Genomic DNA, 125,956 nt, shown 5'->3' with positions numbered 1-125,956 from the left:
TTAATGAAGGCTCACCTCCTCCAAGAAGCCTTCCCTGACTAAGCCCCACTTTTCCTCATCTCCCACTCCCTTCTGCCTCGTCCTGACTTGCTCCCTTTGCTCCCAGCCCCACAGCACTTACGCACATATCATTCAATCATACTTATTGAGCGCTTACTGTGAGCAGAGCACTGTACTAAGCGCTTGTATCCCCCCCAGTGCTTAGAATAGTGATTTGCACATAGTAAGTGCTTAATAGAGAAGCAGCGTGGCTCAATGGAAAGGGCATGGGCTTTGGAGTCAGAGGTCATGGGTTCCAATCCTGGCTCCACCAATTGTCAGCTGGGTGACTTTGAGCAAGTCACTTCACTTCTCTGGGCCTCAGTTACCTCATCTGGAAAATGGGGATGAAGACTGTGAGCCCCCCGTGGGACAACCTGATCACCTTGTAACCTCCCCAGCGCTTAGAACAGTGCTTTTCACATAGTAAGCGCTTAATAAATGCCATTATTATTATTATTATTATCTATAATTTTATTTAATGATATTGATATCTGTGCATTTGCATTGATGTCTGTCTCCCCGCCTCTAGACTGTGAGCTCGTTGTAGGCAGGGATTGTCTTTTTGTTGTTGCGTTGTACTTTCCCAAGCGCTTAGTACAGTGCTCTGCATACAGGAAGCACTTAATAAATACGATTAAATGAATGGGTCCAACTGCGCGAGTTCCCGTCCAGGGTCCTTTGAGGGACACCCCTCTGGAGCTACAAACTGGAGCAGAGGAGAGAGGAACAGAGAGGAACCCGGGTGTCCTGAGCGCCTCGTTCTTAATCCACAGAACCACCATCATCGTCATCATCATCAATCGTATTTATTGAGCGCTTACTGTGTGCAGAGCACTGTACTAAACACTTGGGAAGTACAAGTTGGCAACATATAGAGACAGTCCCTACCCAACAGTGGGCTCACAGTCTAAATCCATCATTTCCATACGTGGGCACTGCATGATTGAAGGGGAAAGCCCTGGCAGAGAGGTTCATTTAGGATTTGTTGCTGAATAACAATAATAATGGCATTTATTAAGCGCTTACTATGTGCAAAGCACTGTTCTAAGCGCTGAGGGGATACAAGGTGATCAGGTTGTCCCACGTGGGGCTCACAGTCTTAATCCCATTTTACAGATGAGGTAACTGAGGCACAGAGAAATTAAGTGGCTTGCCCAAGTTCCCACAGCTGACAAGTGGTGGAGCCAGGATTCGAACCCATGGCCTCTGACTCCAAAGCCCGTGCTCTTTCTGAGCCACGCTGTTTCTCCACTGAATTGTACTTTCCAAGCGCTCAGTACAGTGCTCTGCACGCCGTAAGGGCTCAATACATACGATTGAATTAATGAAAAAACACCCCCCCCCGCCCGACCTCACGAGAGTGCAACGCCCTGCCATAACAATAATAATAATAATGGTATTTGTTAAGCGCCTACTAAGTGCCAAGCACTGTTCTAAGCGCTGGGGTAGATACAAAGTAATCAGGTTGTCCCACAAGGGGCTCACAGTCTCAATCCCCATTTTACAGATGAGGTAACTGAAGCCCAGAGAAGCAGCGTAGCTCAGTGGAAAGAGCCCGGGCTTTGGAATCAGAGGTCATGGGTTCAAATCCCGGCTCCACCATTTGTCAGCTGTGTGACTTTGGGCAAGTCACTTCACTTCTCTGTGCCTCAGTGACCTCATCTGTAAAATGGGGATGAAGACTGTGAGGCCCCTGTGGGACAACCTGATCACCTTGTAACCTCCCCAGCGCTTAGAACAGTGCTTTGCACATAGTAAGTGCTTAATAAATGCCATCATTATTATTATTGTTATTATTAAGTGACTTGACCAAGGTCACACAGCTGACTATGACAATTGGACAGAGCCGGGATTAGAACCCACAACCTCTGGATCCCAAACCCGTGCTCTTGCCAAGCTGTAGCTTCCCTGACCTAAACCCACAACAGTAGAGAATGCTTAATACAGTGTTCTGCTCGAAGTAAACAATAAATAGGATTGATTGATTGAGCTATGCAGAGAATGCCCCCCACCCCCACCCCATTTGATTAGGTTTGATATGTCAGTAAAATAACTTCGAAATAGCTCCTTGATCAGGTAGACTGGGAACTCCTCTCTAAACTGTAAGCTCCTTGAGGGCAGGGAACATGTCTACCAATTCTGTTGAATACTCACTACAGTACTCTATACACAGACTCAATAAACACCACTGATGGATTGAGCGATTGATAGTAGTGTTAGTATATTGAATTTTGTACAGCACTTATTTTCCCAAAGCATTTGCCCATCAATTATCTCCCTGTTAGGCAGGGAGAAACAGATATACCCATTTTATAGATTAAAAAAATGGAAGCACAGAGAGGCTTTGACAATAGGCCAGTGGCAGAAGCAGGATTAACAAATACCATGATTATAATTATTATTACTAGAACGCAATTCCCTGAATAGGATCCAGTCCTCTTCTGCTCTATTCCTAAACAGGGTTGGCAAGTGTCTTACCTCCCGCCATCAATATATGTATATATATATATATATATATATATATATATATATATACATATATATATATATATATATATATTATATATATATTATATATATTTATATATATATTTATATTTATTTATGGTATTTGTTAATTCTCACTATGTGCCAAGCCCTGTTCTAGGCGTTGGCCATGCATACAAGTTAATCAGGTCGGGCACAGTCCCTGACCCACATTGGGCTCACAGTCTAAGTAAGAGGGAGAACAGGTACTGAATCTCCATTTTGCAGTTGAGGAAACTGAGGCACAGAGAAGGGAAGCGACATTCTCAAGGTCATACAACAGGCCAGTGGCGGAGTGAGAATTAGAACCCAGGTCCTTTGGCGCCCAGACCTATAGGCCATGTTGCTTCTCTAGAAGCAGTGTGGCTCAATGGGAAGAGACCGGGCTTTGGAATCAGAGGTCATGGGTTCAAATCCAGGCTCCGCCAATTGTCAGCTGTGTGACTTTGGGCAAGTCACTTAACTTCTCTGTGCCTCAGTTACCTCATCTGTAAAATGGGGATTCATTCATTCATTCAATCGTATTTATTGAGTGCTTACTGTGCACAGAGCACTGTACTAAGCGCTTGGGAAGTCCAAGTTGGCAACATATAGAGACGGCCCCTACTCAACAGTGGGCTCACAGTCTAGAAGGGGGAGACAGAGAACAAAACAAAACATATTAACAAAATAAAATAATTAGAATAAACATGTACAAATGCAGTAATAAATACATACAAACATATATACGTATATACAGGTGCTGTGGGGAGGGGAAGGAGGTAAGGCGGGGGGAGGGGGAGGAGGGGGAGAGGAAGGAGGGGATTAAGACTGTGAGCCCCAGGTGGGACAAGCTGATCACCTTGTAGCCTCCCCAGTGCTTAGAACATGCTTTGCACATAGTAAGCGCTTAATAAATGTCATTGTTATTATTATTATTATTATTATTATTATTAATAAAAAGTTGATGAATGGGGGTGGCAGTGAGAGGGTAAATGTGGAGGCAATAAAACCTAGTGGAAAGAGTATGGGACTGGGAGCCAGGTTTTAATCCCAGTTCTGCCTCTGAACTGCTTTGTGACCTTGGGCAAGTCACGAAACCTCAGTTTCCACATTAGTAGAATGGAGAGACAATACCTGCTCTCCCACCTCTTAGGCTATGAATCTCTCTGATAAGCGCTTACTATGTTCCCGGCACTGTTCTAAGCGCTGGGGGTGGGGGAGGGGGAAGATACAATGTGCTCAGCTGGTCCCCCGATCTTCACCCCCATTTTTGCACGTATATTTTACTTGTACCTATTTATTCTATTTATTTTATTTTGTTAATATGTCCTGTTTTGTTGTCTGTCTCCCCCTTCTAGACTGTGGGCCCGCTGTTGGGTAGGGACCGTCTCTATATGTTGCCAATTTGTACTTCCCAAGCGCTTAGTACAGTGCTCTGCACACAGTAAGCGCTCAATAAATACGATTGATGATGATGATGATGACTGTCTCTATATGTTGCCAACTTGCACTTTCCAAGCGCTTAGCACAGTGCTCTGCACACAGTAAGCGCTCAATAAATATGATTGATTGATTGATATGTGCAAGAGGAGGCTATTGGATTGACGCGATTTGGGGAGTTGGAAGTTATTTGGGGAAGGAGGGATTTTATGAGGGGTTTGAATTTGGGAAGAGCTCTGTTCAGTCAGATGAAGGGGAGGAAGGAGTTCCTCCAGGCAGGGGGAATGTGTGATGGAGAAACAGGTGAGTTAAGGCGAGGTACAGCTGATTTAGTTTGGGAGGAAGCTCACATGCCCTCAAGTCTTGTGGGAGGCCTGGCATGAATGAGGCTGGGAATTCAGTATGAGCAGCTGTGGAATCCCTCCATCAATTAATCAATCAAGGGCATTTATTAAGCATTTACTGTGAGAACAGCACTGTGCTAAGTGCTCGGGAGAGTACAATACAACAGAGTTGGCCATCACATTCCCTGCCCACAGTGTGGAATAATGATAATTGTATTTGTTAAGTGCCTGGTATGTGCCAAGTACCGTACTAAGTGCTGGGGTAGATACAAGATAGGTCAGACAACAGTCCTTCAGTTTAAGTAACAGGGAAGGCAGGTAATTTAATTTCCATTATAGAGATGAGGAAACTGAGGAGTGACTTCCCCAAGGTCACACAGTAATAATAATAATAATGATGGCATTTATTAAGCACTTACTATGTGCAAAGCACTGTTCTAAGTGCTGGGGAGGTTACCCGGTGATCAGGTTGTCCCATGGGGGGGCTCACAGTCTTAATCCCCATTTTACAGATGAGGTAGCTGAGGCCCAGAGAAGTGAAGTGACTTGTTCAAAGTCACACAGCTGACAATTGGAGCCAGGATTGGAACCCATGACCTCCGACTCCAAAGTCCGTGCTCTTCTCCACTGAGCCACGCTGCTGCTCTAGTAGGCAAGTGTTTGACCTGGGATCAATCGTATTTACTGAGCATTTACTGTGTGCAGAGCATTGTACTAAGCGCTTGGAAGAGGACAATATAACAATATAACAGACACATTCCCGTCCCACAACGAGCTAACAGTCGAAAGAATTAGAAGGAAAAAAATTATTTGCCCCCATAGCTGGAAACCGGTGTCTAGGGGATGTCACCGGACCCTGTCAATCATCCCCAGGGGCCTAGCCCCTCGGCCCAGCCTGTTTCTTGGGGGCCACAGGGAGGCCAGTTGGGAGGGGGTGCAAATGAAGCCTGAGTTGGGGCTGCGGTGATGAATCCTACTACGACAAGGGACAAATCTGCCTCCGGAGAGGGCTGAAAGACAAGGGCTCAGAACAGTGGGGACCTTGTTCTTGGCATAATAATAATAGTAATAATAATAATAATAGTGGCATTGGTTAAGCACTTACTATATGCCAAGCACTGTTCTAAGCACTGGGGTAGATACAATAAAATAATAATGGCATTTATTATATTACGCATATTATATTATTATATATTATATTATATATTATTATATTTTGTATTATATTATATATTATGTTATATTATATTATATTCGCATATTATATTATATTAGGCATATTTACCTGCATATATGTATATATATTTGTACATATTTATTACTCTATTTATTTAATTATTTTACTTGTACATATCTAGTCTATTTATTTTATTTTGTTAGTATGTTTGGTTTCGTTCTCTGTCTCCCCCTTTTAGACTGTGAGCCCACTGTTGGGTAGGGACTGTCTCTATATGTTGCCAACTGGTACTTCCCAAGCGCTCAGTACAGTGCTCTGCACACAGTAAGCGCTCAACAAATATGATTGATTGATTTATTAAGCGCTTACTATGCACAAAACACTGTTCTAAGCACTGGGGAGGATACAAGGTGATCAGGTTGTCTCACGGGGGCTCACAGTCTTCATCCCCAGTTTACAGATGAGGGAACTGAGGTGCAGAGAAGTGAAGTGACTGGCCCAAGGTCACCCAGCTGACAAGTGGCAGAGATGGGATTTAAACCCATGAGCTCTGACTCCAAAGCCTGTGCTCGTTCATTCATTCATTCATTTATTCAATCATATTTATTGAGCACTTACTATGTGCAGAGCACTATATTCATATATTCACCCAGATCTACATCTCTGCCCCTGCTCTCTCCCCCTTCCTCCAGGCTTGCATCTCCTCCTGCCTTCAGGACATCTCCATCTGGATGTCCGCCCGCCACCTAAAGCTCAACATGTCGAAGACTGAGCTCCTTGTCTTCCCTCCCAAACCTCGTCCTCTCCCTGACTTTCCCATCTCTGTTGACGGCACTACCATCCTTCCCGTCTCACAAGCCCGCAACCTTGGTGTCATCCTCGACTCCGCTCTCTCATTCACCCCTCACATCCAAGCCGTCACCAAAACCTGCCGGTCTCAGCTCCGCAACATTGCCAAGATCCGCCCTTTCCTCTCCATCCAAACCGCTACCCTGCTCATTCAAGCTCTCATCCTATCCCGTCTGGACTACTGCACCAGCCTTCTCTCAAACCTCCCATCCTCGTGTCTCTCTCCACTTCAATCCATACTTCATGCTGCTGCCCGGATTATCTTTGTCCAGAAACGCTCTGGACATATTACTCCCCTCCTCAAAAACCTCCAATGGCTACCGATCAATCTGCGCATCAGGCAGAAACTCCTCACCCTGGGCTTCAAGGCTGTCCATCCCCTCGCCCCCTCCTACCTCCCCTCCCTTCTGTCCTTCTCCAGCCCAGCCCGCACCCTCCGCTCCTCCACCACTAATCTCCTCACTGTACCTCGCTCTCGCCTGTCCCGCCATCGACCCCCGGCCCACGTCATCCCCCGGGCCTGGAATGCCCTCCCTCTGCCCATCCGCCAAGCTAGCTCTCTTCCTCCCTTCAAGGCCCTGCTGAGAGCTCACCTCCTCCAGGAGGCCTTCCCAGACTGAGCCCCTTCTTTCCTCTCCCCCTCGTCCCCCTCTCCATCCCCCCATCTTACCTCCTTCCCTTCCCCACAGCACCTGTATATATGTATATATGGTTGTACATATTTATTACTCTATTTATTTATTTATTTATTTATTTTACTTGTACATTTCTATCCTACTTATTTTATTTTGTTGGTATGTTTGGTTCTGTTCTCTGTCTCCCCCTTTTAGACTGTGAGCCCACTGTTGGGTAGGGACTGTCTCTATGTGATGCCAATTTGTACTTCCCAAGCGCTTAGTACAGTGCTCTGCACATAGTAAGTGCTCAATAAATACGATTGATTGATTGATTGATTCGTTCAATCGTATGGGTGGGCTGGGTTGGAGAAGGAGAGAAGAGAGGTGAGGTAAGAAGGGGCAAGGTGATGGAGAGCTTTGAAGCCAAAAGTGTGGAGTTTTTATTTGATAGTTTTTGCTTGTAGTCGCTCCAGCGCTTAGTTCAGTGCCTGGTACACAGTCAGTGTCTAAGAACTACCATCATTATTAACCCACGCACTGTCCCATATGGGCCAGGGACTGTGTCCTGCTCCACTGGCTTGTAGTCATTCATTCATTCATTCATTCATTCAATCGTATTTATTGAGCGCTTACTCATCATCATCAATCGTATTTATTGAGCTCTTACTGTGTGCAGAGCACTGTACTAAGCGCTTGGGAAGTCCAAGTTGGCAACATATAGAGACAGTCCCTACCCGACAGTGGGCTCACAGTCTAAAAGGGGGAGACAGAGAACAAAGCCAAACATACTAACAAAATAAAATAAATAGAATAGATATGTATAAGTAAAATAAATAAATAAATAAATAGAGTAACACATATGTACAAACATATATATATATATATATATATATATATATATATATATACAGGTGCAGTGGGGAAGGGAAGGAGGTAAGATGGGGCAGATGGAGAGAGGGACGAGGGGGAGCAGCGTGTGCAGAGCACTGTACTAAGCACTTGGAAAGTACAAGTTGGCCACATATAGAGACGGGCTTACTGTGTGCAGAGCACTGTACTAAGCACGTACAAATTGGCAGCATATAGAGACGGTCCCTACCCAACAGCGGGCTCACAGTCTAGAAAGGGGGAGGCAGATAAAAAACAAAATATATTAACAAAATAAAATAAATAGAAGAGTAAATATGTACAAGTCAAATAAATAGAGTAATAAATCTGTACAAACATCTATACAGGTGCTGTGGGGAGGGGAAGGAGGTAGGGCGGCGGGGATGAGGGGGAGAGGAAGGAGAGGGCTGAGTGTGGGAAGGCCTCCTGGAGGAGGTGAGCTCTCAGTAGGGCTTTGAAGGGAGGAAGAGAGCTAGCTTGGCGGATGTGCGGAGGGAGGGCGTTTAGTCGCCTTAGCACTTAGTACAGTGCCTGACACATAGTCAACGCTTAAGAGCTACGGTCTTATTAACCCACGAACTGTCCCATGTAGGCCAGGGATTGTGTCTAACTCTATTGGGTTGTAGTCGCCCCAGTGCTTAGGACAGGGAGCAGCGTGGTGTACTGGCTAGAGCGCAGTCCTTTTTCATTCATTCATTCAATCGTATTTATTGAGCGCTTACTGTGTGCAGAGCACTGTACTAAGCGCTTGGGAAGTACAGGTTGGCAACATATAGAGACAGTTCCTACCCAACAGCGGGCTCACAGTCTAGAAGGGGGAGACAGGCCTGGGAGTTAGAAGGTCATGGGTTCTAATGCGGGCTCCGCCACCTGTCTGCTGTGTGACCTCGGGCAAGTCACTTAACTTCTCTGTGCCTCTGTTCCCTCATCTGTAAAATGGGGATGAAGACTGTGAGCCCCACATGGGACAACCTTATATCTGCCTCAGGGCTTAGAACAGTGCTTGGCACATAGTAAGTGCTTAACAAATACCATCATTATTATTATTGTTATTATTTCAGTGCCTGGCAGATAGTCAGCGCTTAGTGGAAAGAGCCCGGGCTTGGGAGTCAGAGGTTGTGGATTCTAATCCCAGCTCTGCCACTTATAATCATGATGATGGCATTTGCTAAGCACTTACTATCTGCAAAGCACTGTTCTAAGCTCTGGGATGGATACAAGGTGATCAGGTTGTCCCACGTGGGGTTCACAGGCTTCATCCCCATTTTATAGATGAGGTTACTGAGTCCCAGAGAATTTAAGTGACTTGCCCGAAGTCACACAGCTGACAAACGGCAGAGCCAGGATTAGAACCCATGACCTCTGACTCCCAAGCCCGGGCTCCTTCCACTGAGCCATGCTGCTCCTCAGCTGTGTGACTCTGGGCAAGTCACTTCACTTCTCTGTGTCTCTGTTCCCTCATCAGTAAAATGGGGATTAAGACTGTGGGACAACCTGATTACCTTGTATCTACCCTAGTGCTTAGAACAGTGCTTGGCACATAGTAAATGCTTCCCAAATACCATCATTATTATTATTATTATTACAGTGCCTGGCACATAGAGGAGCAGCGTGGCTCTCTGTGACTTTGGGCCAGTCACTTAACTTCTCTGTGCCTCAGTTATCTCATCTGTAAAATGGGGGTTGACTGTGAGCCCCCTGTGGGACAACCTGATCACCTTGTAACCTCCCCAGCACTTAGATCAGTGCTTTGCACATAGTAAGTACTTAATAAATGCCATTATTATTATTAAACGCCATTCTCTGTGCCTCAGTTCCCTCATCTGTAAAATGGGGGTTGACTGTGAGCCCCCTGTGAGACAACCTGATCACCTTGTAATCTCCCCAGCGTTTAGATCAGTGCTTTGCACATAGTAAGTACTTAATAAATGCCATCATTATTAATAAATGCCATTCTCTGTGCCTCAGTTCCCTCATCTGTAAAATGGGGGTTGACTGTGAGCCCCCCGTGGGACAGCCTGATCACCTTGTAACCCCCCCAGCGTTTAGAACAGTGCTTTGCACATAGTAAGCACTTAATAAATGCCATCATTATTAATAAACGCCATTCTCTGTGCCTCAGTTCCCTCATCTGTAAAATGGGGGTTGACTGTGAGCCCCCTGTGGGACAACCTGATCACCTTGTAAGCTCCCCAGCGCTTAGAACAGTGCTTTGCACATAGCAAGCACTTAATAAATGCCTTTATTATTAATAAACGCCATTCTCTGTGCCTCAATTCCCTCATCCGTAAAATGGGGGTTCATTCATTCATTCATTCAATAGTATTTATTGAGCGCTTACTGTGTGCAGAGCACTGGACTAGGCGCTTGGGAAGTACAAGTTGGCCCCCTGTGGGACAACCTGATCACCTTGTAACTTCCCCAGCGCTTAGACCAGTGCTTTGCACATAGTAAGCACTTAATAAATACCATCATTATTAATAAACGCCATTCTCTGTGCCTCAGTTCCCTCATCTGTAAAATGGGGGTTGACTGTGAGCCCCCTGTGGGACAACCTGATCACCTTGTAACCTCCCCAGCGCTTAGAACAGTGCTTTGCACATAGTAAGCACTTAATAAATGCCATTATTATTAATAAACGCCATTCTCTGTGCCTCAGTTCCCTCATCTGTAAAATGGGGGTTGACTGTGAGCCCCCTGTGGGACAACCTGATCACCGTGTAACCTCCCCAGCGCTTAGAACAGTGCTTTGCACATAGTTAGCACTTAATAAATGCCATTATTATTAATAAACGCCATTCTCTGTGCCTCAATTCCCTCATCCGTAAAATGGGGGTTCATTCATTCATTCATTCAATAGTATATATTGAGTGCTTACTGTGTGCAGAGCACTGGACTAGGCGGTTGGGAAGTACAAGTTGGCCCCCTGTGGGACAACCTGATCACCTTGTAACCTCCCCAGCGCTTAGAACAGTGCTTTGCACATAGTAAGCACTTAATAAATGCCATTATTATTAATAAATGCCATTCTCTGTGCCTCAGTTCCCTCATCCGTAAAATGGGGGTTGACTGTGAGCCCCCTGTGGGACACCCTGATCACCTTGTAACTTCCCCAGCGCTTAGAACAGTGCTTTGCACATAGTAAGTACTTAATAAATGCCCTTATTATTAATAAACGCCATTCTCTGTGCCTCAGTTCCCTCATCTGTCAAATGGGGATGAAGACTGTGAGCCCCCTGTGGGACAACCTGATCACCGTGTAACCTCCCCAGCGCTCAGAACAGTGCTTTGCACATAGTAAGCACTTAATAAATGCCATTATTATTAATAAATGCCATTCTCTGTGCCTCAATTCCCTCATCCGTAAAATGGGGATGAAGACTGTGAGCCCCCTGTGGGACAACCTGATCACCTTGTAACCTCCCCAGCGCTTAGAACAGTGCTTTGCACATAGTAAGCACTTAATAAATGCCATTATTATTAATAGACGCCATTCTCTGTGCCTCAGTTCCCTCATCTGTCAAATGGGGATGAAGACTGTGAGCCCCTGTGGGACAACCTGATCACCCTGTAACCTCCCCAGCGCTTAGAACAGTCCTTTGCACATAGTAAGCACTTAATAAATGCCATTATTATTAATAAACACCATTCTCTGTGCCTCAGTTCCCTCATCTGTAAAACGGGGGTTGACTGTGAGCCCCCTGTGGGACAACCTGATCACCTTGTAACCTCCCCAGCGCTTAGAACAGTGCTTTGCACATAGTAAGCACTTAATAAATGCCATTATTATTAATAAGTGCCATTCTCTGTGCCTCAGTTCCCTTCATCTGTCAAATGGGGATGAAGACTGTGAGCCCCCTGTGGGACAACCTGATCACCGTGTAACCTCTCCAGCGCTCAGAACAGTGCTTTGCACATAGTAAGCACTTAATAAATGCCATTATTATTACTAAATGCCATTCTCTGTGCCTCAGTTCCCTTCATCTGTCAAATGGGGATGAAGACTGTGAGCCCCCTGTGGGACAACCTGATCACCGTGTAACCTCTCCAGCGCTCAGAACAGTGCTTTGCACATAGTAAGCACTTAATAAATTCCATTATTATTAATAAACGCCATTCTCTGTGCCTCAGTTCCCTCATCTGTCAAATGGGGATGAAGACTGTGAGCCCCCTGTGGGACAACCTGATCACCGTGTAACCTCTCCAGCGCTCAGAACAGTGCTTTGCACATAGTAAGCACTTAATAAATTCCATTATTATTAATAAACGCCATTCTCTGTGCCTCAGTTCCCTCATCTGTCAAATGGGGATGAAGACTGTGAGGCCCCTGTGGGACAACCTGATCACCTTGTAACCTCCCCAGCATTTAGTAATAGTAATTGCTTAATAAATGCCACTGTTATTATTATTGTTATTATTATTTTATTATTAATAAATGCCACTAGTATTATTATTATCATTATTATTTTATTATTGTTATTACAGTCAGCGCTCAACAACCACCAGGACTATCACCACACGAACTGTCAAGTCGGCCAAGCTCAGGGCGGGAGAGAGGCCCGAGCAACTCTCGCGAGAGTTCCCCCCCTCCTACCGCCCCACCGGGGGTGGGAGGGGGCAGGTTCCATATTGGGTAAAGTCTCGGCGGCGGGGCGGCGGGAATTCTCGCGAGAGTTCCGGCGGCGGTCCGGACCGCGGGGGCCGCGCCGTCTGGTCGGGCTGGAGGCGCGGGTTGGGTTGGCACGGTACCCGCTGTCCGCGTCCCTTGGCCGTGCCAGGGGCCCGTCCGCCACAGGAAGACGACGAGGGGAAGGCGGCAGGGGCAGGGGCAGCGGCGGGGGGCCAAGGGCACGTTGTCCAGCCGCCCCCTCCAGACCCCGAGGGCCTGTCCTTGCTCCTGAGGGACAGTCCGAGCTCCTGAGGAACAGTCTTTGCTCCTGAGGGACAGTCCTTGCTCCTGAGGGAAAGTCCTTCAGCTCCTGAGGGACGGTCTGAGGGGCAGTCCTTGCTCCTGAGGGCCTGTCCTTGCTCCTGCGGTTGTTGCTCCTGAAGGCCGGTCCTTGCTCCTGAGGGACGGTCTGAGGGGCAGTCCTCGCTCCTGAGGGCCTGTCCTTGCTCCAGCAGTTGTTGCTCCTGCAGTTGTTGCTCCTGAAGGCCGGTCCTTGCTCCTGCAGTTGTTGCTCCTGAAGGCCGGTCCTTGCTCCTGAGGGACGGTCTGAGGGCCAGTCCTTGCTCCTGAGGGCCTGTCCTTGCTCCTGCAGTTGTTGCTCCTGAAGGCCGGTCCTTGCTCCTGAGGGACGGTCTGAGGGGCAGTCCTTGCTCCTGCAGTTGTTGCTCCTGAAGGCCGGTCCTTGCTCCTGCAGTTGTTGCTCCTGAAGGCCGGTCCTTGCTCCTGCAGTTGTTGCTCCTGAAGGCCGGTCCTCGCTCCTGAGGGACGGTGTGAGGGGCAGTCCTTGCTCCTGAGGAACAGCTGTTGCTCCTGAAGGCCGGTCCTTGCTCCTGAGGGCCAGTCCGAGCTCCTGAGGGACGGTCTGAGGGGCAGTCCTTGCTCCTGCAGTTGTTGCTCCTGAAGGCCGGTCCTTGCTCCTGCAGTTGTTGCTCCTGAAGGCCGGTCCTTGCTCCTGCAGTTGTTGCTCCTGAAGGCCGGTCCTCGCTCCTGAGGGACGGTCTGAGGGGCAGTCCTTGCTCCTGAGGAACAGCTGTTGCTCCTGAAGGCCGGTCCTTGCTCCTGAGGGCCAGTCCGAGCTCCTGAGGGACGATCTGAGGGGCAGTCCTTGCTCCTGAGGCCTGTTCTTGTTCCTGAAGGCCGGTCCTTGCTCCTGAGGGACGGTCTGAGGGGCAGTCCTTGCTCCTGCAGTTGTTGCTCCTGAAGGCCGGTCCTTGCTCCTGCAGTTGTTGCTCCTGAAGGCCGGTCCTTGCTCCTGCAGTTGTTGCTCCTGAAGGCCGGTCCTTGCTCCTGCAGTTGTTGCTCCTGAAGGCCGGACCTTGCTCCTGAGGGACGGTCTGAGGGGCAGTCCTTGCTCCTGAGGGCCTGTCCTTGCTCCTGCAGTTGATTGCTCCTGAGGGACGGTGTGAGGGGCAGTCCTTGTTCCTGAGGAACAGCTGTTGCTCCTGAAGGCCGGTCCTTGCTCCTGAGGGACGGTCGGAGGGCCAGTCCTTGCTCCTGAGGGCCGGTTCTTGCTCCTGAGGGACGGTGTGAGGGGCAGTCCTTACTCCTGAGGAACAGCTGTTGCTCCTGAAGGCCGGTCCTTGCTCCTGAGGGCCAGTCCGAGCTCCTGAGTGACGGTCTGAGGGCCAGTCCTTGCTCCCGAGGTCCAGTTGTTCCTCCTGAAGGCCGGTCCTTGCGCCTGAGGGACGGTCTGAGGGGCAGTCCTTGCTCCTGAGGAACAGCTGTTGCTCCTGAGGGACGGTCCTTGCTCCCGAGGGCCAGTCCGAGCTCCTGAGGGACGGTCTGAGGGGCAGTCGTTGCTCCTGAGGTCCTGTCCTTGCTCCTGCAGTTGTTGCTCCTGAAGGCCGGTCCTTGCACCTGAGGGACGGTCTGAGGGGCAGTCGTTGCTCCTGAGGAACAGCTGTTGCTCCTGAAGGCCGGTCCTTGTTCCTGAGGGGCAGTCCTTGCTCCTGAGGGCTTGTCCTTGCTCCTGCAGTTATTGCTCCTGAAGGCCGGTCCTTGCTCCTGACGGCCTGTCCGAACTCCTGAGGGCCGGTTCTTGCTCCTGTGGGACGGTCTGAGGGGCAGTCCTTGCTCCTGAGGAGCAGCTGTTGCTCCTGAGGGACGGTCTGAGGGGCAGTCCTTGCTCCTGAGGGCCTGTCCTTGCTCCTGAGGAACAGTCGTTGCTCTTGAAGGCCGGTCCGAGCTCCTGAGGGCCAGTCCTGGCTCCTGAAGGACTGTCCTTTAGCTCCTGAGGGCCAGTCCTTGCTCCTGGGGGACAATCCGAGCCCCTGAAGGACTGTCCTTTAGCTCCTGAGGGCCTGTTCTCATCCCCTGAGGAACAGTCCCTGCCCCCGAGGGCCGGGCTGACGGGACCCCGGCCGCCCCTGCCCCTCCAGGCCCGGCCCCGAGGGCTGCGGGGGGCGGGCCGGGCTCGGACCGGAGCCCCCCGACCCACCCCGTGCCTGCAGCCGGCCTGGGAAGAAGATGTCTCAGGAGAGGCCCAAGTTCTACCGGCAGGAGCTGAACAAGACGCTGTGGGAGGTGCCCGAGCGCTATCAGAACTTGTCCCCCGTGGGCTCGGGGGCCTACGGCTCCGTGTGGTGAGTGCTCGCCCGGGGGGCTTCTCCCCTCGCCCCCTCCTCCCCTCCTGCAGCAGACAACCCCGGCCCTGCTCAGCGAGGCACCAAGCGGCAGGAATTTCCCCCAGGGGATCAATCAATCAATCAATCAATCGTATTTATTGAGCACTTACTGTGTGCAGAGCACTGTACTAAGCGCTTGGGAAGTACAAGTTGGCAACATATAGAGACAGTCCCTACGCAACAGTGCATGCACGCCCCCCTCCCTCTCTTCCTTTAATATTGACTGTATTGACAAAGCACTGCACTAATAATAATAATAATGATGATGGTGTTTATTAAGCGCTTACCATGTGCCATGCACAGTTCTAAGCGCCGGGGTAGATACAAGGTATTCAGGTAGTCCCACGTAGGGCTCACGGTCTCAATCTCCATTTTACAGATGAGGCCCAGAGAATAATAATAATAATAATAACGGGGGCATTTATTAAGCACTTACTATGTGCAAAGCACTGTTCTAAGCGCTGGGGAGGTTGCAAGGTGATGAGGTTGGCCCACGGGGGGCTCACGGTCTCAATCTCCATTTTACAGATGAGGCCCAGAGAAGTGAAGTGACTTGCCCAAAGTCACACAGATGACAAGTGGTGGAGCCGGGATTAGAACCCATGACCTCTGACTCCCAAGCCTGGCCTCTTTCCACTCAGCCATGCCGCCACTAAGCGCTTGGGGGAGTAATAATAATAATAATGGCATTTATTAAGCGCTTACTATGAGCAAAGCACTGTTCTAAGCGCAGGGGAGGTTACGAGGTGATCAGTTTGTCCCATGAGGGGCTCATAGTCTTATCCCCATTTTACAGATGAGGTCACTGAGGCACAGAGAAGTGACGTGACTTGCCCAAAGTCACACAGCTGAGAGTACTCTATAACCTCAGACACGTTCCCTGACCACAACAAGCCCCCCACCCCAATCGTATTTATTGGGCGCTTGCAGTGTGCAGGGTACTGTACTGAGCGCTAGGGAGGGTACACTATAACATCAGACACGTTCCTGCCCACAAAAAGCTTCCTTCGCCCCCCATCGTGTTTATTGGGTGCTTCCAGTGTGCAGGGCACTGTACTAAGCGCTTGGGAGAGAGCACTTCAGCAGAGGTGGTAGGCACGACGTGTGTGCCCCCCACCCTCACCTCGTTTCCCACCTCGGGACTGCCAAGGGGGCAAGGTGGGGGGAAGGGGCATGCCCTCTTCCAGAACAGGGGGTCGGAGGGAGAGCGTTGGTTAGTCAGTCGTATTTATCGAGCTTCTGTGTGCAGAACACTGCTGTGTGACCTCAGGCAAGTCCTTCTCCGTGCCTCAGTTTCCTCATCTATAAAATGGGAGTGACCGAGCCCCACGTGGGACAGAGCTATGCCCAACCTGGTAAGCCCGTATCCACCCCAGCGCTTAGTACAGTGCCTGGCACATAGTAAGCGCTTAACAAGTACCACAAATATTATTATCACTAAACACTTGGTAGAGCACGATATAGCAGACACATTCCCTGCCCACCATGAGCTTACAGTGCAGAGAGGGAGTTGGTTCCGGGCCCATGAAGAGTGCGCCCTGAGCTATTGGATGCGGTTCCTTCGTTTTTCCCAACCCTGGCAGGCCTGACTTACCCCGGGCACATCAGAAAAGAGAACAAGTCAGGCACAGGGGTGCAGACCTAACTGACCGACAGACTCGTGGAGTTCCTTCCCGGCAGAACCTGGCCTTGACTGATTCCTTTTTTGTAAACTCCAAGAAAATCCAGTTGTGGGGAAACAGAGGCACATTTATTTTGGGCTTCCAGCAGGCTTTTTTCCCCCTGGTACTTAAAATACCAGATTTCGTGGGGTGATGCGTCTAGGTACCGCAGCAATGTTGTGTGATCAGTTCTTTGTAACTTCATTGTTGGAGGGAAGACGTCTGAGCGATGCAAAGTTTGCGTTTCCCCGATGTGCCAGGGTGGAACGTGCCAATTAGTAACGTGCTCTTGAGTGCTTTGCCTGAAGGATTGCAAAACTCTTGTAGAGCCATGATTTTCACCTTCCTTCACTGGGGAAACAGGTCCAGCTGACTTTGAGAGTAAGAAAAATAGTCGCTGGCACCGCCGGGGTGTATGTCATTTATGTCTGCTATTTGTAGTTTCCCCAGAGGACCTCAATTAAAAAAAAAGAACAAAAACCTTGAATCACACTATTGTAATGAGATGTCATTCCCAAGCAGCTTTATATTTACAGCTAGGGAAACCGAAGTTTGCCCCCAATCAGTATGTCAGTGAGAAAGCTGGAAATAGAACTTTCTTACTCCTTTGGCCTGGACCAGAAGATCAGTATCCTGGAAAAATATATTAATGAGAATAAGGTGCCATAAAGCTTCTTTGGACATAACGTATAAGCTTTAATTTAAAGACTTCTTAGCGCTTCAATGCAGTCAGAACTCGTAAATAGTGAAAGTGTGCACTTGCTCTATTTTGTAGCTTTTGGAAAAAAAAACACCTTCCTCCTTTACGGTAGCAGATGACTGTAAGCTTGTTATGGGCAGGGAATGCATCTGCTAATTTGGTGGTATTGTACTCTCCCAAGCACTTAGTATAACACTCTGCGCATAGTATGCGCTTAATAAATACCATCGATTGATATGTGTGGTATTATGTGACACTGCACTGCCCTTGAGGTGGGGTAGCATATGCAAAAATTGCTCAAAATATTCTTAAAGCTTCTTTATTGTTAAGAAAGAATTCCCATTTTCAGGAAATGCTCTTTGGTACAGTCCATAAATATGATTCCCGAGTTCCTTAAAAGTCTCATCATGAATTTCCTGTTTGGTAGAATCTATGCTGTAACAGAGATTGTGTAATTGCACCCAGCAGATCATATTGCATTTTCTTATTCAAGCTGTTAGAAATGTGTGGCAGATGGTACCTTGCGTGTGCTTTATGTCCCTTGACTTGCTCTTACAGAATGATCGTAATTTTCATTACAAAAGAAATGCAACATAACGTACTTCATGGCAAACTTTCTTAGACGTATTTGCATAAATGCTTCCCTCCCCAGCTGAAGATCTTTGCCCTGTCTTTTAAAAAAAGAACTATGTTCTTGAGTTTATGACAAATTTATTTTTGTAGCACTAGACTGTTCCCAACAAGGGTTATGCTTTGGTGGCATTATTTAGCAGAATGATATAGGCTGCTGGGAGAAGTTCCAGAGAATTAAGAAAATAGGGTTTCATATAGATTTTCTTCCAGTTTATTAAGTTATTGAAGTTCTTTATAGCCTAGGTAAGGTACTGTGCCCAGAATTGGCCTGGTGGATTTCTCTTAAGTTATCCTGGTTGTTGCACATGAGCAGAATTCCTGCTATTGATGGTAACATTTCTTCACACACAAAAACAGAACACTTCAAAGATTCATTCATTGTCATATTTATTGAGCACTTACTGTGGGCAGAGCACTGTATTAAGCGCTTAGAAAGTACACCTTGTGGATCCATCAGTGATAAATGTATTAGTGTTATAGAGGGTAGTGAGAAAACTGGACTTTTTATCCCTTGCATACTGAGGCTAGCCGGTCTTTTATATTCCAAAATACTTCTTTTATAAATGCAGCACTATCACTACACACATTTTTGGTTAACTCTTTGGACTCAAAAGCAAGGGATCAGACTACAAATCCTGATTTTTATGTGGGGTTTTACGAAGGTATTTCCCTCTTTAAAGTTATAGGGAACTTACTGCTGTAGTTTTAAGGAACTTTGTGTTTTAAGACTGTAAGGGGAAATGAAGCAAAATTGCCTCTTGGCAGTAGTTTGAAGGCAGTGCTGTTGCAAAGCATTGATTTTTGTGGTTTAAGGGCAGAGGAGAATTTCTCTGGTGAGTTTAAGGAAATATAAACAGGAACATGAATATCTTTCCTCTGCAGCTTTTCCAGTTACTCCTTGTGTGATCTGGGGTCAAGTTATTTAACTTCCCTCCTCCTCCTTCGGGACACCAGGAATGCCTGTAAAACACTCTGGAAGTTAGCAGATGAATGACACCGAAACAGATAGAAGAGTAAGATCTTGTTGAAATTTCTGGTAGTCAAATCCCTTATACTCTGCATCATGCTTACTGCTCTCCTTTGTAAGAGTGTGAAGTAGAGAAAAGGAATGTTGGTACAAATCCTGTCAAATATCTGTATTACTATTATATGAGAGATAACATCATTATGCATGCATGGAAGACCCAGAATGTAGAGAGAATAGCTATCTAATAGAGCCCTGGGTGGAAGATTAGCATTATAATCGGCGGTCATCCCTTTTATAGCTCTGCCTTTTTAGAGCTGTTGTCGCTTAAGATCTTGCTGTTTCTCTCATTCCATACCATCCCTGCAGACTCTTAAATGTAAAACTGTATTAAGGAAGGACAACATGGGGTAATTCTCCACAGTTTTAACTCTGTAGAGAGTGGCAAAGGAGAGGCGGGTGACCAGGAAATAGAGATGCTTCATGGGTGACCACATGGCTGACCACATCTACCACACTGTCCAGATCCCAGGAGTAGTGGATTCCCCCACTTTGCTTCATGTCTGGCAGGAATGGAGCAAGTCGTTGTTGGCAAAGCACAGGGTGACCATTGATGACACTTGTGGATTCCAGGCCCAAGGGACGCAAGTGTTACATCAGGCACTTGTTGCGATATAATGATATAAGATGGGACATTTTGTGGCTGTTCTCCCGAACCTAGAAGGTTTCTTTTGAGGGAGGGGGAACCCTCGACCCCAGCCCTTGCTTCGCATCCGTTGTATTCCCTCTCCTTCCTTCTAGTTGCTTGCAAACATGAGCACCACTTCCAAGCTATGTAACTTGGCAGCAGGAGCCAATGGAGGCCGGGTGTTTAAAATAAAAAAATACCAGACATAAATGCATCTGTGCTCATACCGGACAGGGGACGGACCAGCTGAAAAGATGGCTGGACTAAAACAGAACGAAGGACACCTTACCAGAGCGTTCCCCACATCACTGGGACAGAATTGGAAAAGAGCAGTCAGATGAGATTTTGTGTGTTTTCTGGCGACTTACTCTTAAGAGCACTTTTCCGTTCCCTCTTTTTAGTCAACCTCTTTGCTCTTTTCTGTTCTCTCCCCGAACATTCAAGCATGTACAGACCTTCCTAATCCCTGAAAACCTTTTACTTGAATCTCTCCCAAGAGAGATCTGTGACCATATTGTTTATCTTCTGAATTTTGTGTCTCCTCTCCCTTCTCCTCCTCGTGCCCTGATGTCTGATCTGACCGTTGTACCAAAGTGGTTCATTCGGTCTTTCAGTTGTGTTTACTGAATGCTTACTGTATGCAGAGCTCTGTACTAAGCACTTGGGAGAGTACAGTACAACAATAAATGGACACATTCCATGTCCACAACGACCCTACAGTCTAGAGGGGAAGACAGACATTACTATAAATAAATCACAGTTATGTACATAAGTGCTGTGGGGCTGGGAGAGAGAGTGAACAAAGGGATCAAGTTAGGACGTTGCAGAAGGGAATGGGAGAAAAGGAAAGGTGGCCTTGGAGGCCTCTTGGTTCATTGAGGTCTCCGATCACGTCATAACAGAGATGGAAAACTTGAAAAAGAAAACCACTTGGCCGTTTCTCGTAGCTTCTTTAGCAGTCTTGCAGATAAGTTCACAAAGTCTGTCTTCCCTCATATGCTGTTGTCACCCACCCCGTTCAGGTTACATTAGCTGTGCTTACAGTCAACTCCAGGATGGGTACAGGCACTTCCCCTGGCTGCTGAAGTGTCAGCCAGCCAGTGAGTGCCCCTAAAGAGCCTCCAACAACACCAACCTGCTGCTTGGGGTCCAAGTAAATCTTTGCCAGCCTCGTGGTTCGAGAGCACTAGCGACCAGTCAGAGCATCGGAGCAGACATTTTACCTGTGGCCCTGCCCACGTTTGGAAGGCCTCTCCAGTCACACCCACTTCTTTTCACATCTCCCTCCCTCTTTTACCAGTCTGAAGGGGACCTGGCTTGCAGGAAATGCATTGTTTCCCTGCAAACACAGATTCCCTTGACAACATAACAAAAAGGTCCTACTGTAAATGTTTTTTTTCTAGGCCTGCTGCCTAATTTCCTTTAGGCTCTGGGCTTGTGGGCACATGCTAATTTGGAATTTCTGTGGCACTTTACCCTCCTCCCCCAAGCTTTCCTCCTTCCCATGTGATCGTGTCCCAGGAATCATAAGGAACTGGTGATGGGTTTGTGTGCCCGTCCGACCTCCTCACCTTGGTAGACGGTGGGTGAGAGAGTGGAGCAAGGCAGAAGAGAGTTGTGCATGCTGGCTCCTGGGTGGTAGACTTTCTGGCAGGATGGAGGAATAATAATAATGATGGCATTTATTAAGCGCTTACTATGTGTAAAGCACTGTTGTGAGCGCTGGGGAGGTTACAAGGTGATCAGGTTGTCCCATGGGGAGCTCACAATCTTCATCCCCGTTTTACAGATGAGGTAACTGAGGCCCAGAGAAGTTAAGTGACTTGCCCAAAGTCACACAGCTGACAATTGGCAGAGCTGGGATTTGAACCCATGACCTCTGTTTCCAAAGCCCATGCTCTTTCCATTGAGCCACGCTGCTTCTGTAAGTCATTGATGGCTAAGCTGAGTTCTGTACTAAGCTCTGAGGAGAGTAGGCTACAGCAGAATTGGTAGCCATGTTCCCTGCCCACAATGAGCTTACAGTCTAGTCTGCAGACTGCCCATTCCTGGGCATTTGTTGCCTTTGGACTAGGCTAGAATAACATGGCTGTGCCAAAGGCACAGTCCCTACCATGTGGGAGCTTCAGGTCGCTTTTAACATGTCACATAACCTGTACATATTTCACACATATGAATAGTCCACCCATTGCTGTCCTCAAATGCCCCTCTCTGTTTGCAACACTTCTGTTGTATTATACTTGGCTAAGAATTTAGTATGGTACACTGCATACAGTAAGCGCTCAGCAAATGCCATTAATTCTGAAGTTATCTTGGCTCTATCTCAACTTGCCTCCCTCATTCAACCCACATATTCAGTGTCACCACATCCTGTCTGTCGGTCCAACCTTCACAGTGCTAAAATCTGCCCTTCACTCTCCATCCATACTGCTACCACGTTAATCCAAGCACTTCTATCCCGCCTTGATTACTGCACCAGCCTCCTTATTGACCTCCCTGCCTCCTGTCTCTCCCCACTTCAATCTGTACTCTGCTGCCTGGATCATTTTTCTACAAAAATGTTCAGTCTGTGTTTCCCTATTCCTCAGGAACCTCCAGTGGTTGCCTATCCATCTCTGCATACGACAGAAACTCCTAACCATTGGCTTTAAAGCATTCAACCGTCTTGCCCCCTACTATCTTGCCTCCCTGATTTGCTACTACAACTCAGCCCACACATTTCGCTTCCCTGATGCCAGCCTACTCACTGTTCCTCGATTTTGCTGCTGATCCCTGGCCTAAAACATCCTCCCTCTTCATAAATGACGGACGGTCTCACTCCTCACTTTCAGAGTCTCATTAAAAGCCCATCTCCTCCAAGAGGCCTTCCCGACTAAGCCCTCATTTCCTCTTCTCTCCTTCGTTGTCCTTACACTTCATTTTGCACCCTTTACTCACCCCTCCTTCAGCCCCTCAGTACTTAATACATATCCAGAATATATTTATTTGTAGTAATGTCTGTCTCCCCTAGACTGTAAGCTAGTTGTGAGCAGCGAATGTTTCTGCCAACTCTGTTATATTGTACTCTCCCAAGTGCTTAGTACAGTGCTGTGCACACAGTAATCACTCAGATATGATTGGTTGATCCAAGTGTTGAATTTCTTCCATAAGGGCAGTTCTTTACTCCATCCTATTCATTTGAAGTTGCGGAGCAGATGAAGGTTGAACTTACTCTCCTTTTGCAACTTGCAAAATGGAAAATCAGAAATCAGTTCAACTCTTTATAATCCTTCTCCCCCTTCTCTCCTCTCCCCCGCCCCCACAAAAAAAAATCCTTCCTTTGATTCTTTTCTCCATCTGTTGAAAACTTTCTGCACGAAGCTTGATGTATTTTGGGAAAGGCTTTTTTTATTGGCAGACTTCCACTGAATGTACTTGAGGCAAATGTAACTTTAAGTTTCAACCTAATAGGTGACTTATTGTGAGCATGTCCAGCAGAGAGACAAAGAGCAGGTTGGCTTTTCCAGCCCCTTCTATGCACATCTCTGCTTCACCCCTCTCCTCCCTCAACTTTCCACTGCCATCCCAGTGGAAACTCAGTGTGGCAGCATTTGTGCCCTTCTTGGGAATCTCCCACTTCCCTTGTCTTTCCCCTGTCACACCCTCGATCCCGGATCCTTAATTTTTTTACCAGTGTTTAAGCGCTTACTATGTGCCAGGCACTGTAGTAAGTACTTGAATAGATTCAAGATATAATCAGGTAGGACACAGGCCCTGGTTCCCCCAGGGCTCCATCTTAATCACCATTTTACAGATGAGGTAGCCAAGGCCCAGAGAAGTGAAGTGACCTGCCCAGCTTCCCACAGCAGAAAAGTCGGGAAGTCCTCCCAACTCCCAGGCCCGTGCTCTATACGCTAGGCCTCCCTGCTTCTTTGAGACACTTTAAACTTCCTTAAAATCCCTAGCATTTTTTTCCTTTCTAATCAGTTTTGGCAACAGCCTTTTGTACTCTCACGCTCCACTCTCAGCCTCCATGAGTTTCCCTTTGCTTCCGCTTCACAGTCAACTTAGACCAGATGTCAGAGCCCTCCTTGACAAGCTCCTTGTTTTATGGGTTTATCTAACTTTACTTCTTAGACCTCCTGCAAGAGCCTTATGCTTGGAATTTCCTTCCACCGCATTCTCCGTCCTGTCAGTATCTAAGCTAAATGACTGGTAATGTTGGTTAACCAGATAAATGAGGAGGAAGTCGGAGGAGTAATAGCATCTAAAAGAAGAAGCAGTGTGGCTTAGTTGAAAGAGCACGGGCTCGGGCTTCAGAGGACTTGGGTTCTAATTCCGGCCCCCCGACTTTTCTGCTGCATTACCTTGGGGAAGTCACTTCACTTCCCTGGGCCTCAGGTACCTCATCTTTACAGTAAAGATTAAACCCCACTCCCTCCTACCTAGACTGTAGGCCCCGTGCGGGACAGTGACCGTCCAAACTGATGATCTTGTTTCCACCCTCAGTGCTTCGCACATAGTAAGTGCTTAACAAATACCCTAATTATAAAAAAGAGATTGAGCGCTACTCTCTACCCAGTTAGCAACCCCATTTTTGTGTGTCCTGCACTGCCATCCCCTGAGCATGAAGAATGCCAAACACATGATCGCAGCTTTTAGACTGTGAGCCCACTGTTGGGTAGGGACTGTCTCTACATGTTGCCAACTTGTACTTCCCAAGTGCATAGTACAGTGCTCTGCACACAGTAAGCGCTCAATAAATACGATTGATTGATGCTGAACTGAAAGAGGATGAGAGAGACTTTTTACTCTGGTGGCCGTCATTCTCCAGTGTGTGGAAATAAGGCTGTTCTCCCTCCTGCGTAGACTGTGAGCCTCACAAGGGGCAGGGACTTGTCTCGACCCAAGCGTTTAGTACATTGCTTAGCACATAGTAAGTGCTGAACAGATATATATATATATGTGGTACTCTCCCAAGTGCTTAGTACAGTGCTTTGCACACAGTAAGCACTCAGTAAATGTGATTAATAATGAATAATGATAACAGATACCATCATTATTAGTTACCATCCTGAAAAGAAAACTGGGTTGTGGGGAACAACCTGTGGGCAGGGCAGGCTTTATGATTTGTGTGAAGTGGGTGAGAAGCAGTGTTGCCTAGTGGATAAAGCACAGTCCTGATAGTCACATCCTGAGTTCTTATCCCAGCTCCGCCACTTGCCTGCTTTGTGACCTTGGACAAGTCACCTCACTTCTCGGGGCCTCAGTTCCCTCATCTGTAAATTGGGAATTAAGACTGTGAGCCCTATATTGGACAGGGAATGTGTCCCACCTGATTAGCTTGCATCTACCCCAGTGCTTAGTACAGCGCCTGGTACATAGTAAGCACTTAACAAATACTGTTTTTTTTAAAAAAGTGCCTGCCCTGTGTCCAACAGTCTGGATTGAGTTGTTTGTCGACCTTGGATCTCATTTAGTCGCCTGTGGAGGATTGGCTCTGAGTCATGATATGTCGCTTAAGAACATGATGTGATCTGGACAATTTTGAGGTGGTGATGCAAGGTCCTGAAAAATAGCCATCCTGGTTCCCAGTGGGCTTTGGAGTTTTGAAGCAATTGTTTATTGCAGATCCATGTAGAACCCCGTTCAGAGGCATATAGGGTAAGACCTTATATGCCTATTTTGTTTACTCCCTTTCCCAATGGAATGGTAAATGACCTGTTTAAATCAATCAATCAATCAATCGTATTTATTGAGTGCTTACTGTGTGCAGAACACTGTACTAAGCGCTTGGGAAGTACAAGTTGGCAACATATGGAAACAGTCCCTACCCAACAGTGGGCTCACAGTCTAAAAGAGTGGGCTCACAGTCTAGAAGACAGTCTAAAATCCAGTGAGAGACAGCAGTGATACTGGATTACTAGCTTGCTGTTACAGAACAGATATTTGCTTCAGTTTTCTATGTGAAGGCTGTCAAGTAGAACTCAGATTTGACCCTTAGAAACTGAAGCAGTCTAAATTATGAACAGAGTAACATTGAAAAGGTGATAATTGTGGTAGTTCAGCAATATGTGCAGGACACTGTACTAAACGCTGAGGTAGATAGGAGCTAATCAGGATCACCACAGGAGGCTCACAGTTTTAATACCCGTTTTACAGATGAGGTAATTGAGCTATAGAGAAGTGAAGCGATGGGCCCAGGGTCACACAGTGGACAAGTGGAGGAGCGGTGGTCCAAGCCCGTATGACTTGCAGGCCCAAACTCTATCCACTAGGTCATGCTGCCTTCTCTAGATTTAGGTTTTAAATCTGCCTGGATTTAGAGTTATTTATAATCTACTTAAAATGATCTTTCTAAAAGAAGAAATTTAAAAAAAAACCTTCCGGGAGGTCCTTTTTAAAGCCATGCAATCCAGAGTCCGCAATATGAGCCATGAAAATGAAATCTTTACATGTCAGCCCCTTAGCTTGACTAAGGTCACCCCGCAGACAGGTTTCAGTTGTTTGCCCCATAGATGTTAAGTTTGCTTTCCCCTGAAATTGAAACAGGTTTTCTTTTCACATCAGGGTTTCTTAGAGTGACACTCCCCCAGTGTGATTTTAGTGACTGCAATCTGTCTCACAGGGTAAAGGCAAGGCCTGGGTTTTTTGGTTGTTTTTTTTTAGCTGGTTTGTGGTAGTGCACTCAGTTCTGGTGCAGAACGTGATGGCAACTTTAGCGAACTGTCATCCAACAATGCGCATCTTGTCTGTATACAGTGTGATGTGTGCAGATGCATTTCTTTTGACATCACGTGTGCACAGGGGCAGATATGGGTGAATTTTCCTCAGTATGCAGTTTTTCTTAACAGAGGGTTCTGCAAAAAACATAAGCCCTGAGTTTATTGAAGAGTTTCATGTGTCAGGTAATATTTATACCCTGCAAAATATTATTGATCTTGGTATGATTGAATGGCTTTGTCAGGGCTGTGAAATAACTGTGCATTTTATTTTTCCAAAATGCTTTCACATCACTTATCATTTTTTTTAAAGCCCTTACTATGTGTCAGGCACTGTACTAAGCTTTGAGCTAGGTCCAAGCCAATCAGATTGGACACAGTCCCAGTCCCACGTGGGGCTCACAGTCTTTAATCCCTATTTTACAGATGAGGTAACCGAAGCTCAGAGAAGTTAGGTCACTTGCCCAGGGTCACACAGCAGACAAGTGATGGAGGAAGGATTAGAACCCAGGTCCTTCTGACTTCCAGGCTCCTGCTAAGCAGCGTGACTCAGTGGAAAGAGCACGGACTTTGGAGCCAGAGGTCATGGGTTCAAATCCCAGCTCCACCACTTGTCAGCTGTGTGACTTTGGGCAAGTCACTTCACTTCTCTGGGCCTCAGTTACCTCATCTGTAAAATGGGGATTAAGACTGTGAGCCCCCTGTGGGACAACGTGATCACCTTGTAACCTCCCCAGCACTTAGAACAATGCTTTGCACATAGTAAGCGTTTAATAAATGCCATTATTATTATTATTATTATCCCTTTGGCCACGCTGTTTCTCTTAAAAAAAATCCTGACATAAGTCCTGTGAGGGAGAGATAGGCAGGTATTATTACTCTTATTTTATAGATGAGAAGGCAAAGGCACAGAGTGGATACATGACTTGTCCAAGGACACACTGAAGACCAATAGCAATTCTGGGAGTAGAAACCAGGTCTCCTCACTCAATCGTATTTATTAAGCACTTACTATGTGCAAAGCACTGTAATAAACGCTTGGGAGAGTACAATACAACAGACACATTCTCTGCCCACAATGAGTTTACAGCCTAGCAGTGAGACAGACATTAATGTAAATAAATAAATTATGGATATGTATGTAAATGCTGTGGGGATGAGAGGGGGAGTTAAATAAGGAGAGCAAGTCAAGGTGTTGCAGAAGAGTGGAAGAAAAGAAAGAGATGGCTTAGGCAGGGAAGGCCACTCAGTTATACCAAGATCAATAATATTTTGCAGGGTATAAATATTACCTGACATATTGTGCCTTCAGTAAGGCTTTTAACCAGGGGGGCGAGTAACTGTATGTCGGATGTGGAGATGGTGGGCGTTCCAGGCCAGAGGCAGGATGTGGGCGAGAGAGGCGACATGGAAGTACACTGAGTAGGTTGGTGAGATGAGGTAGGAAGGGGCAAGGTGAATGAGTGCTTTAAAGCTAATGGTAAAGAGTTTTGGTGTGATGCTGAGGTGGATGGGCAACCACTGGAGGTTGTTGAGGACTGGGGAAACACGGACTGAAGATTTTTGTAGAAAAATGATCCAGGCAGCAAAGTGAAGTGTGGACTGGAGTCCGGAGAGGCGGGAGGCCAGCACGGAGGCTGATAGAGTAATCAAGGCGGGATAGGATAAGTATTGGATTAAGCACTTAAGCACTCTCAGACCCCTGCTTTTCACACTAAATTGTGCTACCTCTAAATGAGTGCCTCTCATCCAAGATGCAGGAAAAGGAGTAAAAACATAAGTAGTGGTGTGCAGTGGGGGAGAGGCGAAGGGCTGAGGAGGGAGTGGGATGATTCTAGGCCATTTTGGCCCCCCCAGGTACATAAGTAACATAAACTGAATTATCACCTTTTGAGGGGAAAAAAAACCCCAAAAACCTTTTGGTAAGATAAAATATTCTTCTGCAGGAATTGAATGGTTAAAGGACTTTTTCAGAATTTCTGATGACCTTATCCTAAAGGAGTTTTGGCTAAAGAAATTCTAAAAATAAGGTTTCTAGTTAAATGGTCAATCACTTGAAGTCAAGTGGAGTGATATTTTTGAATGCGGCTTTTATGTGGAATTGGAGGAGTGATTCCCAGATCACTGTTTAGCCTAGTAAAAGGAGGAACATTTTAATTCATTCAATTGTATTTACTGAGTGCTTACTATGTCCAAAGCACTATATTAAGTGCCTGGGAGAGGACAATGCAACAATAAACGGACATATTCCCTGCCCACAACGAGTTCATAGTCAAGAGGGAGGCAGACGGTAATATCCATAAATAAATGAAAAAGCCTAAGCTTTGTTGTTTATAGCTAGTAGTTTGGGCAGAATTCTTCTCCCTGCCTCTTTCCCATCCCCCACCCCCTTTCAATCCTCTAACAACCTCCTACTTGACCTGTTGCAAGTCATTTACCTTGTGTGTCCTTTTCCTTCTAATTAAGTTTGTGAAAGTGAGTTAAAGACTTAAGGTCTGAGATGTTTCGATATAAAGCTGTAAAGAAGGAATAAAGTAGCAGGGTGTGGGAACGGGTCAGGTTAGCTTTTTACCTCACAACTCATCCTCCCAATTTCCAGGATATAGGTCAGGAGCTCCTAGTCATATTCAGTCGTATATATTGAGCACATACTGTTTGCAGAGTGTACTGTATAAGCGCTGGGGAGAGTACAATATAAGAATAAACAGACACATTCCCTGCCCATAATGAGCTTACAGTCTAGAGGTCATACTGCATTTGACTCTTACTGAAGAAAGGAACCCATCAGTTATGTACCCTTTTCTATGGTGAGGTGATTTTCAGATGATGATGATGATAATTATGGTATTTAAGTGCTTACTATGTGCCAAGAAGTATCCTAAGCGCTGGGGAAGTTTTCATGGGAGACACAGTCCCTGTCTCCCATAGAGCTCACAGTCTAGACAGGAGGGAGTGGGATTTAATCCCCATTTTACATGAGAAAACAGAGGCGTAGTGAAGTGATTTGCCCAAGGTCACACAACAGGCAAGTGACAGATCTGGGATTAGAACCCAGGCCCTCTGACTCTCAGGCCTGTGCTCTTTCCACTAGGCCACACTGCTTCTGTAAGATGATATCTTCCTTTCAGGAACTATCACCTGTTGACTATCAACATGCTACGATTGGAAGATTAACAAAGTCACTTGACATCATTTAAGGGTGGATCTTTCATATTTTTAGGAGGTAGGTGGTTGCTGAAAATGTCCCAAGCATTTGGTGCAATTTCCATGAGGTGACTAGGAGGCTAACTTTTTCAAACTCACATTACTAGCTCTCAGAGTGTGGGACGCAAAGACAATGGAACTGCATTAGTTCAAAATATTTCCCTCTTGCCACTTAAAGAAGTGCACAATGAAAAACACATGCTGAATGGCTTTGCCAAAATGAAATTTACACATAGTTTTTGGTAAGTGTCATGTTAACGGTCTCATGAGAGAGCATATTTTTTTCTGTAGAGAGACATTATCACAGCATGATAACCCTTTCTTCACTGACTCTCAGTAAACTGTGATGAGGAAATACTCTTGACCGATTCCCAAACAGAAGCAGGTTCTAATTACCATTCACCTAAAGAAATTAAGCTTTAAAACAAGCCTTCATTGGGCCTTCTCATTTACATTTTTGATCAATCCGTGGTATTTATTGAGCACTGACTTTGCAGAACACTGTCCTAGGCGCTTAGGAGAGTACAGCACAGCAGAGTTGCTAGACATAATTTCCCACCGATGGCCGAGTATTGAAGACAAAATTCTAGTGTTAATGTTTTGATGCTCGTATTTGATGTCAGCATTACTGTTTCACATCGGATATCAAAATGTGTTGACTCGGGGCCTTTGGCTTTTCTTTGTGATGCTGCAGGTTTCCTGCCTCACAAAAGTGTGCAGAAGTAAAGGAAGAAGGCCATTTGAGAAGCAGCGTGGTCTAGTGGATAAAACGCAGGCCTGGGGGCCAGAGGCTCTGAGTCCCGGCTCCACCTCTTGCCTCCTGTGTGACCTTGGAAAAGTCAGTTAACTTCTCTGTGCCTCAGTTTCCTCAACTGCAAAATGGAGATGTAGTACCTGTTTTCCCTCTGTGCACCCCACAAGGAACAAGGACTGTATTTGCCCTGATTAACCTTTGTCTACCCAAGAGCTTAAGCAGTGCTTCACACATAGTAAGTGCTTAATACATATTTTAGATATAGAGCGGGACATGGAGAGGACAGTCTGACCACTGACTTTTTTAGCCTTTTTCAGTACTGGGCTCCCTGCTGCCATCATTGTTGCCACCCCAGCTAAAAGCAGAGTTTTGCAGTAGTATTAACTGGTGTTGTCTACCATCCCAGTCCAATCATGCAGGAGGCAGAGCTAAGACTGGTAGCTGAGGGGGCGGAAGGGAAAGGCCGGGACCGTAACATCTCCCTATTCCGGTTCCTGCAAAATGTAGGTCTCTGATGAAGGGCGGAAAGGGGAAAGCCAGTCACTTTTTTTTTAACGGTAGAAGCAGCATGGTATAGTGGATAGAGCATGGGCCTGGTAATACTAATAATAATGATGGGATTTATTAAGCGCTTACTATGTGGAAAGCACTGTTCTAAACGCTGGGGAGGTTACAAGGTGATCAGGTTGTCCCACAGGGGGCTCACAGTATTAATCCCCATTTTACAGTTGAGGTAACTGAGGCACAGAGCAGTTAAATGACTTGCTCAAAGTCACACAGCTGACAATTGGCAGACCTGGGATTTGAACCCATGACCTCTAACTCCAAAGCCTGGGCTCTTTCCACTGAGCCACACTGCTTCATGGTAGTCAGAAGGTCATGGGTTCTAATCCCAGCTCCGTGACCTGTCTGCTCTGTGACCTTGGGCAAGTCACTTCACTTCCTCTGTGCCCCAGGTACCTCATCTGAAAAATGGAGATCGAGACTGAGCCCCACGTGGAACAGGGACTGTGTGCAACCTGATTTGTGTGTAGCCACCCCAGCATTTAGTAAGCACTTAACAAATACCATAATTATTATTACTGGGTGTCTTGCACTGTACTAAGCGCTAGGATAGATAGAACCTAATCAAGTTGGACACAGTCCATGTCGCACATGGGGCTCACAGTCTTAATTCCCATTTTGCAGATGAGGTAACTGAGGCACAGAGAAATGTCCTGCCCAAGGTTACCACAGCGGACAAGTGGCAGACCTGGGAAAAGAACCCAGGTCCTCTAAATTCCAGACCTTTGCCCTTTCCACTAGGCCTTGCTGCTTCCCTATTTCTTTTTCTCTGGGAGGCAGGTACAGTGTTAAATTCCACTGATTGAGGCAGGGCTGTGGCAAGCAGGAGAGGGTCTAATTACTGGTCCTAAGTGGATGAAGAATAGTCAATTGATAGGTCTTGCAAACATGTATCATCACTATCCATCAGGCAATTATGATAATATATAAGTGAGTACTACGTGCAGCAAAGTGCTGAGGTGGAGATATAGATAATAATCCTATTAAATATATAATTGTAATATAATTATTATGTTAATATAATATATTCTATAGTATCATCAGATCAGCCACATTCCCTGGACCACATGGGGCTTGCAGTCTAGAGGGACGGAGAGTAGATATTTAATCCCATTTTATAGACGAGGAAACTGAAGCTCAGAGAAGTTAAGTGACTTGCCCAAAGCCACACAGCAGGCCAGTGGGGCGGCTGTCTAGATTTCTTGACTCCCAGTCTTGGATTCTTTCCACTAGCCCACAGTGCTTAATAATAATACTGATGGTATTTAAGTGCTTACTGTGTGCAAAGCACTGTTCTAAGCACTGAGGAGGTTACAAGGTGATCAGGTTGTCCCATGTGGGGCTCACAGTCTTAATCCCCATTTTAATCCGCAAGATGAGGTAACTGAGGCACAGAGAAGTTGTGACTTGCCAAAAGTCACACAGCTGACAGTTGGAGGAGTCGGAATTTGAACCCATGACCTCTGACTCCAAAGCCCGGGCTCTTTCCACTAAGCCATGCTGCTTCTTTTGCCATAGCCCCAACTCCCTTAATCTTGTCACTGAAGACATTTTCCAGTGCTTTAATTCTTTGTCCACTTCTGTAGACCATCACCCGTTTCACTGAAATTCTGTAGAACACTATTCAGATAAAGAGTTAACTAATGCAGTGTAATAATAATAATATTTGTGGTATTTAAGCACCAACTATGTTAATAATAATATTTGGTGGTACTTAAGCACTAACTCTGTGCCAAGCAACGCTCTAAGCACGGGGGTAGATAGAAGTTAATCAGGTTGGATACAGTCCTACATGGGGCTCAGAGTCTCAGTCCCCATTTTACAGTTGAGGTAACTGAGGCCCAGAGAAGTGAAGTGACTTGCGTAAGGTCACACGGCAGACAAGGGGTGGAGCTAGGATTAGAACCCATGACCTTCTGACTCCCCAACCTGTGCTTTATCCACAAGCCACACTGCATGTCCATAGAAGAATGACTTCATAATTCCCGTCCATTCTGTAGCACTTGTAGATGTTGTATCAATTGAGTGCCCATTTTATTCTGGTGTGGCGTGCTAATAAATGTAGAACGTAGTCTTAAAGAGATCAATTCCTCCAGGGCAGAGATTGAGCCTCCTATTACTTCTGTTGGTTCCTCAAGCATTTAGTATGGCGGTACGCATGCAGTAGACGCCCAATAAGTACCGTGGATAGTGGTCTGCAGTGGGGGAGAGGCGAGGGACCGAGGAGGGAGTGGGATGATTCTAGGCCATTTTGGCCCCCCAAGTTCGTGGGGGTTACGGAATTGTGAACCGTGTCTTATAAACCTGCCAAAGCGCTGTGGGTTTTTATGGCCTGAAGTTGTCTGGAAGCTAAATCTCTCCCTTATCTCCCCATCTCTCCCCCCACAGAAAAACAAACAAACCAAGAAACCCTCCAGTCACTTTGAACCTAGGAGAACAGAATGTTTGTCAAACAAGGGGGACCCTAGTCGACCTTGCGGAGCTATGTCTGCACGTCTGAGCCACGATGTCGGCTTCGTATCAAAGAGCAAGTGCTTAGAGCTACAACGTTGGTGCCCCGCTATCTACCCATAGGCAAAACAGATTTTAACTTCATGCGATTCTAGGCCTGGCTGGAAGAATGTGGTTCTGCTTACGTGCGTGAACCCATTTTTAAGGTGATGTTTGTTAGCCCCTGTCTATGTGAGCTGGAAATTCCTGACTCAAACCAGCTCGGTCCCGATCAGTGTCCTGGTATCCAAGCCAGATCGGGAGTTACTTTGAGGTGGTCGTGTCATGCTTGCAAGGTAATTTATTTATTATTACGGTATTCGTTAAGCGCTTACTATGTGCTAAGCACTGTTCTAAGCACTGAGGTAGTAGATCCGCTGCCCGGATCGTCTTTGTGCAGAAATGCTCTGGGCATGTTAACTCCCCTCCTCAAAAATCTCCAGTGGCTACCAGTCAACCTACGCATCAGGCAAAAACTCCTCACCCTCGGGTTCAAAGCTGTCCCACGTGGGACTCTATTTATTTATTTATTCTATTTATTTTATTTTGTTAGTATGTTTGGTTTTGTTCTCTGTCTCCCCCTTTTAGACTGTGAGCCCAATGTTGGGTAGGGACTGTCTCTATATGTTGCCAATTTGTACTTCCCAAGCGCTTAGTACAATGCTCTGCACATAGTAAGCGCTCAATAAATATGATTGATTGATTGACTCATACTTTTAATCCCCATTTTACAGATGAGGAACTGAGGCCTAGAGAAGTGAAGTGATTTGCTCAAGGTCACACAGCAGACAAATGGCAGAGGCAGAATTACAACCCACGTCCCTTTGACTCCCAAACCCGTGCTCTTTCCTCTAAGCCATGCTGCTTCTCTAGGCTTGTGCTTTTACCAGTCTGTCAGTTGAAGCAGCATGGCTCAGTGGAAAGAGCACGGGCTTTGGAGTCAATGGTCATGGGTTCAAATCCCGGCTCTGCCAGTTGTCAGCTATGTGACTTTGGGCAAGTCGCTTAACTTCTCTGTGCCTGTTACCTCATTTATAAAATGGAGATTCACTGAGAGCTCCCCGTGGGACAACCTGATCACCTTAAAGCCTCCCTAGGGCTTAGAACAGTGCTTAGAACCCCTTACTGTAGGGGTTCCTCAAGGGTCAGTTCTTAGTCCCCTTCTGTTCTCTATCTACACTCACTCCCTTGGTGAACTCATTCACTCCCACGGCTTCAGCTATCATCTCTACGCTGATGACACCCAAATCTACATCTTTGCCCCTGCTCTCTCTCCCTCCCTCCCTCCAGGCTCGTATCTCCTCCTGCCTTCAGGACATCTGCGTCTGGATGTCTGCCTGCCATCTAAAACTCAACATGTCCAAGACTGCACTCCTTATCTTCCTTCCCAAACCCTGCCCTCTCCCTGACTTTCCCCTCGCTGTAGATGGCACTGCCATCCTTCCCGTCTCACAAGCCCGCAACCTTGGTGTCATCCTCGACTCCGCTCTCTCGTTCACCCCTCACATCCAAGCCGTCACCAAAACCTGCCGGTCTCAGCTCCGCAACATTGCCAAGATCCGCCCTTTCCTCTCCATCCAAACCGCTACCCTGCTTGTTCAATCTCTCATCCTATCCCAACTGGATTACTGCATCAGCCTCCTCTCCGATCTCCCATCCTCCTGTCTCTCCCCACTTCAATCCATACTCCACGCCGCTGCCCGGATCGTCTTTGTGCAGAAACACTCTGGGCATGTTACTTCCCTCCTCAGAAATCTCCAGTGGCTACCAATCAACCTACGCATCAGGCAAAAACTCCTCCCCCTGGGCTTCAAGGCTGTCCATCCCCTCGCCCCCTCCTACCTCCCCTCCCTTCTGTCCTTCTCCAGCCCAGCCCGCACCCTCCGCTCCTCCACCACTAATCTCCTCACTGTACCTCGCTCTCGCCTGTCCCGCCGTTGACCCCCGGCCCACGTCCTCCCCCTGGCCTGGAATGCCTTCCCTCCGCACATCCGCCAAGCTCACTCTCTTCCTCCCTTCCAGGCCCTTCTGAGAGCTCACCTCCTCCAGGAGGCCTTCCCAGACTGAGCCCCTTCCTTCCTCTCCCCCTCCTCCTCCTCCCCGTCCCCCCGCCTTACCTCCTTCCCCTCCCCACAGCACCTGTATATATGTATATGTGTTTGTACATATTTATTACTCTTTTTTTAAATTTTACTTGTACATATTCTACTTATTTTATTCTGTTACTATGTTTTGTTGTCTGTCTCCCCCTTCTAGACTGTGAGCCTGCTGTTGGGTAGGGACCGTCGCTATATGTTGCCAACTTGTACTTCCCAAGTGCTTAGTACAGTGCTCTGCACACAGTAAGCGCTCAATAAATGCGATTGAATGAATGAATGCTTTGCACATAGTAAGCGCTTAATAAATGCTATCATTATTATTATTATTAGTCTTATTTATTGAGCGCTCACTGTGTGCAGACCATTGTACTAAGCACTTGTACCATGCATCCTAGGGTATAACGATATGGGAAGCAGCATGGTCTACTGGAAAGAGCACAGGCCTGGGAGTCCGAGGACTTGGGTTCTAATTCTGACTTTAGCACTCAACCATGGATAAGTCATGTACCTTCTCTGTGCCTCAGTTTCCTTCTCTGTAAAATGGAATTTCTCCATCCTCTTTTGACTGCAATCCCCATGAGGAATGGTGACTGTATCCTGCCTGATTATCTTGGCTTTACCTCAGTGCTCAGTACAGTGCTTGGCACATAGTAAGCACTTAATAAGTACCATAGTAATAGCATTTTCAGAACAGTTTGCATTGCCTAGTTGAATGTTGGGGTAGTCAGTCAGTCAATTGTATTTATTGAGCATTTACTGTGTGCAGAGCACTGTACTAAGCGCTTGGGAGCATACATTAGAACAATAAACAAACATATTCCCTGCCCACAATGAGCTTACAGTCTAGTAGCGGGGAGACAGACATTAATATAAATAAATGAATGACAGATATGGATATAAGTGCCGTGGGGTTGAGGGAGAAAAAAGGGAACAAGTCAGGGCGACAGAAGGGAGTGGGAGAAGAGGAAAGGGGGGCTTAGGGAAGACCTCTGAGTTTCGGGACTGATGGTGGCACCTAATAGTAGTAATTAATAATTGTGGTGTTTAAGGGCTTACTATATACTAAGCGCTGGGGTGGATACAAGCAAATTGGGTGTCCCATGTGGAGCTCACAGTCTCTATCCCCATTTTACAGATGAGGTAACTGAGGCACAGAGAAATAAGGTGACATGCCCAAGGTCACAGAGCAGACAAGTGGCAGAGCAGGGATTAGAATCCGTGACCTTCTGACAAGCCCTTGTCTATCCATTACACCATGCTGCACCTGCACCTCTGGTCTTCCCCTGTATCATGGCATTGTTCCTGAGGACATCAGTGCAAGGGGAGTAGCATTTCTCATACCCAACCACTGCTTGTGCCTTAGATATTTGTAATTGAAGAGTAGTTGCACCTGAGTGATGGAGGAATTAGGAAAGGGGCAAAAGCTGTGAACCTGAGATGCCACTCAGCCTCCCAAGTCTCCCATCTCCACACCTCTCAAATAGCCCACAAAGGACCACTCTTTCGTCAACCCTTTGTCTGGAGTTCCACCTCCCTTACCAGCCGATAAACGATCACTCTTCCCACTTGCAAAGCCTTATTTTTTTCCTTTTATTAAATCACATTGCTTCCAAGAGTCCCTCCCCCAACTAAGCCTTCATTGCCTTTTCTCCCATGCCCTTATGGGTTTCACTTGCATTCACCTTATCCTCAGCCCCATAGCAGTTAAGTACAAATCCATATTTTTTTATTTATATTCATGTCTGTCTCCCCCTCTAGTCTAAGCTCCTTGTGGGCAGGGAATGTGTCCAACTCTGTTATAGTGTACTTTCCCAAGAGCTTAGTACAGTGCTGTGCACACAGTAAACACTAAATAAATGCCGCAGATTGCCTGGTTTCAACACACCTACTCGTGCTTTCATGATTGTTTACTATCAAGAGTAAAAGTTTCAAATTGACCTCCTCTGTTTTCTCTCCTACTGACTGAAAGCAAGAGGTACAGGCATTGGTTAAGAACAGAAAAAGGAAAGCAGAAGTAGAAGTAAATGGTTCTGTGGCTTTATGTTTATTTTACCCAGTCATTTCGTAATGCTCAGTTCTTGGTGCAGATTGTGGAAGAGTCCAATATAGAAAGTTTCCTTCCATGCGCAGAATCTATTAATCTAGTTTGCCAAGCAAAATCCATTGGTGATATCTCAGACAGTTTTGAGTATTCCAAAACTGTTGGTGATATCTCAGTTACGATGATTCCAAAACAAGAAATAGGACCCACTGGTATTTTTTTAAAAGAATCCCAGATGAGTATCGTAGGTTTTATCATAAAAGTGAAAAGGCAATGATGATGATATTTAAGCACTTACTATGTATCAAGCACTGTTCTAAATGTCAGGGTAGATACAAGCTAATCAGGTTGGGTACCTTCCTTGTCCCACATGGGGCTCACAGTCTAAAACCCCAATGCAATTAAGGATAAAAATAAATAGGCAGTATTTTGTGTCACGGTATTTAAGTGCTTACCGTGTGGCAGACACTGTACTAAGTGCTGGGGTAGATATAAGCAGGTCAGACCCAGTCCATGTCCCACAAGGGACTCACAGTCATAGTCCCCATTTTACAAATGATGAAACCAATCAATCAATCAATCATATTTATTGAGCGCTTACTGTGTGCAGAGCACTGTACTAAGCACTTGGGAAGTCCAAGTTGGCAACATATAGAGATGGTCGCTACCCAACAGTGGGCTCACAGTCTAGAAGGGGGAGACAGAGAACAAAACAGGCACAGAGAAGTTAAGTGGCTTGCTCAAGGTCACACAGCAGACAAATGGCAGATCCAGGATTAGAATCCAGATCCTCTGACTCCCAGACTCGGGCTCTTTCCAAGTAGGCCACGCTGCTTCCCTACAGTATGTTTGTTTTAAGTATTTTGGAGGGGTTATAGAAGCTCCAGAGGTGGCAGCTAATTTTAACATTTGTTGTTTGGTGCTTGTGTTAAAGGTACTGTTTTTAATGATGTCTAGAAATCTGATAATACTGGAAGGAACTGAGCATTTATAGACCCACGAGATTATTGTGGGAAGAGATGACATGCTAGTCTCAGAGGGCTTTTATTTCCTCATTATTATGAAATCAGCCTGGAAGGCACTTTATGTCCTCTTCATTCTGAAGCTAGCAGCTTTATTAAGCTTTTTGGCAGTAGGGCCTTACTTTTTTGGAGCAGCTGCCAGTTCAAACCCCAAATAGAATAGCTTGTTCTCACTGCAGAACTCCTATGCTTTGGAAAACTTCTTGGTAGCTTCATTTGTGCATTACTTTTGAGGCTAACAGGGACTAATCTCAATGTATGCAGTCTCATTTTGAGTGCTTGCCATCTGGAAGTTGTTTCTAACCCTGCTCATTAATGACTGATAAACCTGCTGGCTTAAACTACTTACAGGGTGCTTGTGGAGTTCTCCCAGACTTTCTGCTCTTTCTGATAATTGTTATCATTATTAAAATAGTGATAATCTTGTTGAAGCACTATGTGTCAAGCATCGTTGTAAAGGTTGGGGTAGATATAAGTCGGTCAGGTTGGATGTAGTCCCTGTGTAAGGCACGGTTTAAGTAAATTCCATAATAATTCCATTTCGAATGTTACCTTGGGTGCTTTCTACTTGGAAAGCTCTATTTCATTGTTTTTTCCCAGATTGGCTTCATCTCTCATGCTAACTTGAAGCTTTTCAGAAACGATGGGCGCCAAACCCAAGCCTCTAGGGAGGCTTAGGAGTCTGAGCCCCACCTCCCCGGTGCTAGTGACAGTGACAGAGGAGCTGGATGTTGAAGCCCAAAAAATGGGCCTTGCCGCCTGTTGGTCTCAGCATCTCTTTATGGAAGCCTTGGTGCCAATCTTCATTTTGAGTGCATGGCAAAAACAGGGCCAGGATTTTATGGCTGGTCATGGGGGGGTAGCCTTCAAAGAGCTAAAAGAGAAGCAGCGTGGCCCTGGGAGTCAGAAGGACCTAGGTTCCAATCCCGGCTTCTCCACTTGTCTGCTGTGTGACCTTGAGCAAGTCAGTCAGCTTCTCTGGGCGTCAGTTACCTCATCTGGGAAATGGGGATTGAGACAGGGAGCCCCACGTGAGACAGGGACTGTATCCGACCTGATTATCCTGTGTCTACCCCAGCACTTAGTGCAGTGCCAGCACATAGGAAGCATTTAACCAATACTTTAAAAAAAAAAAAAAAAAAAGGCTGAAAACCACCATTTTGAGTCTTTTGGGCCCTGCTTGGATAGTCTTGGGACTTTAGTTAAAAAGCTGGGTGGAACTGAGTCCGGGAGTCCAGCTCAGAAATCTATAGGGGCGGTTGCCCCCTCTGCCCCTTTGGAGTTGACACGTCTGCCTGTAAAGTCAAAACGGAGGAGGGACAATGGAGAGGAATCTCATCAACCACTGTCACCTCCCAAGTGGCAGTGGAAGAACCCAGGGTGGCTGTCAGTGATGCTACTGCTGCTTCTTCCTGGGCATTGGTGGTGGGGAAACAGTGTAGCCTAATGGATTGAGCACAAGCTTGGCAGTAGGGAGAACCTGGGTTCTAATCCCGGCTCCACCACTTGAGTCTATGACCTTGGGCAAGACTTGACTTCCTCTGTGCCTCAGTTACCTCATCTGTAAAATGGGGATTAAGACTGTGAGCCCCATGTGGGACAGGGACTGTGTCCAACCTGATAATCTTGTATCTACCCCAATGCTTGACACATAGCGCTTAACAAATACCATTATTATTATTGTCAACAGCAAGGGAGACAGGAGTGAAGCCCATTGAGTAGGTTGGCATTAGAGGAGCGATTTGTGCAGGCTGAGTTTTACGTGGCAAAGGAGTGAAGATAATGTAGGGGAGAGGGAGTTGATTGAGTGCCTTAAAATGGATGGCAGGAGTTTCTGCTTGATTGTGGAGAGGAGTGAGCAACTGGAGGAGGATTTGGAGGAGTGGGGAGGCACGCACAAAATAATGTTTTAGAAAAATGATCTGGCCCAGCAGAGTGAAGCGTGGACTGGAGAAGGGGGACCCCGAGTGGTCTGTGAAGAGGCTAATGCAGTAGTTGAGTCCGGGTTCTTACAAGTGTTTTTGACTGCTGTGATCGTCTTTTGGGTGGAGAAGAAGGGGCAGGTGCTAGAGATGTTGTGGAGATCCAGCTGACAGGATACAGTGACTAACTTGTACTTCCCAAGCCCTTAGTACAGTGCTCTGCAGTAAGCACTCAATAAATATGATTGAATGAATAATTGGAAATGCAGGGCGGGGGGGAGAAAGAGAGGAGTCATTCAGTCATTCATTGTCATATTTACTGAGCGCTCACTGTGTGCGGAGCATTTTACCAAGCATTTGGGAGTACACTACAACAATAAATAATAATAATGATGGTATTTGTTAAGTGCTTACTATGTACCAAGCACTGTTCTAAGACACGTTTCCTGCCCACAATAAGCTTACAGTCTGGGGGCTGGGGGAGGGGGTGACAGACATTAATATAAATAAATAAATTACAGATATGTACATAAGTGATATGGGGCTGGGAGGGGAGATGAACAAAGGATACCAAAAACAAGAGTCCAGGATAATGCCCTAGCTGTGGGCTTGTGAAAAAAGGAGGGTTGTAGTGATGGTATTGTCAGCAGTGAAGGGAAAAACCAGGGAGAGGAGAGAGTTTGGTAAGAAAGAATAGATTTCCTATTTTAAGATTGTACGAAAGGATTAATGAATGAATAAGAAATTCATAATCAGTTATTAAAGGGAATAGATGGGAATAGTAGATGGCTTGAGATGATTAAAATAGGGACATGGGTCATCAATCCAAAATGGATTTTTAGCAGGGAGAATTTTAAAGGTTAGATGATGTGTGTCTGGTCACGGCTCTGGGAATCTGGAGACCTGGGTTCTAGTTCAGTTTTTCCTGCGACTGGCAAATGTGGACAAAGACTGCATTCACACTCCACAGTGCCCAGGCGGCACCCCTGCCCGCCTACACCCTCATGGCACTCTCTGTCCCAGTAGGAACAACGCCGGCAAGAGGGAGAGAATAAGAGTGGCACTGGACAAGTCACTGTAAAAAAAAAAAGTGATATTTAGGTGCTTACTCTGTGCTCAGCACTGTAGTAAGCACTGGGGTAGTTACAAGATGCTCAAGGTTGGACACCATCCCTGTCCCATAGGGAGTTCACAGGCTAGGTGAGGTTAGGATTATAATGGGAAGCAGCACGGCCTAGTGGAATGAATGTGGGCCTGAGTCGGAGGACCTGAGTTCTAATTCCAGTGCTGCCACTTGCCTGCTGGGGCAAATCACTTAGCTTTTCTGTAAAATGGGAATCTGATACATGTCCTTAGACTGTGAGCTCCGGGTGAGACCTGGTTATCTTGTATCCACCCAGTGCTTACATCAGTGCTGGGCATGTAGCACTTAAGAAAAAACACAATTGTTACTGAATCCCCATTTTACAGGTGAAGGAACTGAGGCCCTGAGAAGCTAAGTGATTTGCCCAAAGTCACGCAGCAGATAAGTGGCTGAGCCCTGATTAAAACCAAGGTCCTCTGACTTCTGGGCTCGTGCTCTTTCCACTGTGGCACGCTGCTTCTCTTGCATTTTAATCATTTCCTCTTCCCAGATTCTCAGTCCTGACGTTTGTCGGTCAGTTGTATTTCTTGAGCACTTACTGTGTGCAGAGCACTGTACTAAGTGCTTGGGAGAGTATAGTATAACAGTATACCGGACACACTCCCTGACCACAACGAGCTTACAGTCTAGAGGGACTACAGTCTGAGGCCCAAGACTTAATCCGTCATTTCTGGTGGAAGACACCAACATCCAATAGGGAGGATGGTATAACATTGTAGAACTTCCTGGATTTATTTTCTCTTCGGAGAGTGGCCTATATAACCACCTCCACTGGACTGTACTAAGCTCTGGGGTAGATACAAGATGCTCAGCATGGACACAGTCCAACAGGGAGCTTACAGTCTGAGTGGGGAGGAATAGGATTTTAATAGAAACCATCGTGGCCTAATGGAAAGAGCTTGGGCTTGGGAGTGAGAGGACCTGAGTTCTAATGCCAGCGCCACTGTTGGGAAGATAAGATGGCCCTCTGACCTCGACTTGCGGGAGCCGCTGACCTCTTTGACCTCTGAGTCACGGTGCCGGTGGTGGGAAGGATGTAACAGTTTCGTGCCCACAAATGGCAGGGGAATCTTAGTACAGAAAGGGATTTCTAACATTCACCTGAGTATCCAGTAGACTTTCTCTACCTGCAGCAGAATGAGTAGGACATCTGGCAGTAATACATCCTTCCAACATGCACCACAGAGCTTCTTCGAGGTGGCTAGAAGAGTGCGAATGTTGTTCATGCTGTTTCAGCCTTAGCAATTTTATAACCAGTTTCGTGGTTTGACTTTTCTCTGATGGCAGCTATCCATAACAAAAAGCTCCATTAAAAGTACATTTCTCAGTTGCATTTCCATTTTTTCCTCCTTCATCTTCCCCCTCCATATTTCCCCACCTCCATATTTCCCCACCTCCATATTTCCCCACCTCCATATTTCCCCACCTCCATATTTCCCCACCTCCATATTTCCCCACCTCCATATTTCCCCACCTCCATATTTCCCCACCTCCATATTTCCCCACCTCCATATTTCCCCACCTCCATATTTCCCCACCTCCATATTTCCCCCACCTCCATATTTCCCCCACCTCCATATTTCCCCCCTGCACATTTCCCCCTGCACATTTCCCCCTGCACATTTCCCCCTGCACATTTCCCCCTGCACATTTCCCCCTGCACATTTGCCCCTGCACATTTCCCCCTGCATATTTCCCCCTGCATATTTCCCCCTGCATATTTCCCCCTGCATATTTCCCCCCTGCATATTTCCCCCTCCATATTTCCCCTTCCATATTTCTCCCTCCATATTTCCCCCTCCATATTTCCCCCCTCCATATTTCCCCCCCTCCATATTCCCCCCCCCCCCCCATATATTCCCAGCCTCCTTTAGATGGTCTATGCCTTGGCATTCCACTTCCTTGTTGTCACATTTCTGTTCTTCCCAGGTTTTATCCCCCAACGAGGCACTTGTGTACTTCACAATTGTCTGTAGTGTATTTCTGTGAATAGCTTACATAGAGACCTCGTGGAAAGAGCACGTGAAGTGCAGGGAGTCAAAGGTCCCGGGTTCTAATCCTGGCTCCACCGCTTGCCTTCTGTGTGACCTTGGGGAAGTCCCTTAACTTCGTAACGCCTCAGTTTCCTCATCCTTAAAATGAGGATTAAATACCTGTCCTTCCTCCTCCTTAAAACATGAGCCCCATGTGGGACAGGAACTGTGCCTGACATGATTATCGGGTATCTACCCCAGTGCTTAGTACAGCACTTGGCACATAGTAAGCACTCCCTTCTGCGTCGTCCTTACTTGCTCCCTTTATTCATCTCCCACCCTCCCCCAGCCCCATAGCACTTACATCCATATTTGCAATTTATGTTAATGTCTGTCTCTACCTTTAGACCAAAGCTCATTATGGGCTGGGTGTGTGTCTGTTTATTGTTATATTGTACTCTCCCAAGCGCTTAGTGCTTTGCTCTGCACACAGTAAGCGCTCAATAAATGCCACTGACTGACTGACTGCTTTAATTACCATTAATCCATCAGTGGTATTTATTGAGCACTTACTGCGTTCAGAGCACTGTACTAAACACTTGAGACAATTCAGTACATCAGGGTTGGTAGATATGTTTCTGCTCACAAGGAACTTAATACAGTGTAGAGGGGAAATATTAAAATAAACAAATTATATGTATGCTGTGGGGCTGGGCCGGGTGACTATCAAGTGCTCAAAGGATACAGATCAAGTGTGGAAGGGAGTGACAATAGGGAAAAAAGCTTGATAGGGGAAGGCCTCTTGGGGCTGACGTGATTTTAATAAGGCATTGAGTAGGGGGAGAGTGGTGGTCTGTTGGATATTCATTAATTCAATCGTATTTATTGAGCGCTTACTGTGTGCAGAGCACTGTACTAAGCGCTTGATATGAATATGATATGGATATGAAGGATGGGGGGAGTTCCAGGTCAAAGGGAGAACATGGGCATAGATGAGTTTGAGGTAGAGTAATTTGGCATTGGAGGAGCGAGATGAGTAGGAGATGGGTGAGGTTGGTTGGGGGGGCTTGATTCATTCATTCATTCAATCGTATTTACTGAGCGCTTACTGTGTGCAGAGCACTGTACTAAGCGCTTGGGAAGTACAAGCTGGCAACATATAGAGACGGTCCCTACCCAACAGTGGGCTCACAGTCTAGAAGGGGGAGCTTGATCTGATTGAGTGCTTTAAAATTGTTGATAAGGAGTCTCTGTTTGACGTGGAGGTGGTTGGGCAACCGCAGGAGACTGTTGAGTAGTGAAGAGACATGGACTGAACTTTTTAGAAAAATGACCCGGGCAGCAGAGTGAAGTATGGACTGCAGTGGGGAGAGACAGGAGGCAGGGAGATTAAATAAGGAGGCCGATGCAGGAGTAGTCAAGGCAGGATATGATATGTGCTTGGATCAGTGTAGAGCTATTGTCTACCTTTTAACTTTAGCACCACCGCATTTTTCCCTCTAATAGATTATAAACTCCTTGAGGGCAGAAATGATGTGATAGGGAAGCAGCATGGCTTAGTGGCAAGAGCCCGGGCTTGGGAATCAGAGGTCGTGGGTTCTAATCCCAGCTCCAGCTGGGATTAGACTTTGGGTAAGTCACTTCACTGGGCCTCAGTTCCCTCATCTGTAAAATGGGGATTAAGACTGTGAGCCCCACGTGGGACAGCCTGATTACCTTGTATCTACCCCAGCGCTTAGAACTGTGCTTGGCACATACGAGGCACTTAACAAATACAATTATTATCATTGTTGTTGTTATTATTATGTCTCCCAACTCTAGTGTACTCTCCCAGGAGCTCAGTTCAGTGCTTTGCATCCAGTAGACTCTCAAATTCTACTGAATGGCCTTTCAGTCAACCCATCATTCATTCAGTCTTTATTGAGCCCTTACTGTGTGCAGAGCACTGTCCTAAGCGCTTGGGAGAGTACAGTGCAACAATAAACAGACACATTCCCTGCCCACAATAAGTGTCACCCGCCTTTTTAAGGCATATGCTACTGTGAACTGTTGAAGCGGTTATTTGCACTGTGAGCCCCATGTGGGAAGGGACTGTGTACAGTCTGATTAACTTGTCTCTATCTCAGCGCTTTGTATGCTGCTTGGCACATAGTAAGCATTTAGCGAGGGCCGTAATAATAATGATTAAGCATGCACTCATCCTGCTCACATTATTGCAGTTGATCACAAGTGCTGTCAGTATTAGTAAAAAAACATGTTGATCCAAATTTACAATAGCAATGCTTTAAATAATACAGAGCCTGTTCACAAGAAAGCCTTCATGCAGATCGAACGGCATCAATCAGCAGAAGGGCACGGGGAGATGGAGAGGGCCTTTCGCATATGCAGTATTTCATTTTCTATGAAAGGTGTCATCACCTCCAGGGTGACACCTCTTCCTAGCCCACACAAAAATTCCGGAAGGAAAATGTCTTCTCAAAGACTGAGGGTCTCTTAGGGCCTCTGCAAAGTGGTTTGAGGAGCAATCTCTTGCAATCCTAAATTCCCCCCATGCTACTCTGACCTCATGTTTCTCCTGGGGGAGTGTAACAAAGAGCAAAATTGGTTGTGAAGTGAAAAGGCCCGGCGGGTCTGAGGCCATAGTGCTTTGGAGAGAGAACTAAAGAGGAAACAGAGTGGTGGGTCTCTTTCCTGATTCTGTTCAGTTTCCTTCAGTCGGTGGAGTGAAGACCAGTTATTTACTGGAAGAGAGAGTTAATGGGCGGATTCTGGCCTAGGGTCAGTTCTCTTAGCTCATGTAGGAAGCTCTTGCAATTTTACCCCCTGAAGCAGCTGTGAGCGCCAAGTGGAGTTATGTTCTTTTTCCTTAAAGAGACAGGGGCAGTGCAGTCAGTCAATGAGTGGTATTTTTTGAGCGTTAACTGTGTGCAGAGTACTGTCCTAGGACCTTTTTTATTTTGTTAGTATGTTTGGTTTTGTTCTCTGTCTCCCCCTTTTAGACTGTGAGCCCACTGTTGGGTAGGGACTGTCTCTATATGTTGCCAACTTGTACTTCCCAAGCGCTTAGTACAGTGCTCTGCACACAGTAAGCGCTCAATAAATACGATTGATTGATTGACTGACCTTGGGAGAGGACCGTAGAACAGTTGGTAGACACGTTTTTTGGCGACAGGGAGCTTCCTTCAATCGTATTCATTGAGCGCTTACTGTGTGCAGAGCATTGTAGTAAGTGCTCGGGAGAGTACAGCATTATTCGTTCATTCAATCGTATTGAGCGCTTACTGTGTGCAGAGCACTGTACTAAGCGCTTGGGAAGTACAAGTTGGCAACATCTAGAGATGGTCCTTACCCAACAACGGGCTCCCAGTCTAGAAGGGGGAGACAGACAACAAAACAAAACATGTAGACAGGTGTCAAAATCGTCAGAACAAATAGAATTAAAGCCATATGCATATCATTAACAAAATAAATAGTAAATATGTACAAGTAAAATAGAGTAATAAATCTGTACAAATATATATATGCAGGTGCTGTGGGGAGGGAAAGGAGGTAGGGTGGGGGGGATGGGGAGGAGGAGAGGAAAAGGGGGGCTCAGTCTGGGAAGGCCTCCTGGAGGAGGTGAGCTCTCACTAGGGCTTTTGAAGGGAGGAAGAGAACTAACTTGGCGGATGCGTGGAGGGAGGGCATTCCAGGCCAGGGGAAGGACGTGGGACCGGGGTCGACGGCGGGACAGGCGAGAATGATAAACAGACACTTTCTCTGCCCACAGTGAGCTTGCAGTCTAAAGCGTTGAGCTTCCCCGCTCCAGCGCCACAGCACTTATGTACATATCTGTAATTTATTTATTTGTATTGTTGTCTGTCTCCCCCCTCACTTAACTCTAATCTCATGGGCGGACAACATGTATATTGTTGTATTGTACTCTCCCAAGTGTTTAGTACAGTGCTTTGCACACAATAAGTGCACAATACCTCTCCATCCCCCCGTCTTACCTCCTTCCCTTCCCCACAGCACCTGTATATATGTGTATATGTTTGTACATATTTATTACTCTATTTATTTATTTTACTTGTACGTACCTATTCTATTTATTTTATTTTGTGAGTATGTTTGGTTTTGTTCTCTGTCTCCCCCTTTTAGACTGTGAGCCCACTGTTGGGTAGGGACCGTCTCTATATGTTGCCAACGTGTACTTCCCAAGCGCTTAGTCCAGTGCTCTGCACACAGTAAGCGCTCAATAAATATGATTGATTGATTGAGTGAATGAAGGATTGAATTAGAGGTGTGCCGGGGATCTGAGAGAGAAGCGGAAGGTGAAGGGGAGCAGCGGAACCAGAGAAGCAAGACGTTCGTATCCTGTTGAGTCTTTTCATATTTGTGGCATCTGAACCGTTAATCCCAATTGTGGGTTTTCAAACTTAATCTTACCCAATCCTGAGCAGTTGCTGCACTCCGGATTGTTGCGTAAGTTTCCCACTGAACTTAATGAGCACGCTCAGAGCGTAGGCCCTCTAGTCACCAAGGAGAAAGGGTAGGATTATGAGAAGCAGCATGGTGTAATAATAATAATAATAATAATAATAATGATGGCATTTAGTAAGCACTTACTATGTGCAAAGCACTGTTCTAAGTGCTGGGGAGGTCATAAGGTGATCAGGTTGTCCCACAGGGGGCTCGCAGTCTTAATTCCCATTTTACAGATGAGGTAACTGAGGCCCAGAGAAGTGAAGTCACTTGCCCAAAGTCACACAGCTGACAACTGGCAGAGCCAGGATTTGAACCCATGACCTCTGACTCCAAAGCCCGTGCTCTTTCCATGGAGCCACGCTGCTTCTCAGAGCACGGGCCTGGGAATCAGAAGGTGATTCTAGACTGTGAGCCCACTGTTGGGTAGGGACCGTCTCTATATGTTGCCAACTTGTACTTCCCAAGCGCTTAGTACAGTGCTCTGCACACAGTAAGCGCTCAATATATACGATTGAATGAATGAATGAATGAAGGTTCTAATCCCAGTTCCATCGCTTGTCTGCTGTGTGACCTTAGGCTTGTCACTTCACTTCTTTGGGCCTGTTACCTTATTTGTAAAAAAATGGGGATTAAGAGCTTGAGCCCAATGTGGGACAAGGACTGTGTCTAACCTGATTAACTTCTATCTGCCCCAGTGCTTGGCACATAGTAAGCGCTTAATGAGTACTGTAATTATTATTGTTGTTGTTTTTGTTATTATTATGAATAATTTCCTTGACTAAGGGCCAGCAGTGAGCGTGTAAACCCCTAAAAAGTGTTTGATCATCATTGCGTCGGGAGAATTTTCTTACGTTTACATTGGGTGGGCACACATCGAGTCGTCACGGCATGAATATCATCCTCTTACATTTGTGATGCACCCATTGAGTCTTGGAGTGACAAGCAAGCCTTACATGATGTTTGCAGCACATTTGACAGTGGCGTCTTTGTTTCCCCCCACCAGTGCTTCCTTTGACACAAAAACCGGACTCCGAGTGGCAGTTAAGAAGCTCTCCAGGCCATTTCAGTCTATCATCCATGCCAAAAGGACGTACAGAGAACTACGTCTCCTTAAGCACATGAAACACGAAAACGTAAGTCTTTTTTAAACGCCGGGAGCTGACCCCGGCGTTCCAGCAGACGAGGCTCACACTCACGCCTTCCGTGTTTCCAAGTTGGAGCTTCCGCCTGGAGTTTGGCTCTCCGAAATGGGGGCGGGAGGGTGGGAAGGCAGCCACCCACTGGAAACGGCAGCTGAACCCCAGTTCGTTCATTCATTCAGTCGTATTTATTGAGCGCTTCCTGTGTGCAGAGCACTGTACTAAGCGCTTGGGAAGTCCAAGTTGGCAACATCTAGAGACGGTCCCTACCCAACAGCGGGCTCACGGTCTAGAAGGGGGAGACAGAGAACAAAACAAAACATATTAACAAGTCCGTTCAGGAAGAAGATTTCAGGCCGAGCTTGCCTGAAGGAATTCTTCTAGCTCTAAGGGTTTTAGCACAGCGCCGCTAGCTCCCCATTGTCATCATCATCATCATCATCAATCGTATTTATTGAGCACTTACTGTGTGCAGAGCACTGTACTAAGCGCTTGGGAATTACAAATTGGCAACATCTAGAGACAGTCCCTGCCCAACAGTGGGCTCACTGTCTAAAAGGGGGAGACAGAGAACAAAACCAATCATACTAACAAAATAAAATAAATAGAATAGATATGTACAAGTAAAATAAATAAATAGAGTAATAAATATGTACAAACATATATACATAGCCTTCCCAAGTGCTTAGTACAGTGCTCTGCACACAGTTAGCGCTCAATGAATACAATTGAATGAATGAATGTCCCCAGGCCAGGTGCCTTCCCAGTTCCATGCGGAGGGAGCAACAAGCAAGAAGGGGAACCCGGCAGGGACTGTGTCTGTTTATTGTCATATTGTACTCTCCCAAGCGCTTAGTACAGTGCTCTGCAATAATAATAATAATAATGGTATTTTTGAAGTACTTAACTGTGTGTCAGGCACTGTACTAAGCACTGGGGTGGATACAAGAAGATCGGGATGGACGCTGTCCCTGTCCCACGTGGGGCTCACAGTCTCAATCCGCATTTTACATATGAGGTAACTGAAACCCAGAGGAAATGAAATGACTGGCTCAAGGTCACACAGCAGACAAGTGGCAGAGCTGGGATTAGAACCCAGGTCTTTTTGGCTCCCGGGCCCGTGCTCTATCCACTTCGCCATGCTGCTTCTCTACTCCCAGTAATCGCTCAACAAATACGGCTGAATGAATGAATAAAAGTTATAGGACTTTGGGAGGTGCAGGCAAGAATTTTACCAGTCTGACCCATTTATCAATCAGCCGTATTTATTTTTTAATAATAGTAGTAATAATTATTATTATGGTATTTGTTAAGCACTTACTATGTGCCAGGCACTGTTCTAAGTGCTGGGGTAGATACAAGTTAATTGGGTTGGATACAGTCCCTGTCCCACCTGGGGCTCACAGTCTAAATCCCAGTTTTACAGATGAGGGAACTGAGGCCCAGAGAAGTGAAGTGACTTGCCGTAGTCACACAGCAACCAGTGGCTCTTGCTGTGTGCAGAGCACTGTAGTAAGTGCTTGGGAGAGTATAATAATAGAGACAACTTCCCTGCCCACAACTAGCTTACAGTCTGGAGCCTTGCGCTTGCCCCCTCCCAGCCCAGCTCTATCCACTAGGCCATCAGAGCATTTTGCTAAGCGCTTAGGATGGTACGATATAGCAGACACATTCTCTCTGCACACAGTAAGCGCTCAATAAATACGCTCAATAAATAGGAATTCCCTAGCCACAACAATAATAATAATAATAATGATCGCATTTATTAAGCGCTTACTATGTGCGAAGCACTGTTCTAAGCGCTGGGGAGGTTACAAGGTGATCAGGTTGTCCCACGGGGGGCTCACAGTCTTAATCCCCATTTTACAGATGAGGTAACTGAGGCCCAGAGAAGTTAAATGACTTGCCCAAAGTCACACAGCTGGCTTTTGGCAGAGCTGGGATTTGAACCCATGACCTCTGACTCCAAAGCCTGGGCTCTTTCCACTGAGCCACGCTGCTTCTCTGTCTTACTGTATCTTACTGTATCTTACTGTATCTCTACAATCTTACTGTATAGAGGGGGAGATGCATGTTAATAATATAAACCAATTGCGGATTCATTTAATTGTATTTATTGAGCGCTCAGTGTGCAGAGCACTGTACTAAGCACTTGGAAAGTATGTGTACTAAGTGCTGCAGGGCTTGGCCAGAGGGAATAAAGGGAGCAAATCAGGGCGACCCAGAGGAGAGTGGGAGGCCTGGAAATGAGGGCGTAGTCAGGGAAGGCCTCTTGGAAGAGATGTGCCTGAAATATGAGTTGGACGTGGGGGAGAGTAATAATCTGTCGGATACGAAGAGGGAAGATGATCCAGGCAGGAGGCGGGACGTGGGCGAGAGGTCGGCAGCGGGAGAGCCAATGCCCAAAAAGTGCCGATGCTGGGCGGAAGCGCCATAGGCAAGCGGGCGGTTGCCAGGGTAACCGGCTCAGGAGCTGCTGCCGTCTTTGCCGCCTACATTAGCCAACTGCTCTCAGGGATCCTGTGGAGCTTGCCACCATACAGGAAGCCGGGGGGGCGGTGGGGGCCTTTGGAAAAAAGCCATCTCCGCTCTTGGTGTAGCCCCAGCGGACCTCCGCCTAATCTTGACTGTCAGACCCACCTGTCATGGTAAGGTGATGGTCGAACTTTGGGGGGAAAATCGGGGTGCGTCTCACTCGTCGAAACTGCGGTGAGCTTGCTTCTTTCCCCGGCTCAGATGTGAACGGGGCCGGTTTTCCCAGGATGGACGGCTCAGTGGAAAGAGCCCGGGCTTGGGAGTCAGAGGTCGTGGGTTCTAATCCCGGCTCCGCCACTTAGCTGTGTGACTTTGGGCAAGTCACTTCACTTCTCTGTGCCTCAGTTACCTCATCTGTAAAATGGGGATGAAGACCGTGAGGCCCCTGTGGGACAGCCTGATCACCTTGTAACCTCCCCAGCGCTTAGAACAGTGCTTTGCATTCATTCATTCAGTCGTATTTGCACATAGTAAGCGCTTAATAAATGCCATTATTATTATCATTATTATTATTATTATCCTCCCCTGACCCTCCACATATGCTTTGATGCTCTTTGGGGCCATGATATGTTTCCGAGCATTCCATTAGAATGGATTTGGCTAGGAACAGGACAGAGTTTTATTATTATTATTATTATTATCATCCCCTGACCCTCCACATATGCTTTGATGCTCTTTGGGGCCATGATATGTTTCCGAGCATTCCATTAGAATGGATTTGGCTAGGAATAGAACAGCATTTTACTAGCCCGTATTCTCCAGACTGTATCCCTCCAGCTTCTACTTTCTGCATGCAGTGCTTTGCCTTATACTCACAAAATAGATGTAGTGAAGAGTTGGTCATGCAACCAGTCTCATAAACCAGTGGTATTCCTAGCTGGCTGAAGTGGAGGAAGTTGGTGTAGTTGGATCACATTGTGTTGCTTCCGTGACCCCTTACTTGCTCATTGCACTCTGTGCCCCAACAGGAGTGATGGGCCGAGATGAGAAAGCACAAGCCAGTATTTTTTATAATAATAATGATAATAATTATGGTATTTGTTAAGCGCTTACCATATTCCAGGCACTGTACTAAGTGCTAGGGTGGAGATAAGTAAATCGGGTAGGACACAATCGCTGTCCCATGTGGGGCTCACATTCCCAATCCCCATTTTAAAGGTGAGGTAACTGAGGCACAGAGATGTTGAGAGACCTGCCCGAGGTGAACCAGCAGACAAGCAGCAGAGCCGGGATTAGAACCCATGTCCTTCCTGCTGTCAGGCCCCTGCCCTATTTACTGGGTCACACTGCTTCTCCACTGGCCTTCCTTTACTTCTAGTTATAATCGGGAATCCTGGGATCTGGATATACTACTGAAGGTACCAATTAAACACAGTTCTCCAGAAAGCTTTATCAAGAAACTTCACCATCTGGGCATTAGACTAGGTAAATTTAAACTCACTTGCCTGCTAGCTAGACATCTTTTTTTTGTCTTGCCACCCTCTTTCTTTCCTGTCTCTTTTGGGTTTTTTTTTTATTTGTGTGTGGTTTTTTTTGTGGGGTTTTTGGTTTTGTTTTATTTCTGTATAATTTCCCAATTTTGAACCAGGGTTTAAAATACTGTAGAATACTAAATCGGTTGATATGATTGTAAAATGGCTTAGTGGAAAGAGCATGGGCCTGGGAGTTGGAGGACCTGGCTTCTAATCGCGGCTCTGCCACTCGCCTGCTGTGTGGCCGTGGGCAAGTCACTTCACTTCTCTGGGCCTCAGTTTCCTCATCTGTAAAATGGGGATTCAGTGCCTGTTCTCCCTCCCACTTGACTGTGAGCCCTATATGGAACAGTAAACTGTCTTGTATCCATCCTAGCGCTTAGGACAGTTCTTGGCACATGTTAAGTCGTCTAGACTGTGAGCCCACTGTTGGGTAGGGACCGTCTCTATATGTTGCAAACTTATACTTCCCAAGCGCTTAGTACAGTGCTCTGCACACAGTAAGCGCTCAATAAATACGATTGATGATGATGATGATGATAATAAATACGATTGATTGATTAAGCATTTAGCAAATGCCACATGATGACGATGATTGGAAACATCTGTGGAATAAGAAATTTATAGGTAATTTTTTTCTGCATTTAGCTGCTTGAGATCATATAATTCTCTGGATTCATAACATCTTGGAAATTAGGGATTTCAGGGTCGTTCGGACGAGCCCCTTTGACGTCATTCCAAGAGACGTCTGTCTTATTCCTAGCTTCCAGTCAAAAGGGGTTGCACCCCTTCTCTAGGTTGTTCATTCTGACAGTCAACTCGCCCAAGGTTCATTGATTTTTTTTTTTTTATGCAAACCCCCTTTACAACCATAATTAGCATGGGAATTTTTGACAGTTCCATCTGTCGTTCAGTTTTCTGTAACTCAGCAGTAACTAATCGTGGTTATAGTGGGCTGAGAGCTTTCTCCCATTTGAAATGATCTGAGAATTCTGTGGGGAAATAAGTGTGGCTCCTGTAGCAGACAGGCAGGGCAGGTTACGATGAATTGCAGGCCTGTAGGACCATGAGATGAAGGTGTGTTTATTTTTGCTCTAAATGGTTTCGTAATTGGTGAATGTGAAGTATTGGACAATAGGGGGAAACTTTGGATGTGGCGGCGGGGGGGCCGGGGGTTGATACAGCTCAAAAAATGAGGCGTGTGTTTTAAAAGCAAGCTGCATACCGTAGTGGTAAGGTGAACGAAGCAAGACCCGGGAGGTCGCTTCGTTTGAGTAGGAAGCGTATTGTTTGAGTGCTGTGTTGCTGTAAAATTTTAACTGTACCATTATTTCAGTTAAGGGATTATGTTTTATATTTTGTTGAAGATTAATACTCTCTCCTGATTTAAGTAGAAGGCTTTTGTTTTAATAATGTCATGACTTCTGGTGCTGGAATGACATTAACAGTATCCACAGCGAGGAACATTAAGTTTCACCGCTTTTCAGTATACTCCATATAACACTGAAAGAATTTTCCGCAACTCAGGGATTCTCTTTCTTTTTTCTTCCCCCTCCTCAGTGTCTTGACTCTTATCCCCGTGACCGAAAAGGATTCGAAGGAGCATTTATGTTGTGGCTTCTTTGAAAAATGTCCTTGGCGTGGAAGAGTGAATTTTGTACAGTGAGATCTCTGTTGGATGAGAGCGAGAGAGAGAAGTGAGAGCGTGTGTGTGTGTGTAAAAAGAAAGCGATTGAGAGACTCTCAGTCCTTTCAGCCAAACAGCTCAGTTGGTGAAGATGGTAATGTAAATAATCCCCTACAATTTGTGACCTGTAAACCTGTCCTGAGAATGCGGGCACAATTCTGCATCCTCTGCTCTGGCCCCGTAAATCCATCGAGGTCTATTGCGTGTGTGTGGAGCTGCCTCTTTGCCAACTGTGCTGCACAATGCTTTTATTCAAAGGCCTACCACCCCTCATCAGTGTGTCCCTATTACTTCACGGCAACCAGCGGTTTTGGCTGCATTTGTGGTGAAGTCGGCTGGAAGTAAGGGTTGGGGTTGGGTTTGATTTCAACACAGTATCAGGGACCAGAGAATCAACATCATATAGATTTTGATGTTGATGCTAGACTGTAAGCTCCTTGTGGACAGGGAACATGCCTACCAATGCTGTTATATTGTATCAATCAATCAGTCGTATTTATTGAGCGCTTACTGTGCGCGGGGCACTGTACGAAGCGCTTGGGAAGTACAGGTTGGCAACATATAGAGACAGTCCCTACCCAACAGTGGGCTCACAGTCTAGAAGGGGGAGACAGAGAACAAAACCAAACATACTAACAAAATAAAATAAATAGAATAGATATGTACAAGTAAGATAGAGTAATAAATATGTAGTAATATTGTACTGTCCTATATGCTTAGTACAGCGCTCTGCACACAGGGTGCTCAATAAATAGCACTGGTTGATTGCTTAGGGGAGCAGGAGCCCTTGGTTAAATGAGTCCATATTCCTCTTCCCTCCAAGATTGTAAACTCCCTGTGGGCAGGGAACGTGACTACCAGTGCTGCTATTTTTCCTCTCCTAAGTGCTTAGTACTTAGCATTTTTAGCATAGAGTATTTATTACTCTATTTATTTATTTTACTTGTACATATCTATTGTATTTATTTTATTTTGTTAGTATGTTTGGTTTTGTTCTCTGTCTCCCCCTTTTAGACTGTGAGCCCACCGTTGGGTAGGGACTGTCTCTATATGTTGCCAACTTGTACTTCCCAAGCGCTTAGTACAATGCTGTGCACACAGTAAGCGCTCAATAAATACAATTGATGATGATGATAGTACAGTGCTCTGCACACAGTAAGTGTTCAGTAAATACCACTGATTGATTCTCCCCCTTCTAGACTGTGAGCCCGCTCTTGGGTAGGGACCGTCTCTATATGTTGCCAACTTGGACTTCCCAAGCGCTTAGTACAGTGCTCTGCACAAAGTAAGCGCTCAGTAAATACGATTGAATGAATGAATGAATGATTCCCTTGCCAGAACGTTTGACATGGGTGAGGAGGAATCACACCTTCTCTACCGATTTTACTGAATAATAATAATAATAGTGGTATTTGTTAAGCACTTACTGTGTGCAAAGCACTGTTCTGAGCGCTGGGGGGGATACAAGGTGATTAGGTTGTCCCACGAGGGGCTCACGGTCTTAATCCCCGTTTTACAGATGAGGCACAGAGAAGTGAAGTGACTTGCCCAAAGTCACACAGCAGACAGGTGGCGGAGCTGGAATTAGAACCCACGACCTCTGGCTCCCAAGCCTAGGCTCTTTCCACTGAGCCACGCTGCTTCTCTGCTGAAGAGTCTTTTACTTTCAGCAGGGCAAGGAGAAGATCACTTTCTACTACCTTTATTTAGCCAAGCACTAACACCTCCAAGTACCTTTCATTGAAAGATTCCCTTGGGCCTTCTAACCGGAATTCCTCTCCTTGTTGTGTTTTGTTTTTTGGTTGTGTTTTTTTTTTTTTTTCCCATTGGCCACCATCCACCTCCCGGCCAGCTGCCAGAGTCTCCAGGGGCTGCTTCCTGTTCATGCATTCAGTCGTATTTATTGAACACTTGCTGGGTGCAAAGCACTGTACTAAGCACTTGGGAAAGTACAGTTTAAAACCAGACACATTCCTGCCCACAGTGAGCTCACAATCTCTGAAGTCCTCTTGACAATGTCTAGTTAGTATTTGGTCAGACGAATGCAACTTGTGCCACATCTTCAAGCTGGGAGGATTATCCCCAATCGACGCAGAGCAGAGTTCATTCAGTGCTGCTATAAGAGGGCTCCTTGACTTTTTGGGGGGGTATTTAAGCATTTACTGTGTGTCCAACACTGTTCTAAGCACTGGGGTAGGTATAAATTATAAATTGTGAAGCAGCATGGCTCAGTGGAAAGAGCACGGGCTTTGGAGTCGGAGGTCATGGGTTCAAATCCCAGCTCCACCACATGTCTTCCCCCTTTTAGACTGTGAGCCCACTGTTGGGTAGGGACTGTCTCTATATGTTGCCAATTTGTACTTCCCAAGCGCTTAGTACAGTGCTCTGCACATAGTAAGCGCTCAATAAATGCGATCGATGATGATGTCTGCTGTGTGACCTTGGGCAAGTCACTTAACTTCTCTGAGCCTCAGTTACCTCATCTGTAAAATGAGGATTAAGACTGTGAGCCCCACGCGGGACAACTTGATCCCATTGTATCCCCCCAGCACTTAGAACAGTGCTTTGCACATGGTAAGCGCTTAACAATGCCATCATCATTATTATTATTATTATAAATTAGTTAGGTTGGACACAGTCCCTGTCCCGCACGGGGCTCAGATTCGAGGAGGGAGAACAGGTATTTCATCCTTATTTTACAGCCGAGGAAACTGAGGCACAGAGAAGTGAAGCGACTTGCCCTAGATCACACAGCAAGCACTCGACAGAGCCGGGATTAGAACCCAGGTCCTTCGGATTACCAGGCCCGTGCTTTTCCCCCTAGGCCACGCTGCTTCTCTGTGTAGCTTTTAAATCATAGCAAATCTGGATCTTTGACTTCAACCTGAGCCTTTTGAGTTGTGATTGGCTAATTCTAGTATTGGGAGAGAAAACCTTTCCTCCAGCTACATTTTTCTGTTTGCAAAGGATCCAACAGTAGTAAACTTGTCAGCAGTCAAAGAGTAGAAAAGGTTATTTTGTTACAGAAAAGGAAATTCTCTATTCAAAAGTGGGGGTGGAAGCTCACATTAGTGGTGTCCTCCTAACCCTGGTGGGTTGCACGAATCGTATTTTTAAAAATGAACTCCAGAGACTGTAAGTTCATTGGGAACATGAAAAGCGTCTACCAGCTCTGTTATACTGTGCTCTCCCAAGCACTTAGTACAGTGCTCTGCCCACAGTGAGTGCTCAGTTAATACTAACTGACTGATTTATAACCTACTTTGAGAAGCTTGTAGTGTTCAGTAGGTTGAAACAGGGCTGGCAGCTGAAAGCGTAAATATATTCACGTAATGTAATTTGGTCAAAGTAATAATTAATTTAAAAAAGTGGGTGGGCAGACTCAAGTAGGGAAGCAGTGTGGCCTAGTCGAAGGAGCAGCACAGGCCTGGAATTAAGAGGACCTGGGTTCTAATTCCCAGCTCCTCCGCTTGCCTGCTGGGTGACCGTGGCCAAGTCACTTCACTTCTCTGTACCTCAGGTACCTCACCTGGAAAATGAGGAATAAACCTGGGAGTCCCGTGTGGGATAGGGACTGTGTCCAACCTGTAGAGAAGCAGCCTGGCCCAGTGGAAAGAGCCCGGACTTGGGAGTCAGAGGTCATGGGTTCAAATTCCGGCTCCGCCACATGTCTGCTGTGTGACCTTGGGCAAGTCACTTAACTTCTCTGAGCCTCAGTTACCTCATCTGTAAAATGGGGATTAAGATTGTGAGCCCCATGTGGGACAACCTGATCACCTTGTATCCCCCCCAGCGTGGCTCAGTGGAAAGAGCGTGGGCTTTGGAGTCAGAGGTCATGGATTCGAATTCCGGCTCCGCCACATGTCTGCTGTGTGACCTTGGGCAAGTTACTTAACTTCTCGGAGCCTCAGTTACCTCGTCTGTAAAATGGGGATGAAGACTGTGAGCCCCACATAGGACAACCTGATTACCCGGTATCTACCCCGGTGCTTAGAACAGTGCTTTGCACATAGTAAGCGCTTAACAAATGCCAACATTATTATTATTATTATTAGAACAGTGCTTTGTGCATAGTAAGCACATTATTATTATTATTATTATCTTGTATCTACCCCAGTGCTTAGCAGATACTTGGCACATAGTAAGTGCTTAATATATACCATTTAAAAACATTCTGGGTCTTCTCTCTTGCAAAATAATAATCATAATAATGATGGCATTTGTAAAGCGCTTACTATGTGCCAAGCACTTTGCATTCTGAAAGAGTTTATGGGTGGGAGAAGGAAGTCCAAATTACCTGCAATAGTAGATCATCCCAAAAGTGAGAGGCAGCTCAGAGGGAACATAGCCTAGGGAATGGAAAATGGGATTTGGAGTTAGAGGACTGGGCTTCTAGTCCCAGCTTTGTCACTGACCTGATGGGTAACCTTGGGCAAGACACTTACTCTTCGTGGGTCTGTTTTGTCATCTGTAAAATGGGAACTAATGGCGATGGCCTGGAATGCCCTCCCTCCTCACATCCGCCAAGCTTAGCACACTTCCCCCCCTTCAAAGCCCTAGTGAAAGCTCACCTCCTCCAGGAGGCCTTCCCATGATTGAGCCCCCCTTTTCCTCTGCTCCTCCTCCCCTTCCCACTGCCCCTGCTCCCTCCCTCTGCTCTACCCCCTTCCCTGCCCCACAGCACATGTGTATATTTGTATGTATTTATTATTCTAGCAGCATGGCTCAATGTAAAGAGCACAGGCTTGGGAGTCAGAGGTCATGGGTTCAAATCCCGGCTCCACCACTTGTCAGCTGTGTGACTTTGGGCAAGTCACTTCACTTCTCTGTGCCTGTTATTTCCTCTGTAAAATGGGGATTAAGACTGTGAGCCCCACCTGATCACCTTGTATCCTCCCCAGTGCTTAGAACAGTGCTTTGCACGTAGTAAGTGCTTAACAAATGCCTTTATTATTATCTATAATTCTATTTCTTTTGTTGCCATTGACGCCTGTCTACTTGTTTTGTTGTCTGTCTCCCCCTTCTAGTCTGTGAGCCCGTTGTTGGGTAGGGACCATCTCTAGATGTTGCCAACTTGTACGTTCCAAGCACCTAGTACAATGCTCTGCACACAGTAAACGCTCAATAAATATGATTGAATGAATGAATGATGATATTTGTTAAGCTCTGGGGTAATCAGGTTGGACATAGTCCCTATCCCTTATGGGTCTCCTAGTCTTAATCCCCATTTTACCGCTGAGGTAACTGAGGCCCAGAGAAGTGATTTAACTTGCCCAATATCACCCAGCAGACAAGTGGGGGAACCGGGATTATTATTATTAATAATAATAATAATAATAATGGCATTTATTAAGCGCTAACTATGTGAAAAGCACTGTTTGAAGTGCTGGGGAGGTTACAAGGTGATCAGGTTGTCCTATGGGGGGGCTTATAGTCTTAATCCGCATTTTACAGATGAGGTAACTGAGGCCCAGAGAAGTGAAGTGACTTGCCCAAAGTCACACAGCTAATGGCAGAGCTGGGATTTGAACCCATGACCTCTGACTCCAAAGCCCGTGCTCTTTCCACTGAACCACACTGCTTCTCTAGATTAGAAACCAGGTCCTTCCAATTCCCAGTCCCGTGCTCAGATAAGATTCCTGCGCTCCAAACTCGTAGATTGTAAATCCATCTGGGACAGAGTCTGTGTTCAATTTGATCCCCTTGATTCTGCCCCAGAATTTAGCCCAGTCCTTGGCACCTATTACGTACTTAATAATAGTAATAATCATAATGGCATTTGTTAAGCGCTTACTATGTGCAAAGCACTGTTCTAAGCTCTGGGGGGAATACAAAATGATCAGGTTGTCCCACGTGGGGCTCACAGTCTTCATCCCCATTTTACAGATGAGGTAACCGAGGCTCCGAGAAGTTAAGTGACTTGCCCAAGGTCACACAGCAGACATGTGGCGGAGTCGGGATTCGAACCCATGACCTCTGACTCCAAAGCCCGGGCTTTTTCCACTGAGCCACGCTGCTTTCTCTACTTGATCAATACTATAATCAACAGAGATGTGTTGGGCACCACATCAAGCGCTTGGGAGAGGGACAGTACTGTTGAGTTGACAGGCAGGTTCCCTGCCCTCTCCCCAGTGCTAAGTATAGTGCTTTGCACACAGTAAGCACTCAATAAATACAATTGAATGAATAAATGAATGCCCACAATGAGCTGACATATCACGGGCGGATCATTCAGCGTTAGGCTCTGGATGTTTCTGGGCTCTGAGCTGGCCGGCTGGCTAGGAAACCTGGGGATTTACCCCCTCCTCTTTCAAAGTCTTATTGAAGGCACACCTCCTCCAAGAGGCCTTCCCAGATTAATCCCCACTTTTCATCTCCCACTCCCTTCTGCATCACCCTGACGTACTCCCTTTTTTCCCCCCTCCCAGCCCCACAGCACTTAATTATATATATATATATATATATATATATATATATATAAATTATATATAATAATGATGGCATTTATTAAGCGCTTACTATGTGCAAAGCACTGTTCTAAGCGCTGGGGGGATACAAGGTCATGAGGTTGTCCCACGTGGGGCTCACAGTCTTCATCCCCATTTTACAGATGAGGGAACTGAAGCCCAGAGAAGTGAAATGACTTGCCCAAAGTCACACGGCTGACAAGTGGCGGAGCCGGGATTTGAACCCATGACCTCTGACTCCAAAACCCAGGCCACACTGCTTCTCCATATATATATATATGTCATTTTATTTATTTGTATTGATGTCTGTGTCCCCACCTCCCGCCCAAGACTGTAAGCTCATTGTGGGCAGGGAATGTCTGTTGGATTGTACTTTCCCAAGCGCTTAGTAAAGTGCTCTGTACACAGTAAGCGCTCAATAAATATGATGGAGTGAATGAATGGGACATCTTTGCAGAACACAGAGGTGAACCCAAGCCTGCTCATTTATGTTTGTACATATTTGTTACTCTATTTATTTATTTTACTTGTACATATCTATTCTATTTATTTTATTTTGTTAGTATGTTTGGTTTTGTTCTCTGTCTCCCCCTTTTAGACTGTGAGCCCACTGTTGGGCAGGGACTGTCTCTATATGTTGCCAATTTGTACTTCCCAAGCGCTTAGTACAGTGCTCTGCACACAGTAAGCGCTCAATAAATACGATTGATGATGATGACGTTTATTGATAGGAAGCAGCGTGGCCGAGTGGCTAGAGCCTGGGCGTGGGAGTCAAAAGGTCATGGCTTCTAAGGCCAGCACTGTCACTTGTCTGCTGTGTGACCTTGGCAAGTCATTTCACCTCGCTGGGCCTCATTCATCTCATCTGTAAAATTGGAATTAAGACGGTGAGCTCCATGCGGGACAGGGACTGCGCCCAACCTGATTTGCATCAGGCAAATCAATCAATCAATCAGTCGTATTTATTGAGCGCTTACTGTGTGCAGAGCACTGTACTAAGCGCTTGGGAAGTACAAGGAGGCAAAAACTCCTCACTCTCGGCTTCAAGGCTGTCCATCCCCTCGCCCCCTCCTACCTCACCTCCCTTCTTTCCTTCTCCAGCCCAGCCCGCGCCCTCCGCTCCTCGGCCGCTAACCTCCTCCCTGGCCCTCGTTCTCGCCTGTCCCGCCGTCGACCCCCGGCCCACGTCCTCCCCCTGGCCCGGAATGCCCTCCCTCCGCACATCCGCCAAGCCAGCTCTCTTCCTCCCTTCAAAGCCCTACTGAGAGCTCACCTCCTCCAGGAGGCCTTCCCAGACTGAGCTCCCTCCTTCCTCTCCCCCTCCTCCCCCTCCCCTTCCCCCCCCGCCTTACCTCCTTCCCCTCCCCACAGCACCTGTATATATGTATATATGTTTGTACATATTTATTACTCTATTTTACTTGTACATATTTATTCTATTTATTTTATTTTGTTAATATGTTTTGTTATCTGTCTCCACCTCCTAGACTGTGAACCCGCTGTTGGGTAGGGACCGTCTCTATATGTTGCCAACTTGGACTTCCCAAGTGCTTAGTACAGTGCTCTGCACACAGTAAGCGCTCAATAAATACGATTGAATGGATAAATGAATGAGTGAATGAAATTTGCTTGTATCCACCCCAGCACTTAATACAGTACCAGGCGTAGAGTAAGCACTTAACAAATACCACAATTATTACTGAATGCTAACTCTGGGCAGAGCATTGTACTAAGCCCTAGGGAGGGTACAATAGAGTTAGTAGATAGCAACCATGGCCTTAAGGAATCGACAGTTTAGTGAAGGAGAAAGACATGAACTTTAAATTACATGTAGGAGGAAGCAGTAATGTAAAGATGTGTGCATAAGTGCAATTGAGGATTTATCCAGACTGTAAGCTGCTTGGTAGGCAGGAAATGCATCTACCAGTTCTGTTGGAGTATACTCCCCCCCCCCCCCAAGCACTTAGTACAGTGCTCTGCACCCAGTAAGCGCTCAATAAATATGCAAGAACTACATTCTCGAAGTACTTAGGGGTTCCCAAAACTTTCACGATGCCCCCAACCCCTGGTATCCATCATTATTCTTCACTGCAAGTGTCATCCCGGATAGGGAAAAGGGTAGCCAAAGAGCAGGCCTAGAGCTTAGTCGGATGCATCGTACATAGTAAACACTTAACAAATACCATTTTTTAAAAAAAGGTAATGAGAGTGGACATAATACCTGTCTCTCTCAGGGCTCACAGTCTAAGAGATGAGATTTCAGGAATCTCTTCCCCATTTTACTGCTGATGAAACTGATGCCTGGAGTGTGTCACTGACTTGCCCAAAGTGACCCAGCAGGCCAATAATAATAATGATGGTATTTGTTAAGCGCTTACTATGTGCAAAGCACTGTTCTAAGTGCTAAGCACTGTTTGAAGTTCCCCAGCGCTTAGTACAGTGCCTGGCACGTATTAAGTGCTTAACAAGTACAATGATAATAATAATAATAATAATTAGACTATAAGCCGCATGTGGGACAGGGACTGTGTCCAACCTGATTAACTTGTATCTAACCCAGTGCTTAGAACAGTGCTTGTCATATATTAAGCACATGATGCATAAAAAATAAAATGATGTACATATTTACTATTCTATGTATTTTATTTTGTTAATATGGGTTTTTTTTTGGTCTGTTTCCCCCTTCTAGACTGTGAGCCCGCTGTTGGGTAAGGACCGTCTCTATATGTTGCCAACTTGTACTTCCCAAGCGCTTAGTACAGTGCTCTGCACACAGTAAGCGCTCAATAAATACAGTAAAAATAAAAAAAATTAAAATTTTCCCTTTTCCTCCACTTATAGCTCATGCTTATTTTCTGTACTTTGTATTTTTCTTGGCTCTAATCCATTATGTTGCCAACTTGGACTTCCCAAGCACTTAGTACAGTGCTCTGCACAGAGTAAGTACTCAATAAATACGATTGAAGGAGGGAAGGAAGGAAGCACACCAGGGATTAGAACCCAGTTCTCCTAAATCCCCGGACCATGCTCTGTCCACTGGACTTTATTGCACACAATCGTCAATCCTCATCGGAGAAGCAGCGTGGCCTAATGGATAGAGCATGGTTCTGGGAGTCAGAAGGTCATGGGTTCTAATCCCGGCTCTGACACTTGTCTGTTGTGTGACTTTGGGCAAGTCAGTTCACTTCTCTGTGCCTCAGTTCCCTCATCTGTAAATTGGGGATTGAGACTGTGAGCCCTATGTGAGTCAGGGACTGTGTCCAACCTGATTATCTTGTATCAACCCCAGTGCTTTGAACTGGCACGTAGTAAGTGCTTAACAAATACCATATTATTATTATTTCATCATCAAATGGCTGTCTGAGGGCAGCCACTGAGGTGCAGGAAATCTGGGAGTCTCTTTTGCTCTGGATCATTGGATCAATCAATTTTATTTATTTAGCACTTTCTATAATAGTAATTGTTATATTCAGTAAGTGTTTACTGTGTGTCAGACACTGTTCTAAGTGCTGGGATGGTTACAAGATAATCAGGTTGGATACGGTCCCTGTCAGATAGAGCTCACAGTCTTAATCCCCAATTTACAAATGAGGGAACTGAGGCACAGAGAAGTGAAGTGATTTGCCCAAGGTCATACAGCAGGCATCTGTAATGAGAGTGGGCATAATACCTGTCTCTCTCAGGGCTCACAGTCTGAGAGGTGAGAATTCAGGAATCTCTTCCCCATTTTACTGCTGATGAAACTGAGGCCTGGAGTGTGTCATTGACTTGCCCAAAGTGACCCAGCAGGCCAATAATAATAATGATGGTATTTGTTAAGCGCTTACTACGTGCAAAACACTGTTCTAAGTGCTGAGCACTGTTTGAAGTTCCCCAGCGCTTAGTACAGTGCCTGGCACATAGTAAGTGCTTAACAAATACAATGATAATAATAATAATAATAATAATAATTAGACTCAGCTTGGCCACCGGGCTGGAATCGCCTCAATCCCCCAGTCCCCTTCCTCTCTCTGCCCTTCTGGGCAGGGGGCCCTGAGATGGTCCCGCATGGGGCTCACATTTAGTAGGGGTCATGGTGATAGGGTCCTCTGTATTTGGCTGCAGGAGAGTTCCTCTCCCATCTCTGGAAGTGGGGTGTACAGATGAAAATAATGTGGGGGGCGGCTCTCTTCAACCTGGAATTTGATGGTTCATGGAAGTACAGCCGCTAACCCAGGAGCAGATAGTATTGTCCCCGGCCAGACGGGCCCAGAAAAATCAGTTTGAACCATTTGTTTTGCCACCCTGGGCACATTGGCAAATGCTGATTGGTATAATATCTCTTAATGGGTGGCCTACTGTTCATTTGGATCTGTCAGTAAAACACAGGAGAACTTGCCTCTGCCCCTCCATTTTATATTTTTTTGTAAAGAAGGGTCTGGCAGCGGGGCTCAGTGGAAGGAGCCCGGGTTTGGCAGTCAGAGGTCATGGGTTCTAATGCCGGCTCTGCCGCTTGTCAGCTGGGTGACTTTGGGCAAGTCCCTTCACTTCTCTGTGCCTCATCTGTAAAATTGGGATTAAGACCATGAGCCCCACGTGGGACAACCTGATCACCTTTTATCCTCCCCAGCGCTTAGAACAGTGCTTTGCACAAAGTAAGCACTTAACAAATGCCATCATTATTATTATTATTGGTTGCCCCATAAGAAATGGAGAACTATTTTGACCTTTTAGACGGTGAGCCCACTGTTGGGTAGGGACTGTCTCTATATGTTGCCAACTTGTACTTCCCAAGCGCTTCGTACAGTGCTCTGCACACAGTAAGCGCTCAATAAATACGATTGATGATGATGATGTCATTCAGAAATGTAGAACCATGCCCCTTTTTTGTGTCTTCTTTTATTTCCAGAATTGAATTTTCTTTCCAACCGTGTATTCAAGATTTAATCCAATCTTCCAAGAAATGGATACCAAGTTGAGAGAAACTAAAGGAAGACAAACAGTTAGACCTTACACTCCTAGTGGATAGAGCACAAGCCTGGGAGTCAGAAGGATCTGGGTTCTAATCCCGGCCCTACCACTTGCCTGCTGTGTGACTTTGGGCAAGTCATTTCACTTCTCTGGGCCTCAGTTCCCTCATCTGTAAAATGGGGATTGAGACTGTGAGCCCTGTGTGGGACAGGAACTGTGTCCAACCCAATTAGCTTGTATCGACCCCAGTGCTTTGAACAGTGTTTGACGCATAGTAAGTGCTTAATGAATATCATTATTATTGTTATTATTACCTACTCTGTGGTATTCTCCGAAGTCCCTAGCACTTACACAGTAAGCACTCAGTAAATGTCATTGATTGACTGAAGATATGTCACCAACTTCATTAAAATGTCAGTCAGTTCTGGGCACCCGTGATTAATGTAGGTATTAGCATAAAAGTGGATAATGTCTGCTCGATTATCTTTTTTTTTTTCAATTTGAAGAGTGAGTAAGTGAGCTCCTATAAACTGACAGAAGAGAAATCAGAAGGATACTTAGAAGCACTGATTATTTTTCAAAGGAAACTTCCATGTGACAAGGAGATGTGACTAGGCTGTGTAACAAATAATCCAACAAAACTAGACTTTCTTTTTTCAGTTTCAGGAAAGTATTACCCTGTGTGCAGCTTTTATGTTCAAACTATCAATAGCATTTGGAGGCCTATGATACAGAGTTCTGTACTAAACTCCTGGAATAGTACACAAAGATTTAGAAGACAAGGTCCCTCCCCTCAAGGAGCTCACAGTCTAATGGGGAAGACAGATTCTGAAGTAGATTATTGATGGGAGACTAAATAAAGTATAAAAATTTACGAGTGCTACAGAGATTGTGGAATTTAAGTACTCAGCATGGAAAGACTTGATTATCTTATCTACCCGAATGCATAGCACATATGTACCTTCTAGATGTCCTTTTAAAATTAGTTATAGGGCAATTTGACTAAAACACGAGCCATTATTAATTGTCTGTCCTTTCATGAACTCCTCCAGTGAGAAAGAATCTGCAGTGATAATGTGGTCAGTCCCTCCAAATAGATCTGAACCACTAAGACTGAGGAAATTAATATAGGCAGAAACCAAAAAATAGGGAGCTGGCCTTTTGATATGTGTGCTAATCAGGCTGATATTTTACAAACCTTAAAAAAAAACTTTGGTCTATTTGTTTTGTTGCTCAAAGCAGTTTAGCATCTGGCCTGGTCTTTAGGTTCAACTTCATCTCGTCCCATGTTTGGAGTATATTTTCCCCATCTCCTTTCTCTCTCTCTCTCTCCTTGGAGTTGGGAGTAACTGTCCCATTCTCCTTTTAATAACTGTTGAAGAACTTGATGATTTTTAAAGTTCATCTCTCCAGCGAGGTGGGGGAATATCGGAAAGTTCTGTACAATTGTTTCAGTCAGCGAATGACATGTATTGAGCACTTATTTTGTGCAGAGTACTATGGGACTTGGGAGAGTACACTACAACAGCTGGTAGACTACCCACCAGGAGCTTACCGTCTTCAGGGGAAGAAACATTAAATTATGGTCATGTACTTAAGTGCTGTGGGGCTGAGGGTGGGGTGAAAATCAATAATAATAATTACGGTACTTGTTAAGTGCTTACTATGTGCCAAGCACTATTCTAAGTGCTGGGCTAGATACGAGTTGATCAGGTTGGACATAGTCCCTGATTCACATGGAGCTCATACTCTTAATCCCCATTTTACAGATGAGAGAACTGAGGCCCCAAGGTCACACAGAAGACACATGGCAGAGCCGGGATTAGAACCCAGGTCCTTCGTACTCCCAGGCTCATGCTCTATCTGCAAAGCCATGCTGCTCCTCAGGTGCTTAGGAATTTCACATGGAAGCAATTGTAACCCTTGCAGAAGTTAGGGTGGGGCTATCTACCAATTCTGCTATACTGTCTGACTGTCTAGAGTGATTATGTATATATGTTTGTACATGTTTGTATATATTTATTACTCTATTTATTTTACTTGTACATATCTATTCTATTTATTTTATTTTGTTAGTATGTTTGGTTTTGTTCTCTGTCTCCCCCTTTTAGACTGTGAGCCCACTGTTGGGTAGGGACTGTCTCTATATGTTGCCAATTTGTACTTCCCAAGCGCTTAGTACAGTGCTCTGCACATAGTAAGCGCTCAATAAATACGACTGATGATGATGATGATTATGGCATAGTGGATAGAGTACGGGCCTGAGAGAAAGTCATGGGTTCTAATCCTGGCTCCGTCACTTGTCTGCTGTGTGACCTTGGGCAAGTTACTTTAGTTCTCTGGGCCGGTTACCCCATCTGTAAAATGGGCATTGAGACTGTGAGCTCCTGGTGAGACAGGGACTGTGTCCGACACAGTTTGCTTGTATTCACCCCAGCGTTTAGTTCATTGCTCAACACACAGTAAAGTCTTAACAAATACCACAATTATTGGAGGCCTTCCCAGACTGAGCCCCCTTTTTCCTCTCCTCCTCCCCATCCCCCCTGCCCTACCTCCTTCCCCTCCCCATAGCACTTGTATATATTTGTACAGATTTATTACTCTATTTTACTTGTACATATTTACTATTCTATTTTGTTAATGATGTACATATAGCTATAATTCTATTTGTTCTGATGATTTTGACACCTGTCTTACATGTTTTGTTTTGTTATCTGTCTCCCCCTTCCAGAGTGTGAGCCCGTTGTTGGGTAGGGACCGTCTCTATATGTTGCCGACTTGTAATAATAATAATGGCATTTATTAAGCGCTTACTATGTGCAAAGCACTGTTGTACTTTCCAAGCGCTTAGTACAGTGCTCTGCACACAGTAAGCACTCAATCAATACGATTGAATGAATGATTATTATTCCAAGGAACTGTCTGGCAGGATGGAAAAAAGAAAGTTAATCCCATCAGCCAAGTGGAGGTCCCAACTTTTTTGTTTCGAGCTTGGGCGTTTCCAGGGGCACAATTTCTAAAGTTTAGGGACCCAACTGAAGAGAGATGGGTGGGACAAACAAGGCTGTTATGTGGGAGAGGGGGCTTCCTCTCCAGGGTAGACCCAATTCCAGGCCTCATTCATTCATTCATTCAATCGTATTTATTGAGCGCTTACTGTGTGCAGAGCACTGTACTAAGCGCTTGGAAAGTCCAAGTTGGCAACATGTAGAGACAGGCCCTACCCAACAACGGGCTCCCAGTCTAGAAGGGGGAGACAGACAACAAAACCAAACATGTGGACAGGTGTCAAGTCGTCAGAATAAGTAGAAGTAAGGCTAGATGCACATCGTTTAACAAAATAAATAGAATAGTAAATATGGACAAGTAAAATAGAGTAATAAATCTGTACAAACATATAGAGAGAAGCATCATGGCTCGGTGGAAAGAGCCCAGGCTTTGGAGTCAGAGGTCATGGATTCAAATCCCCACTCATCTAGGACTGGGTTAGGTTTTGGCGCAGGTCTTAGACAGCTTTCCTATCCTGGCCCCGTTCCCCCAAGAGGGAGCTCGGGCAATCCCTCAGTGGTATTTATTAAGCTCTTAGTGTCTGCAGAGCTCTGTACTAAGTGCTTGGGGGAATACAATACAACAGGGTTGGTAGACACATTTTCTGCCCACAGCATGCTTAGAGGGGGAAGACAGCCTTTAGTATCAATAAATTTTAATATCAATCAATAAATTGATAAATAGTATCAATAAATTTTAGACTGTGAGCCCACTGTTGGGTAGGGACTGTCTCTACATGTTGCCAGTTTGTACTTCCCAAGCACTTAGTACAGTGCTGTGCACATAGTAAGCGCTCAATAAATACGATTGATGAATAAATCCACCCTGCTCCTCTATGGGGGAACTCGGGAAGTCCTGGGGCCACTCTGAGGTGATGCGTTGGCTTCTCTTGACCTCCCTGCTGCCGTTTTAGGAAGGGGCGAAAGGCCCCAGGCTGGCAGTGCTCACATCATCATCATCATCATCAATCGTATTTATTGAGTGCTTACTATGTGCAGAGCACTGTACTAAGCGCTTGGGAAGTACAAATTGGCAACATATAGAGACAGTCACTACCCAACAGTGGGCTCCCAGTCTAAAAGGGGGAGACAGAGAACAAAACCAAACATACTAACCAAATAAAATAAATAGAATAGATATGTACAAATAAAATAAATAAATAAATAGAGTAAAAAATATGTACAAACATATATACCTATATACAGGCTATATGTGACACAGGCTGTCACATGACAGCTGCCTTGGCGACATTTATGTCTGCTCCCAGCAGCCTAGGTTGACCATGGCTTGGGACAGAGGGAAACAAGAGTCGCAACCAATGCAACTGGCAACAAGGGGGCTTCCATTTTACATTTTTTTTTAATTGCAATTCAGGACCGGTCCCTCTAGCAACCACTAATTGATCAGTTAATTGTGGTGTTTAATTGCCTACTATGTGCCAGGCACTGTGAGAAGCACCAGTGAGAGAAGCAGTGTGGCAGAGTGGATAGAGCACAGGACTGGGAGCCAGAAGGTTGTGGGTTCTAATCCTGGCTCCCCCACTTGTCTGCTGTGTGACCTTGGGCAAGTCACTTCACTTCTCTATGCCTCAGCTCATCTGGAAAATGGGGATTGAGACTGTGAGCCCAGTGTGGGACAGGGACTGTGTCCAACCCAATTTGCTTGTACCCACCTCAGTGCTTAGTACGGTGCCTGGCACATAGTAAGCGCTTAACAAATACATTATTAGTATTATTCTGAGCGTTGGGGTGGTTACAAGCAAATTGGGTTGGATGCAGTCTCTGTTCCATGTGGGCCTCACAGTCTTAATCCCCATTTGACAGATGAGGGAACTGAGGCCCAGTGAAGTGACTTGCCCAAGGTCACACAGCAGGCACCAGGTAGAGCTGGGATTAGAACTCAGATCCTTCTGGCTCCCAAGCCTGTGCTCTATCCATTAGGCTATGCTGCATCCAGTAATAATAATAATAGTATTTGTTATGTGCTTACTATGTGCCAAGCACTGTTCTAAGCACTGGGGGAGATACAAGTTATTAGGTTGTCCCAGGTGGGGCTCACAGTCTTATTCCCCACTTTACAGATGAGGTAACTGAGGCGCAGAGAAGTTAAATGACTTGCCCAAAGTCACACAGCTGACACGGCAGAGCTGGGATTAGAACCCACGGCCTCTGACTCCCAAGCCCGGGTTTTTTCCACTAAACCACGCTGCTTCTCGTGGCTTTGGTACTGAGCATTTGGCCTAGCCCATGGAGAATTGTGGGCTAAAATAGCTCTCTTTGTGGAGACCTGACCACCACCATGGAAGAAAATTAGATTTGTTCTGCCCACTTATTTTCAAAGACGCATTATTGTTGAGTGCCTGCATTCTTCTCTGCATTGTAGGCTTGTTTTCCATTGGCTTCCACTCCTAGTCCTCTTATATTTTAAACACTGGGGCATGTTTCATTACCTATTAAGCTGCACGCACTGCTCCATAATTAAGGTGGTGTTTCCCAGTTTCCTCCAGATTCTGCCTAACATGTAATCTCTTTCTCTTGCCTCATGGTAGAATACTCACCATTTGAAGCTGTTTCTGTCTGGCCAGTTTTCCTTGGGCGTTTGCGGGTGGGGATTGCATAGTGCTGATCGTAGGGATATGGACTCTCCCGGGACTGTGGCCTCACAGGGGAAGGAGATGCAACCAGCCTGTGTTGTTTGAGATTTCAGTCTTTGATGTGGTTGAAATGGCTAAGTGGAAACTCGGATTCTTTATATCCTGGGAAAAGGTCCGGTGCTTATTGCCAACAGCACAGGCTTGAGAATCAGAGGTTCTAATCGTGGTTCTGCCGCTTGTCTGCTGTGTGACCTTGGCCGAGTCACTTCACTTCTCGGAGCCTCAGTTCCCTCATCCGTAGAATGGGAATTAAGAGTGGGAGCCCCATGTAGGACAGCCTGATGACCTTGTACCTACCCCAATGCTTAGAACGGTGTTTGGCGCATCACTTCTTGGAGCCTCAGTTCCCTCATCCGTAAAATGGGAATTAAGACTGGGAGCCCCGTGTAGGACAGCCTGATGACCTTATACCTTACCCCGCTGCTTAGAACAGTGCTTGGCACATAGTAAGCGCTTAAAGACCGTCATTATTATTATATCTGTAAGCACTTAACAAAGACCTCATTATTATTATATCTGCTCCTCTTTTAATTTCCTCCCTCTTCTCCCCCTTTTCACAGGTGATTGGTCTCTTGGATGTGTTCACACCTGCAAAGTCCCTGGAGGAATTTAATGATGTGTAAGTAAAACTTTTTTATGGTTATGGATCCTCCTTGTTTCCTGAGCTTTGATGATGGACTCTCCGGTCATGAGGGCTGTATGAGTCTTGCCCCTGAGACATCAAGACCTGCAGGAAGGAGTGAATTGAAGTGATAGAGGTTTATGCAACACCGCTCATCCACTTTTATCCTGCCTTTCCAGCTTCTGCTGGGGCATGGAGTTGGCAGGCAGGGGCGCAACACATGGCAAAGTGCGCACGTGTGGTTTTGTGTATTTTGTTTTTGGGTGTTTTTTTTTTAACTATTTTATATGAGGAATCAATTTGCGGCAGAAGTAGCCGTAACATAATTCCTTTGCTTTAGGCAGAACTTAAGAGAAGATATGGGGAACCTTTCCTCTTTGTTAGAGCGGGCGGCATTAAGGTTTCATTTGGACTCTAGGTTAGAAACTAACATATTCGTTCAAAATTTATACCCTCCCGTAGGTATGTCCTGCCTTTTTAAGAGAATGAAAACTTGCTGCATTAAATCTCTCCGTCGTGAATCCCAGGTAGCAGCAGCGGTGGTAGTAGTAGTAGTATTTATTAAGTGCTTACGGTGTGCAGAGTACTTGGCAAGAATTTGTGAGCCCCTCAAGGGGCTCACAACCTAAGAATAAAGGGGGAAGGGAGACGGGGGACAGGTGCATAAGGAAAAAATAAATAGATCCTCATCGGCATAATTTCTAACAAGTACACTACAGTGTGCTCAGCAGTGATGCAATGACAAGCCTCTTGGACCTAGCACGGTGTATGCTCCGCATAACACACAGAATGATAAAATAATAATTGTGGTAATAATAATAATGATGGCATTTATTAAGCCCTTACTATGTGCAAAGCACTGTTCTAAGCGCTGAGGAGGTTACAAGGTAATCAGGTTGTCCCACAGGGGGCTCATAGTCCTAATCCGCATTTTACAGATGGGGTAACTGAGGCACAGAGAAGTTAAGTGACTTGCCCAAAGTCACACAGCTGACAATTGGCAGAGCCGGGATTTGAACCCGTGACCTCTGACTCCAAAGTCCGTGCACTTTCCACTGAGCCATGCTGCTGTAACCTCCCCAGCGCTTAGAACAGTGCTTTGCACATAGTAAGCGCTTAATAAATGCCATTATTACTATTATTACATGCTTTCTATGTGCTGGGGCTGATACAAGACAATCAGGCTGAACACAGTCCCTGTCCCACATGGGGCTCATAGTTAGAATCCCCATTTTACAGATGAGGAAACCGGGGCCCAGAGAAGCGAATTGACCTGTCCGAGGTCACACAGGAGACACGTGGCGGAGCGAGATTAGAACCCAGGTCCTCTGATTCTTAGGCCCACGCTCTTTCCCCAGGCCACGCCGCGTCTCGTAAAAGTACACACACACTCAGACGCACTCCATCTCTCTCGTGCTGTCTAGAATATAATGCCGTGTCAGAAAAAAACAGCCGTACTCACCACTGGGCAGAGCACTGTACTAAGTGCTTGGGAAAGTACAATAGTGTCAGTAATAATAATAATAATAATAATAATAATAATAATAATAATATTTATTAAGCGCTTACTATGTGCAAAGCACTGTTCTAAGCACTGGGGTGGTCACAAGGTGATCAGGTTATCCCACGGACTTAGTCCCCCATTTTACAGATGAGGTACCTGAGGCCCAGAGAAGTGAAGTGACTTGCCCAAAGTCACGCATGGCTCAATGGAAAGAGCCCGGGCTTTGGAGTCAGAGGTCATGAGTTCGAATCCCAGCTCCACCACAAGTCTGCTGTGTGACCTTGGGGCAAGTCACTTAACTTCTCTGAGCCTCAGTTACCTCATCTGTAAAAATGGGGATTAAGACTGTGAGCCCCACTTGGGACAACTTGATCACATTTTAATAATAATAATAATGGCATTTATTAAGCGCTTACTATGTGCGAAGCACTGTTCTAAGTGCTAGGAAGGTTACAAGGTGATCAGGTTGTCCCACAGGGGGCTCACAGTCTTAATCCCCATTTTACAGATGAGGGAACTGAGGCTCAGAGAAGTTAAGTGACTTGCCCAAAGTCACACAGCTGACAATTGGCGGAGCCGGGATTTGAACCCATGACCTCTGACTCCAGAGCCCGTGTTCTTTCCCCTGAGCCACGCTGCGCTTAGAACAGTGCTTTTGCACATGGTAAGCGCTTAACAAATGCCATCATTATTATTAATTGGCGGAGCTGGGATTTGAACCCATGACCTCTGACTCCAAAGCCCGTGCTCTTTCCACTGAGCCACACTGCTTCTCAGTAGACACTATCCTTGCTCTAAAGATCATTTATAGAGGACCCATGAACCATTCCTAGTTATTTAATTGCAGCAGACCAATGACTCCTTTGAGTGGAGTTCTGCTCTGTTAATCATTTCCAATTTGCGTGACTTTTTAAGGCGGCCTCACAGGAATTAGTTTCATTAGTGCCCCGTGACCGTCCAATTTCCTCCTCTTGCGGAGAAGTTTTCTATTTCTGAACCAGCCGGCACGCCCTACTTGCAAGGAAGCTCATATCATATTATTTATTTATTTATTTATTTCACTTGTACATAGCTATTTATTTTGTTTTGTTAGTATGTTTGGTTTTGTTCCCTGTCTCCCCCTTTTAGACTGTGAGCCCACTGTTGGGTAGGGACTGCGTCTATATGTTGCCAATTTGTACTTCCCAAGCGCTTAGTCCAGTGCTCTGCACATAGTAAGCGCTCAATAAATACGATTGATGATGATGATGATGATGATATCAGGATAGTACTGTGCAAAAGCCCCAGTTGTAGGCCTTAAGATAAAAAAGAGTTCCTGAGCCGGCTTTCAGAAGTGTACTGGGGTGAGGGGAGGGTGGAGTTGGAGAATTCCTATCCTAGAAGATCATTCATTGCTGCCATATAGTTTGTTTCCTCTTCTTTTTTTTAATGGTGCTTGAGCACTTACTATATTCATTCATTCAGTGGTATTTATTGAGCGCTTACTGTGTGCAGAGCACTGTACTAAACTCTTGGGAAGTACAAGTCGGCAACATATAGGGATGGTCCCTACCCAACAGCGGGCTACTATATGCTAGGCACTGTATTCATTCAGTCGTATTGGGCTCTTACTGTGTGCAGAGCACTGAACTAAGCGCTTGGGAGAGAACGTGAAGCAGCGTGGTATAGTGGAAAGAGCCCGGGCTTGGAAGTCAGAGGTCGTGGGTTCTAATCCCGGCTCTGCCACTTAGCTGCTGGGTGACCTTGAGAAGCAGCGTGGCTCAGTGGGAAGAGCCCGGGCTTTAGAGTCAGAGGTCATGAGTTCAAAACCCCGGCTCTGCCAATTGCCAGCTGTGTGACTTGGGGCAAGTCACTTCACTTCTCTGGGCCTCAGTTGCCTCATCTGTAAAATGGGGATGAAGACTGGGAGCCCCATGTGGGACAACCTGATCACCTGGTAACCTCCCCAGCGCTTAGAACAGTGCTTTGCACACAGTGCTTAATAAATGCCATAAAAAAAAGTCACTTACCTTCTCTGTGCCTCAGTTACCTCATCTGTAAAATGGGGATTAAAAGCGTGAGCTCCACGGGGACTGTATCTACGCCAGCACTTAGAACAGTAAGCGCTTAACAAATACCATAATAATTGTTATTACTATTACAATATAACAATAAGCAGTCACCTTCCGTGCCCACAACAAGCTGTACTAACGGCTGGGGTAAATACCAGCTAATCAGGCTGGACACAGTCTATGTCCCGCATGGAGCTCACAGTCTCGATCCCCGTTTTACAGATGAAGTAACTGAGGCACAGAGAAGTGAAATGATTTGCCTAAGGCCATGCAGCAGGTAAGTACTTCCCAAGTGCTTAGTACAGTGCTCTGCACACAGTAAGCGCTCAATAAATACGATTGAATGAATGAATGGTGGAGCTGGGATAGAACCCAGGTTCTTCTGACTCCCAGTCAATCAATCAATCAATCCATCGTATTGAGCGCTTACTGTGTGCAGAACACTGTACTAAGCGCTTGGGAAGTACAAGTTGGCAACATATAGAGACGGTCCCTATCCAACAGTGGGCTCACAGTCCCGTGCTCTATCCAGTAGGCCAAGCTGCTCTTCAAAGAAGAGCATTCATTGCAGTTGAAATGACTTCTTGACTGCATAACAATTTACAGCCAAAGGGAACCCCCATCCTTTGAGCCTTGTAAACCTGGAACTAAGATACGCAATAAACTCTGCACGCAGTAAGCGCTCAATAAATATGAGCCCCTTCAAGGCCCTACTGAGAGCTCACCTCCTCCAGGAGGCCTTCCCAGACTGAGCCCCCTCCTTCCTCTCCCCCTCGTCCCCCGTCCATCCCCACCATCTTACCTCCTTCCCTTCCCCACAGCACCTGTATATATGTATATATGTTTGTACATATTTATTACTCTATTTATTTTACTTGTACATATCTATTCTATTTATTTTATTTTGTTAATATGGTTGGTTTTGTTCTCTGTCTCCCCCTTCTAGACTGTTGAGTAGGGGCTAGGGGCTGTCTGTATATGTTGCCAACTTGTACTTCCCAAGCGCTTAGTACAGTGCTGTGCACACAGTAAGCTCTCAATAAATATGATTGATTGATGATTGAATGAATACCCTCGCTTTCCAATAGAGCTCCTCTGCGCTGGAAGGCATCCTCTCCTCTGGTTTAAGAGGGGTTTCTTGATTATTGTCAGAAATATCTGGTAGCCGGAACATGTCAGCACCTGTATACGCGAGTCATTTCCTCTTTTAAATCCCTTCTGCATTTTAATGATAACCAATCTGAGGAGAAAAGTATGCAAACAGGTATCAGGCTTAATGGCTCAATTGGTTCCTGAAATTGAAGGCTTAAACCAAAACCAATTTTCCCGATGAAACTATGTTAGATAAATGGGGGGTTGGTTTCAGAATGAAGCTGGCTACCTTATTTTTACCAAATTTACCCAGATTTGTGGCTCAGTCAAGCAGTGGTATTTAAATCGTACTTGTAAAGCGCTTACTATATGACAGGCACTGGCTCAGTGGAAAGAGCCCGGGCTTTGGAGTCAGAGGTCGTGGGTTCAAATCCCGGCTCCGCCACTTATCAGCTGTGTGACTTTGGGGAAGTCACTTCACTTCTCTGGGCCTCAGTTCCCTCATCTGTAAAATGGGGGTTAAGACTGTGAGCCCCCCCATGGGACAACCTGATCACCTTGTAACCTCCCCAGCGCTTAGAACAGTGCTTTGCACATAGTAAGTGCTTAATAAATGCTATCATTATTATTATTATTACTACTAAGTGCTGGGGTAGATACAAGCTCATCAAGTTGGGCATAGTCCATGTTCCACGTGGGGTTCGTAGTATTAATCTCCATTTTACAGATGAGGTAACTGAGGCCCAGAGAAGTGAAGTGTCTTGCCCAAGGTTACGTGGCAGACAAGTGGTGGAGCTGGGATTAGAACCAAAGTTCTTCTGGCTCCCAAACCGGGGCTCTATCCACTAGCCCATGCTGCTTCTTTGTTGAGCGGTTTCTGTGTGCAGAACACCGTACTAAACTCTTGGGAGAGGAAAATACAACACATTAATAGACACGTTACCTGCTAATCAGTGATGAATAGTACAGCTATATTAATATGTACATAATATAGAGAGCAGTCACAATGACTAACACAGAAAGTTTAAAATACACAATAAAATAGAATACTGCACAATGTGCATTAGCCTTAGAAATCCTTATTTTTTCTTTTAGCACGCCCTGCCCTTTTCATTTCTGGGCTCACAGGTGAGTCTGAAATGGAGAGGTTTTTAGTGGATTTTGAACTGTGCTGGTACTTTTAAAAAAAACCCATAAAAACACAATTTTGATCTGGAACGCCCATGACAACACCTGTTGTTATGCTGGGTATGCAGTGTGTAAAGTGATGGTGTCACAGTGTGCGCTGGGGATCAGGCACCCCAGCCCCAGCCTCTTCCTGTCTGACAGAGGGCAGAAATTCCTAGGAAAGGGTCATTGTCCTTTTCCTCCTTTTCCTGCCTCTCCTCCAGCTGCAGCCAGAGTGATTCCCTCCACAGCTCGGTGCAACCACGGGCCTGAATTCCAGGTGGCCCGATCCCTGTCAGATCGAGCCGATCCCTCGCGTTAGGCCCCAAGGTCTCCCTCCTACTCTTTGGAACCACTTCCTTTCATTCAATCGTATTTATTGATTGCTTACTAGGTGCAGAGCACTGTACTAAGCGCTTGTCCCAGTTCCCCCACTGCGGGCTAGGTCCTGAGCACCTCGGGGATGACAGTGGAGGGACGGAGGGAGCAAGGGATTTGGGGGCAGCGGACCCGTAAGCTCGTGATGGGCAGGGAATGTGTCTGTTTAGTCCTCTCCCAAGTGCTTAGTACAGTGCCTTGTGCAAAGTAAGTGCTCAATAAAGATGATTGAATGAATCCCCCATCCAAAGCCCATTTTCCTGCTCCAGCGCTGGTAACCCAGAGGCAGCATGGACTGGGAGTGGAGTGGGTACCAGGGATGCCCCTTGCTGACCCACCTTGGAACAGCTTTCATAACTGCAATGGCAGTTTAGGGACCTTTCTTTATACTGGAGCCAAACTCTGGCTTGTTCTGCTTACTTCCAGCCTTGGTTTTGACTTTTTAATAAGAATAGTTGTGGAATTTAAGCACTGTGCCAAGCTCTGTAGTATTCAGTGGGGAAGATACAATATAATTAGGTAGGAACTGTCCCTTTCCCACGTGGGGCTCACTAACTTAATTAGGAGGGAAAACAGAGAGCAGTCACAGTGCCAAACATGCAAAAAGTTTAAAATACACAATAAAATGAATACTGCACAATGTGCATTAGCCTTAGAAATCCTTAACTTATTTTTTTTAGCACACCCTGCCCTTTTCACTGCTGGGCTCGTAGGTGGGTCTGAAACGGAGAGGTTTTTAGTGAGCTTTGAAAAGTGCTAGTACTTTAAAAAAGAAACACAGAGAAGGAAACTCAGGCCTAGAGAGGCGAAGTGACTTGTCCAAGGTCACACAAGCAGGCAAAAATGCAGAGCGAGTTTGCAAACACAGGTCCTCCTACTCCCAGCCGGTGCTCTTTCCATTAGGCCACCCTGAATGATCCTTCCGCAGATTTCTTTTCCTCCCCTGCTTCAGTTGTCCAGTTGTGTTTGAGTTGTTTATATTAATGTCTGTCTCCCCCTCTAGACTGTGAGCTCACTGTGGGCAGGGAATGTCTGCTATATTGTATTGTATTCATTCATTGTCGTATTTATTGAGCGCTTACTGTGTGCAGAGCACTGTATTAAGTGCTTGGAAAGTACAAGTCAGCAACATAAAGAGACGGTCCCTACCCAACAATGGGCTCACAGTCTAGAAGGGGGAGACAGAGAACAAAACAAAACATGTAGACAGGTGTCAAAATCGTCAGAACAAATAGAATTATAGCTATATGCACATCATTAACAAAATAAATAGAATAGTAAATAGGTACAAGTAAAATAGAGTAATAAATCTGTACAAATATATACAAGTGCTATGGGGAGGGGAAGAAGGTAGGGTGGCGGGGTGGGGAGGAGGAGAGGAAAAAGGGGGCTCAGTTTGGGAAGGTCTCCAGTAATTGTGGTATTTGTTAAGACTTCAGTATCATCATCATCAATCGTATTTATTGAGCGCTTACTGTGTGCAGAGCACTGTACTAAGTGCTTGGGAAGTACAAGTTGGCAACACACAGAGACAGTCCCTACCCAACAGTGGGCTCACAGTCTGTGTGGCGGGCAATGAGGTAAGCGCTGGGGTGGATACAAGCAAATTGTGTCGGACACAGCCCCTGTCTCACCAGGAGCTCACAGTCTCAATGCCCATTTTACAGATGGGGTAACAGGCCCAGAGAACTAAAGTAACTTGCCCAAGGTCACACAGCAGACAAGTGACGGAGCCAGTATTAGAACCCATGACTCTCTGACTCCAAGTTGTACTTCCCCAGCGCTTAGTACAGTGCTCTGCACACAGTAAGCGCTCAATAAGTACGATTGAATGAGTGAATGAATGACTCTCAGGCCCGTACTCTAGCCACTATGCCATAATCGCTCTAGACAGTCAGACCGAATGGCAAAATTGGTAGATAACCCCACCCTAACTTTTGCAAGGATTTCAATTGCTTCCATGTGAAATTCCTACACACTTGAGAAGCAGCATGGCTTAGCAGATAGAGCATGAGCAGGGGAGTCCAAAGGACAAGCACTTAGTACAGTGCTGTAGGCACAGTAAGCGCTCAATAAATATGATTGGCTGACTGACTAGCCCATAGTAAGTCATTTAACAAACACCATATTTTAAAAAAAAGTTCTGTTTTGTTGTCTGTCTTTCCCATTAGGCTGCAAGCGTCTTGAACTCAGGGAACGTATTTCCTGCTGCTGTTGTTAGAAGCAGGTCGGAAACCTACAGGGCTTTGCACTTAAGTTGTCAGGAAATGCCATTTATTTATTTTACTTGTACATATCTATTCTATTTATTTTATTTTGTTAGTATGTTTGGTTTTGTTGTCTGTCTCCCCCTTTTAGACTGTGAGCCCAATGTTGGGTAGGGACTGTCTCTATATGTTGCCAATTTGTACTTCCCAAGCGCTTAGTACAGTGCTCTGCACATAGTAAGCACTCAATAAATATGATTGATTGATTGACTGATTGAGATACAGGGAGACTGGATCTCAGGCGTGAGAAGCAGCATAGCCTAGTGGATAGAGCCCAGGCCAAGGGTCAGAAGGACCTGGGTTCTAATCCCAGCTCCATGTGAGCCCGTTGTTGGGTAGGGACCGTCTCTATATGTTGCCAACTTGTACTTCCCAAGCGCTTAGTCCAGTGCTCTGCACACAGTAAGCGCTCAATAAATACGATTGAATGAATGAATGAATGCTGGGTGACACTGGGCAAGTCACGTCACTTCTTTGTGCCTCAACTCCCTCATCTGGAAAATGGGGATTAAGCCCGTTGGCCCCATGTGGGGCATGGACCATGTCCAACCCGATTTGCTTGTTCCTACCCCAGCGCACTTGAGAAGCAGCATGGCTTAGCAGATAGAGCATGAGCAGGGGAGTCCGAAGGACAAGCACTTAGTACAGTGCTCTAGGCACAGTAAGCGCTCAATAAATACGATTGACTGACTGACTAACCCATAGTAGAGAAGCAGCGTGGCTCAGTGGAAAGAGCCCGGGCTTTGGAGTCAGAGGTCCTGGGTTTGAATCCTGGCTCCACCACAAGTCTGCTGTGTGACCTTGGGCAAGTCACTTAACTTCTCTGAGCCTCAGTTACCACATCTGTAAAAATGGGGATTAAGACTGTGAGCCCCACATGGGACAACTTGATCACATTGTACCCCCCCCCAGCGCTTAGAACAGTGCTTTGCACATAATAAGCGCTTAACAAATGCCATTATTATTATGGCCCACGTCATCCCCCGGGCCTGGAATGCCCTCCCTCTGCCCATCCGCCAAGCTAGCTCTCTTCCTCCCTTCAAGGCCCTACTGAGAGCTCACCTCCTCCAGGAGGCCTTCCCACACTGAGCCCCTTCCTTCCTCTCCCCCTCTCCATCGCCCCTTTCCTTCCCCACAGCACCTGTATATATGTATATATGTTTGTACTTATTTATTTATTTATTTATTTATTTATTTATTTATTTATTTTGCCTGTACATATCTATTCTATTTATTTTACTTTGTTAGTATGTTTGGTTTTGTTCTCTGTCTCCCCCTTTTAGACTGTGAGCCCACTGTTGGGTAGGGACTGTCTCTATATGTTGCCAACTTGTACTTCCCAAGCGCTTAGTACAGTGCTCTGCACACAGTAAGCGCTCAATAAATATGATTGATTGATTGATAGTAAGTCATTTAACAAACACCACTTCTAGCACAGTGCCTGGCACGTAGTGAGCGCTTAGCAAATATAAAAAAAACTAGGTAAACAGAAAAAGTAGGGGCAGGGGCGGGCAGAAAACTCTCGACCAGGAACCAGGGAGGGTTTGCTGGGGCTACAAGCCTGTGTAATAAAGTCAGAACCAGGGTGTAAATTGTCACACTGTGAGTGCCACCCCACCATAACTCAGTCCTAAGTAGGGTTCTGCTTGATTATAAAAACTGTACCAGGGGACTGGAGATGTATATAGCTATAATAGTGTGTATATAGCTATAATTCTATTTACTCTGATGGTATTGACACCTGTCTACTCGTTTTGTTGCCTATCTTCCCCTTCTAGACTGTGAGCCTGTTCATTCATTCATTCAGTTGTATTTATTGAGCGCTTACTGTGTGCAGAGCACTGTACTAAGCACTTGGGAAGTACAAGTCGGCAACAAGTCGGCCTGTTGTTGGGTAGGGACTGTCTCTATATGTTGCCGATTTGTACTTCCCAAGTGCTTACTTAGTACAGTGTTCTGCACACAGTAAACGCTCAATAAATGTGATTGAATGAATGAATGGAGAAGACAAACTGGGCACTAATCAATCTATTTTTTTAAGAACTCTATTGCTGGGTATCTGGTCTTAGTTCAGGAATAACCCTATTCCTGTATTTTGTATTCCTGACTATTTTGACACCTGTCTACATGTTTTGTTTTGTTGTCTGTCCCCCCCCTCTTCTGGACTTTGAGCCCGTTGTTAGGTAGGGACCATCTCTATATTTTGCCAACTTGTACTTCCCAAGTGCTTAGTACAGTGCTCTGCACACAGTATGCGCTCAGTAAATACGATTGAATGAATGAATGAACCCTGGTAACTTCACAAGGAGTATCACCAACATGTAATAATAATAATAATGATGGCATTTGTTAAGTGCTTACACTGTTCTAAGCGCTGGGGGGATACAAGGTAATCAGGTTATCCCACATGGGGCTCACAGTCTTCATCCCCATTTTACAGATGAGGTAACTGAGGCACAGGGAAGTTAAGTGACTTGCCCAAAGTCATACAGCAGACAAATGGCGGAGCCGGGATTAGAACCCATGACCTCTGACTCCCAAGCCCGGGCTCTTTCCACTGAGGCACGCTGCTTCTCTTATTGCACCCACAACATTATATGCTTGGGACAGTTTGTAATAATGGTAGCTCACAGACTAGGGTGAATAGGCAGTGGCAGAAAACAGTAAACTTCCAACCACTTAGAACACACCCTAATTGTTGGGCTTTTGGCTGTCCATATATGCCAAAAATCAATTCCTGTGCTGGGTTTTCAATTGTGCTGGTCAGCGTTATACAGTCTGTACTAAACAAACTGTTAAACACAATCTTACACGTATAGTCTGCCCTAAACAGTCTTCCTCCCTTCAAGGCCCTACTGAGAGCTCACCTTCTCCAGGAGGCCTTCCCAGACTGAGCCCCTTCCTTCCTCTCCCCCTCGTCCCCCTCTCCATCCCTCCTTCCCTTCCCCACAGCACCTGTATATGTGTATATATGTTTGTACATATTTATTACTCTATTTATGTATTTATTTATTTTACTTGCACATATCTATCCTATTTATTTTATTTTGTTAGTATGTTTGGTCTTGTTCTCTGTCTCCCCCTTTTAGACTGTGAGCCCACTGTTGTGTAGGGACTGTTTCTAGATGTTGCCAATTTGTACTTCCCAAGCGCTTAGTGCAGTGCTTTGCACATAGTAAGCACTCAATAAATACGATTGATGATAAACAAACTCTGTAACACTGTCTTGGGCAAAAGCAGTCCTGGAGGAAAATCCTAAAAGTTTTACCACTCCACAAAGAGCAAGAACAGTCTGTCCTCTCCTCAGGAGTTCCGGGGAAAAGAAACCTGCATTACTTGCTCCTTACCCGGCATAAAGGTATTTGCCCAAGGCAAGTGGGAAAATAGCTCTTTGCAGGGCTGACTACACAGGCCCTTGTTTTCATTCCTAAAAGTGTCCTTTTGGGGAGTTCTCTGAAGGTTTCAGGATCATATCTGGGCAGGGCAATAACGAATGAGTTGAAATGCCACCTAATTTGCTTAGCCGTGGTAAACCTGTTGGACTTGAACGTGTAATCTCTCTCTAGCCCGGGTTAAACAGGATTGAAAACCATCGCCACACCCTTCAAGAACAATACGGTAATAAGTATTTAGCTGGTGCCTAACTTCAGCCATGTAGTTCTCCCTACCCTCCCTTCCCCCTGGGAGACAGGAGTGTTGTGTCCAGGCTTAATATTATTTTGCTGATTTTTTTTTTCCTAAGTACAAAGAGGAATCTTAATAGTTTAGATGTTTTAAGATTTACTGCTTATGCTGAGAGGACCAAACTGGACGTTGGCTGTGAAAGCACTTGAGGTAAAAGGATTGCACAAGATGGTCGTTTTTTAAAAAAAAAACAGAAACTGAAATACAAAATGTTTTTCAGGGGCACTCACCCTGCAACAAGGCGTGTTTTCAGTACTACATTTTGCCTAAATGTTGAGGAATTAGGGAACATCTGTCAGCAAGAGCCTGTAGAGATGCAGTATCAGAAATGGTTTGTACATGGGCTCGCGCACGGCATTGAGCCCATGGAGTTCCTCAGGGGGAGCTTTTCTAATGTGCAGTTCAGCAAGAAAGCAACCCCAGTGCTCTAGAAGAACTACGTGCAAAGAAAACCTCGTTACTGCTACAAAACCCGTTACTTTTTGTTTAAAACGGTATTTGCAATGTGCCAGGCGCCGTCTTAAGCGCTGGGGTAGATACAGATAAAACAGTTGGACACAGTCCCTGGCCCTCCTGGGGCTCACAGTCTTAACCCCCATTGTACAGATGAGGTAACTGAGGCTTGGAGAAGTGAAGTGACTTGCCCAAGATCACTCAGCAGACAAGTAGGGTGGAGCTGGGTCCTTCTGATCCCCTGGTGCGTTCTCTATCCTCTAGGCCATGCTACTTCACTTCACACTGTTACTTTGAAGCCCTAGAGGCTTTAGGACAATTCTTTACAGGGCTGAGAGAGCTTGGCAAGTGACCCAAGCTAGAATATGGGGAGAGGAGCATCAATATCCAGTTATGAATGCAGGGATAATGATAATAATAATAATGGTACTTGTTAAGCACTTACTATGTGCCGCAATAACTGTTCTAAGCGCTGGATAGATACAAGTAAATCAGGTTGGACACAGTCCCTGTCCCATACGGAGCACACAATCTCAACCCCCATTTTTTACAGATGAGGTAACTGAGGCCCAGAGAATAATAATAATAATAATGAAGGCATTTGTTAAGCACTTACTATGTGCCAAGCACTGTTCTAAGCGCTGGGGAGCATACAAGGTAATCATGTTGGCCCACATGGGGCTCACAGTCTTAATCCCCATTTTTACAGATGAGGTAACTGAGGCACAGAGAAGTTAAGTGACTTGCCCAAAGTCACACAGCTGACAAGTGGCAGAGTCAGAATTAGAACGCATGACCTCTGACTCCCAAGCCCAGGCTCTTTCCACTTCTCCCCCGTCTAGACTGTGAGCCCACTGTTGGGTAGGGACTGTCTCTATATGTTGCCAACTTGTACTTCCCAAGCGCTAGTACAGTGCTCTGCACACAGTAAGCGCTCAATAAATACGATTGATTGATTGAGCCATGCTGCTTCTCCGAACTGACTTGCCCAAGGTCACACAGCAGACAAGTGGCAATGCCAGGATTAGAACCAGGATCTTCCGACTCCTGGGCCCACGCTTTGTCCACTACACCGTGGATGGTTGGGACTGTGGATATGACTCTCATTCTGGTTCTTACGGAGTATCACCATTCAGCCGAAACCTTTTAAAGCTGGAGTGAACTGGAGTCTCTGCTAAGGGATTTGGGATTTTTCACCTAATTCTCCCTTTTTTTTCCTCCTTAGGTATCTGGTGACGCATCTCATGGGAGCAGATCTGAACAACATTGTGAAATGTCAGAAACTTACAGATGACCATGTACAGTTCCTCATTTATCAAATTCTCCGTGGCCTGAAGGTACAGCATATGAGTTATTTTAGGAAACTTTAAGGGGTATGTGAAGATGGTAGCGGAATCCTAGAAGGAGGTTAGATAAGTGCTCTCTGAGAGAAGGCTATAGCTTTCATGAGTTAGGCGCTTCTGACCACCCAGCATTGCCAAAGTTTTGATGGCCAGTCTTGTTGGGGCTTATCATTTTCCCTCCCTGTTGCCCGTTGGCCGAGTCGGGTGGTCACAGCAGTTCCATAGGATGTCATGTGGAATTGTTTCTTCTTTCCAATTCTTTATTCCATGGCCGTTTAGTGACTCAGGGGCAAGAGCACATGTTTGGCCTTTAAACACAACTCCCACAGCTTCTGGTCAACACCTGTGAGGGGTCGCTCTGCCCAGCAGGGTGGCTTCCTTTAGGAACGCTTTGGGTCACTCCACTTGCTAACCAGTTAGGCCAGAGACCTTAATAATAATGATAATAATGGTATTTGCTAAGCGCTTACTATGTGCCAGGCACTGTACTAAGGGGTGGATACAAGCAAATCAGATTAGACACAGCCTTCAGTTTGAACCGCCCAGTGGCGGGATTTCTCTTGCACGAAACTACCCGTGTGGACTTCTAGGAGGCCACCCAAGGAGAGCAGTATGAGACGGTGGTTTCTTCAGAAACGGGGCCTGTCGAGCTAGGGAATTCCTGTTCTGGGCTGTCGCTTCCAGTCAGGCATGAACCACCACCGCCTGAGTGACACTGGCAGCCTCCCGATCCCTTCGTTCCATCAGAGAGCCAGACCTGGCCCTCCGGTTCTGGAACGAAAATAGTCCCGCTATTGGTAACCGCAGCCCTTGCTGCTTTTATGAAAGTGTGCAGCAGGGAGTAAGCTGAGAGCTCTGTGGATTTTATGTGCTCTAAATTTGAGAAAATGGGAGTGGGTCTTTTGTGTTTTGTTTTTGTTAAGTGACTGACATTTTGTTTCTCCCTGCTTCCTCCCCCCCATCTCTAGTACATTCATTCAGCTGACATCATACATAGAGTAAGTACTAAGATCATGCCTGGACTCCTTTACTTATTGGCAGTTAGGGAGTTGGGGGAATCGTACAATTTATTGAAGGCTAGTATCCAGTTTGAGGCCATGCACTTGGGGGCATTCATGTCGTAGTGTCCTAAGATAAAACTGTTTGAGTGACCGGGTTAAGGGATTACTAAATCACAGTACCTGGAAACAAAGTAAAATGATGTGTTGCTGGTGCGGAGCTGGGGAAAAATATCTGCATATCAATCAATCAATCATATTTATTGAGCGCTTACTATGTGCAGAGCACTGTACTAAGCGCTTGGGAAGTACAAATTGGCAACATATAGAGACAGTCCCTACCCAACAGTGGGCTCACAGTCTAAAAGGGATAATAATATAATAATATTATATTGCATATAATAATAGTAGCATTTGTCAAGCACTTACTATGTGCCAAGCACTGTTCTAAGCACCGGGGGGGATACAAGGTAATCAGATTGTCCCACATGGGGCTCACAGTCTTAATCCCCATTTTACAGATGAGGTTACAGAGAAGTTAAATGACTTGCCCAAAGTCACACAGCTGACAAGTGGCAGAGTCGGGATTAGAACCCATGACCTCTGACTCCCAATCCCGGGCTCTTTCCACTGAATTACATATTTGGTATTGATGCTTGTTGGGGAGGAGTGAAACCAGTGTGAGCCCGTTGTTGTGTCGGGATTGTCTCTGTTGCTGAATTGTACTTTCCAAGCACCTAGTACAGTGCTCTGCACAAAGTAAGCGCTCAATAAATACGATTGAATGAGTGAGTGAATGACTGCTACTCTAGTTCTGGCAGGGAACTTCTGGTAATGAGGAAAGCTGAAGTCTTTTGGACTCCCCGAGTCTCTGACTTTGTGTTTCTCTCCCTTTTTAGGACCTAAAACCTAGCAATCTAGCTGTGAATGAAGACTGTGAGCTGAAGGTAAGAGTGATGGATGGCCAAGTTTATTTGCCTCACTTTGTGATTCCTTACTTGACCTACGTGGTTAAGTGAGAATCACTGTGGCCTAATGGATAGAGCCCAGGCCTGGGAATCAGAAGGACCTGGATTCTAATCCTGACTTCACCACTTGTTTGCTTTGTGACCTTGGGTAAGTCACTTAACTTCTCTGGGCCTCAGTTATCTCATCAATTAAAATGGGAATTAAGACTGTGAGCCCCATGTGGGACATGGACTGTGTTCAACCTGATTACCTTGTATCTTCCCCGGCACTTAGTACAGTGCCTGGCACACAGTAAGTGCTTAACAAATACCATTTAAAAAAAAAGAGTGCCTTGGGCCATAAGATAAGAGGCCACGACTACCTCCCGGAGATTCGAGGTTTGTTTCCCTGAGTCAAAATCTGAGCTAAGTACTCTGAGCTTTTTGCTCTCTTTGTAATTTTTAATATTTTCCCTTCTTTTCTGTTTCCATTCTCATTGTCCAAGGAGGAAAGTATTGATGACATTTGGTGTAAGAAATGGAATGAAAGGAACAGGGAAAACTTCTAGAAAGATGGAAACGATCAGCTTGGGAGAGAAAGTCCTTGCATTTCACCCGCATTTTAAGAAAGACTTTAGAGAGCAAATCCATTCCAGTGAAAGGATGAACTAGATGCCCAATTTTATTTTATTTTGAATTTGTATGCTGTACATTCCCCCACTCTGTTTTCGTCACGGGGTAGGAGCTCTTCCGTCTCTGGTATGGGATGGAAATACTCTCTCTCCTGCTCCCCTTCCAGAGGGAACCAGAATGGTTCGGCCTCCTACCACAAAGGACGCAGGAACCTGGGGTTTCTCTTGTTTGTTTCTCCCGTCAGAACAATCCCCAGATCTCTCTTCTGCTCCTCAGATCTTAGATTTTGGCCTGGCCCGGCACACTGATGACGAGATGACAGGTTACGTGGCCACCAGGTGGTACAGGGCTCCTGAGATCATGCTGAACTGGATGCATTACAACCAAACAGGTACTCCTTTCCAGGAGAGACTGTCAACTCTCATTCTGTTGGGTTTGGGTGGCCCGGGGCGCGCTTGGGGGTTCTCGGGTGAAGAGATGAAACTCCCGATTTCCTCAACTTGCTTTTCGTAACCAGTGTTCGACCTAGTTGAAACCCTTTTGGTTTCTTAATAGTGAGGTTCCTAAAAGTCATTTCCTTTGAGAACTTCCAGCGAGGACCAAAATTAATTGACAGGACCACTTTTTGTTTCTCCAAAGCTTTATGACCTCTAACTTACTTGTCCTCGAAACGTCCCAGGGTGATAGGAAAGGGCAGGGTTTTAAATCCCCAGTGAGGCTCATCCAAGATCATTCAGCACTCATTCCATCCAACCCCCTTGTCTCTCTTCTGGATTGACCAAAAGCTCTTTGGTCAGATTCCTGGCAGTTACATGCCTGCCTTGAGGAAGTTAGTTCATCTCCTTTGTGAACCATTCTTCCTGAGGACTTGGCAACTCCTCCATCTGTGCTAATTGGGAACAATCAGCTGGTCTGGTTTGTTTCACTCCAATGTGCAGATTAAGGCTAAGATGATATTATATTACTCTGGGAACACTATTAGACATCACAGCCTTGGGTTTTTATTGCTCCAAATAAGAGATTATTTTATGTGCGCTTGATTTCTTTCATTTATTTTTGCCTAGTTGATATTTGGTCAGTGGGCTGCATAATGGCCGAGCTTTTGACTGGAAGAACGTTGTTTCCAGGAACAGACCGTATCCTTTTAAAAAAAAAAAAAGGTTTTGGGGTGGTTTTTCGTTTTGCTTTTTCGTTCTGTTTATTTCTGTTTCAGATTGAGGCAAGAATTTCACCTATGTGCCCTTCCCCAAGGAAGGCTCTTAATAAATCGCTTTAGTTGTCCCAGAAATGGCTTAGAGGCGGTCCCCCGCTGCTAATGATGGGCTTTACAATGCTGGGGAAGAGGCTCAAATCAGTTCCTTGATCTGTCTCCGATTTGTCATCCCTTTGCAGCGACTCCTTAATCCAACTGCTCTTACTGCTGGGCTTTCTGACAGAATGCACATTCTTGAGGCAGGCTCAGGCTACTAAGGCGGGTATCTGGTGAGCGTGATACCCGTTCGCCCTCCCCCTTGGACTGTGAGTCCCCAGGTGAGACGGGGACTGTGTCCGATCTGGTATCTATCCCAGCGTTTAGTAGAATTAGTACTTAAGTACCTAACTGTGTGCAAAGCACTGTACTGAGCGAACTGCGTCCGACCTCGTATATACCCCAGCGCTTAGTAGAATTAGTATTTATTAAGCAGTTAACTGTGTGCAGAGCACTGTACTGAGCGACCTGTGTCCGACCTCGTATCTACCCCAGCCCTTAGTAGAAATTGTACTTATTAAGCACCTAACAGTGAGCAAAAGCACTGTACTGAGCAACCTGTGTCCGATTGACCTCGTATCTACCCCGGTGCTTAGTAGAATTAGTATTTATTAAGTATCTAGCTGTGTGCAAGGCACTGTACTGGGAGAAAGTACTCGGGGGAAATTTAACGCACTCGGTACAATGCTTGGCGCATAGCAAATGCCTAAAAAAATGCCATAGTTGGTATTACTAGTGTGATGTATTGTTGTTATTTTGAGGCACCATATCTGTTTTGAGAAGACCTCTCTCCCCTGTTGGGTTCAAGCACAGTTGGGAATCCATTGCATTCATCTGCCACCTGCTGTATTCCTTATTGTTTTAATAGGAAGTAGTTCCCCAAGGGGGAAGCGTTTAGAGTCCACCGTGTGCAGAGCACTGTATTGAGCACATGGGAAAGTATAATGTAGGGTTAGAAGATCAGGTCCCTACCCTCGAAGAATTTACAGTCTAATTTAAATATGTGAGAACTCCCCTCCTCTCTACCCCTCCCCCACCAATTTCATCCAAATTAAAGCCAACACTCAGTTTACTTGGGGACTGACTGATCCAGTTTTTGTATCCTTACCACCCCCTTCTTCATTCAGTTGTATTTACTGAGCACTTACTGTGTGCAGAGCCCACAACCAGGTTGCATCTCCCCTCTTGCAGCCTGCCAGCTTCTAGTGAAGCAAGAACCAGGAAAGGAAGTGAGACTCACATTAGTCACTTTGGTTTTACTGGCTGGTAGCCCTGCCCCAAAGTATGGTGGGGACGGAGGTTGAAACTTAATTTTAGTCATATCTGTCCAGTTTATGCTTTCTTTCCATTGAGAGTTGCCTGTAGATCAGTATCGCAGAATAGCAATGAATTCTTCTTCCTCAACCTCTGATATCTCAGTCCCGAATAGGTATTTCAGAAATCCATTGTGCCCTTCCCCCTTGTCCACTTGGCAAGGTAAATTTTCCTAGTGCTCGGGTCAGTAGAAGTTACACTTATAAATACATGAATCTGGGGCAAGGTGACCCAATTTTGGGCACTTTAGATTCTTTACTTTTCCTGAGTCTGAAAACCAAGCTACTCTGTTATTAGCAGTCGTCGTCTTTTTTTTTTTTTCTATTCTGCAGAGTCTTCAGCCACGATTCCTGCTAGAAAAGACTGGCAAGTTCTGGTTAACTTCCATTTCTATATCCCTCAGTGCTTTAACTGCATTCCTCACCCTCCTATTCTGTACTTTGGGTAAAATACTAGTACTCCAAATCCTCTTCTTAATATTTCTTTTTATATCCATGAATGTATCATTGCTTTGGAAAAATCCAGCTCCCTGTTGTATATCATTTCATGGCATCTGATTTCATAAGCTCTCTCGATGTTCCAAACGTACAGTGTTTGACACGCTGCCTATACTCCCTTTGTCATTCGTGAATCACCTTGAGTTAAGAACTGATCTTCTAAAGAGATGTTCTTTATAATGTTGGCGCCCCATTATCATCCTCCACCTTGATTCACTTCCACCTTCTTGTTCTGCACCTCTCAAACCTGAAAAGTCTGCATCGTCATCAGTTTCCTGCCATGCAAAGAGAATTAAACCGAGCTCTCAAAAAACCTGTTACTGCTGTCGTCTCAAGTTCTCTCTGAGTGAGAAGGCGTAGAAATTTCTTCTCAAGGGATATATTCATTTAGAAATCCATCTACCCTGGAATCTTTAGAGGACCACTAGTAAGATGACTAAACGGAAGATGCATTTTGGTGGGGGAAATCTTTAGGCCAATTCCAGGATGAAAAATAACCCATCTGAGGGCTCTGTTGATAGAGAGAAAAACAGAGAGTGCACACTGATATCAGAATATCAGAACAATCTTTGGAAATGGTGTTTCATTGACGTGAGTATGCTCACCTGTATAATTGTAACCGTGCTTACAGTTTTCTTGGGTTTGGTGTTACCTTGTCTGGTGATCCTGAAGAGTGCCAATAGGTTTGTAAATTTGGGTAATAAAACTCCCAGACCTCCCTGGTCGAGAGATTAGTAGAGGCACTGTATGTCCTAGAGATGAATTCCCCACAGTCTTCACTTGCAATTCTTTTCCTTTCCCAGGTTCTCAAAGGATTTTCCTTCAACCTTATGATCCCTCTTTTATTCCTTATTAAAGGCAGACAAGTGGCATTTGCAGTAAATCATTCTTACCCATTTACCCCCGACTGGTCCCCATTTGAACAAGATTATTTTCAGTTCTATAATCTTTTTCTAACCCCATGCCCTTTATTTCTTGAACATTCCCTGCCTCTACCACCCCAGCAGTTTTAGTTTTAGTTTTTCACGAGATGTCATTCACCTAATGGTAAATGCCTGGGACTCTTCTGAGTTCAAAAAGAGAAATATGTATAAAATCATGTGCCTTGTGAGTGTTTTGACTAATCTCACGAGTTAATGGATGCCTAGTTGTCCCTTGCACACCTGAAACACTGAATAATTACCTATTCATTTTGGCTGTCTGCATACTTGCTGAGCTTTAAGGGAAGTCTGTTCAAGTGGTTAAGTCTGCCTGGGGTGGGACAGTCTTATTTTGCCTTGTGGGTATATGTATAAGGGTGTTGGCATTTTCCTGACTTGGTTTGGCCAGGGCAGACTATACATTAGTAAGCCCCAGACAGACAGATTTAGGATCATTCTTTCCCCCTCGGTGGAATCTTGAATCTTTCAGGCATTCCATGTGTTTCCTTGCTTTGAAAATTCCAGAAGCTGAACCATTCAGTTCCTTCCTAGCATAACAAAAGAAAGCTACCATGAGTCCGTCCACTCCCCAGCACTTCTCTCCTCCTTTTCCGAAAGTTTCCAAGAGTTAGGGGGAGCTGAGCCTAAAGCCACGTAAATACCCTTTCTTTTTCTTTTCCCCTCCCTTCTGCATTCAGTCGTATTTAGTGAGTGCTTAGTATGTGCAGAGCACTGTACTAAGCGCTTGGCAGAGTACAATACAATTAACAGACACATTCCCTGCCCATTTCCTTTCGTACCTCTTGCTTCTGACCTGAACTCGCCCTTATTTCAGACAGAGGCCCAGCCATGGGTTCCCAGGGTTCAGCCCCAATGGGTCGGTCGTGATTATTGTGAGGAAATGTGTGACACTTCTGGGATATTGACTGGGACAGATCGTGAGATCAAAAATTGATTTGGGAGGGAGAGAAGATACGAGTGGGGGAAAATGTCACCGGTTGTGAAGGAGCTAAAAGATGTGTAATTTTTAACCTGTGCTAAAACATGAAAACTTCAGGGGATGTCGAATGAAGGCTTGTTGGATGCAGATACTTAATGATGGAAGCTAGCTAATTGGGGAATGGGAGAGAGTTTGGGGAGCTTCTGCTCTGCTTCCCTAATCACCTGACGCTCCTTCTGGACTTCCTTGGATTAATTGTAGTGGTCTCCCAATGCTAGCTGTTACTACTGATCGTGGAAGACTACCTTTGCTCTGCTCTGCTTCCCACTGGATTTGCCAGCTCTTGGAAAACTCCTGACACCTGCTCTCAAGATTGGCATGATCTGTCTCCCCTTTTCATACACTTCCATTCTGATTTGAGTGAACTGCTGTGTGTGGGTGTGTGTGTGGGTGGACTAATCTCATAAGTAATGTATGCCTAACTGTCTCTTGCACACCTGAAGCACTGAATTATTACCCATTCCTTTTGGTTTTCTGCGTACTTACTGGGCTTTAAGAGGAGTCTGTTCTAGAGGTTGTAATGGGTTCTAATCCTGGCTCTGCCACTTGTCTGCTGTGTGACCTTAGTCAAGTCACTTCACTTTTCTGGGCCTCAGTTCCCTCATCTGTAAAATGGGGATTGAGACTGTGAGCCCCATGTGGGACAGGGACTGTGTCCAACCTGTCTCCATCCCAGTGCTTAGTACAGTGTTTGGCACATAGTAAGCACTTAGCGAGTGCTATTATTATTATTATGAGGTTAGGTCTGGATGGTATGGGATGGTCCTGTTTTGCCTTGTGGCAGCCCACAGCGTAGGAGTCATTCATTCATTCATTCAGTCGTATTTATTGAGCACGTACTGTGTGCAGAGCACTGTACTAAGCGCTTGGGAAGTACAAGTTGGCAACACATAGAGACGGTCCCTACCCAACAGTGGGCTCAGTCACAGTCTAATTTCATTACCCTCTCAGAGGAATCAGTCACAGTCGTATTTATTGAGCGCTTACTGTGTGCAGAGCTTGGGAGACTACAGTATAACAGAGTTGGAAGACAAGTTCCCTGTCCAAGAGGAGCTAAGTAAGGGTGCAGGAGGAGAGGCAGTGCTGTGGGCATCTGGGTTTGTACTGAGAGGCTTGACATAGTGCTCTGGATTTGTTATGAGTTAACACCTTTCATCAAAGAAGCTCATTTGTTGAGCTGTGTATTTTTGTGTTTTGGTTTTTTCCCCCTGGGAATGGTAAACAGTTTAAAATAAAATGTTTGGGTTTTAAGCTCAAGGGCTTCCATTTACATATGCTTTTCCCTCCAAGTAATTGAACAGCATTAGCTGTTTGGGAGGCATATAGTACCATATTTAATCTACCCCCAAATTATCAATTTGACATACATTCAGTTCTGCCAGAACATGTGTATTCAGTACCCATTTTGGCTAGAACACAATCAGGGAATTAAGGAACATTCTTCCGGCAACAGAAGCCCATTGGGGCTGACATGCAGCGTTATATTGAGAAGCTGCTTTTGTGTATATGCCCAGCATAAATACAAGATTCAGAAGGACACCCCCCTCGGGCTCTAGAAGGACCGGCTGCATTTTCCTTTTCCGTTGATGGTCCCAAATTGAACATCCTCCATACCCAGTGCTGTCTCTAAATGCCTTTCCTTCTCAAGTTGCTCTTTGGGTTCCACAAATTATACCTGGAATACCCTTATTCCTCCTCCAAGGTGGAGCATAATTGCCTCTTTGTGACCCATATGTGCTGCATAGATATGTACAAGTAAAATAAATAAATAGAGTAATAAATACATACCAACATATATACATATATATATAGGTGCTGAGGGAAAGGGAAGGAGGTAAAACGGGGGATGGAGAGGGGGAGGAGGGGGAGAGGAAGGAGGAGGCTCAGTCTGGGAAGGCCTCCTGGAGGAGGTGAGCTCTCAGTAGTTGGCAGAGCGGTGATTTGAACACAGGTCTCTGACTCCCAGGCCTGGGCTCTTTCCATTAGGCCACACTGCTTCCTTAAACTTAAAAAAAAAAAATTACTGCTGTGCCTGAGCATTGGTTTTTCTCTCCCCTCCCTCCCCCACCCCAACTTCGTTCTCAGTAGACTTTCCTAATAAGTGAACCACATTCTTTAGAATTACTTCGAAAGTGTTATATTTTTCAGAACCACTTAAATTAATTTCTTTTGTGGTCTTGAACAAAACCAAAGGTTGGCGAGATGAATCAAAAATTTTGAAAGCAAAAAATGGTGCTACAGCCCCCCTAAAGCCCCCCCCCCCCCCCCCCCGAATTAGAAGCTGGAGTTGAATTATGCTTTTCTTGTAATGTGATGGGAGGTGAGGCTAGGTATTCCTGCGTCAAATATTTATTTCTTAGATCACTTGGGTTGTTTAATGTCATCTTCACAGGTGCTGCCTTTCATTCAGTCAAATTTAATGAGCGCTTACTGTGGGCAGAGCACTGTATTAAGCACTTGGGAGAGTATAATATAACAAACATACATTCCCTTCCCACAATGAACTTACCATCTAGAGACCGCCTCCTAATAACTCTGATATGGTTATTGTTCAGAGTTTTCCATTTGAAGCTTTTTGCTAATAAGGAGGTCTGTAACATTGCTTTTAAATTGCTTTGGGATGAAAGTTAATAAACTTGTCAACTCCGGTTCATCCTCATCTTCTAGAAGATGTCGGAAAGGAGTCAAGACGACTTTCCAGATCATACTGAGTGTCCCAGAACTGTCCTCGGTGGCAATTTGGGGAAGGAAATCTATTAAGGAGAAGAGGGCCTGGGTATAAGCAGCAGCGTGGCTTAGTAGATAACCTGGGATTCAGAAGGACCTGGGTTCTAATCCCAGCTCCACCATGTGTCTGCTGTGTGACCTTGGGCAAGTCACTTCACTTCTCTGAGTCTCAGTTCCCTCATCTGTAAAATGGGGATGAAGACCGTGAGCTCCATGCGGGACAAGGACTGTGTCCAACCTGACTAACTGCTGCCTATCCCAACGCTTAGAACAGAGCTTGACACACAGTAAGTGCTTAAGTACCATAATTATTTTCATTATTATTATTACTATTATTATAAGCAGGTCAAGATTTCACTAAAGAACAAAAGCGGACTTGCTACTCCTTGTGGCAGTGAAGTGTAAAATAGTATCATCATCATCAATCGTATTTATGGAGCGCTTACTATGTGCAGAGCACTGTACTAAGCGCTTGGGAAGGGTTCCAGGTAACCTCCAGTAGGATTACAGATCCAATCTCAGGCCTAGTCGATTTCCCCTTTTGTGAGGGCAGATTGAGCAGTTTGGTAAATCAAGGGACTGTAGCAATTTAAGGTGGTATTATTTGGGCAAGACCAGAAGTGCAACCCAGAACTATTTTGTCTCTGTAACATTTTTAGGCCTTGCCCAGACCCCTCCAGAAGTGGCGTACGCGAAATAGGGGTCTCTCTTTGCCGGAGATGGCTGGACTTCTGCAGACCAGAAAGTGCCGTCCCCTCCCCTTAGTCCTCCACCTTTTCTTCACTTGTAGCTGGAGCTCTTGAGCCCACCTTTCTGTTTCTTCTGACAACTAACCAGCTCCATTTCATTTCTACCCAGAGACCTTCTATGTCTGAAGGCAGCAATAACAGGAAACATCAGCACATGCTGTCCTTCGGAGGTCTTCCTCACCGTCTGAGGGCCTTTGCAGTGAGCCACCAGCTTCAGCAGGAGGAAAAAAAAATGAAGTGTGATCTCCCTTTCACTGCATAAGAAGGGCACGGTCGAACAGCATAGTTGCCAGGAGTAAAATAGTGCTTTCTTATGAGGTGTTCTGTCTGCCCGCTCACCTCCCACAAATGCTTTAAAATGGAGCAGCTGCTCCGCGTCCCTTTTCTCCAAGGACTTGGTGCCAGTTCAATACAAAAATGACTATTTCTGCTAGAGATTGTGCAGAACTGCTTCCTGGAGCTTTCTGTACTGTTCCAAAGTTCTTTTTAAGTGCTCAGCTTCGTGACTCTAAATCTCAAGTTGGTTGGCAATTAGCAAAAAAATACACGCACAGTCGAATGGACCTAATTCTCTCTTCCTGAAAATTGTGGGGGTTTTCTCCCCTGAAATGCTAACTAGGTTAGTTTTTCTTTTGTGTTTTTTTTTATTTTTTTCCTCTCCTTCAGGGAATATATGAACTTTGATATTGAAAAACATCACTCAGTCAATCAGTGGTATCTAGTTAGGCAGAGCACTGCACTAAGCACTCAGGAGGATTCAAGACCAACAAGTTAGACACATTCCCTGCCCACAAGGAACTTAGAGTCTAACGGGGGAGACAGATAATAAAATAAAAACAGAGGTCTGGACAAAAGTGCCTTGGGGCTGAGGATGCGTTGAATATCAAGTGCGTAAAGGGTATGCTTATGGCATGCTCTCTGTGTGTTAAGGGAGACAGACTAGAATGGGAACCGGCAAGTGATGACAGTCCACCACAAATTCATCCCTGCAACAAAAGTGAAAGGATTCCAACTGACCCACTAGTATTTCCTATAGAGTTGGGGAGCTATTGCTTGTGGATTATTATACAATTATGAGTAGGGAGGCAGCGTGGCCTAGTAGAAAGAACGTGGGCCTTGGAGTTAGAAGACCTGGATTCTAATTCCAGCTAAATCACTTGCCTGCCGTGGGACCTTGGGCAAGTCATTTAAGCTCTTCATAGGCAGGGAATGTGACTGTTTATTATTGCATTGTACTCTCCCAAGTGCTTAGTACAGTACTCTATGCACAGTAAGCGTGTAATAAATATGATTGACTTCTTTGTGCCTGTTTCCTCATCTGTGAAATGGGGCTCAAATACCTGTTTTTCCGTATTCTTGTTTGGCATTTGTTAATGCTTAGTGCAGTGCTCTGCCTAAGTAGATACCACTGATTGACTGAGTGATGTTTTTCAATATCAAAGTTCATATATTCCCTGAAGGAGAGGAAAAAATAAAAAAAAATTACTATGCATCAATGTTCTAAATGCTAGGATAGGTACAAGTCAATTAGGTTGGACACAGTCCCTTTCCAATGTGGGGCTCACAGTCTAAGTAGGAGGAAGAACGGGAGAATTGAGGCACAGAGAAGTGAAGCCCACATGGGGCAATCAGTCAATTGTATATGAGCTCTTACTGCATGCAGAGCACTCTACTAAGTGCTTGGGAGAGTACAGCCTAAAAGAGGTGGTCCCACAAGGAGCTTAGAGTTTAGAGCGGAGAAGGCGTTTGAATAAATTACAGATATGGACATAAGTGCTGAGGGTGGGAAGAATGAAGGATACAAGTCCAAGTGCAAGGGTGAGGCCGAAGGGAGGGAGGAAGAGTAAAAAGGGCTTGGTTGGGGAAGGTCTCTTGGAGCCGATGTGGCTTTAATGAGGCTGTGAAGATTGGGAGCGTGATGGTCTGTTGCATATGAAGGGAATTTTAGGACAGAGGCAGAACATGGGTGAGAGGTCCGCCACGAAAGAGAAGATCGAGGTGCAGCAAGTAGGTTGGCCTTAGAAGAGTGAAGCAAGCGTGTGGGTTTGTAATAGGAAGTCAAGTGAGGTAAGATAGGAGGGGACTATGTGATTGCGTGTTAGAACCAATGGTAAGGAGCTTCTTTTTGATGCAGAGTTGGATGGGTAACTCCTGGAGGTTCTTGAATGATTTTTTAGAAAAATGTAGAGGCAGGGAGGTCAACAAGAGTCAAGGTGGGATAGAATAAGTGCTTAGATCATTGGCATAATAGCAATTTGGATGGAGGGAAAAGTGTGAATTTTAGCGGTTTTGAAGATAGAACCGACAGGATTTGGTGACATTGAATATGTGGACTGAATGAGAGAAAAGATTCGAGGGTAATGCCACGGATATGGGCTTGTGAGACAGGGACAGTGGTGTAGCTGTCTACAGTGATGGGGAGGACAGGGTTTGGGTGGGGAGTTAGGAATTCTTTTAAGTTTGTGATGTCAGTGGGACAGCGTAGTAGAGATGTCCTGAGGGCAGGAGGAAATGCGAGACTGCTGAGGAGAGATCAGGGCTAGGGCTGTAGATTTGGAAGTCATCCACATCAGAGAAAATGGTAGTTAAAGTCATGGGAGCGAATGAGTTCTTCAAGGGAGTGGGTGTAGACTGAGACTAGAAGAGGACCAAGAACTGAGCCTTAAGGGGCCCCCACAGCAGGTGGAAGGCAGATGACTGTCGAATCTGATGATCTTGTATTCATTCATTCATTCAGTTGTATTTATTGAGCACTTACTGTCTGCAGAGCACTGTACTAAGTGCTTGGAAACTACATTTCAGCAACAGAGACAAACCCTACCCAACAACTGACTTAAAGTCTAGAAGGGGGAGACAACAAAGCAAAGCGAGTATCTATCCCCAGGCTTAGTACAGTGCTTGGCGCATAGTAAGCATTTAACAAATACCTTTATTATCATTATCTATCAGTATTGTTATTCTCTTTGAGTCATTTCTCTGCTTTGAAAGAAACAGAGGCATTAGGAATGTTCACCAAGAAGTTTCTAAAGCTTCTAGTGCCCAACCTAGTTGAGGCCCTTGACTCCAAATTCTAAGTGCCATCTGCTTTCTTTCTGCAAGTGACAAAGGGAGTTTTCCGTGGCCAATTTGCAGTGATAAAAACAGAGTCTGTGAGCATGCGAAGTGGCTTGGCGGCGAGAGGCCAGGAAAGCTTGTTGGTTTGCTCCTCAGCTGATTAGGGAGTGCTTCAAGTCACCTTTATCAGGTTTTGGTGCCCAGAATTTTCCAGAACAATATAAAAGTTGCTCCACGTTGAAATTGGTATTGTTTATACAGTCATTTAGCACAGCCTTGTAAGGAAAAATGGAACATTTTATCAGCGTAGAGCTTTTAACCCATCCTCTCACCAAGTGGTAAGTGATAACAAGTGAGATCAACTTTTTTCTTTTAACATTTACCCACGACACATTTCAGTGTGCCCCTGACAGGAAGTGTGTGGTTGGAGTAATCTGAATTAGGAGATTGAGTTTTGAAAGACCATAGGAGAGCAAGGTAAAGGTAATGGTTTTTATTAGCAACGCTGCGAGAGTCAATAGTGGTGGCCTTCTTATATCATTTTCCCTATTCCACCCTTTGAACTTGGCTTAATTGTCTTCATATTATAGGAGCCTAAGTCAATTTAGTTTCCACCATGTTTAATCCAGAGAGAGGCTGATATAGTTGTTATAATCAAAAGCAACCTTTTCTGTTTGCATTTCCTTTTGCGTGCAGGGACAATCAGTTAGTCATCGTGCTGCCCCTGAGAGGGTGATTCTGGCTGATTCGAATGGCCCTCAGAACAGAGTGGGAGTCTATGTGCAGAATTATAAGCGACAGGAAATGAGATTTCATTCAGTCATGTTTACTGAGGGCTTACTGTGTGAACCCTCGGACTCAAAGGAGCTCTCGGTTTGGGTTCGTTTAGCCAGGCAATCTCACCCTACTTTGTAAGCTTGTGATGGGCAGGGAACGTGTCCGCCAATTCTGTCGTTACCGTACTCTCCCAAGCGTTTAGTAAGTGCTCCATAAATACCACTGATTGTGTTCAAGATTGAAACCTCAGGAATGAAACCCGCCTTACTGTGTAAGCGGTTAGTACAGTGCTCCTCACACAGTAAGCGCTCAATAAATATGATTAAATTTCGGAGGGAAAAGAGTGAGCACCCTCTGCTGGCTCTTCCAACAACTCCAGAACTTTTCTCCCTGAGCATTTGTACAAAGGGAAATAAGGGAGAGGGAAGTCTGTGAATCAGTGGTATTTATTAAACACTTTCTGCATCAAACTAAACGCTTGGGAGAGTACAAAAAGTAGATGAGATCCCTGTCTTCAAGGAGCTTACAAGGGAAGCAGATATTACAATAAATTGCAAGGAGGAGAAGCAGCTAATCAGTCAATGGTGTTTACTCACTGTGTGCAAAACACTGTTCTAAGAGCTTGGGAGAGTACAATACGTGGTTGTCATGTCTTGCCCTCAGGGAGCTTATAATCTGGAAAGGGAGACAGACATTAAAATAAATTATGTGCTGTGGAGCTGAAGGTGAGGTAAGTGTCAAGTGCTTGAAAGGTACAGATCCAAGTGCATAGGTAATAGAAGGGAAAGGGAGTAGAAGAAATGAAGGCTAGGCGGGGAAGGCCTCTTGTGATTTTAATAAGGCTTTGACGGTCGGATGAGTGATGATCGGTCAGGGGGAGGAAGGGCCTGAGTCGGGATCAGCAGCAGGATTGATGGGATCGAACTTCAGTGAGTAGATTGACTTTAGAAGAGCAAAGTGAACATGCTGAGTCAAATAAGAAATCCGCACGGCAAGATAGGAAGGGATAAGGTGATAGTGGTTTAAAGCCTAGGTTAAGGATTTTCTGTTTGATATGGAGGTGGCTGGACAACCACTGGAGGTTCTTGAGGAGGAAGGCGACATGGACTCTACTTTTTTTAGAAAAATGATCTGGGCAGTAGAGTGAATTATGGACTAAAGTGGGAGAGAGAGGAGGCAGGGAGGTCAGTGAGGGGGAGGCTGATGTAGCAGTTTGAGAGGAAAAGGTGGATTTTAGCAATGCAGTGAGGGTAGAACAGACAGGATCGGGTGGCAAATGGAATAGGTGGGTTGAATGAGAGAGATGAGTTGAGGATAACGCTACATTTACAGGCTTGTGTGAGACAAGGAGGGTGGTTGTGCTGTCTACAGTGATCTGGGTGGGAAGATGAGGAAGTTCTATTTTGGACATGTTAAGTTTGAGGAGTCGGACATCCAAATAACGATGTCCTGACGGCAGGAGGAAATGTGAGACTGCAGAGGGGGAGAGAGATCAGGGCCGGAGAAGTGTAAAGATAGGTACAGAAGTGGGGTGGGGAACCCAAGTGCTTAGTGGTAAGGACTCAAGGGCATCAAGTATCCAGAAGGGAGGGAGAACAGAGTGGGGAGGTGGGAATAGTCAAGGAAGGCTTTCTGGAGGAGACGTAACTTTAGTAGGGCTTTGAAGTTGGGGAGAGTAAGTAGTCTGCCAGATCTGAAGGGCATTCCAGGCAGGAGGGAAGGTGTGAAAAGGGTCACTGGGAAGAGAGACAAGGAAACACAGTGTCAGGTGGTGTTGAAGGAGCTAAATTCTTCCGTGTGACTTTGGGCAAGTCACTTCACTTCTCTGTGCCTCAGTTACCTCATCTGTAAAATGGGGATTAAGATCGTGAGCCCCCCGTGGGACAACCTGATCACCTTGTAATCTCCCCCAGCGCTTAGAACAGTGCTTTGCACATAGTAAGTGCTTAATAAATGCCGTCATCATCATCATTATTATTATTAAATATGCAAGTTGGGTGGTAATGGGAGGGGAGCAAGCTGATGGAATGCCTTAAAGCTGTCGGTGAGACTTTCTGCTTGATGCAGAGGTGGTCAGGCAACTTTTTGAAGGCACTTGAGAAGTGGGGAGATGTGCACAGAATGTTTTGGGTTTTTTTGGCAGGGGGTGGTCTCCAGAAAAATGAACTGAACAGCAGAGTACGTTCTGGATTGGAGAGGGGGAGAGGTTGAAGATAGAAAGTTCATCCAGGAGGCTGATGCAGCATATTACCAGTTCATTTAGTCATTTATTGAGCGCTTACTGTGTGCAGAGCACTGTACTAAGCGCTTGAAGTACAACATATAGAGACGGTCCCTACCCAACAACGGGCTCACAGTCTAGAAGGGGGAGACAGACAACAAAACATAACAAGTTGGTGTCAAAACTGTCAAAATAAATAGGATTATAGCTATAATTAGCAATATCATTAGCCAGATTGAAAGAGATGAGTCAAGGATAATGCCAGGGTTGTGGGCTTGTGAGACAGGATGGTGTGAGTTGTTGTGGGTAGGGAATGTGTCTGTTTATTGTTATATTGTGCTCTTCCAAGTTCTTAGTAGAGTCCTTTGCACACAGTAAGTGCTCAGTAAATATGATTGAATAGCTTTTTGGATAGGGCATGGGCCCAGGAGTCCGAAGGTCATGGATTCCAAGCCCAGCTCCTCCACTTATCTGCTGTGTGACCTTGGGCAAGTCACTTAACTTCTCTGTGCCTCACTTACCTCATTCATAAAATGGGGATTAAGGCCGTGAGCCCCACGTGGGACAACCCGATTACCTTGTATCTACCCAGTGCTTAGAACAGTGCTTGGCACATAGTAAGTGCTTAACAAGTACCATTATTATCATTATTTTTTATTAATAATGGATGGTGTTGTCAACTGTGATGGCAGAGTCGTGGGGAAGAGAGAGCCTGAGAGGGAAGGTTTCCCAAATCAATCAATATGTTTATTGAGCCCTTACTCTAGGAGAGAGCACCTAATGCAGAGGTATCTTTGAGAGCTTACTATGCGCAGAGCACTGCATTAAGTGCTTAGGAAAGTCCAGTACAACAGAGTTTTAAAACACGCGCCCTACCTACAACAAGAGAGAGTAGACATGATCCCTGACCCCAGGAAGTTTACAATACAGCAGGGGAAGACCAACTATAAAAATAAATTGCAGGTAGGAGGAAGCAGTGGAGCTTCTTGCCACACCACACCACTACTTAATTGCCACACTACCTTTACTCTGGGAGAGCACTGTATTCAGTGCTTGGGAGACCCCCCAGAGATAATAATAATAATAATAGTAATGATGGTATTAAGCGCTTACTATGTGCAAAGCTCTGTTCTAAGCGCTGGGGAGGTTACAAGGTGATCAGGTTGTCCCACAGGGGGCCTCACAGTTTTAATCCCCATTTTCCAGATGAGGGAACTGAGGCCCAGAGAAGTGAAGTGACTTGCCCAAAGTCACACAGCTGACGGTTGGCGGAGCCGGGATTTCAAAGTCATGACCTCTGACTCTTTCCACTTAGCCATGCTGCTTCTCTGAATCAAAGTTTTCAGAGATCAGTTTTCAGAGATGAACCAGAGTTTTCAGAGATCAACCAAAGTTTTCCTCGAGCCCTTGGGGCACAGCACCATCCTAAATACTTGGGAGAGTACAATCCAAGAAAGCTGGTAAACACGTCCCCTGCCCACAACGGAAGATAGTAGACGTGATCCCTGCCCTCGGGAAGTTTACAACATGGCAAGAGAAGGCCGACCCGAAAATAAATTAGAGGTAGGAGGAAGCGGTAGAGTGTAAAGGCGTGTCCAGAAGTGCGATGGGGTGGTGGTGGGGACTAAATGACCAAGTTTTTAGGTGACGTGGAAGTGATGAGACTTAGGTCTCTGCAGATGAGCTTGCCACACCGCTAGATTTGTGTAGATGTGCTGAGCTTCCAGAGTGTGTCCACAGATTGGCTTCTTGCCGGCTAGCCTTGGTGCTACACCCAGCCTTTGGTCTAACTGCACTCTTACTAACGCACGCGATTGGTTTCCTGCCACTGGAGCACAGGAGCAACTTGAAAACAGCACGGGCCGAGGACCTGGGTTCCGATGCCGCCCTCCACCGCTCGTCTGTTGGGTGATCTGGGGCAAATCACTTAACTTCTCTGTGCCTCAGTTACCTCGGCAGTAAAATGGGGATTGGGATGGAAAAAGGGTGGGGGAAAGGCAGGGTAAGCAGTGGTTGGAAGTTCGCTTGTCGGGGTGGAGTTCTTATGTTGCCCTGCAAGTCTGGAGGTGGCCAAGACCCTGGTGGGCCCTTGGCCCCATCTCCTGGGGATCACGATGCAGAGCTGTGAGCAGGGGCCTGGAATTAATATGTGCGCTGTGGCATTTTGTAACCTTGTACAGTGACCACACTTCCTGTTCGAAATACCAGTTGAAGCCCGGATATAGGTGAACTCTCTCCATTTTGATCTGGTGGCTGATTTTTTTTTTTTTTACGATTTCTTTTGATTTGTCCCAACATTTTCCTTTATAGTCCACCATTAGATATTGATCAGTTGAAGCTCATTTTGAGACTCGTTGGAACCCCAGGGGCTGAGCTTTTGAAGAAAATCTCCTCAGAGTCTGTGAGTTGAAGCTTTGTCTGCCATTCTCGTCCTTTGGGGGTTCTGAGTTTATCTTCTGACACCTTCCCTCTCTGGGTCTGTACTCTGCCTAGGGGTTGGGGGTGAATATGAGTGAGATTTTTATGCAGGTGTACTTTCTTGGGTTAAAGTGTGTAAGTGTGTGTGTGTGTGTGTGTGTATGCAAGCACATTCTCATTCTCACTCTCTTGTTCTCACACTATCTTGACTGTGATGATATAAACCACCGGTTTTAGAGGCTGTCTAGTCCCTCTGAGATTATAGAAGTGGCCTAGTGGAAAAAGCACGGTCCTGAGAGTCAGAGGACCTGGATTCTAATCCCAGCTCTGCCTCTCATCTGCTGTGTGACCTTGGGCAAGCCACTTATATGTTTGTACATATTTATTACTCTATTTTAGTTGTACATATCTATTCTATTTATTTTATTTTGTTAGTATGTTTGGTTTTGTTCTCTTTCTCCCCCTTCTAGACTGTGAGCCCACTGTTGGGTAGGGACTGTCTCTAGATGTTGCCAACTTGTACTTCCCAAGCGTTTAGTACAGTGCTCTGCACACAGTAAGCGCTCAATAAATACGATTGATTGATTCCCTCATCTGCAAAATGGAGATTCAATAGCTATGCTCCCTCCTACTTAGACTGGGTGGGACCTGATTATCTTAATATTTACCCCAGCGCTGATTATAGTGCTTGGCACATAGTAAGCTCTTAAACACCACAGTTATCATTGTAATTGTTTTGATCAGCAATTCTACCCCCCAAAAAATGGAAAAAAAAAATCTTATAGCCTGGCAAATAGTCCTATTCATCATATGGGCACCTAACCTGATGAAAAATGGCCCCATACATCGTTTTGTGGAAGTCTTTCATGGCTATCTGAACCCAGAATGTTTCTCGGGGGGGGACCCCTGACCTTTGTGTTCACCTTCCAGGTCTCTCGGCAGTTTCTGAGCCGCGGGAATTTGGTGGCAGGAGCCCTGGCAGGGGGAGGCCAGGTGCTGAATTAGTCAATCCGTCTTTGGGATTTATCAAGCGCTTACTGTGTAAAGAACAGTGGACTAAGTGGTTGGAAAGGTAAAATACCATAGAGTTGGTAGATCTGATTCAGCAGGGCTTAGTGGATAGAGCATGGGCCCAGGAGTCAGAAGGTCATGAGTTCCAATCCCGGCTCCTCCACTGGTCTGCTGTGTGGCCTTGGGCAAGTTACTTCCCTTCTCTGTGCGCCTCAGTTACCTCATCATAAAATGGGGAGTAAGACTGTGAGCCCCAGGCAGGACAGGGATTGCTTCCAACTGATTTACTTTTAGACTGTGAGCCCACCGTTGGGTAGGGACTGTCTCTATATGTTGCCAACTTGTACTTCCCAAGCGCTTAGTACAGTGCTCTGCACACAGTAAGCGCTCAATAAACACAATTGATTTCCTTCTGTCCACTCTAGCGCTTAGTACAGTGCCAGGCACGTAGTAAGCACTTAACAAAAACCACAATTGCTGTTGTTATTCTGGTCCTCACGGAGCCAACAGTCTTACTGGACTGAAAATAAAAATACACATCTGTAACCTGGGTCAGACAGAGGACAAGACCAGCTGAAAATTGGTAAGAAACCGGACAGGTGGTCTCCGTACTGGCAAATGAAAGCCCTGGCTCCCGCCAGGGAATTCCTGGATTATTCCCAGGCAAAAGGCAGAGCCTCTGGTGCCAGATCTGCGTTTGATTTCGGAGCTGCACGGATCACATCTGCTTCATGGCAGGAGTGGAATGCACGCCGTCAGCAATTTTTGCTTCCCCCGGGTCTGACTAATCAGCGATCCATTGCCGGAACACCTTGAAAAGTAGGCCCCTGTGCACTTTACCCAGAGCAAACTAATAAGCTCCACCTCTTCCCGCTCACCCACTTCCCTTAAGGGAAGTTGTTCTGCCGTCTTCTGGAAAGGAAGGTGGTGTAGACTCCGGTAGAAGGATTTGAATCAGTCGTAATTAGTGAACGCTTACTATGTGCAGAGCACCATACTAAGCACTATAGACATATTCCCTGCCCACAACGAGCTTACCAGTGTAGTGGGTGCCTATTGGGTGCAATGTGCTCATCTCAGCACTTTGGAAGTACAACAGAAGCCCAGGTCTCTGTCCCTGCCCACGAGGAGCCGCCGCTCGAATGGGGAATAATAATAATAATAATGATCATCATCGTCGTATTTATTGAGCGCTTACCGTGTGCAGAGCACTGTACTAAGCGCTTGGGAAGTACAAATTGGCAACATATAGAGACAGTCCCTGCCCAACAGTGGGCTCACAGTCTAAAAGAAATTTGGAGAATGCGGGCCTCGAGCCCGCTACCTCTCACATGCTAAGCGAGCGCTCTACCATGGCATTTGTTAAGCACTTACTATGTGCAAAGCACTGTCTAAGCGCTGGGGAGGTTGCAAGGTGATCAGGTTGTCCCACGGGGGGCTCACAGCCTTAATCCCCATTTTACAGATGACAGAGCTGAGGCCCAGAGAAGTTAAGTGACCTGCCCGAAGTCACACAGCTGGCAAGTGGCGGAGCCAAGATTTGAACCCATGACCTCTGACTCCAAAGCCCGGGTTCTTTCCACTGAGCCACGCTGCTTCTCTAAGACAGACCTAAAAATGTTCACAAGCAGGAAAAACAGCATCGGAAATGCACAATATAGTGGTGGGCAGCTTCAACACCCAGCTCCTGCTTGGACACAGCAGATTAGCCGGGAAGAAAGAAGTCTCGTCCAAATATCTTCATTCTTGGTGATTTTCTTTAATCAAATCAGTCAGTCAAGCAGTGGTGCATATTGAATGCTTACCCTGTGTAGAGCACTGTACTAAGCTTTGGGGAAAGTACCGTACCAATTCGGTAGAGTTGGCAAATGCGAACCCTACCCATGAGGAGCTTACGGTCTGCAAAGAAACAGCATGGGATTGTGGATGGAGCACCGGCTTGGGAATCAGAAGGTCATGCGTTCTAATCTCGGCTCCACCGCTCGTCTGCTGTGTAACCTTGGGCAAGTCACTTCTCTGTGCCTCAGTTTCCTCATCTGTAAAATGAGGATCGAGCCTGTGAGTCCCATATGGGACAGGGACTGTGTCCAACCTGATTTGCTTGCGTCCACCCCAGCGCTTAATACGGTGCCTGGCACACAGTAAACGCTTAACAAATACCATAGTAGTTATTACTATTATTAAGTGGGACAGGGATTGTGTCCAGCCCTGTTTGCTTGTATAATAATAATAATAATGGCATTTATTAAGCACTTACTATGTGCAAAGCATTGTTCTAAGCGCTGGGGAGGTTACAAGGTGATCAGGTTGTCCCACGGGGGGCTCGCAGTCTTAAGCCCCATTTTACAGATGAGGTACTGAGGCCCAGAGATGTTAAGTGACTTGCCCAAAGTCACACAGCTGACAATTGGCGGAGCCGGGGTTTGAACCCATGACCTCTGACTCCAAAGCCCGGGCTCTTTCCGCTGAGCCACGCTGCTTCTCACCTGTTTGAATCCACCCTAGCCCTTAGTAGCCTAAGGAAGGCTGGCACATAGGAAGCGCTTAACAAATACCATTGTTATTATTATTATTACAGGCAGAGATTGACATAATGAATTACAGATAGGGAAATGGCAGCATGTAAGTGCCCTGGGGATGAGAATGAGGTAGCTGTTAAGGGTTTAGAGAGTACAGATCGCAGTGATTAGGTGAGGGCAGGGAGGGAAAATGAGGGTCTGTTAGGGGAAGGCCTCTTGGAGATGTGGTTTTAGGAGGGCTTTTTAGACTGTGAGCCCACTGTTGGGTAGGGACTGTCTCTATATGTTGCCAATTTGTACTTCCCAAGCGCTTAGTACAGTGCTCTGCACATAGTAAGCACTCAATAAATACGATTGATGATGATGATGGGGAAAGTGGTACACCATCAACGTATGCAGGAGGAGGGAATTCCAGGTCAGAGGAGGACATAGGCAAGGGATGGATGGCAGTAAAGACAAGACTGAGGTGCTGAGAGTAGGTTAGCATTAGGGGAATGAGATGTGCGGATTGGGAAGTCAGTGACATGAAAACTGAGTGCCTTAAAGCCGGTGGGAAGAAGTTTCTGTTGATGCTGAGGTGGACGGGCAACCACTGAAGGTTTTTGAGGAGTGGGGAAATGTGGACTGAATGGTTTTGTACAAAAATGATACGGGCAGCAGAGGGGAAGAGACGAAAAGACAGGGAGTTCAACAGAGGAGGAGGCTGATGTAGAGAAGCAGCGTGGCTCAGTGGAAAGAGCCCAGGCTTGGGAGTCAGAAATCGTGGGTTCTAATCCCGGCTCCGCCACTTGTCAGCTGTGTGTCTTTGGACAAGTCACTTGATTTCTCTGTGCCCCAGTTACCTCATCTGTAAAATGGGGATTAAGACTGTGAGCCCCACGTGGGACAACCTTGATTACCTTGTATCCCCCCCAGCGCTCAGAACAGTGCTTAGCATATAGTAAGTGCTTAACAAATACCAACATTATTAGTAGTAGTAGTCAAGGTGGGATATAAATGCTCTGATCAGTGGGGTAGCAGTTTGGATGAAGACGAAAGGGTGGATTCTGAAGATGTTGTTGAACGTAGAACTGACAGAATTTCACAACAGATTGAATATGTGGGTTGAAGGAGAACGATGAGTTGAAGTATTGTCAGAGAGTGGAGTAGGGTGCTTAATCTTCCTTGACCATCCTTCAGAAAATGTTGATTAATGCTCTAACGCTAAGGTAGATATAAGTTAATCGGGTTGGACACAGTCCCCAGCCTACATGGGGCTCACAGTCTAAGCAGGAAGGAGAACAGACAGTTGTGGAAACTGAGGCACAGAGGAAGTGAAGTGACTTAGGTCTCACAACAAGCAGTCGGCAGAGCTAGGATTAGAACCCAGGTCCGTGCCCTTGGCCGTGCCACCTTAGGGAAAGTGTGTGCAAATTCTGTTATCCCAGGCACTTAGTACAGTATTCTGCGCATAGCAAGCTCTCAGCAGATACCACTGATTCAGACAAGAGGGTGGTGCAACTAGTCTAGTTGAGAAATGAGGAAAGCCTAAACTGTGGTAGTTGGGATGGTGCGGAGAAGCAGGTGTGAGAAGTATTGGGGAGGAGAAAATGGTCAGGATTTAGTGAGTGACTAGTAGTTGTGATCCTGAAGAGGAGGAAAGCAGCAAGCCCCCTCTATTCTCATCCATCAGACGTGCCAGTGGAAGTGATGGGGCGAGGCTAATTTGTGTGACCTTGCAGAAGTTAGAAAAATGCATTAGCGAAGGGAGAGAGTACGCAGAAGGGAACGAAACCTTGTTTGGACCAATCACCGCACCTCAGGAGGGTTAGGGCCGGCCTGCCCTAAACAGAGGAACAGCATGGCCTGGCGAAAAGAGTGGGTTCTAATTGCAGCCCCGCCAGTTGCTTGCTGTGTGACCTTGGATGAGTCATTTCACCTCTCTGTGCCTCAGTTACTCATCTGAAAAACAGGGATTAGAGAAGCAGCGTGGCCTAGTGGCAAGAACCTGGGCTTGAGAGTCAGAGGTTGTGGGTTTTAATCCCGGCTCTGTCACTTGTCTGCTGTGTGACACTGGGCAAGTCACTTAATTTGTCTCTGCTTCAGTTACCTCATCTGTAAAATGAGGATTAAGAACTGTGAGCCCCATATGGGACAACCTGATTACCTTTTATCTACCCCAGTGCTTAGAACAGTGCTTGGCACATAATAAGTGCTTAATTAATACCATTATTATTATTATTATGTGGGGCAGGGACTGTGTCCAACTCAATTTGCTTGTATCCACCCCAGTGCTTAGTTCAGTGCCTGGCACAGAGTAAGCACTTAACAAATAGTATAATTATTATCATTACTATGTTTTCAGTGGAAAGCCATAGGTATCCCCCTTTTTAAAAAGGTATTTTTAACGGGGTGATAAACTAAGGTTCTAGAGAAGGGAGGCCGTCGATCATGAACTTGAGGCTGTAAGCAGGGAGGCCACTTTTCAGGGGGCAGGTTGGGCCTTCTCGGAAGAGGAGAGCTTAATCTTCCTTGACCATCCTTCAGAAAATGTTTATTAATGCTCTAACGCTAAGGTAGATATAAGTTAATCGGGTAAAAGTGGGTTTAAGCTAAACCCACTTGCTGCTGCTGCTATATTGCCATCTTGCTTTTAATCCTAGGCATCTCCCGTGTCACCTAGTAAATCAGTGGTATTTATTGAGCACTTACTTTATGCAGAGCACCGTAGCGAGTACCTGGGGGAGTACAAGAAAGCCGGCAGACACGATCCCTACCCTCAAGGTTCTTACAGTCTAGTAGGGGAGACACTGAAATAAGTTGCAGATAAAAGAAGCACCAGAGTACGAGGATAAGAACCTATGGACTGTAGTAGTGTGGGCGGGGTAAGAATCAAAGTACTCGTGGGGTACGGACTTTATGTTTAGGGAGTTTAGAGGGGAGGGAGAAAAGAGGTCAATGTCACTCCTGCATAATGGCAGAGGCCAAAGTCATTTGGAGGACAATCAATCAATGGGATTTCTTGAGCGTTTGCTATGTGAAGAGCACTGGATAAAGCACCTGAGAAAAGTCCCCTGCCCAATCAATCATCAATCGTATTTATTGAGCGCTTACTGTGTGCACAGCACTGTACTAAGCGCTTGGGAAGTACAAATTGGCAACATATAGAGACAGTCCCTACCCAACAGTGGGCTCACAGTCTAAAAGACTGCCCACAAGGGAAAGGAGAGATCAGTCAGGGGAAGGCTTCCTGAAACCACTTTAGCAGAGCTTTGAAGAAGGGAAGAGTGGCAGATCATTTGGTTATGAAAACTGTAAGCTCCTTGTGGGCGGGGAATCATCAATCGTATTTACTGAGCGCTTACTATGTGCAGAGCACTGTACTAAGCGCTTGGGAAGTACAAATTGGCAACATATAGAGACCGTCCCTACCCAACAGTGGGCTCACAGTCTAAAAGAATGTATCTGTATCTGGGGAATGTATCTGTTGTTACAGCGTACTCTCCCGAGCGCTCATTACAGTGCTCTGCACACAGTAAGCGCTCAGTAAATACAACTGACTGAGGCTAACTGGAGGGGAAGGGAGTTCCAGACAGAACGGAGGGCGGGAGCCAGGGGTTGGCGGCGAGAGATGAGATATATGTTGCCAATTTGTACTTCCCAAGCGCTTAGTACAGTGCTCTGCACATAGTAAGCGCTCAGGAAATACGATTGATGATGATGATGATTAGAGGAGCAAAGTGTGTGGGCTGAGTTGTAAGAGGAGGTGAGTGAGGTAGGAAGGAGAGAGCGAAGGAGGGCCTGGAAGCCAAAGAGTTTGACGTTGGAGATGATTGGACAACTGTTAGAGAGAATTTGAAATCCACTCCCGAGCTGGTTTAGGATCAGCAAAACACTGACCGTCTCTTCCTTCCCTGCTTTTGAGGAATTGCCACAAAACCTTTCCTCCCCTGAGCTCTCCCCCACGTCTGCTACCTCCTCCCAGCTAGGGAGGCCCTCCACTTGGGGTAAGATGACCGCGGCAATCAACTATTCAGTGGCTTCTATCCCCCGCTGGCAATTTTAAGCTCTCGAGCGGGGCTCTTAAATAAGATCACTCAAGAGAAGTCTAGCAATGAAGTGACGGGAGCAGTGCCACTTAGATCTATTTATTTTAAGGATTGAATTTGTCGAGAGGGCTCTCTTGGTGTCAAGCACCGTTCCGGCCCGTTTATTGAGCGCGGACTATATGGAGGGCAGTCAGCCGTGTTGGGCGCTTTCTGGGTGTCGAGCACTGGACTCGGCGGTTGGGAGAGAGCACTTGGGGGAGTACAGCAGTAGAAGATGAAAGAGCTTATATAAGCAACTTCTGTTGTTGCGTTTGGTGTGCTCGCTGTAAAGGTGAAAATGACGAAAGCCGGATTTATCAGCCAGGAGAGAGTTCCTTCAGATGATCAGAGTGTGTTGTGTAGGGCTCTGGAAAAGAGGTTCCCGTCCCCCCGTCAGCCACATTGAGCCCCCTGGTCAAAAATCCCAAGTATCGTGAGGGCGTCTCATTAAACGGGACGTCTCATTCGGGACCCTGGAAGTGGAACTTTTGACTGCAGAAGACCTGCTGGCTACGTCCTTGCAGAAATTGCAGCCGCCAGCGGACGGGTACCCACCTCGTGGCTCTATATACTGGGTTGTATTGTACTCTCCCAAGCGCTTAGTACAGCGCTTTGCGCACAGTAAGCGCTCAATAAGTACGATTGAATAAATGAATGGATTTGCTGAGGTTTTGTGTGAGGGTGGGGAAATCCCGGGGCACTCTGTAGTTTCACTTTATCAATTGCCTTTTTTTGTCTTTGTCCACCCGTTTGTCACTGGGTGTGTTTGTGTTTGTTTTTTCTCTCGGCATCATGCGAACCCCGCATTGCTCTGCTTTCACTGCCTAACCCACATACCCATTCCTCCTGTCCGGAAAGAAATGGCCTCTGAGGTAACCTCACTAGGCGCTGTTCCCAGAGGGCCGCTTCTCAGGCTGGTCTGATTCCAGCCCACGTTTGGGGAAAGTTTTGCATTCATCATCAATCGTATTTATTGAGTGCTTACTATGTGCAGAGCACTGTACTAAGCACTTGGGAAGTGCAAATTGGCAACATATAGAGACAGTCCCTACCCAACAGTGGGCTCACAGTCTAAAAGGGGGAGACAGAGAACAATCAATCAATCAATCAATCATATTTATTGAGCGCTTACTATGTGCAGAGCACTGTACTAAGCGCTTGGGAAGTACAAATTGGCAACACATAGAGACAGTCCCTACCCAACAGTGGGCTCACAGTCTAAAAGGGGGAACAAAACCAAACATACTAACAAAATAAAATAAATAGAATAGATATGTACAAGTAAAATAAATAGAGTAATAAATATGTACAAACATATATACATATATACAGATCCTGTGGGGAAGGGAAGGAGGTAAGATGGGGGGGATGGAGAGGGGGACGAGGGGGAGAGGAAGGAAGGGGCTCAGTCTGGGAAGGCCTCCTGGAGGAGGTGAGCTCTCAGTAAGGCCTTGAAGGGAGGAAGAGAGCCAGCTTGGCGGATGGGCGGAGGGAGGGCATTCCGGGCCCGGAGGGGCATTAGGCCGGTGGCCCTGAGTCCTCTGTTGAGAAGCAGCATGGCGTGGCGGATACAGTACTTGTCTGCCCTGTGACCTTAGGCAAGTCACTTCACTTCTCTGGGCCTCAGTTCCTTCATCTGTAAAATGGGGGTGGAGACTTTGAGTCCCACGTGGGGCAGGGACTGTGTCCAACCCTATTTGCTCGTATCCATCCCAGCGCTCAGTACAGTGCCTGGCACATAGGAAGCGCTTAACAAATATGTAATTATTATTATTACTATCATTATCTCTCCTTCCTCCGTACCGTTCCCCACCCTGGGGAGAGGTGTGCCGCCCAACTTGGCCGAGGGAATTCTAGGGTGAGGCCTGCCTAGAGGAAATCTTTCCACAGGGGGTCCAGAACTTCCCGTCATGAAAGAATTCAAGGAAAGAATTGGAGAAGCGGCCTGGCCTAGTGGATAGAGCACGGTCCTGGGAATCAGAGGGACCTGGGTTCTAATCCCGGCTCCGCCACTTGCCTGCTGTGTGACCGTGGGCAAGTCACTTCACTTCTCGGTGCCTCGGTTCCCTCATTTGTAAAATGGGGATTAAGAGTGTGAGCCCCACGTGGGACATGGACTGTGTCCAACCCGATTAGCTTGTACCGACCCCAGCGCTTTGAACAGTGCCTGGCACATGGTAAGTGCTTAACAGATACCATTAAAAAAAAAAAAGGAAGCATTGGGAGCCCATTTTCCCTGTCTGTATCGGCAGTCTTGGCCAGCGATCCGTAACGGAGCCAGTATCCGGCCCTGATGCCGACAAAATACGATTCCTCCTGTCTGCCGAACACGCTGTTAAATTCCGCTCTGAAGCCGAACACTATTTTGGGGCATTATTAGCGGCTGTGATAGTATGATAATGATAATCGGTGAAAGATTCCTACCCAGGATATGCATATGCATGGCTCAGTGGAAAGAGCCCAGTCTTTGGAGTCAGAGGTCATGGGTTCAAATCCCGACTCTGCCTCTTGCCAGCTGTGTGACTTCGGGCAAGTCACTTCACTTCTCTGGGCCTCAGTTATCTGTAAAATGGGGATTAAGACTGTGAGCCCCACATGGGACAACCTGATCACCTTGTATTCTCCCCAGCGCTTAGAACAGTGCTTTGCACATAGTAAGCACTTAACAAATACCAAAATTATTATTATTATTATTACCAGGGTGAGTAGTCTTCACTGTTCACAGAAGGCACGCTTTGTTGGCTGCTGGGGGAGGGATTTAGCAAACTTTGTGGTTTGAGATGATTCGGGCTCTTAGTGTTTTGTTTGTTTTTGAGTTGAAGTTCTTTTTTGCACCGTGTGTTTTTAACAAAGCCCTTGACCCAGGCACCTAAGATATTAACCAGCTTCAGCAGATCATGCGCCTGACGGGGACACCCCCTGCCTATCTCATTAACAGGATGCCCAGCCACGAGGTGAGCCTGGTCCCAGCGGACAGGGGCGTCTAGTTGAGAGGCTCCCGGGGCTGAGCTTACCGCCCCGGGATGACACCCACACCGCTGGATGGAACTGAATGTTTGCATGGGCCTTGGGGTGATCCACGATTGTCTGAGGGTGTTCTCAAGCCATTAACATTGGGACCTAGCATGGCTTGACCCTGTCGGACCCCCCGATTGAGACCCTCTCCGGGTAGCCTGTTTTGTGGCAATTCAGCAGCCCGATGGTGGGGTGTTTTGTGCTTGGTTTTTTGTTTTGGTCGTGATTTGTTGTAGTTATTTTGTTTTTGAACAGCAACCCACCTCAAGGCCCTATAGGTTTTCCAGGTGGCCAGCAGTTCGTTAGGAAGCAGTCGCTTCTGGCTGCCTTCTACAATTCCCAGCTCCATAGTTTGGCGGTGGGTTGATATGCCAGAATTGATGAGCGTTTTCGTGCACCCGGGCCCAAACCTGAAGGTGGAAGAGAAAGCCCGAGAATCTAAGGAAGCTCCAGAGCCGGGAGTGGAGCGGCCAGGCAATTTAGAGGATCGCACGGCAGCCGCTCCAGGTTGCCGGGCTCTCGGCGTCTCCGATTCACTGACGCCTCTGCCCGCCCTTATTTCCGCAGGCCAGGAACTACATTCAGTCTTTGACGCAGATGCCGAAGATGAACTTCGCCAATGTGTTTATCGGTGCCAATCCTCTCGGTAAGGTTTTTCCTTTTGTTTCTCTCCCTCCCCCTGGATGAAAGTCCAACTAAAGGAAGTCAGCGAGAAGCAGATAAGAGAGGGCCCTGCCCCATGCCGCAGGCTTTTTGAAGCAGATAGGAACCGTCTAGTTTTCTTAGCTGCTAAAGGCTGCTGCTGCTCTCCCAAGGGGAGGATGTGGCTCTGGAAGTACGGGGAGTGAGGTGGATTGCGGGAAGAAGAAAGAAATAGGGCCAACTGTGAGTTGTAGTAAATGCCAGAGAAATACTTGGTGGGTTTCATAGTACCCTTTTTCAAAAAGAGTTGCAAACACTGCCCAGGATTATTTATTTTACTCACCAGAGGCCTCCTACCTCTCCCCTCCAAATGCCAGGGAGCAGGAGTTGGGCAGCTGTGGCAACAGAGGCAGCTATGGAGAAGTGCCCCCCAACTTGGCTGAGGAAATTCCGGGACCAGACCCCGACGAGAGGAAATCTTTCCCCCGGGGGCCTGGAACTGCCCGGCTTGAAAGGATTTAAGGGACAAATTTGAGAAGTGGCATGGCCTAATCGGCAGAGCACGGTCCTGGGAATCAAAAGGACCTGGGTTCTAATCCCAGCCCTGCCACTTGTCTATATTATTTATTTTATTTTGTTAGTATGTTTGGTTTTGTTCTGTCTCCCCCTTTTAGACTGTGAGCCCACTGTTGGGTAGGGACTGTCTCTATATGTTGCCAATTTGTACTTCCCAAGCGCTTAGTACAGTGCTCGGCACATAGTAAGCGCTCAATAAATACGATTGATGATGATGATGATGCTCGGTGGCCTTGTGCGAGTCAGTTCAGTGAAGTGGCATAGCAGGGGAAGCCTTGAGAGAGCAGAAAGGGGGGAGTCAGTGAGAACTGGGGTTCGTCCACCTCCCTCCCACGGCCTTCTGCTGCTGTCGGCTGTTTATTGGCCAGAAACTCCAGATATGGTGTGCAGGAGTTTCCAATAATGATGTGAGGGTATTGCTTTGGTGATCTGGTAGATCCTCAGAACATCTCTGCGAAGGCAGAGCTAAAGCCGCGAGGGTGGAACTGAGGCCCCGAAAGATCGTGCCCTGCTCCAGGCTTTGCAGCAAGGCAATAAATGGCCGGGAATTAGAAAGAGCTGACTTCAGAACTTCCTGGAGGGGAGAGAACACAACCAGTGCTGTTGTATCCACTGTGGGCATTTACTATTAGTATTGGAGGGGAAATGGGAGTTTAAAATTCCAGCTAATTTTTTAATTGGGAGCTTGGGGAGAAGAGGGTCTTGATAAATGTAATTAAAGGAGTAACATTCAGATTCCCCCAGCAGCTCACGGGACCACAAGGACGGCCCAGCTCGAAAATGGGTTTAAATATAGGCACTGAAATCTTGTTTTTTTTTTTGTGGTATTCGTTAAGCGCTTACCGTGTGCCAGATGCCGTACTACTGAGCACTGGGGTAGACTCAGGATAATCAGGTTGGAAATAGTATCTATCCTACATGGGGCTCCCCATTTTACAGTTGAGGGGACTGAGGCACAGAAAAGTGAAGCAGCTTGCCCAAAGTCACACAGCTGACGAATGGCAGAGCCAGGATTAGGATCCAGGTCCTCTGACTCTCAGTCCCAGGCTGTTTCCACTAAGCCATGTTTTCTGGCAGCTGACTTTCTTCCTCATCAGTGGTATTCATTGAGTGCTTGCTATGTGCAAAGCACTGTTCACAGTGCTTGGGAGAGGCCAGTACAGCAGCATTGGCAGGCACTTTCCCTGATTGAAGACGTGCTGCTTATGTAATAATGCTTGCCTACCCGGTAGGGACAAAATGAAGGAAAATTCTGGGAAAATGTCTGGCATAATAATAATAATAATTATAATGATGGCATTTGTTAAGCGCTTACTATGTGCAGAGCACTGTTCTAAGCGCTTGGGGGGGATACAAGGTGATCAGGTTGTCCCACGTGGGGCTCACAGTCTTAATCCCCATTTTACAGATGAGGGAACTGAGGCTCAGAGAAGTTAAGTGACTTGCCCAAGGTCACACAGCAGAGATGTGGCGGAGCCGGGACTCGAACCCGTGACTTCTGACTCCAAAGCCCGGGCTCTTTTCCACTGAGCCACGCTGCTGGCATCTTTCCGAAGAAAGGTGTAGCAGACGTCCAGGGAGGTAGGGCTAGTGGGTCTGTTTCCACTGCGAAGCAGTGTGGCCTAGTGGATAGACTGCGAGCCCGGGAGTCAGAAGAACCTGAGTTCTAATCCCAACTCTTCCACTTGTGTGCTGTGTGACCTTGGGTAAGTCACTTCACTTCTCTACGCCTCCCCTTTTAGACTGTGAGCCCACTGTTGGGTAGGGACCGTCTCTAGATGTTGCCAACTTGTACTTCCCAAGCGCTTAGTCCAGCGCTCTGCCCACAGTAAGTGCTCAATAAATACGATCGATGATGACGAGTTCCCTTATCTGTAAAATGGGGATGAAGACTGATGAGCCCCCAGTATCCAACCCAGTTGTCTTGTATCCACCCCAGTGTTTTGAAGAGTGCCTGGCACCTAGTAAGCGCTTAACAAATAGCACAATTATTATTATTTTTACCCAATACGCATCCCTGTTCAGACTACTTGGGGGGGGCCCTTGGGGTCCGAACGGTTTGGCCGCTTAAGCCCCGGAGCGTTTGCCCTGCTGACTGTCCTCTTTCCTTGATGGTGGTGGCAGCGGTCGACCTGCTGGAAAAGATGCTGGTGCTGGACTCGGATAAGAGGATCACGGCGGCCCAAGCCCTAGCCCACAACTACTTCGCTCAGTATCACGACCCCGACGACGAGCCCGTCGCCGATCCCTACGATCAGTCCTTTGAGAGCCGGGAGCTCCTGATAGAGGAATGGAAAAGTAAGGCCCGCGGAGGGCGGGGGGATGGAAAGCGGGCGCAAACGATGGGAATTCACAGTTCCGATCGCAGGAGGAACTCGTGTCCCCGCTGGGGGAGGAGGGCAGAATGAACGCCTCCAGGAGGCCTTCCCACACTCAGCCCCCTCCTTCCTCTCCCCGTCCCCCCGCCCTACGTCCTTCCCCTCCCCACAGCACCTGTATAGATGGTGGTACAGATTTATTACTCTATTTTACTTGTACATATTTACTATTCTACTTATTTTATTTTGTAAATATGTTTTGTTTTGTTGTCTGTCTCCCCCTTCTAGACTGTGAGCCCGCTGTTGGGTAGGGGCCGTCTCTCTATGTTGCCAACTTGTATTTCCCAAGCCCTTAGTACAGTGCTCTGCACACAGTAAGCACTCAATAAATACGATTGAATGAATGAATGAATACTGAGAGCTCACCTCCTCCAGGAGGCCTTCCCACACTCAGCCCCCTCCTTCCTTTCCCCATCCCCCCCAGCCCTACCTCCTTCCCCTCCCTACAGCACCTATATAGATGTTGGTACAGATTTATTACTCTATTTATTTGACTTGTACATATTTACATATTCTATTATATTTTGTTAATATGTTTTGTTTTGTTGTCTGTCTCCCCCTTCTAGACTGTGAGCCCGCTGTTGGGTAGGGACCGTCTCTCTATGTTGCCAACTTGTATTTCCCAAGCCCTTAGTACAGTGCTCTGCACACAGTAAGTGCTCAATAAATGCGATTGAATGAATGAATGAATACTGAGAGCTCACCTCCTCCAGGAGGCCTTCCCACACTCAGCCCCCTCCTTCCTCTCCCCATCCCCCCCCAGCCCTACCTCCTTCCCCTCCCTACAGCCCCTATATAGATGTTGGTACAGATTTATTACTCTATTTATTTGACTTGTACATATTTACATATTCTGTTATATTTTGTTAATATGTTTTGTTTTGTTGTCTGTCTCCCCCTTCTAGACTGTGAGCCCGCTGTTGGGTAGGGACCGTCTCTAGATGTTGCCAACTTGGACTTCCCAAGCGCTTCGTACGGTGCTCCGCACACAGTAAGTGCTCAATCCCGGCTCCGCCACATGTCTGCTGTGTGACCTGGGGCAAGTCGCTTCAGTTCTCCGAGCCTCAGTTCCCTCACCTGTAAAATGGGGATTAAGACCGTGAGCCCCACGTGGGACAACCTGATCACCTTGTATCCCCCCCCCAGCGCTTAGAACAGTGCTTTGCACATAGTAAGTGCTTAACAAATGCCATTATTATTATTATTATTCCCGCCCCCAGTGAGCGAACAACCACAAGCCGGACTCTGCGGCTGAGCTGGCAGAAACACGCTTGGCTCCGGTCTGTTTAACTGTCAGCTAAAATTGATGCTGCTGGTAATGAATTGATGACAATTTCAATAATGATGACGGTATTTGTTAAGTGCTTACTATGTGCCGAGCACTTTTTTAAGCGCTGGGAAGTGACTTACCCAGGGTCACCCAGCAGACAAGTGGCGGAGCCGGGATTAGAGCCGGAGTCTTTCCTACTCCCAGGCCCGTGCCGTATCCGCTGAGCTGCAGCAGTTGGCCTCCCACGGGGTGGATTTTTCTGTTTCAGATGGCACGGGGCCGCGTCAGGCGCGGGAATTTGCCCGCCCTCCTTCCCCAGGGCCCTGGCTGCCAGCCGCCACCAGGCCTCGTGTCTTTCTCCTGTCTTCCAGGCCTGACCTACGATGAAGTCATCAGCTTCGTGCCTCCGCCGCTCGACCAAGAAGAGATGGAGTCCTGAAAACCCGGTTCCGCTCCGTCGTTTTGCCCTTCACTGTGAGGAGAAGGCCTTTCCACAGGGACTCTCCAGATATTCAAGTGCCTCTTGTTGCAAAGATTCTCCACGGGCGGGGAGGGAGGGGAGTGTGGATGGATGTGTGGGGGGGTGGGTGGGGGGGTGTGTGTGTGTTGGGGGTGTGCCCAGGTGGAAGGGGGAGCGGGGAGGGGGGAAGGAGGGAGCTATTTATACAGTGACTTTGTGCAAACATTCTGCGTACAGCTGGGAACGAGCCACTGAAGCTCTGAAACGGCCTCCGTGATAGCCCCTCCGTGAGATCACGAGTCCAACCGGCCAAACCGGGGGGGCCTGGCAGATGTTCTGCAAAATTAAATTTAAAAAATAAAATGAAAAGCACATGCCAGGTTCCCCCCCCCCGCCCAATGACAATTAACGGAAACGTCCCGGGGGGCGGCGGGGTTGTCGTGGATCGCCAAGCCACCCCTTTAGCGTGAAGCCCCCCCGCCTCGGCCGAACACGGGATCCGCATCTCAGCCGGTGACCGGCTTGCCTAAACCTGTAAATACGTCCGTGCCTTACGTCGGAAAGGGGGAAGTCGGGAGGTGACGTCGTCCGGCGGACTGGTGTTGGGAGCCGCTTGAGCAGAGGGGGCCGCCTGGGAATCCCTGACGACCAACCAGCCTTTGAAAGCAGCGGGTGGGTGGGTGCGTGTCCGTTGGCGTGTGCGAGTGTGCCGACGTTAAGCGCTGCCATCTTCTCCCTCCGCGGCAGCCCCAGGAGGCCGGAGCGGGTCCCGCCTCGGGATCGGGCTCCAGCTGGGGGTTTGCATTGTGTACGTGCTCTTTAGTCCTTACTGCGACGAGGGTGTTTTTTTGCATGTCTCGCTGTTGGTGCATGCAGCTGCTTGTCGGGGGGCCGTGGGGAAGAAGGGGGTGCCCTGGCACCTGGAGGGCCCCGACCGTCCTCGGCCGATACCATAGGAAAGCCCATCTCCTCCCGAGCCTCCTGGTTCCTCTCGGTGTGAACATACTTGATATTCTGGGTGCGTCTGTTGTGAAAACAGTGAAGCATTGGAACAGATAACCTGATCTCTCTTCCTTTTTGTCATCCTGCCTTTTCAAGAAACTCTTTTGTGGACTAAAGGGGGAAAGTTCAGGGTCCTTCAGAGGAACATCCCAATTCCTGAAAAACAGAAGTGGGATTTTCTTCGTGTGTGTGTGTCTCTCTTTCTCTCTCTTTTTCTTTTTCCTCCGTCTTCCTCCACCACGAAAAAACCCCCCAAAAACAACAAACCCCCACCAGTTCCTGGATTTACCGAGAACAAAAGCCGAAGGGAAAAAAGTGGCTTCGTGCGACTCCTTTTGCCGTCCATTGACGTGTGGATAGAAAATAGTTCCTGGTGTGACTTTAACCTCTAGAAAAGGATTTTCTTGGCAGCAGTGCTGAGTTTGCCTTCACCTGGAAAATGGATGAGAGAGTGGACTTGGGAAGAAACTTATTTGGTTTCAGTATTTTGTGTATCCCAGGGAGCCTTTTGGACCGTGATTCCTCTTGCGGGATGGAGGGGTTGGCTGTTTCAGTATTTTGTATATTCAGTCATACAGGGCAAAAACATCCCTGGGAAGAGGTGTTTTTCCTATATTGCAGCCCCTCCACCCCCCCACCTCCCTCCCTCCCGCCATGCTGCTTACAGGCCTGCTCATTCTAGCATCGGCTGAGTCTTGGAAGACCGGGCCATCTCCAGTATCAACTTTGGCAAGATCTGGTCCCGGTCGCCGGCGGACGTTTCCCCCCAAGCGACGGGAGACGGTCCCCGAGGTAGCAGAGGAAGTGGAGGAAGGAGGCAAGAAGCAGGAAGATTGGGAAGGTCTCCTCCCCCTTTGAAAGAACCCTCCCTCCGACCTGGAGACCCAGCCCCAGCGGGGCCTCTGGATATACAGACCCTCTAAGGACCCGGCAGCAAGACTGACTTGCCAGCCATATTGGGTTTAAGCGCTAGTGTGACTTCGCGTGGAATTGTGACTCGGTTTCCGCGGGAAAACTCTTTTTAGACTTGGGTCTCCAACTCGGGTCCCTGGGCGTGGGAGCACCCCGGACTTGCACTGAGCTAATGGGGTGACCCCTTGGTTCCTGGGCCTCGCCGCTCCCCTCGCCTGGGTCCTCCGAACAAGACACGCCGCAAAGAGAGAGCAAGAGAACTTGCTATTTTACTTGTATCCATGAACTTTGCTGTATTCAGTTATGCCAAATAGGATGTCCCACAATACCACTGGTTAAAATAAAGCCTATTTTTCAAATGTAATGAATTTCTCTCTAGGGTGGCGTCTCGCCTCTGGTTTTTTTTTTTTTTTTGACAGCTTTTTCCACCGGGGGACCAGATTCCCGCTTCTCCTCCCTGGGGGCCGGGCTAGGTTCCTGGTGAGCCCTGAAATAATAATAATAATAATAATGGCATTTGTTAAGCGCTTACTATGTGCAAAGCACTGTTCTAAGCACTGGGGGAGATACAGTGTGATCAAGTTGTCCCATGTGGTTCTCACAGTCTTCATCCCCATTTTTACAGATGAGGGAACTGAGGCTCAGAGAAGTTGTGACTTGCCCAAGGTCACACAGCAGACTTGTGGTGGAGCCGGGATTCGAACCCATGACCTCTGACTCCAAAGCCCGGGCTCTTTCCTCTGAGCCACGCTGCTTCTCTTTCTCTTCTCTGAAAGCCAGGCCAGCAGAACCAGAGAGTTGATGCTAGGAGGGTCAGGTGCCAGGTGACCAGAGGACCTTTGGGAAGTCCGACCCTTCTTGTCCTCAGAGGAGGAAAAGGATGGTGACACTTCAGGGGAAAGCCAGGGCCCGGGAACAAGAGCCGGGATTGTGGAGGAAGCCTGGAGGGGAGAAGGGGAGAGGATTGCTGGAAAACAGGATGCCTGAATCCTAGGAAGCAGCCTGACCTAGTGGATAGATCACAGGCCTGGGAGTTGGCAGGACCTGGGTTCTAATCCTGCCTCCGCCACTTGTCTGCTGTGTGACCTTGGGCCTCAATTACCACATCGGCCAAATGGGGATTAAGACTGTGAGCCCCATGCGGAACAGGGACTATCCAACCAGATTAGCTTGTGTCTACCCCAGCGCTTAGTACAGTGCCCGGCACATAGTAAGCACTAAATACCCAAAAAGGGCCAGGGATGGGGCAGCAGTCTCTGAGTCATCCTCTCCCCTGTTTCTAAATCAGGCTCTGTGGCTTTGGGATGCTGGGAAGGTGTCCTCAGCCCATCCGGGTCAAATATGGACTTCTCTCATAATAACAATTATAATGGCATTTATTAAGCGCTTACTATGTGCTAAGCGCTGGGGAGGTTACAAGATAATCAGGTTGTCCCACAGGGGGCTCACAGTCTTAATCCCCATTTTCCAGATGAGGGAACTGAGGCCCAGAGAAGAGAAGTGACTTGCCCGAAGTCACACAGCTGACAAATGGCTGAGCCGGGATTTGAACCCATGACCTCCGACTCCAAAGCCTGGGCTTTTTCCACGGAGCCACGCTGCTCCTCCCAGCTGGCTCCCGGCTGAGGATTCTGCCTTAGCAAACCTCGCCCAACCAGAAAACCTGGAATTTCCTGCTCGCCTGCCTGCCTTTTAACCCATTTCTGGCTTGGGTCCCTGATTTAATCCTAACCCCATATTGGCTTGGTCTCAATCAATCAATCGATCGTATATATTGAACATTTACTGGGTGCAGAGCACTATATTAGGTGCTTGGGAGAGTACAACAGAATTAATAGGCTTGATCCCAGCCCGCAGACTGTTTACAATCAAGCTGGGGAAACACACTGAAATATATAACAGG

At 46.3% G+C, this 125,956-nt stretch overlaps 1 protein-coding gene across 3 annotated transcripts; it reads left to right on the top strand.

Moving 5' to 3' along the window:
• The first annotated feature begins 14,549 nt into the window (after nucleotides 1-14,549).
• MAPK14 (mitogen-activated protein kinase 14) lies at nucleotides 14,550-122,219 on the top strand. Of its 3 annotated transcripts, none has more exons than XM_038749635.1 (12): nucleotides 14,550-15,116; nucleotides 49,189-49,318; nucleotides 72,697-72,755; nucleotides 86,580-86,691; nucleotides 87,666-87,695; nucleotides 88,595-88,642; nucleotides 89,552-89,666; nucleotides 90,340-90,411; nucleotides 116,673-116,752; nucleotides 117,381-117,459; nucleotides 120,156-120,329; nucleotides 122,051-122,219. In XM_038749635.1, exons 1-12 carry the CDS (start codon nucleotides 15,001-15,003, stop codon nucleotides 122,116-122,118), a joined length of 1,083 nt encoding a protein of 360 aa, XP_038605563.1. In that variant the 5' UTR covers nucleotides 14,550-15,000; the 3' UTR covers nucleotides 122,119-122,219. The 3 variants fall into 3 exon arrangements, with proteins under 3 accessions (XP_038605563.1, XP_038605562.1, XP_038605564.1); XM_038749634.1 differs by lacking the exon at nucleotides 116,673-116,752 and adding an exon at nucleotides 106,105-106,184; XM_038749636.1 differs by lacking the exon at nucleotides 14,550-15,116 and adding an exon at nucleotides 33,758-33,813.
• Nucleotides 122,220-125,956: the final 3,737 nt, after the last annotated feature.

The sequence above is a fragment of the Tachyglossus aculeatus genome, chromosome 7 (genome assembly GCF_015852505.1).
Source record: "Tachyglossus aculeatus isolate mTacAcu1 chromosome 7, mTacAcu1.pri, whole genome shotgun sequence".
Taxonomy (NCBI): domain Eukaryota; kingdom Metazoa; phylum Chordata; class Mammalia; order Monotremata; family Tachyglossidae; genus Tachyglossus; species Tachyglossus aculeatus.
Note: the sequence above shows the minus strand (reverse complement) of the source record. Positions and strands in the feature narration are given on the sequence as shown.

Excerpts from the sequence above, each read along its gene's own strand:
- MAPK14 (XM_038749635.1), top strand. The coding sequence starts at position 15,001 with ATGTCTCAGGAGAGGCCCAAGTTCTACCGGCAGGAGCTGAACAAGACG. Across the intron at positions 72,756-86,579 it reads CTGGAGGAATTTAATGATGT|GTATCTGGTGACGCATCTCA; the intron begins GTAAGTAAAACT and ends TTTCCTCCTTAG. Across the intron at positions 87,696-88,594 it reads CAGCTGACATCATACATAGA|GACCTAAAACCTAGCAATCT; the intron begins GTAAGTACTAAG and ends CTCCCTTTTTAG.